The 144,179-nt window shown below is 44.4% G+C and overlaps 2 protein-coding genes across 2 annotated transcripts; one reads left to right on the top strand and one right to left on the bottom strand.

Moving 5' to 3' along the window:
- Positions 1-21,919: 21,919 nt before the first annotated feature.
- Ascl1 (achaete-scute family bHLH transcription factor 1) lies at positions 21,920-23,111 on the bottom strand. Its single transcript, XM_051206207.1, has 2 exons — positions 22,314-23,111; positions 21,920-22,004 (listed from the first exon to the last, which is right to left on the bottom strand). Exon 1 carries the CDS (start codon positions 23,017-23,019, stop codon positions 22,354-22,356), a length of 666 nt encoding a protein of 221 aa, XP_051062164.1. The 5' UTR covers positions 23,020-23,111; the 3' UTR covers positions 21,920-22,004; positions 22,314-22,353.
- Positions 23,112-47,291: 24,180 nt separating this feature from the next.
- On the top strand, positions 47,292-103,057 carry Pah (phenylalanine hydroxylase). Its single transcript, XM_051206220.1, has 13 exons — positions 47,292-47,399; positions 53,027-53,134; positions 60,810-60,993; positions 76,452-76,540; positions 84,833-84,900; positions 88,304-88,500; positions 90,441-90,576; positions 91,534-91,603; positions 95,222-95,278; positions 95,725-95,820; positions 96,314-96,447; positions 97,590-97,705; positions 102,446-103,057. The coding sequence occupies exons 1-13, from the start codon at positions 47,340-47,342 to the stop codon at positions 102,490-102,492; spliced, it is 1,362 nt and encodes a 453-aa protein (XP_051062177.1). The 5' UTR covers positions 47,292-47,339; the 3' UTR covers positions 102,493-103,057.
- The last annotated feature ends 41,122 nt before the right edge of the window (positions 103,058-144,179 follow it).

A 144,179-nucleotide genomic window follows, 5' to 3' on the forward strand; every position in this document is an offset into this window, starting at 1 on the left:
ATATCAATGGTCTCTACTGCCCAATAAAAAGACACAGACTAACTAACAGACTAGTTTGGTAAATGGGATCCATCTTTCTGAGAAGCAAAAAAATACTCCACACTGTGAAGGACAGGCTTCACTTTAAGGTGAAAGAACAGATAAAGGTATTAAAGAAGATGTAAACTCGTTTGTGTTAACAAGCACACACACACACACACACACACACACACACACAGATCAGTTGTCACCTGGGCTGGAAAATAAACTTAGGAAAATGAAATAATTACAAAAGAAATAATTACAAAAGGTGATGTATTCATTATCTTGTTTGTGATAATGGACACAACTGTATATGTATGTATCAAACTTAGTAAATGGTGCATATTAGCATATGCAGTACAGACTATGATAATTATTTTTCAAAATTGTTTCTTACAAGAAGTTAGCAGAAAAACAAAGGAGAAATTGAATTTTTAGTAGCTAATGAACAATTACCAAAGAGACTGGGTCTTCTCCAAAGTCTTGCTGCTGATGTTGGATCCAATATTACAAATCTAGTCTATTTTATCCCACAATGTGATTGCATGACAACTTTAAAGACATAAGTGTTAGCTATTGCAATAATAATTCTGTAAAATGAACCACCCCCAAATTAACATTTGCTTTTGGTCATTTATCTGCAGGCCATCTAGATGTGTAATGATTGACTCTGGGTGTAGTTGGGCTTAGTTCTAAGTATAGATTATGTTCATTTGAACTTCATAGAACTCTTAAGGTTCTGGAATAATCAGAAGGCAGCACATTCTCTTGGCTGTGTTAGAAATTCAAGCAGCAATGTCAAATTGAACAATAAAACTGAATCTTTGTTTGCAGCGTGTCTGAATATGCCACATTGGACAGGATAGAGAGCTTACCCCTACATTGGGAAGGAGAGGAGTATGTGTGGTCCCTGATGCAATGAACTAGAAGAATCCCATGACAATAACAGTAGATGCAGAGAGTGAGGAATGGGGAGGGGGAGGGATGCAGCCAAGAGCTGACCAAATCAAAGGAAGAGAAAATTTCAGGAACGTTAAGATTTAGATAAGATAAAGGAGGACCACTTCTGCTTGGCAGGCTCAGATCAATGAGGTGACAACCATGACAGGTGTTAACAAGCAGGGCCAGCAGCTAGAACATGGAGGCCAATATCCAGGCGTCTATAATTTAGCTTTTAAAAACAGACTTCTATTGATCAATATTTTCTTTAATTTGCTAGCTTCAGGGAAGTTCACAATGGGGCATTTAAATTGTTTCAGTGAGTAATTCTGTCAAAACCTGGTGAGGCTGGAGCTGGAAGTGACTTCATCGCAGGAGCTGAACTTAAGAGGATTTTTGCTTCCAGGGTTCTCAACGTTATCTTCCGCTATGCTTTTTATCTTAAATGTCTCCCAATGGTCCGTTTATTAAAGGTGTGTTCCTCAACCCATGATTCTATTTGGAGGTGGTATAACTGTGGTGTGTAACTGCTGGAAGGAAGCTGGGTCATCAAACGCATCCCCCATTACAGGGTACATTGGAACCCTAGATCTGTCCTGTATCTCTTGTTTTCCAACCCCCACCAAATGAACTGGCCTCCTCTACCCAGTTCACTCGCCATGATCTACTGTGCTGCCATAGTAACCAAGCAACAGAGTTAAGCAACCACCCATCGGAATCTCCAAGTGTGGGCCAAAATGTGCCTCTCCTCTTTTAAAGTTGATTAAACCCACATATGTATCGCAGGAATGGAATGATGACTACCATAACCTTTTCATACATGGCCTTGTTTCCTCTGTTTCTCTACTAAGAGCTTCCGCATCTCTCCAATACACTTCCTTTAGTCTCAAGTTTAAAGAGTTAGCTTTTGTTGCTTGCTGTCATCAAAGGAAACCATGCGGCTTACACTGCCGTTTGGGATAGCTCAGAAAGTTAGGATGTTTTGATCGAGTGACTGGTGAGTCAATAGATGCATTAGTAAACTGTCCCCTACAATGGTCCCTCTGTCATGACTCCCATCATATTGAGAGTTCACTCCCAGCCTGTTTACTTCTCTCCAAGGTCTCTTTGCAGCTTCCAGGTTCTACTTCCTGGTAGCTTCTGCTTCCTGTTTTCCTCAGCCAGACTGGCCTCTCAGTGTCCTTGAAGGGTATTTCCACATTCTTATCCTACCTCACCAAAAGAGGATTATCTGGTCCCTGTGGTAACTTTAGGTCTCAGAACTCCCTTGCTGGCCAGACATCTTGTTGGGTGTTTTGTTTTGACTTTAGAGGCAGAATCTCATTTTATAGATACTGGAACTCTTTCTGATTCATCCTCCCAAGTGCTAGTTTTACAGCTGCATGCCATCATTTCTGTCTGGGAATATCAATAGACTCTGTCCATGTTACTTATACCACAGGTAACTAACTCGCTCTGGCACAGACTGTGGTTTTGGTGGGATGGGGGGACAGCTGTGTTCAAATACAAGCAGTAGAAAATTTTACAATTTCTATTTAATGACTTCCCTCAGAATGAACTGTAGTTGTAGCAAAAACTCTGAGCTCTGCATACATTCTAACCTTTGTCTGTGCAGATAAAAATGAGGTTGGGATATGGAGATGAGAGAGGGGTAGAAGCTGAAGCATAAGCTTTAATAAACAAGGGACTCTTTGAGGTACCAGTAGAGGCAGCCAGGCAAGTGTCTTCTAGGCTTGTTAAAGTGTGTGGGATGCTCTGATAGGCATCTGCCTTGTCCTTGTCCTGAGTTGGTAAAAGCAAATCTAGGAAAACCATCCATCTGATAAGCTGGAACTACCACGGAGAGATGTAGGCTGTAGAGGTCACAGCCTGTGAAAACAAGCATGAGCTAATGAGGGCCTTGTCAGAGACCCTGAATCTCACATAGCCTAAGACAAGCTGGTAGTCTTTTTTTTTAATCCCAGAGAGGATCAGCTGAGACTTCTGTGTCTGGAAAATTTTCAGCTAAAGGAGACTAGGTCTGCTTTGTTGAGCCATGAAGAGGTTAGTAGTCAAGCCAGAGTGATGTTTTATCAGAAGAGGCTGGAGAAATCGCCCGGCTTCAGAGAACACGTGATTCTATTGCATACAAAATAAAGTGTGATTTTAATAATTGGCATTAATTAAAACATTTCTCTTTAAAGATCTAATTGTAGAACTCACTATGGCCAGATACTGAGCCATATAGATATAATTCTATTGAATCTTTGTAAAAATCCTTTGACATGGAGGGTATTAGTAGCTCCTTCTTGCAAATAAAAAAAAAAAAAACATTCAAGCTTTGGAAGCTAATAGAGTCACGCGGAGCTAAGATTCCACCTTAAGCCCGCCTAACTCCATGAAGTGCCCACTGCGTTCTACTTCATTTTTCTAGGTATCCATAAAAACCAAGGAAAGATGCATTTATTAATTACATTTCAAAGAGGAGGGCTGCAACCAAATTAGGGGACTCGTTCTAGGCTGCAGAAAATGGTGTCAAGCAAGGTCATCTGCTGGCAGCAGGGTCTAAGAAGACAAAATGTCCTAAAATCAGTCAGCATTGCGTTCAAATGCTTACTGCTAAATGCATGTCTCAGTAATGTCTCAGGACCTCAGGGTTGTGAAGTGAGATTTTGATGCCTGCATGAAAGGGGGATTTTAAAGATTAAATGAGAACATCCACATACCCCAGTCTTGTGTGTTTTCCTTTTATTGTGGCTTTCCTATATGCATGACCACATTCATCCCCCCCCCCCATTACCTCTCTCCTACTCCTACTGAGTCACAGTTTAGTGCAGTTGGTCAGATCACAGCGCTAAGACAAGAAGACCATCTCCTACCTAGTCAGATGCTCCACACTCTCTAACAGAATCAACTGGTTTCTCCAGACAGGAAGTGAGAATGAATACAGCTCTCACTGTGGTGGATGATAATATTCCAGTGAGGACCCCTCCTACCAACTGTGGACCCAGACAAAGATATGTAAAAGGCTGACACAAGGTCTTGAAGCATAGTGAAAGATGGCTGAGCCATTTAGGGGCTTGTTTTAGTAATATGCACAGAAGTTAACAATGTATATGTTCACCACACTGTGGTGGCTCACGCCTTTAATCCCAGCAATTGAGAGGCAGAGACAGGTGGATCTCTGTAAGTTTGAGATCAGCCTGATCTACAAAGCAAGTTCCAAGACAGCCAAGGCTATACAGAAAAACCTGTCTCAAACAAACAAACAAACAAAAAGTATATGTCCTATAAGCTGACAACTTCACAGATGTATAGCTATTTTCTTGAATAGGTGGCAACAATGTTTCTTGGAGCCACAATTGCTGTCTATAGCAACTAGACACAGCCTTTGAAATTTTCTGTATGTTTTCATTGTTTGATCTGTTTCTATTACTCTAGTACAGTGGTTCTCAGCCTTCCTAATGCCACAACCTTTTAATATATAGTTCTTCATGTTGTGGTGGCCCTACCCATAGGATTATTTTTGATGCTACTTGATAACTCCATAATGTAAATATCTGATAGGCAGGATATCTGATCTGCCACCCCGGTGAAATTGTCCTTCAACACACAAAGTGTCCCCTACCCACAGGTTGAGAACTGCTGCCCAATTACATATATAAGACACATGTTTAACATATTGCTTAGGTTTTTTAAAGACAGATTTAGAACAGCATTTAAATGTAACACCACATACACTTTTTATGTATTCTTTATCTTTTATTCATTTTTACATACCAACCATAGTTCCCCCTCCCTCCCCTCGTTCTGCTCCCCCTCACCTCCCCCCAACACCACGCATACTTTTACCCTTCATACGAACATACATGCATACACACATTAGATCTTTTGAAAGCACAGTTTAGTCTACCTGTATTCTTTAGACTATTTTGACTAGTTCTTTGGTGATTTTGCATCGTGTGTTTTGGTCATATTTGCTCGACTTCTCCTTAGCACGATAATCTGCAGGTCCATCCATTTCCCTGCAAATATGCACACCGTAAATTCTTATTTTTTAGTTGTTTAAGTTTATGTGTAAGTGCTTTCGCGAGTTGCTTTTGGTGGTCCTGATAAATATGCTGAAGATACATTTGAATGAGCACCTGGGGAGGAACTGTTTGTAGCAGCTCATGTTTCCCTGCTCCAGCGCCAGCCTTAGCATCTCCAGAATTGTCTGAGTGTGCCTGTATTCCCCATGCTGTCCTGTTCTCCTTCGCATGGTCACTGCTGTGCAGACCTTGATTATGCCGTCAGTGACATTTACTTAGCTTGACACATATTACTTATCATGAAACGTAAGATTGCTTTCTTTGGTCACAAACAGCTCCTGGCTCTCTTGTGGATCAACTTTGACTGCGTAGAAGAAACACCCCAAAACTTTGAAAGTCCTGGTGCCCCAGACCAAAAAGTCAGAATCTGTAGAAATGGAACCGGGTTTCTATATCTCTGAGATTTTCAGGGCGCCTTCAGCACATTGAACACCAAGCACGTGATAAAGAGTCCACCAGTTAGTTAGCTAAGTAACTGAAAGTCTCAATGCAAAGCACAGGGCAGGACCAAGGGACTCAGACCACCAGAGCCATTGGTATAACCAGAATGCGTCCTTTTCAGACAGATGCTATGGTGACTGTCTTCCTCGGGTGACTGCCAAATCACACTGGCCACTGCATTTCATATTGCAGCCTGCCTCTGAGCCCCTTCCCAAGATATGGCTGCTTCTGCCTAATGGATTCTGTGTTTTCCTTTTACATAGTTAGTGCACCAAGAATCTGCTTTGTGCCTCTAATTTTGTTGATTATCTCATCTCTGGAGAATAGAAACTTGAACATAGGGGGCTTCGTTGGCATCTTCCCTAAGTATTACCAGGGTGCCACACAGGAGGCGGTGCAGGAGAGAGCTGCTAGATTGCTCTCTTTCCAGGGAGAACAGCAGAGTGTAGGGAGGAGGAGAGACCAATTGACAGGCTGAGCTGGCACTAAACCCTCCCCTGGCCACTCTGCACTCGCCCTACAGCATCCCTTTCACTGTCCTAGGCAGGTTTCCTGTCCCAAGTGTCCCCAAACTGTTACTAATAGACAGACTTGAAGCACGGCCTTTGTTTCTGCCGGAGACTTTCAAATACTCAGTTCACTTTTAGAGGACATTATCCACGCTAGACATTGGCAAATCCAGTTTGAGATTTGAAAATAACCACTAAGCGAGCTACAGAATCTGAGCCTACAAACCACATGGAAAGGTTCCATTTTAAATCAGGGTTTCTTCTTTTATTTATTTGTAAATGATTTGGCTTTTTGTTTTGTTTTGTTTTCCCTAATCTGGGTTGAAATAAAGAAGCTGTGGGATTGAGGCTTTCAATTGTGTAAATGAACCCACTGCCCCCAGCACTTTTCAGCAAGATAAGACCCAAATGGCATTTGCAGAGGAGCCTGGCTATCTCTCCAGCAATCCGGCTCCTATGCCGGCCCCTTGGTAACAGCCTGGCAAATCCGCAGAAGGAATGCAACTATACGGTTTGTGTGTGGACTGCGGAGTTAGTATGGCTTCCAAATTGCCTAGCAGGTCATTAATCATAGGCCAAGATAGGCCATCACGGCGGCCTGGAGTGAAAGCACTCTGCATAATGCCAGTGAAATCATGTTTAACATGCAGCTTTTGGCGGCACAGATATGGAGGGGGCCAGGGAAGGAAAAAAATCATTCCCCTTTTAGGAAAGAAAACTTCTACTTATCTTTGATTTGCATTCAGTCCTCCCTCAATAGTCCTTAAGCCTGTTATTTAATTCATTTTGGTGCCAGGGTTCATCACAAAGCGAAAACTCTAAGCGAGACCTATGCAGTCTGTGACCTCCAAACCCCCAGTCTTTTCTTGTCAGTTCTATGCCATTTCTGCAGTTGAACTCCACCAATTTGAAATGCTGACCTCTTCCAAAGACAACCGTATTCTCCTTCAGTGAAAGAAAAGCCCCAGGGCCGACAAACCACTCAAGCGAGAGATGGCAAGAAAAGAGGAAAGTGGTTGACTCGTAAATCAATTTCCACAGCCCACCCAAAACCCACACACACATTGAATTTGTGTAAAATTTTTAAAAATTGCTGAATGGCTTGATGAAGAACAGGCCTCCAAGAACAAATAAAAAAAAGTATATGAATTGGAGTCAGAAAGAACAGAAGTGAGGATTCTGCCCCCAATGAGCTAGGACAGTGTGGAGACCCCTCCGTCTTTACACCTGGGCACGCCGAGATTGCTTGGAAAGTTGAAAATAAAATACAGAACGAAATTCCTTGTCACTGTGAAAGACAGCAAAAGAGAAGGGTTTGCAGGGAACTGGAAAAATAGGACTTGAGTCATTGAGCCTAAGAGCTGAAACTATAAGACTTGAGTGTGATAGGACCTAGGTCATAGGTAAGCCTTGAGCGCACGAGCAAGTTACTTCCCATCAGTGGCCTTAGTCTTGGCTGCTCAAAATATAGGACTTAGCCAGAAATCTGCAGATTTATGTTGCCATTTTTAATACTATCATCACTATTCAATTGTAGAGCTTTTCCGGGGTATTGACAACCATTGATCATAAACACTGTCATTTCATCAAAATCTACATGCATTGAAAATCACCTGTGTTTCTGCACTAGACACTGGGGACATAAAATACAGTCCATTCCCTAATGTCTAACAACTTAGTGTGCAAATAAAATATGAAATATGCCTTTTACAGGAAAAAAAATATCATGGGAATGGCAATGATTCTCTCCCTTAACACACAGTTCCGGATTCCCTAATCTCTCCTTCCTGCATCCCCCTTATTCTCACTACTAGGATGGTCTGCACTGAGAAGACAACTTTGGACTGAAACTGCATTTTGCTGTAGACTATTCTCTCTGTTTCCTAGACCTCCTGACTCGAAAGAGTTAAAAATGAATCGTGCTCTTCTTGTGCTGTGAGTTGAGTTTCCCCATTATGAGGCACACTCTAATGAACTCTTTTATTTCAGCTACTTTCAAGATTCATGAAACATTGTTAGACAATTAATTAATGAGGATTCACAGACTGTTATAGCTGAGTGAGATAAAGCATCGTGGAGTTTCAGGCTCCTTTTTTCTTAAGGGGTATTGTTCTCCAAGCTACAAAATGCTCATTGTAACTCCTGGTGGCCACTATGACAGATCTCTCTCTCTCTCTCTCTCTCTCTCTCTCTCTCTCTCTCTCTCTCTCTCTGTCTCTGTCTCCTCTTTCTCATTCTCTTAGACTACCAAATAAAAGTGGTGATAGAAGGTTGTCTGAATTTGAAACACAGTTCCAAGTTGTTTGGCTTTAACCATTTCTTTCTCCTAGAACAAAAAAGAAGGAAGAACTCTAAAGAAGTTAGGCAATGTCATGAAAGGGAAGCAAATAACAACAAAGCACATGCTTGCATCAGGGGGAACGGGACTAACTTTTTTAAATGGAACCAAGGAAGATTTCCTGGAGGAAATACTGTTTGAGATACCAAATCAGCAAAGAGACTACTTACACGCAAAGATGCAAGAAGGAGAAGGAAAAACAATGTTTGCTGTTTCTGGAGTCAAAAGTCTATCAGAATGGCTGGGGATAATGAAGAGGGCTAATGACAGAAGCTAGTCCATACAAGCACTTCCTGGTCCCTCATTAGGATGAGAATTGAGTTCAGGTGCCATGTTTGTCTAGTTAGCATTACCCCTGACCTTATTTAGCATGGAAAGAGTTCCATAAAGTCATAGACTGGGTAAAGCAGAAACTATCGTGGCCAATGAGACAACGATGAAGTTTCTAAAACAAGAGATATAATGATATACGGTCCCACTCCGATAGCACTCATGTAGTCTGTATGTTATTTTCAAAGCACTCTGGCAGCCACGATGTAGCAGATAGATGGAGAACGACACGGATCAGGACACTAAGTAAGAAGCAGCGGTCCCAGGAGAACAAGAGTGGAAGTAGCAGGGTTCAGAACGTAGGAGCTGAATGTAAATGACCTAAAAATGTCTAGAAACAGAGAAGTAAATTATTTTCAACAATACATTTGTTATGCTTTAAATTATATGCTAATGATACTTCCTTCAAATTCTAGATACCTTCATAGACAAATATCTTTAAATATAAAACCTAATGCCTATAAATCATTAACCTATGTAAGAGGAGAATTTTCAGACCTCACACAAAAACCTTTGGACTAAGTGATGGCTACTGGAAAATGGATGGAGAAAATGGCAAATAACTTGGGTTTCTGGTTGAAAATGTTGTGTGGATGGCAATATACAACCAGATTTGGAAAGCAAATTAAGCATGTTCTTGCAGTAAACATTTGTTTTCAGAGCCAACTGGCTATTAATGAGAGCCGAATTAAGACCTTTAGAAGTCTTAGGAATAAGAAAATAGGAAGACTTGTTAATATTTGTTGCTTTGGTTTTGGCCTGGCCAGCACCTGAATAACCTTCCTTGGGTATTAGCAAAGGTCGGGGTGTCCATTTTCCTTGCCTCCCTTACATCTACACTTTAACCAGCAATGATATCCAACCCTGCGAGGATGTGGGCATGATGGAAATGGGACAAAGAAGCAGGGATGAGGAGAAGCCAGGGTTGTTATGATGGCATGCAGGGCTATGTCAACCATGCAGGTTGTGGATGGTGACACCATTAGCATCCAGTGCCTAGGCCTGGGGATAGTGTTTGTGCAAACCTTGGTGTAACAGAGATCGTAACCTGATATGACTAGTCCGGGCAACAGATGGTTTGGGTTGCCTTGAGCCTCACTTCTAAGGCCCATGCTCCATCCCTGGATTTAGTATGTTCGGTAACTCTGTAAAGTAGCCAAGGCCCCCTTTTTAATTTAAAGACTAGAGTTCCTCTTTCTTGTGACAAATTTTTTTAAAAGTCTGGTTGTCCCTGTTTGTACATCAGTTGTAGTTCAGAAGCAGCTTCACACTTTTTTTTTTTTTTTTTTTTTTTGATGGCTTTGTGAGTGTTTATACCTCCTCTCATCAGGTGAATAAAATGGGGCTATGTGAGGATAAGCAACCTCTTCAGGTCAATACTAGGTTTCTTTTGATAAAAGTAGAAAATGCTATTTTCCAATGCCAAGCAGGCAGAGGTCTTTTTATCACCGTTGTGTTCATTGGTTCATGTGTGAATTAAACAAATCTCCACCCTTCACAGCCAGTGGAGAAAAAGGCTCTGCTAATACTTACCAGCGCCTTGTCATTTTTTCTGGCCTCTTTTATTCCTGTCCAGGTGGCTTTATTTTTCATTTGAAAATGTCATCACCACGTCATTAGCAATGTGCTGTTACCTGACAGTAGGAAAGCTCATCCCCAGGCCATATGGCTGAGTTGAATCTACATGGTCACGGTGTAATCCCGTTGAAATGGCTTCCCTTTGCAATCAAAACCGAATTTCACACTCTAGCAAGATGGGGACAGCTCTTGTCTTCCCAGGAGTAATATAGATCTCCCCAGGCAGCCAAGGCCAATGGAAATGGCTTTCTTCTCCAGGCTAGCAGCATGTGGGGGCCAGGGCTAGGAGGTCAACTTGAATGGGAAGAGGCAGAGCAGGGGGGGAGCAGAACACTAGGGGAATCAGAATCCAAAGCAATTCTCTCCATTCAGTTCCTATGGATGAGCATCAGGGATGGTCGACCCAAGTAACTTGGAGAAATAAATGTATGGAATACATATGTGACCTCTATGGTACAGGTGGCTTTTCTAAGCGACTGAAAGCTGCATTTCTAGAGTTGGTAATTTGGTATATTCTCCCCACACAATGGTTGTATTACATAGCTGCCCCTCCACTGATTTCTATCAAAGCCACCTATTGCTTAAAGGTCTGAGAAATTTTTAACAAAGCTCTCCTCCCATTTATTCTAATCCATCCCATGCCAGCCACCAATGAGAATCACCAATAATAGTGAATATGACCCAAATTCAATGTCTTCAGTGAAGTAAGACAAGCTGAACAAGAAAATGAGGTCACTGTTTTTCTTGTTTATCACATTTGTTGTGGTGGTTTGGTATTTTATTGTTCATTAAAACTTTTGCATCACATTCGGACATTCTTGTAGATGTATACATTGAACATATTTGCTTTTTTAAAAATAAACAAGCACCAATTGGCAATATTGTTTGTTTAAAGTTTAGCAATGTGCAGTGATTTGTATGGAAGTTGATACTCACACTGCTGATGAAACCATAATTGATCCAACCTTTCCGATTTTCTCTGACAATGCAGTTTTCTTCCTATAGATTTGTCCTGAGAACAGAATTGTGTACATGCCAAACTGGTTGTAAAAATTTTCATGTGTTGAACGTAGCAAAAGAGGAAAAGAAAGAGGCCTTTGCAAATTACACAGGGGGCTAACATGTCACCCGCGTTCATCACCATTTAAAGTTACATTATAGAAAACAAAAGGTTCTTAAATACGTGACTGCTAGAGTTGGATTCTCTGTCTTACCTCACCACCTGTGAGGGATGGGGCCGGCTGGCGTGTAATTTCAGTGCTGCATTTTGGTGGCTTATCTGAGAAAGTATTTGTAGATTTAGTAATGAAATCAATGGACAGTAATATGAAAGTTTTTGTCTTATTGTATTTTATTTTTATATTTAAATGGAAGAATGGATGAATGAATAAATGAATCAATGAAAATATAGCCGCTGGGGTAAAAGTTAACAACTGAATTGTAACTTACACTTGTGGAGAGAGGGAAAGGGAAATTCATTGTCTCCAATAGAGTGACACTAGGCATATCGACCACTCCAGGACAGCTCACATTCAGAAGTTGGTAACCTAACATATAATGGTCTCCACAGCTTTTGTTTTGTTGGTGTGTGTGTGTGTGTGAGAGTGTGTGTGCGCGCACGCGCATTTATTTGGTTACAGTGTGGTTGTTTTATTGGAGGTGGGTGTTGATTTCGTTTTCTTGGTTTGGGGCAGTTATATTTTCATATTGGGGTTTATTTATTTGTTTATTGAGAAAGAACTGAAATTGGGTGTATACGGAGGGGAAGCAGATCTGAAAGGATTTCAAGAAGGGGAAGAATGTGATCAACATATTTAAGTTTAAAAATTGTTTTAAATAATCAAAACTTTAGTAATAAAAATTCTTTGGAACTGTACATAATGTCGAGACCATGCAAATAATTATGTGAACCAGTATTTTAAAGTTTCAACTAACTTCATATATTTAGCATTATTTTTTAAAAAATCTGCAAAAATACTGTCTTCTATCTGTGCTTTGAACTTGTCTGATTATTTTTCCTCATAAGCAAGTACCCAGAATTATATCAGAAATAGCAGATTTGTTGTCTTTTTAAGACAATCTCTGATAACAAATGAGCTGCTCACAGGAGTAAATACCTTGCTTAGATGTCACCTAGTAAATGTCCCTAATTTATGTGCCCAGTGAAGCAGGGTGACATTGGGGAGGGTGTAAAGGGCATAAGTCAGGTGCCTTTGGGTTACTTCAGCAGGAGGTGGTTTAGAGAAGAATGATGTTACTACTGATTCCAAGTGATGTATCCTCCAAGGGTGGCATTACTCCAGGTAGTGGAGGTATGAGTATGTTCTGAGGCTGAAGCTGAACCGGCCTTGTTTGGTCTTCCCAGGGCTAAAACATTTGGTCCTTGTGGTTTTTCATGGGTTTTGAATGCAAAGAACTTACTACTAGTTTGCCTGGCCCATGATTGGTATGATTCTTCCAACTCTCCGATATCCACATAAGATGTCCTAGCTCAGATGCTTGTGTGGCAAAGGCCAGAGTCTTGCTCATCAGATCAATCCATATTTCACACATTACTATAATCTCAGGGCATTCAGGCAACACATGAACACACTCTTGTTTCTCTGTACCTCCATCGTTTCAGCCAGTGGTCCATGAGATGATGGCTGTGACTCTGAAGGCAAAGACGCTTGCTTTCCTAGAGAAAGAGGTAAGAGGAAAACACGAGACAACCAAGATGTCTGGAAACCGAAGCACCACACAACAAACAGCATGAGATGGAGAAGCCGGACAACTTTGGCACCATTAAACATATTTGATTAGATGGTAGCTTCTCTTAACCCTGTCTGTCTTTATTGGTGTTTGGAAACTGAAACAGTTAATCAGTAGGTAGAATCAGAAACGGATCCTGATGCCAATGCTGGAGTTAAAGGACCAAATCTAAAAGAATTTACCATGATTCAATGGGATTCATGGTTATCTCCTAAATCTCTGTGTGTGGTTTTCTGACGTTTCCTCCCGATGCCTGTGGAGGACATCCGTAATCGGACTCACTCTAAAATGTGAAGAGGATACCAAAAAGATCCTAAGAGGGGGCGAGAGACGTGCCTGGTTCAAATGGCTAGTGTCCGTTTCCTCCATTTTCTCTTCCTTGAAGTGGCTGACAATGATCCACCTGCCTCGCTATGGAAAAGTAAGCAGCACGCAGCCTCCACTGCTCCTGTAGGAAGTCTCCTCTTGCAGCAGCAGCGGCAGGAACAGCACAGAACCCAGCACCCTGGAACACTCTGTGTAACTTGGTTGTAGTTGTGCGTGTGTTTTTATAGATGTTGCTGCATGCACGCATGGAATGTGTTTTCTTCGTACATAAAAATAAAAGACCGGCTTCCGTCTCATTTTTAACTGACATTTTTTTTTTTTTTGAGCATCTACAATGATTTCATGTGAAGCACTTTCACAGTTTATTTTATTCTGGTTTCACCACAGTCCTAGCAAGTAAGGATTCACCAAGATAACTGATAACCAAACCCCTGGAGCCCTAAGGGGATCTCTTGACTCAGAATCAAGTATCTCCCAGAACAGAACAAAGTTTAAAGAAAATCCCAATGTCTTTCTAAAGAGTCCCTTCCTTCCCCTTCTCCTTTCCTCCCCTCTCCCCTTCCTTTCACAAGCTCATGCCTGGGGCAAACCCTACTCGAAAGGAGATGCTCTTAGTGCATTAGCTTCCGCACTGCCGGGACAAAGCACCGGGTAGAAACAACATGAGAGAAGAGAGGTTTCTCTTGGCTTGCAGTTCCATGGCCCCAGTCAGTCATGGTAGCAGAACTCAACGTGTGTCTGTGGCGGCAGGACAGGAAATACAGCTAGATCAGAAGAATGACCACAACTCTCAAGACCTATCCCTTAAGGATCCCTCCTTCTATCTGCTGGTCCCTCCATGTCCCAAAGGCTTCACAACCCCCCAAACAGCACCATCCACCGGGATACCCAGTATTCAAACACATATCCCCGTGCTGGGGAAATTTACATTCAAACCATAACACCTGCCACTGTACAGAAGATGGCAAAGCACACGCTCATGTGCAGGTAATACCTTTAGGAATACATGTGGGTCTTATTGCTCCCTGCAGATTATGCTGGAAGGTCTGCAGAATTTGGAGATGGGCAGGCCTGCGTTCAGAGTCTGTCTCTGCCACCACCTATAGGTGTGTGGCCCTGGATAAGTCATATTGCCTCACTGACCCACTGTTTTTCACCTATCAGGTGACTATAATAGATGGCACATGCTAGAGAAATATACCATCTTAAAGGACTGCTCTAACCATAAACAAGATGCCTGGAGAATATGGTCATCCACAGACATGGTGGTTCACATATGTAATCCTAGCACTAAGGAGGCAGAAACAGGCAGATCTTTGTGAGTCCAAGAATGGCCTGGTTTACATAAAGAGTTCCAAGACAGCCATAGGCTATATAGAGAGACCCTGTCTAAAGCCCCCCCCCCCAGGGGAGGATAAACAAAACAAAAGAAAAAGAATATAGTCATGATATGCTTATTTTAACCTCTCCCTTATAAAACAAACAAAAAGGTGATACCTTGCAGCTTTGGTGGGCAAGAACTGTATACTTGTAGGGCTACCTGTTGTGACCCCTCCTTGAGCAGAAAGTGGAAGCTGGGGACATCTCCAGGCACCAAAACTCTTAACAGAAACAACACTCCTGCAGACCCCAGCTCCTTTGGCTTGCAAATCCTTGCTCCTTTGGCTGGCGACTTCAAGGGGTGGAGGGCCAATTCGCCATGGCGGTTTGTGTGTGCAGCATGCCTGACAGGCTAGGAGAGGAAGGCGTTAATGTTTTCTGACAGGCGACCCCTAATTGTGGGAGCTTTTCTTCTGGGTTTTTCTGTGAAATTCTGACTTAGGCGAGAAGCGCTCAGCATTGAGCAGGGCTTGCCCTACACTGAGCTGGCGAGCTGGGGGTTGGGGGGTGGCCCAGGGTTATTCATGAAGACTTTTCAGCTGGTTTTGTCTTTTAACTAACCTTTGAGTTTGATCAGAGGGCTGGCAGGCCTCTCTTTCGCCAAAGGCTCTGCTGGCACCTGGACAATGGAGACAGACTGTTTTTCTAGTAAAGAAAGATAGCTGGGGGAGGCCGAGCTGTGTGGACTCTCTGAGGGGAGGGGCACACGCCCTCTTTATTTCCGTCTGAATCTTCTAGATAGTGGAGGCTGTTGACAGAATTTTCAACCCCCCAACACCAAGGCCACCCTTCTGTCTGCTGCCTCTCCATTCTGAACAACTCTATCTCTGCCAGTGCACACAGAGGGCAGATTTTCCTATCGGAGTCTCCAGAGCCAAGCTTTTCTGAGGCGGTCTTCCTCTCTTCCCCTCCACACCCCTCTCTTCCAAGGGGCTTATTGGCTGAAGCAGCTGCAATATAGAAATGTTCGGTTTTGCTGTTGAGATTTTACACCGGAAGTGGTGAATGTGTGTGTGTGAACGGGGAGTGAAGGGAGGAAGAAGGTGGGGTCGATGACAAGGACAGTTCCAGAAAGATGCAGCCCAAGTGCTTTGGTCCTGGGGCTGCAGAGCAGAAGGACCGACCATCCTGTGGGGTCTGGAATCGGGGAGAGACGGTCCCCAAGTGCCCTAGTTTCTCTGGCAGGTGGAGAGCTTTTGTCTTCTGCACCCACATCCGGTGCAGGACAGCCCAGACTCAGGGCCCAACCCTCTACATGGCACTTAACAGAAAGTGACTCACTTAAAGAAGCGTGGGTTGGTGGCTTTTTCCCAGCTCATCCCCAAAATAGCCTTGGTAGCCACTGCATCAAAGGCTGCTTTGTGAGCGGCTGGCCGCCTGCAGAGGGGCGCGCGCTGCCCGAGATTCTGGAGCGTGTCCCACTGGGCTCTGCAACCTCTAGCCCTCATTCTCAGAGCCCTTCTTCATTCCTTCCTCTCCCCCTCCTCTCCCTCTCTCCTGTTTCCCTCTTCCCACTGCCCCCCTCCAATTCCTTTGGTCCGAATTTCACCTCCAACCTATCCCTCCTTTTCACACCTCCCTCTGATTGGGTTCCCAATCTGCCCTCCCGCCACCTGCCCCACTCCGCCTCTCTTGGTCACTCTCTCGGGATCAGGTAGCTCAGCAAGTCCCCAGCGCACGCATCTGACAGCAGACACATGCCTGCAGCCAATCAACTCCCGGATGCGCTGCAGCTTGAATAAATCATTAAGCCCGACACGCGCTCAGGGCTAGCGCTGCACACTGCAACTTGCTTCCTGCCATTAACCTACACACCCTCTTTTGTAACAACCTAATCTTGCATACAAAGGAAGAACGCATATAACTTGGACCCTAGAACCCAGCCATTCTCACACGCAGTGAGGAAAGAACGTCAGTGTCGGGAAACCCACGTACTTTCATCCTTTTGTACTTCTGGGAGAAATCTGTAAACAGACATTTCTCGGCCTAAGAGTAGAGGAGGGAAGGTCGGGGGCCTCAAAGCAGTAAGAACAGGGAAACACGCGGTCACTGGCTTTAGTGAGAGAGAGCAGCATCCTTAGCGTTTTGGTTTATTTTTTATTAAGTTGAATAAGACATGCTTCCTAGAGTAATGACATTGAAGCCCTGGAAATGCTGGGTGGATGTCATCATTGCCCGTCCACTTTTAAGTGAGGATGTGGGTGGCCCCGCCTGCCTCAGACTTTGCTTACCTTACCTGTAAGTAAGGCCATCTCCATACAAGCAAAGTAAGGTAAGGCCATCTCCATACAAGGTTCCAAAAGATGAAGGGGGAATCAGGCGGTTGAAAGACAGCCACTGGCAGCTCTGAGGGCCTTTCATTTGCTATCCATCCCTTTTATTCCACTCCACTCTCATGAAACGTGTAACTAACTTCTTCAAACTTGCGGTTGGTTAAGTCATTGCTGGTCCAAAAGATGGAGTCATTTCCCAGAGATGATGATGAAGGGAGTTTATGTCAACCTTAGAAAGTCTCTTACTTGAGAACCCTGAAAAATCTTTCACAAAGCAATCCATCCATTAGCTCCTGAGGTATGATGGTTAAGAAGCCGTCAGCGGCAGCAGAAGATAGCCCATAAGGGGTCCTTAAAGGAAGGGAGAGTTAATGGTCAGGCAGCAACTGAACTGCAGAGTGTGTTAGCCACAGGGAACTGCTGTCCATCACCTGTGAGTCTGCAAGAGTACTGAGCATCAGCAACAAGTTGGCAAGCCATGGCCTTAGTACAAGGAGCTTGCACCTCCAGAGCAAGTGAATAAGAGAATAGGGTCACCCCAAATTGTCTCCCTTCCTACCTTGTGACCTTCTCTTCTGGCCTCTCCCTGGCCAAACCCAGCAGGAAGGCCAGAGAGAGGCAGAGCTCTGGCAGGGTTCTGTGTCAGCTCGCCCAGACACAGGGGCAGAAAAAGACAGATAAAAAAAAATCTGGGTGTTAAAGAAGGCAGATGGGACACAAAAGTTAGTCACTGTGGACCGCCCAGGTTCTCCTCTCCAAGCCAAGGGAGGTGATAATGAGCAAGGCAGGTGAAGTCCCTGTCCTTATGCACAGAGCTCACTACAGCACACGTGGCAAGTCCCAACAAGCACACCACAAAGCAAAAACACGGAATTTTCTCACACACGCTTAAATCCTAGGGAGAAAAAGAAGGGTCGGCGACTGAAGGTGAGTGACAGGAGGAAAAGTCAGAGGAAGGGCAACCTGGGAAGGCATCTTGTAGGAGTGATGCAAGCCGGGACTTCTAAAGAAAATCGCCTTTGGCCTGCTCTGACTCTTAGAAATCATTCTGTGTGGGATGTTGGTACAAATCCAGCATGGACTGTGACTTAGACACATTGATTAGTTCCCATGATAACTAGCTGGGAAGAACACGCAGGCATATTTACACAGAGCCTGCAATTTCCACCATAATGGCATTTACTAGATCCCTTTAATGTACTTTTTGTGGGTAACAAGGAATCGGGTTGTTCCTTCCTGGTGGGTGTTGGAATGTCCCCATGGAAGAAGGTAGAGTGGAGATACCCCCATCCCCACCCCCATCACCCCGTGTCAGTCCTATTCGCCTTTGAAATTCTAGGAGATATATATATATATGTGTGTGTGTGTGTGTGTGTGTTATATATGTGTGCGTGTGTGTGTGCGCGTGTGTGTGCGCGTGCGTGTGCGTGTGTGTGTGTATATATATATATGTGTGTGTGTGTGTGTGTGTGTGCGTGTGTATATATATATATGTGTGTGTGTGTGTGTGTGCGTGTGTGTGTGTATATATATATGTGTGTGTGTGTGTGTGTGCGTGTGTGTGTATATATATGTGTGTGTGTGTGTGTGTGTGTATATATATATATGTGTGTGTGTGTGTGTGTGTGTGCGCGCGTGTGTGTGTGTATATATATATGTGTGTGTGTGTGTGTGTATATATATATATATGTGTGTGTGTGTATATATATATATATGTGTGTGTGTGTATGTGTGTGCGTGTGTGTGTGTATATATATATGTATATATATATATATATATATATATATATATATATATATAATTGGTCTACCTGGTTAGTTCCCCATGCATAGGGGAACTAACCAGGTAATTGAAAGGCCTAATTTGGGAGATGAGACACGTGGCCCAGTAGCCATCACAGGCTGAGGAGTAGCTATGCAACCAGCTCCCCAATGGCCCTCCCTCCCCCTCTCTCCCTCCTTCCCTCCCTCCCTCTCCTCCCACTAACTCCCTCCCTTCTTCCCTCTCCCCCTCACCCCACTATGCTTCCTAACTTCTCCTCCCCTACTGCAGGCCAGTTTCCAGCTTTAACTAGTGGTCGTGGTCTCCAAGGCTGTTTACGGAATAGGTAAGGTTTCTCAGTCAATAAAACAAACCAAGTCTTCCCCAGAGTGTCCCCCCCCCCAGGCTTAAAACGGGGCAGAGGGTGTGCGATTGCTGGCCACTGGGGTCTACATTTTGTATTTCCCTGACAGCCCTAAGCCCCGCTGCACAGCCAATGGGCAGCGGTGATTTATGAAGCTGACTAATGCTGGCTGAATGCGGCCTGTCAGAGCGCTGTGAATGGCTTCCCTTCGCTGCACAAGCCCTGGCTTTGTGTTGCTAAGCGATTAGAGCAGATGTAATGAGATTTTGCCCATTCCTAGCTTCAGCAAAATTGTGTGTGTGTGTGTGTGTGTGTGTGTGTGTGTGTGTGTTGTGAATTTTTGGAGTTTGCCTTCACATTGTGGCAAACAACTGGCTAACTTTCTTTGCCCAGAGTTTTAACCAAGACTCGATGTTTCTCATTCAGAAGGGGGTAAAAGAACACCTGTCCTTGCAGGCAAAAGAGGGGGAAAAATCCCTTTTGTAGAGGTTGAAACATTATCCTTATGTTATATTCATAGCCATAAAGGACTTGCAACACTTTCTTTGCATACCTTAAGCAGCTAAATCAAATAGGAAGGGAATGGAGAGAGGAGGGGAGTGCCTAACTCCAGTCTTCCAAATAATATACAAAGCCAGTGCCATAGGAGCATTGCTTCCTTGAGTAAGCTCTAAATTGGCCCACTGCTGGCAGAAAGTCCGATTATTTATGGCGATGGGGAATTTACTGATTTTTTCCCCCTTAATTACGCCCATCTCTATGAAAGGGACCGAAGCCTCCATGTGCATTCTATAGAGGGTCATTTAGCAAAATGACATCAGACTCTGTGGCATGCTCCACGCATAGTGGCTTTTAAAAATGGTCATTCTGAGCCGCTAAATGGTATAGATATACCAACACAAACTGGATTTTTAACTCTGGAAGACGTGCCGGCTCCCAGCTCTTTGTTGGGTTTTGTAAGATGCATTTTGCGCCTGGTTTTCCGCTTGGCTGAAGACACGCAAACTGAATCTGCAAGTGATGCAGGCAGCGAGCAAGGAGCCTGCTAGAGGTCGAGTAGGATTCTAAGCACGTCCTTGGTAACTGACAAGAAGCGAGCCAGCCAAAACCCCACCAATTTCTTTTTGAATCTTGGTAATTGGGTACTTTTACACGCTGCTCACGCTATGGGGATAGAGCCACAGGCTTAGATGGGCTGGCTTCTCAAAGCGACCACACATTTGTACTACATTTGCATATTCAAGTCCAATTCCTTCTGCGGGGAATTTTTATCATATGGGTCCTTTACTTCGACTCAGAATGGAAAGTGTGTATATTGGGGGGGCAGATGTATATATTGGGGGGTTATGTGTGTAGACGTGAGAGTGAAGAGTCCATCCCACAGGGTTTGTTTGTGGCGAGGGAGACCCATTCCATGCCCCAGCTTTCAGCACTGTCCTTCCAAGCCTTCCATCTCCCCACAGTGATAGCCTCACGTGGGCTGAGAGAGGGAAGGGAGAGGAAGGGTGGCCCTGCCCAGGTTATTATTTGGTTTTTGTTTTGTTCTAATGCATAATGTGTGGTAGGATGATACAACTAGGAATTGCAGTCTATTTCCCTGCAAGCTGTATACAGGCATGGGGAATAAAACAGAAGGGGACCCCACAGGCAATGCTCACAAAGTTACCACTGGAGAAGGACTGGCTGGACCACTCATCCCCCCTTTTCTGCAACTGAGCACCCTCGGCGCCACCCTCCACCCCCCCCCCTTGCGTATTTCGATAGCTTAGCCAGGAGCATCAGAGCCAAAGAAGACGAAGACTTAGAGGCAGCTGGTCATTTTTTCTCTCTCTCTTTTTTATAAAAAAAGGAAAAAAAGTTTTATTACAAAACTAGTTTGTATAAAACAGGGTTATACATGTTTTTGTGAGTTTGTAATAAAACAGTAAGAAAAAAAAAAAAAGGCAGTGGTAGAAATTTCCAAAAGGCAACCCATGGAAATCAACTGGATGCCACTTTGCGTTTGGACAGTAGCTGCATAAACTTTGTTCCCCGTGAACAGTTTTTAATAGCATCATTAATACATTAACAACGTTTCTATGAAGTAAGACACATTGGTGCTGAAGTCATTCTGGTGGCATTTAGATCTCACCTGTGAGGGGAGTTCTTTACAAAACCACACCGGGGGGGGGGATGGCAATTTTAAGATGGACTACATATCTAAAGTATGCAGAGGTAATCGCATTACATGTTAAAGTATCAAGATATACACATTTTAAACCATTTGTACAAAACTTCTATAAATTTCTCTCTCTCTTTCTTATGTACAAAAATATCTTAATATATCCCCAAACTGGTTAGGATAGATACAAATAGATTTTTTTTCTTATAATAAAAAAATTCACAAAGATTGGAAGCATTCTATGACAAAAACAGAAGCAAAGACTGGGAGAATTAGGATCTGGGGAGGAGGCCACCGGGATAAAGGAAAGGTTGTCCAAGAACTGAGTGTGATATAGCGTAGCTGCTTCACTGCAGATGAAAGCCCACAGCTGGCTGGGATGGGGCTTACTAAGGAAAGACATCAACCTAGGTCCCCAGGGCTAAGACTTGGTTTCCCTAGACGGCTGAGAGGTGAAGGCACAGGCAAGTGCTTTCAACCCTGACTGTTAGTAGTTGGCTGGGAGTTGCTAGAGGGTGCGTGTGACTCTTATTCTAGGAAAAAAATCCGCTGCTTTTACACACCGCCTGTGACCAGTCACTCTTCTCGTGTCTGGGAATGATTGGCGTGCACAGTTACGGTTTGGAGCCCGACCCTGTTTGCAGAGAACATTGCATCGTAGTCATTTGCCCCTGGACGTTGGCCGTCTGGTTTGTTTGTTTTCTTCCTCCCTCTCAATGTCCTTGGCGAGAAACACTAAAGACACAGGATCTGCTGTCGCTCTGTAACAGAAACAAGAGAGGTTAGTATAAATATGGAGGGTAATGGTAGAGGATGTGGAGGCTTGGGTGGAGTCTGTCAGGTAAAGCATCTCTTTGGACAAGTCAGTCCCGGGGCTGAGTACCTAGGGTCTTGGCACCTCACCCTCAGTTCCTTGGAAACTTGGGCAGGCCACTTTCAAACTAACAAATTAGGATTTGAAACAGACAAGCTAACAGCAATAGCAACCCGTCCTCATTCCTGGAGACATCCCCTACCCTCCATGGACCCTCAAAAAGGGGGAAGGGGGCCCAGCCCCAAAGGAAACCTACCTACTTTCAAAGTCCTTTTCCAGTAGGACTGGACAGCTCCTCAGAACCAGTTGGTGAAGTCTAGCAGTTCCTGTTCCTCCGGACTGAGAGGGTCATAGGATCCCTCGTCGGAGGAGTAGGACGAGACCGGAGACCCCGCCATAGAGTTCATGTCGTTGGAGTAGTTGGGGGAGATGGTGGGCGACAGGACGCCCGCCTGGAAGGCGGCGCTCACCGCGTCGTGTTCGTCCAGCAGCTGCTGCAGAGCTCGGATGTACTCGACCGCGGAGCGCAGCGTCTCCACCTTGCTCATCTTCTTGTTGGCCGCGCCGTTGGGGACGTGCTCCCGGAGGGTGGCAAAGCCCAGGTTCACCAACTTGACGCGGTTGCGCTCGCGCTCGTTGCGGCGCGCCACGGCGGCCGGCTGCTGCTGCGGCAGGCTGTAGCCGAAGCCGCTGAAATTGAGCCGGCGTTTGCAGCGCATCAGTTCGGGAGAGGACGAGCGCTGGCGCTTGACCTGCTTGGCCGCTGACTTGTGACCGCCCCCTGAGGGCTGACCGTCGGCCCCTGGGCTCAGCTGCGGCGCCTGCTGCGGCTGCGGCTGCTGCTGCGCGCTCTGCGCCGCCGCCGCCGCCGAAGCGAAGAAGCAGGCGGCGGGAGGCAGGAAAGGCTGCGGGGGCTGCGGCTGCTGGCCCGCTCCGCTCTCCATCTTGCCAGAGCCCTCCATGCCGGGTCAAGGAGTCGCGGGGAAGAGCGAGAGGGGTACGCGGGACTGAGAGGCGCGATCAAAGGGGGCGAAGGGAAGGGGAGAGGAGGCGCGGGCCCGGGGGAAAGTTAAAAGAGAAGGAGCGCGCAGAAGGCCGCTCGGGTCTCCAGCTGCGGCGGAGGAAGGCGCCCGGGCGATCGTCTTCCCTCCGCGCCGCCTCCTCCCTCCCCTCCTCCCGCCGCGGTTGGCTTCGGGAGCCTCGCGTGGCGCTCGCGTGTGCGGCCGCCGCCGGCGCCTTCTCGGTATTGAAAGAAAAGGGGGAAAGGGAAGCCGCGGCGCAAGTCAGTGCTGAGCGCGCTCTGCCGGGCCGCGCCGCGCCGCGCCGCTGGTGCTGTGCTCCCTTGCGCCCGGTCTCCCCGGCTCCAGCCTGGGTTGAGCCTGGTTCTGGGATTATTTGGTTAACCCCCCTTTCTTTCCAATGCCTCTTTCGCCCCCAATTCGCCCTCCCTGATCGGCTCCCAGCCGGTACGCCTTCCACGTTCCCTGGCCAGAAGTGAGAGAGTGCTGGGCGGCTGCGGTGCGGCCGCCTTTTCAATGGGACACCCGGGCCCACGCGCAGCCCTGGCCCCGCCTCGCCCCCCACTCCCCACTGCTGCAGCGGGCGGCTGCAACCCCCACCCCCTCCTCTCCCCCCACCCCCTCAGCTCCCTCCCTCCCCCCCCACCCCCTCCGGTTGCCCGCGCCCGCTCCTTGCAAACTCTCCATTCAGCCGGGTTTGTTGTTGCAGTGCGTGCGCCTGGCGCGTGCCGGACTCCCGGCTGAATAAACAGGCTGCGCGCTCGGGGCGGTGGCGCGGGGCGCCAGGGGGTGGCTCTAGAAATGGGGGCCTTCTTCTTCGTCTTAAAAAGGGCAAATGGCTCCGGGACTTGTGGTACCTAGGTGGGTGAGGGGAAGTGTCTTTGGGGTCTACTGAGAACTTGGGAGAAAAATGGACGAAAGGAATTAGGCTGGGAAAAGTAGCAAAGTTGCAAAGGGACCTCATGGAGGCGGCGGGACTGGGATTCTGTACCCTCCCGCCCCCGTTTTCTCTCCACAGTTATTCTGGGGGATTATTTGATGGTCCTAAAAAATAAAACAGATTTGCAATTAGGTTTAGAAAGATGGAAAGGGAGAGACCACGAGTAAAGTAATGGCCGCTGTATGAGAACTTGAGTTCAAGTCCCCTGAGTTCTCTCACTAGCCTTGGCGCTAGATGAGTTCTACCCTCTCTGAGCTGCCCTGTAAGGTTGCATGGGGGGAGGAGGGGATGACACTGCTTTCCTATCCTGCTTCAAAAAAGGATGTGCCTGCTGGACACAGCTCTACGAGTGTGGAGAGGATAAAGACCTGAACTGGTACTTACCAGTTCTCTAAGAAGCTGAGGCAGGAGAATCATAAGTTGAAGGCTAGTTTGAACTACATAATGAGACACCCCTCAGCTTAAAAAAAAAAACTGTGTGTGTGTGTGTGTGAGAGAGAGAGAGAGAGAGAGAGAGAGAGAGAGAGAGAGGGAAGAGAGAGAGAGAGAGAGTGAAGAGAGAGAGACTCCTGAGCACAAGTGGTCAGTGGTGTAGGGCATGTATTTAGGGAAGTTCTTGGGGTTAGCTCATTCTGGCCCTCTGTAACACCTGCCAATCCTCAGAAGATGCTCTCTGGATTGACTGGCTGGGAAAAAGGAGAGTGGGCATATTCCAAATCCTCTGGAAGATTGGAAAAGGAAGATTTGTGCAGCGCGGAATGGAGGGTGACTGAGTTGAACAAACAGAAAGGCTTCCCTCCCTGTCCTGCCCTGCCACAGACTCCATGGAGGCCTTGGCGCAGCCTTCATCCCGCCCCAGGCGTGTGCCTGGCGGGCCGGTGGCAGGCGACTGGGAGCTGAGCCCGCTGGGGCCGTGTGCTGGCACCGCGAGAGAGGGGGAGGCGCCTGCAGCGGTCGCTCAGCCCCTGGGACAGTGCCTGCCCAGGCGCCCTTCCTGGGCCCTAGGCCTGGCTCTCTCTGCCCGAAGCAAGTCCAGCTTAGCAACGCCAAGCACAGCAGCCAAAGGTCTCTGGTACACTCTGGGCTAGACTCTGGTCAGGTCTACATAGGCAGAAGCAAGCAGACAGCAGCCCTCTGGCGGATTTGTTCAGAAGTCCTCAGGTTTGATCAAGGATCAGAGTACAGTGATTACCGCGAAGAACCGGAGTACTGGCTTCTAGTTATTGTGGTTGCTATTATTTTAATTATGATTAGAGCTGTTTTCCAGTGTCTCACTCTGGGCAATCTTCCTACATTGGCTTTCCCAGGACTAGGATGGTGAGCACAGCTTCTGGCCAGGATAATTGCTTCTAGTTGATTTCTCTTTGTGGAAATGGGTCTTTCTAAAGGATCTATGAGGATGTCCCAGAGAGAAGTCCTAGGTATGAGTGGCTAGAGTAACAGTGGTGCCCCTGTGGAGAAGAGGGGGCTTCCCAGCTGACTCACACACCTTGCCTTGACTTCTCCTTGTAGAAGGACAGGTGTGGGCAGCACGGGCTGTAACCACTCCAACTGACCAATGCTGCAATTGTTCTCACTTGTACATCCGGGTGGCTCTACCATAGTTAACGTATTGCGTTTTGGGAGTCTCAGCTCTCTGGCCACGCCCTTGCCCCCTAACACACAGAGAAGAGACTGGAATGAGACTGGGTTGGTGAGGACCAGAGTTGTGAGAGGGTGTGTATGTCATTTTTCTATTGCAGGTATGGGAGGCCTGGGGAGCTGTATGAAGAAGAGAGGTTTGTCTAAGCTCACAGTTTCAGAGGTTTGAATCTCTGACCAGTTGGCCCCCTGTGTTCTGAACCTGTGTGAAATGACATACCATTGCTGAAATACATAAAATGGCAAAACTACACACATTATGGCCAGGAAAAGGGGGGGGGCCTAGGGACGAGTCCTGCTCACATTTTTGGTCAACTCGACACACTTAGACGTATCTTACTTGATAAAAGGCCTTTGTCCAATTGTCAGTTCACAATCTGTGGGGGATTCTTTTGAGTGATGATTAATGTGGAGGGGGCAGTGCTACCCCTGGGCAGATAGTCCTGGGTTGTGTAAGAAAGAGGCTGAGCAAAACCACCACGAGGAGCAAGCCAGGAAGCAGCCTTCCTTCTTGGCCTCCGATTTGGTCCCTGCCTGGAGTTCCTCCCCGCCTTTCCTTCATGATGAAGTCCAACTGTAAAATGAAATCAATCCTTTCCTTAGGTCATGGTCTTTATCATAGCAGCAACGGGCACTCGGCTAAGGCAGAAATTTGTACTAGCTACAATGCTGTGAGGGACCTGACGGTTTGATATGGGAGGATGTAGGAACTTTGGGCTTCAGAGCCCATCGAGAGTTTAGCACGTAATGGATTGTTGTGGGAGCTTGAGAGATAAGGATGCCAAAAGAGGCACTGATGACGGAGACCTGGCTTGTAAAATTTTACAGGGACGCAAATTAAGAATCCATGACGATTCATGTGCGATTTTAAATTAAGAATCCAAGGCTCTGCTCGGCTGGGGCTGAAATAGCATCTGTGATTAACAAGAGGCCAGAAACACTCAAGAGAGAGAACTTCTGCTTTGCTGGGACAATCAAAGCTGGCCATCGAAAGCAGGAGCTTATAAATCAGCCACAGCGAAGAAGAGACCAGTATCATCAAGGAATAAGCATCTGAGAAGTGTTCCCTTGGGGACAGCACATGGAAACTGTGGACTAGAGGGAGCCAAGGCTGCATATTAATGGTGGCAACTGAAGATGGTGATGTGTAAGAGCCACCAGGTTGTGCTGGCTTTGAACGTATGCAGGAGCCCAGCTGAGTCTCGGCACTGTATGTCAGGGCTGGAGCTCCTGGGTGAAGGTATAGCCTTCCTGACAGTAGAGACTCCAGCCTATTGAACACACCAGAAGTATGAGATTATGGTCAGGGATAGCAGCAGCTGTGGGCTGGATCCACTTGAGCCTATGAAACAGGTCTCCTGATTTGAGTACGGCAGATCCAGAGACATGAGGCTGCTCAGGCTCTTTGAAGGCCAGAAGATCATGAGTGAGGACCAGTTTGGACCCTGACTAAGCTATTTTATACCCCTGAAGTTGCCTTTCTCTGATTTGATAATGATGATGGTGCCCCGAGTCTCCTTTCTTGGAACAAGTATTTAACTTATTTTTTTAAATTTTTATAGGAGCCCACAGTTGAAAGACTTTGAACTTCTAAAGAGATGTTTAGGGAAGAACTTACTGGTTGTTCAGTGACACAGGATAAACCCTGAAAATATACATACAAGTAACACTATACAGGCCCAATGGGTTAGGTTTTAAAATGTACATGTATAGATATATTTGTTTACAATAGCAATTAATGAGAAAAGAGGCCACTAATTTGAATGAAAACAGGAAAGGGTATATGGAAAGGCTTAGGAGGAAGAAAGAGAAGGAAGAAATGTCATTAAGTTATAATCTTAAAAATAAAGAGATGTTAGATTTTGAAAGAAAACTTGGGCTTTTAGAATATTGAAAACTTTAAGACTGGGACTTTTAAAGTCATGCTTTGCTTATATTGTGATCTTAGTGGGAGAGCCTGGGAATGAACAAGAAAGGAAATGCTTTGGTTTAATAAAGGATGAGTCTGTGTGTCCAACTGACAGCAGGCCAATTGGTTTTGTCAACTTGACACAAACTAGACATATCTGGGAAGGGGGACACTCAGCTGAGCAACCTCCTCCATCAGACTGCTTTAGACAGACCTGTAGGGAATTTCCTTGGTTAATTATTGACGTGTGAGGGCCTCGTCCCCTGTGAGTGGTGCCGCCCTGGGCAGGTGGTCCTGGATGCGATAAGGCGACAGACTGGGCAAGCCATCCGAGCAAGCCATTGAGCAGCATCCTCCATGGCCTCTTCTTCAGTCCCTGCCTTGAATTCCTTCCTTGGCTTCCTTCCGTAGACTGTGACTCAGGATATGTAAGCTGCTCTGCCCAAGTTTCCTCCTAAAGTTTCTTTCAGCCATGGTGTTTTATCATAGCAATAGAAGCCTTAACTAATATGGAAAGGGGCTATGATCTTACAATTTCCTTCAGGCCTCCAGGGATCCCAGAAGCTCCCAGGAGGCCCTACCTTTCAAAGGTTCTGCCTCCACCCCACAGCATCACCCCAGAGAGAAACATTTAATTCATGAAGCCTCAGGGAATGTTTAAGATCCACTCTAATGCAGAGCGGGAGACTCAGCTCTTGGCTTTCTGGAGTCCTCACTGAGATAATTGTTCTAACTACTGGAAATTCAACATCGTACCTCCCTGCCTAGCACTTAAGGTTAAATAGTTCCTTTTGTTCTTGATCAGTGATGCTGCCAGTGGCTCATGGTAGGAGTGTACAAACCACATTTTAAAACACTAACCATCTTGAGGACCACTGGCCCACATGCCATATCAACTTTTCTGTGGCTCCCTGCCACCCAGTGGTTTGACTCTGTGCAAGTCCCCAGGGTTTTCCTTGACCAGGTCACTTGAACAAAGCCTCATTTATCTGGACACGAAGGAATAGATACTTCATACAAGGAGAACCGTGTACCTTTATCCCAAATAGGGTTAGAGGCATACCCTTTGCTGTCTATCAGAGCCGCTATGAGAATGGAGTCAGGGGTTGTTGGTCAGTTTGCTTTGTAAAGAGCCCTATGGGTATCTGAAACTGAGCTTTCATTCTTCCAACAGGAAGTGCACAACGAGTGTTCTGTTCTGTGATGGGGGAGGGCAACACATTGGCTCCTATTTGCTATTACCCAGACAGACATTCTGGGTAAAGGAGATGGTTTGCCTCATCTTTACATACAATAAGGGACTTAATTTCTACACTTGGTTTTTCTTATCTCATAACATCCTTGAGCTGGACCCAGACAGACATTCTGGGTAAAGGAGATGGTTTGCCTCATCTTTACATACAATAAGGGACTTAATTTCTACACTTGGTTTTTCTTATCTCATAACATCCTTGAGCTGGACCGTACTACAGATTGGTCCTTGTGTGTATTCAGAGCTGAGGTCCTGTAGGGGAGAATGCTTTAGTAGTGAGCAGTGGTGGGAACCTGCTTCCTAGATGACCTGAGACTGGCACCTTTCGTCTTTTGGAATCTTGGTTTCACTAACAGCTGAAGGCCTGGTAGGTAATACTTTTATTCACACACAGCTCAGCATCCTGTGGCTTCTGTCTGTGGAAATGTCTCATCTCTTTGAAAATTTCCATTTATGCCACATTTTGGGGATGGAGCATTCAATACTAAAGACTAAACTAGGTTTTCTTTCTTTTTTTTATTTTAATTTTGATTTTGTTTTCCAAGGCAAGGTTTCTCTGTGTAGTCCTGGCTGTCCTGGAACTCACTCTGTAGACCAAGCTGGTCTCTAACTCAGAGATCTGCCTGTCTCTGCCTTCCGAGTGCTGGGATTAAAGGTATGGCTGAATTAGGTTTCCCATGGAAAGATTTCTTAGTAAAGTTGTATGTATAGTAAATTTTAAATAAGGGACAAAGTAAAAGATACAGTTGTGTTTTGGACTCTGATTTTAGTGCAATCAGCAATTTGGAGGTGCTGTGAATTCCAGAACTCCAAGTGCAAAAGGAATCAGTTGCAAACCCAATTCCTGCAGCCACGACACAGGGCCTCCTTCCGGGAGGGTAAGGGGCCCTGCTTACATACTAGATACTCTGCTAGGGGAAGACATTATCCCACCCAAGGAAAGTGCAAAGTATGTCCCTAAAGAATCTCTCCTTGTTAGGTACTCCCTTTCCGAGGTAACCTCGGGGAAACTGTTGGGTCTGCCCCAGAGAGGGCCCTCAGAGGGACAGAAGAACGCAAGCCTCGATTCTGTACTTGGTCACAACTGCCCGGCCTGCACCTGCATCAAGGACTCCAGACTTCCAATGATTCTATTCACTTTTTCAATATGTCTTAAAAAGGAAAAAAAGTGGGGAAAAACAAAACAAAACAAGCACAAAGTATACCTTATTGTAGCTTCTGGGTAAGGAGGGGTGGAGGCGGGGAGGCAGTCACCCTCACAGGAGCTTTTGAAGTTCTCCAAATGAGGAGAACTAATGCTAAGGCTTTTTTACTTTTTTCTAAAGCCCCATTTACATTATGATTAAATACCTTCCTTGGATAAGCATAAAGAAAGTCGTTAATCTATATAGCTCTCCAAAGAATCAATACATTCTGAACTTTTGTAGGATTTGTTACACTCTATTTTGTTGTTACAGTAGGCCTGCCCGCTCTGTCTAGGCACAAGCTTCTTCTTCCCTCCCCTGCAGCACCTCCTCCAAGAATGAAAACAAAGCAAAGGTCTTTCACGATAAACAAAACCAGCTGATTCTTCACAGAGCACCCCTGAATAGCTTGAGAAGGGGGGAAAAACTTACAATAAATGGTGCATTTTTTTTTCTCTGCTGGGTATAGTATTCAAGGATCAGGGCAGTATTCAAACAGAGGTCCATTTTTTTGCTCAGCAAGAGAGTTTAGAAAAGAAGCGTGGAGTCCATTCAGAGCTTCCCCGTCCCAATCACAGGGCTCTGTGAAACCTATCCTCCGGGCCTTGTCACAGTGTTTCTGGGGACCAATTAGCGCTTTGTTGCATGGCTTCTTTGCTGAATCGCAGAGCAGCAGGAAAAAGCGCTCTTGAGTCTCCCCTTATTTTGACCATTTCAGTCATTACTCGGTGTAATAATTAATATGACAACTGGACGCTCCAGTTTGTATAGAAACACCTCAGCAACAGGAGCGAGTTTGCAGTGGGTGGTAATGAGCCGCACACTGGCCCCAGAAGCCACACACACAAAAAGGGAATGAATGGCGACAGAGAAAGAGAAGGAATAAAGATAAAATAGTTGGCACAACGCAGAGAGACATAAAACAGCCTGGGATGGAGAGAGGGAGGAGGGACCAGGACAATTAGAAGGGGAGGGGTGAACACCCTACGGAGGTTAACTTATTTTGAAACTGTTTTGTGAATAGAACCACGGACGTGAGTGGCCAGATTTCAGCCCATTGCCCCCACCCCGCCACCGCCCTTTTATGGACCATCTCGGAAGCGAGTGGGGATAGGGGCGGCTGCAATCTTTAGATTGTTCTGGAACTTCTAGAAAGTCCTTCCGATGGCTACCAAGCTCAAATGCCAGCAGCCCCTCACTTGGGGTTCAGCAAAAGCCAGGTTACTTTGGCAGGACCAGAGATACCCTACCATTTGGGGGGTGAATTTTGGGAAAAAGACATCCCAGACTTGCAGACACTGCATCAGCTCTGCGCATTCTACTGCTGCAGGGCCCAGGGGCTAGGAGGGGGCTCTGGGTTGCAGTACAACTATTGCTTCCTAGTCTTGTGTTGTGCGACCCTGGGCTGCAACCCCTATGGGATTGCATACTACATAATTAGAACGTTTAAGTCTGTGGGCCACAGCTCATGCTAATGAGGCAGATAAGAACTCACACTAAGCAACAGTTTGCATATAAGACAAAAACCAAACAAAAACTCCCCAAACCCAAATGCTTCTCTTTCTGCTCCAACTTGCTCCTGTCCCCAGATCTTTTAATTAATTTTGATTTCTTTCACACACCTTTCCTCTCTCAGCCACAAGCTCAATATTCCTTCCACCCAGAGGGACCTCCTTGTGAACACTGCCCCAGACCTCTGAAAGTTCACTACCAGCTGCCCTGTCTGGCCCGTCGTCCAGTGATGATTTTGTATGGTACATATCCTATCTCACATCCTGAGCATAGGACTTGAAAGTCCAGAAAACCCGGAGCTTCTGTATGCCTTGGATGCTATCCAGGTTCAAGGGACCAGGGAAGCTTCCCGGCGGGCTAAGGACTGGGGCACCAGGAGCTCAGGAGTACCCGAACTGCTCCCACAGCCTCCCCGAAGCACGGACAGTTTACCAGGACAGTTTACCGAAGTGTCTGAGGTCAGTCGTGTGTCCCCATTGTGTGGCCACGTGTCCTGTGTCCATCAGCACCGACCAAAGCCCAGACTCAGCCTGACTCCTTGCGGTGCACTCTGGGATATCAATCAGTGGACCGGGGACCCGGATACTGGAGAAAGTTTACTGGTAGCAGGTTTCAGAGGAAGCAGAAGCCAGACCAGTTACTGAGAGAGACATCTTGACTGCCTGGCTCAGCCACTTTCCTTCCATAAGCCCATTTGTAGCACAAACAAGGGACAGCGGGATTTTCAGTCCTTTGTTGGAGAGGGGGCAAGGGTCAGGAGGTAATTTTTAACATGGATATTCCTTGACATGAAATCTGAAACAGCAACAAAGGCAAGACGTAAGGACTTAATATTTATAAAATTCGGACAGGAACACAGAAACCCACAGATGTGTGTTAAATATACCACCCACACTGAAATATGCAGCAAGAGGTGACACACTAGTCCTGTGAAGTGCTAGGAAATGCTGTTTAATTCTAAAAGTGACTAAGGCTGACATGGCCATCGATCCATTAAATAACTGGCACATTTGAGAAAAGGGAGACAAGTCACATTTGCAGCATCCTATGAAGTTGCGGGTGGTCTAGTCGGCAAGGAAGGAAAAAAAATTAAGACACAGTAGGATGGTCCTCTTCCTCTAGAATCTACCCTTTCCACGAAAACCTGAATACCACACTATAGAAATTCCAGGTAAAAACAGTGGGCTGCAAAGGCATCCTCAACTCACCTAGAGCCTCTCTCCTTTGCTTGTCTTTCTTCCATAATGGTGGTAAATGGTGTTATCCTCAGCCTGCATTTTGTGGCAGCAATGCTGATGCTCAAACTATGGTCCCTGCTAGCCAGAAAGCATCTCAGAGACAAATGATTAATGTAGGGACTAAGGTAAACTTTGGGTCTTTGGTGAATCTTGATTAACATGCAATGAGATGAAGTACCACTGTTCCCTACAGCTTTGCTGGAGAAACAGGACTTTCATCTGTGGCTGCAATAGTTTTTCATTTGATATTTGGGGACCAGACTATTATTTCATTGGCTTCCATTGCGGGATATGTGGGTCGCTTGCCACCTGCCGGTTATTTGTCGAACTGCAGCACGAACTGTGGGAAAATCTGCAGTGGGATTCATTCCACACCACTCAGTTCAATTCTATTAATTCTGCTCTAGGAAATGCAGGTGTGTGTGTCCCGTTCACCACGTTAGCCACAGTAGTGATATCTGAGGTGTCCTACGTGTGTGTATGATTGCATGTGTGCGTGCGTGTGTCTGGAAGCCGGAGGATGATAGGTCAGTACTGAACACGTTCCTCCTCAGTCCTGCGTTGCCTTAGTTTTTGGCCCAGTGTCTCTCACTGAACCAGTAGCTCATCCATTTGGCGAGACTCTGGCCGTTGAGTTGAGTTCTAAGGAACAACCTCCCCCCTCCTTCCCTTTCCTTCCCCTCACACGACCATGACTGCCTTTTATTTTGTTTTACTTTTGCTAATCTGAACTCGTCTGGATATTTGAGCTGCAAGAACTTGATAGACTGAGCCATCTTTCCAAACACTTGGGGCACATTTAACATTCGGATTCTGAAGTTTTGTCCTACTTCCGCTCAGACAGGACCGGGGACCTTGTTCTCTCAGCAAGCTATGCTTCCTATGCCAAGGACGGGGACTGCCTCACCTGAGGCATGCCAAGTGGCAAGGCATGAAGGCTGAACCTTTCAGGTACCCTGGGGGTTTTGAGGGAGGGGAAATGTGTAAGTTAATACTAAGATGCTTGTCCTGCTGGGCCCGGAGAGTGGTCAGAAACCTGACTCGGAGGGAAGGCGCGTACAAATGGCCTGCCTGCTGCCAGGGAGTTAGATTTCTTTGCTTCCAGTCCACCGAGCCCTCCATTGGAGGCTACTTATTGGCCTTATGGTGGCATCATCCTCAGGTTCCTCCTTATCCACATTCGCTCTTCAGCCTCAACCTTTTTTCTTTTTCTTCTTCTTCTTCTTTTTTTTTTTTTTTTTTTTTTTTGCATTTGTTCTCTTTGCCACTCTGTCCACTCAGTCTAGAACGCTTGACTGTTTACCCCAGAGATTTGTGATCCCTAACCTTCCCTGGCAACTCCTTTAGTGAAGACTTCATTCATGCTCTTCATTTTGAGCATTCCCCTTTCTCTTGTTATTTATTATTGTTATATATTATTTTTATTATTTAAAATGATTTTAAATATATTCTGATCATATTTCCCCCTCCCCTAAGTCCTTCCAGATCTTCATGCCTCCCACTCAACTTTAAGTTATTTCTCAAAGAAACAGAAAAACAATACAACAGAATCCCCCCAAACAAAGAAAACAAAATAAACTACTCTCAAAGGAAATAAAAACCACCAAACTGTAACCAAATGAAACCAACATATACTGAATCCCTGGAGTCCATTACATGTTGGGTGACTATGCCTGAGAATGGGCCCTGTCCTGGAGTGGCTGATGTACAAAGTGCCACTCTATTGGAGAAAACTGATTCCCCTCCCCCATCAGGTATAACTGACAGCTTAGTTGTTGACTTTACTCTGGTGGCTAAGTTTCATCCATGCATTAAAAAAATACATAAGTAAAATATAACATAAAGCAAGACTATCGCTTCAGAATTGGACAAGACATCCACAGAAGATAAGGAGCCGAAGAGAAGGGAGAACCAGAGGCCCATTTGCTTACTCAGTCAGGAATCTCCTGGAAACACTAAACATATATTATATGTGCAGAGGACCTAATGGGACCCGTGTAGGTTCCATGCTTGCTGCTTTAGCATCTGTAACACCATGAGCCTTGCACTTGCTGATTTAAAGGGCTTGTTCTCCTGGTGTCCTCCATCCCCTCTGTTCCTTATACCCTTTCTGTCTTCTCTTCTACAGGGCTCCCTGAGCTCTGAGGGGAGGGATTTGTAACTAACCAGTAACTGATTTGACTTCAAGGCTCACATTAGCCACAACTGACATTGGTATAGATTGCCCTGGGACTTAGGGGGAAACCAAATATAAAAGGGGGCGCTGGAGAGATGGCTCAGGGGTTAAGAGCTCTGGCTGTCCTTCCAGAGGCCCTGAATTCAATTCCCAGCAACCACGTGGTGGCTTACTACCATCTATAATGAGATCTGGTGCCCTCTTCTGGCCTGCAAGGACACATGCAGGCAGTGCTCTGTATTCATAGTACATGAATCTTAAAACAACAACAAAAAAAAGACAAAAATGTAGCAATAAAATGACTCCTAGTGACATTCTGCTATACTCATAGATCAGTGCCTTGTTCAGCCATCATCAGAGAAGCTTTCCTCCAGCAGTAGACAGGCAGTAGATGGGAATAAACATAGACCAACAGGCAGACACTATACAGAGATTGGGAGACCTTGGAGCACATAGCCCTAAATGGGATGTCTTCATCAAATCTCTCTTTCTCTTAGTCCCATGCTTAAGCCTGCACCATTGATTTAATATCTTCATTAAACTAAAATTATGCTCATAAAACCAACAAATAAGCTTCGTCATCCAAAAAGAAAGCCTACCTGTCCCTTGACTTTATGATCAGATTCACCTCATTTATTTCTCACCCCCGATGATGCTTACCTTTTCCAAAGGTCCTAATTTTGATGGTTAAATTTATATGTCAACGTGACAGGACCAGAGAGCCCAGATGTCCAGCTAAATGTTTTTGGTACTGCGTTTGTAAGGATGCTTTTGGATGACACTAACATTTGAATTATAGATCGAGTATGGCATTACTTTCCCTCTTTTGGGACCTTACCTGAATAGAACAAAAAGGGAGAATTCTGTCTCCACCTGACTGCTTTCTCACTCTCCATCCCTTGCCCCCAGACCTGGGCTTGGACTAGAACATGTTGTGCTACAGGAATCTTTCTGGAATAGCACTCCAACCTCAAGGAAAATAGAAGAGAGAAAACATGTTCGCCAGGATAGCTCCTGAGAGGCCTGGTCCTAGGTCCAGGTTGCATTCTCATTTTATACCCTAAAGCCACAAGGTGGGGTGAACAAGCAAGTGAGCTTTTACAGAAGTGTACACGGAAGTCAGCCCTTTGTTTTTAAAGGCGTATGTTATAGTTGGCAGATGTGTTTGTGGTCAGGTTGCTAAGGGCAACGGCCCACTGTTTCAGCTATTTCTCCAAGTCTTCCAGTTATTCCAGGTAGCAGGTGAAACCATGCTCGGAAATGAGCAGTACAAGCAGTGCTTTAGGGAAATCACCAACTCGGTATCTAATAATTTTGTCTGTTACCCTGCTTCACTCGTTTCCGGGTTTCCAGGCTGTAGGACTTGAGGCCGGGTGATGCTATCCCCAATGTATAATGCCTATCAACTCATTCTGTTCCTCTAAGGTTATGATGATTCTTAATGAGGATAGCTACATAAGGATACACAGCCCCTCATGTCCTCTTGAACTCTCTTCCTTGGGATGCCCTGGTTCTTATCCCCCCAGTCTCAATCAGAGAAAAAATGAAAGAGTGGGCCTATGTTTATTCCTTATTATCAAGAATACTCCTGACAAAGAAATTCTGGCCAAGCATTGAAGAAGAGCAGACAGTGTGGAATAGATTTCTCAGGGCTGTAAAAGCATCAGAGGACTAGCCTGACTGGATGCTTCAGGAGCCCCTTTCACACCGGATGTCCATGAAATGATGCAGTCACATCCACTAAACAGACACGACATGACATGGATCTTTGAACAAAGAGTGTGTGGCCCCTGGGTGTGAGAAATTGTCACTGGTGAGAAGAGATGTTCAGCAGCACATCGTACAGCATCGCTATCATACTAATAACCTCATGACCACACACAGTAACACGCTGTTGAGAAGCGCTAGTGAGTAGTGGGTTTTGTCATATCTTTGATATACTTTATTCAATTGTGAATTTTTGTGATTTATTTTTAAGTTACAATTATACTTAGCATCCAGGTTACTAAATTCTTGAGAAAACCGTTCAGCCTGGATAAGCTTCCCCTACTCTGCCTTTGATTATAGTGTACCAGTTGCATGAACTCACCTCGTCTGTCCGTCTGTCCGTCTAACCTCAGGTCACACCTTTCTCTCCTGCTCCAGGCATAAGTAGCTTAGGTGTACTCCTTGGTATTCCTGAGATGTGCCACATCTAATTCTAATCTTCATATCTACGCAGGCGTTCCTTCTGTTAGAAATCCCCATTTGCTCCCATATCTGTGAATCTGTTATTGTCCCCTAACTCAGTTATCAGCTCAGTTTCTGTGTTCAATGCATCTCTTGATTTCACCAGTCTCCCTCAAAACCTTTTTTTTTTTCAGTTTCATGCTCAGCCTTTAGTCTATCATTTTTTATTTTAAATATTTTTTATTCATTTTGCATACCCGCCACACTCCTTCTGCTCCTCACTTCCCCTTCCACACCCCTATCCACTCCTCAGAAAGTGTAAGGTCTCCCACAGGGAGTCAACAGATGCCGACACATCAAGGCGAGGAAGGACCAAGCTCCTGTTTGCTGCATAAAGGCTGACCAAGGTATCCCTCCATAAGAATGGGCTCCCAAAAGTCAGTTCATGCACTAGGAATAAATACTGGGTCCACTGCCAGGGCCCCCACTAACAGATCAAGCTGCACAACTGTCACCCATATGCAGAGGGCCTAGTTCGGTCACATGCAAGCTCTCCAGCTGTCAGTCCAGAGTCCTAGAGCTCCCAGGAGTCAGGTCAGCTGTCTCTGTGGATTTCCCCATCATAATCTTGACTCTCCGACCCCCCCTCTCCCGCTCATATAATCCCTCCTCCCTCTCTCCAACTGGGCTCTCAGAGCTCAGCTCAGTGCTTGATTGTGGATCTACACATATGCTTCCACCAGTTACTGGATGAAAGTTCTATGACGACAATTACATCTGTGACGACAATTAAGACAACAAAATCTTTTTTTTTTTATGATATCTCTCTTCTTAAAACTTCATTTCTTCTAGATCATACTAAATGCTGGGTTTGCTTTGCTTTTCTTGTTTTCCTTTCTAGTCTTTGTGTTTACTGTTCATGTTCCTACTAGAATGTGAAATCAATGGAAACAGTAACCTTGACAGTCCTGATCAGCACTGTCTAGAACAGGGCCTGGTAAATATGTATCCAACAAATATTTACTGAGTACATGAGCGGACAGATGACCATACCCAGTGATCTCACTCTGATGTAGCCGAGACAGGGTGCTAACACAATGACTCCAGAGGCTGTGCTGCATCCATGCCTATCTTCTTTTCATTTAATATACTTTTAATCAAAGCCATGAGATTTACTAATTGATTTCATTATAAGCCAATGTAATGCCCAAGTTCTGCTAAGAATTCCTGGAATAGCCAGCCCCAAATATTATTCTGATAAAAAGCATGACTTCACGTCTTAATCACATTTAGTATATGGGGGCATTAGTCGATAATGACCTTCAAGTTTCTGGGCTGTCTATGTGGTGAAGAAGATTAAAAAGGAAGATGTGATAGCAATGGAACTCTGTAGAAGGTGACTGCAGGGTGGGAATATCCTAAGATTTGAAGTGTGGCATTGAAGTTATTCTTTAAAGTCTACTGAGGAAAGAGCAATTCTTCTGATGACACTTCCATCTTGCATGTTCTTTTCTTGTATCTCATCTTGTTAGGATTATGTGTAGATGTACAAGAAGCTTCAAAATGATGATTGTTGTTCTTTTGATGCAGCTAATGCCTATGAGACACAAACATGAGACTCAGCGCCCACGTGGAGTTTATTGAGAGAAGGGAGAGAAAGAGGGGGTAGCTGGTGGCCAACCGAAAGCAGGAGAGAGAGAGAGAGAGAGAGAGAGAGAGAGAGAGAGAGAGAGCAAGAGAGAAAGGCACACTTGGTGGGCTTGCTTTAAAAGGGGGGCTTGCGCATGCGTAACTGAGTCCTCTGGCAGCCAGGTAAAGCTTGTGCCGCCAGGTAAGGCTGATGTAGCGATGACATGGCCATGAGCGTCCTGCCCATCGTTGGGGGCGGGGGTCAGCTGGCTGCTAGTTCCTAACATTGATGGGTTTAAATGAAAGAGCAGTTCATTTTTCTTTTCTATAAAATGCCAGCCCAGCACACTCCTAGATGTCAACTACCATGCCCTTTCTCTCTTGACCCCTCTCTTGTTCTCCTGGAGATGGTTGACGTTCTTAAATGTATCCAACATGGTGGATCCTGCTCCAATAGAATTTCTACATTGGAACACTCAAAGAAAAACAAAAAAGGGAGGAGAAGGGTATGCTTCCTGAAAAATCACTTCTTTATAGTTATACAGATTTTCCCCGTGGATTTCTTGGGTCACACATTTGGTTTGTAGCTACGGTTATCTTCAAGGAATTCTGAGAAATGCACCTTTTATCTTACAAAGAAACTATAGCGCAAGCTCCAATGTTCCATTTGTACAGGTGAAGATACAGCCCTACAATCTTGGCAGCTGGCCCTGAAGTTCCTGAGCAGCAGTCTGAAATAAAAATGGGATTGTCCATGCGTTCTTAAAGCGGGCCAGCAGGGAAACAGTAAGCACAAATGGATTAAATTTATTACTGAAAATGTAAGAGATGATATGGCTTTTGTTGGCACTCCTCATTAATTGGAAATGCCTTCAGAAAGGATCTAAGCTTAGAGTGTTCTAAGATGAGGACACTGATAATAGCAAGGAAATGATGGCAACTATGCAATGTTTTTTTCCAAAAACAGACATGATTTTTAACCCTGGATAAAAAGCAAGTATTATCTGGAAAGAAGAGGGGGAAATTAATACCATGGAGTATCTTAAGAGTTGGAGACGCTTTTTATTCTTATTATACTGACCTGGAAAAGCCCTATGACTCAAAGAGAAACAATCATCAGGGTACTTATAAACTACTGCAAATCTGGGAAATATTTAGAGCCCAGATTTTCCTTTTACAAAAGAAAAATTCAGAAGATATTGCAATGTCACACTACTAAGCTCAGGAAATTCCTACTATGTAACACCCCTGTGACCAGGTAGGTCATAGGCCCTAGAGGAGAACCCAATACTATTATTCTGCTAAGTAGATACAGTCTTAAAACAGCAAAGACTTATTGCCCTACCCATAGATCAGATCACTGTTCAATCCAAACCTGAGAAGTGCCTCTTTTCAACAAATGACAACTAACAGAGACCCCCAACTGGACAATGTGCAGAGGATATGAGACCATTGTGCACTTGGCCCTAAATGGGATGTCCATATCAAACCCATTGCTCCAAGACTCGCAGAACTTTATGAAAGGTGGGGTGGAAGGGTTGTAAAATCCAGAGATGCCAGGCCCCATTCTGAAGGTTAGCTAAGCAACACAATACTCGGCTCATGGGGAAAGGAAAAATATCTCAAAGTTTGGTGGGAAGGGGTAGGAGGGTGAAGAGGGTGGCTGTTAGAGGAGTTAGGGATTGTGAATATGTTCAAAATACAATGTTATGCATAGGTTTTTCCCTGCAGGCCAGCTGGTCTGGCCCCACCGCCACGCCAGCCTCAAATAATGCACAGAGATGCTGTATTAGATATAATGCTGTTGGCCAGTTACTAGTTTCTTATCTGCTAGCTCTGCCTTAATTATTAACCCATTTCTATTAATCTAAGTGTTTCCACATGGTCTCATCTTACCAGAGAGAGGGGCCGGCGTTCTATCCTGCAGTCCTTCATCTTGAATCTCCTCCCTAACACTTCCTCCAATCCTCCTTTTGTCCTAGCCCCGTCTATCTTGCTTTCCTATTGGCCAACAGTGCTTTATTCATTAACCAATAAGAGAAACATATTTACAGAACGACATCTCCCATCATTACAGTGTAGGAAATTCTCAAAGAATTGTTCAATATTGTTTAATAAAAGAAAACATCCAATGCCGTGTTGCAATTGTGGAGTTTGTTTTCTGCCTCAGGAGACATTGAAGTGGGTGCTGGTTAGAGATGAAATCTTGGCCTTTGTCCTGCCCTATGATTATTTTACAATCTTTTTATTTTACAATAAACTGAAAATAAATTGTATTTACAGAAGTAAGACTATAGCTCAGTGGTAGCATGTGCAAGAGTCTAAATTTAATCCCTAGCACCAACATATTACATTTAAATATATGAAAGCATTGATATCATATATCATAATTGAACACATAATGCATGAAGAATGATGAGAATTGTCAATTAATATACCTTTAATCAAATTCACCTGACTTACTAATTGATTAGATTGTTAGGCAACTGAATGTCTAAGTTCTAAAAATTCCAATAGTTCTTAATTTCCACTTTTTATCGAGGAAGAATTTAAAAGTTATAAATTTTTATGGATGACTAAAGGGTACACATCCACATATGCAACATTTGTCTTGGTTCATGGCAATAAGTTCACAAAGGCTATTGTTTTGAATGGTTTACATTCATCCTAATGAGATTGAATATGGTAAGCAGGGTGTTTGCTCAGGTGTTTATGCTATGTAATATTCATCTGAGTGTGCAGCACATACGTGTGTCATGTCTGCTGCTTCTGTTTGCATCTAGGCAAGGTTCCTCCCAGAATTCCTTTGGTGTCTTGTCCATAAATCTGGGGGTGAAGCAGGGAAGTAAGCTGCCATTAATTCTGATATTCACCCAAGTGTTGTCGTCTCTGAGGGGAATTGACCTGGTAAAGACTGTGGGCTTTTCCCAAACAATGAGAATGACCTCTTTCCATGAAAAACAAATGACTAAGCAGACCCATGAGATTTACTCAACAGATTCTTGGTCTTTCTTTGAATTGGAACGTTTTGGTATTTATCACTGGTGTTATAGTCTACCTCACATTGTGTTAGAATAGGTTTAGGGAAAAAGACTTGTATTTTGCCAGTAGGCAGTACATTGGTAGAAGCAAATTAGAGATAAAGAGTGAAGCTGAGAGAACCCAAGTACCCGGAATTTAAATAATACACTCTTTCAAGCCCTTAAGTTATTGAGAAGATTATTTTCAAAATCTCAAACTGAACAGTAGAATAACACATGGGTAGCAAATTAAAGGGCCTCACCTACAATAGTACTTATGAATAATTAAAAAAATATGTTTACTAGGAAACACAGATGATTGAAAACAAATTAGTCCTCAACCCAAAAAGCTGGAAAAGATTAACAAAGTCAATCAAGGGGATAGTGAGGACAAGCAGAGGACAGCCAACGAAACAGAGAACAATACAGAGGAGATCAAACAAACAAACAAATAAATCACAGGCCTGGGGAGGTTTGCTGTGCAAGCAGCAGGATCAAAGTCTGATTCTCACAATCTGTACACAAGGGTAGGCACGTGTTTGCAATCCCAATACTGGGGAGTTAGAGGCAGGAGGATCCCTGGGGTTTTCTAGCCAACCAAGCCAGTCTAACCAAAGGGTAAGGATGACGAGAGACCTTTTACCAAAAGACGTGGATGTCACCTGAGAAGGAAGACACACGAGGTCATCCTACACACACACACACACACACACACACACACACACACACACACACAGGCACAAGCACTCCACCCACACAAAACAACAAATAATGAAATACAGAAAAAAAAATGGTGAAAATAACTCTAGACAGATAGGAAAATAATGTTATGAACAGTAATATACATATTTCATGGAACCATTAAGAAACTGCATTCATTCTGGGAGAAATATAAAAAGAGATGAAATAGACTATAGGAATAAGACAATAACAGTAAAATGAAAATGAAATGTAACTGTGAACATCTCTGAACACCATCCCCTCCACCTCTTAATTCAGGTCCCGTATATATAAGAAGGCTGACCAAATTCTCATGAAACAAATAACTGCTATCTCTTTATGATGGTTGCCAAAATTATAAAGACAGAGAAGGCCCTTTAAGGTCCTACATAAAGCTGGTGATAATTGCTACTTCAAAATGAGATGACGTACAAGTTAGGAGATGAAAGTTCTATTTTTCCCATAAATATAGGCAGAAAAATCCTACATGAAACATGACCTATTGGGTCAGGGAGATGCCTCAGTGGGGGAAAGGCTCTTGCCACCAAGCCCGATGGCTTGAGATTGTGAGGTACAGATGGAGTATACCATGTCTGTACCCCACAAAGTGGGATGAGATAATAAACTCTGCAAGTTGTCCACTGGCATCTTCACATGGACACACATGAACACACACATGCATAAATAAATACATGAAGAAATGTAAGAAAATTAAAATATACGGACTAGCTGCATTATAAACCATGAACACCCAGGTAGTGGTGCATGCCTTGAATCCCAGCACTTGGCAGTCAGAGGCAGGTGGATCTCTGTGAGTTCAAGGACAGCCTTGTCTACAGAGTGAGTTCCAGGGCAGTCTCCAAAGCTTCTGAGAAACCCTGTCTCAAAAATAAAATAAACCGTGAACAAAGGCTACCCTAGAAAGAAAGCAACTTAAACCCCCCAAGATATGTGGCTCTAATCCTACATGATATCTTATTAATATTTAGCCACATTAACAAACCAAATGGAATGGATCACATGTGTTTCTTAGTAAATTCTAAAAGTCATTTATCCAATCCAACACTTTATGATGTAAACTAATGAACTTCACTCTGTAGTCAGAAGGATTTTGCAAAGTCAATGGAGGTTATGACATCAGAAACCTGCATCAAACAGCAGCAATGGTGGCAATACACAGAGGATATTTTACACCATAACAAGTCCTCAGTCAGAGAACTAAGTTCGCACCCCAGGGCATGGCTAAATCTTCAGAGCAGAATCTGAACTCTATATAGTACTTCCACATGCCGTAATAAGTCTACAGAGCAACACTACATATCAGGGAAACACACCCTTGCACACACGGGTGCACAGCTAACATCAGGCATAGGAGGTACCCAGGATGTTCTTTTATCTTGATTTCTCAAGATGAAAGAGAATGAGCAAATCAGGTATTTAAAGGAACCTGTAGGTTTTGATTATGTGCCAGGAATTCGTGGATTATGATTAACTCAGTCTTTTGCGCATGAAGCTAAATAGAAAGAAGCCGACAAACCAGCAATGGTTAGGAAATCTTCAACTTTTAAATCAGTGGGGTCAGCTCTAAGATTGCCAAGTACAGAGCCCATCTCTCTGCTTGATGCTCACCCCTGCACACCCATTAAAATGTCCTGGAGGTCCACAGACGATTCACGTGAAAGCATCTAGATCTCCATTCTCTTCTTGATTTTCTTAGCACCTACCACTGCCCTGGGTAGTTACACCACATAGTCCACCCAGTCATCTACAGACTTTACTTCACCAGCAATCTCCCGCAAACATCACGTTTGTTGTTGGTCCATAGATAAAATGCAACTCTGCCCGAGCAAATTTTTTTTGTTTGTTTTTGAAGGCATGTTTGCATGTAGCTCAGGCTAGGCTTGAACTTGCTTCTGCAGCCATGGAAATTGTTGAGTTTCTGATTTTCCTGCTTATACTTTTTCAGTGCTGAGATTGCAGGCATATACCACTACACCCAGTTTTCTGAAGTGCTGGGGTTCAAACCTGGGACTTCCAGCATGCTGGGCAACTATACTAAGTACTGAGTCACATTCTTGCTCACAGAGGCTTTCTCCCTCCTTCCTTCCTTCCTTCTTTCCTTCCTTCCTTCCTTCTTTCCTTCTTTCCTTCCTTCTTTTCTTTCTTTCTGTCAATCTTCCTCCCTCCCTCCCTCCCTTCCTTTCTTTAATTAAGAAATTGCTAGTATTCTTTCCCCTGAGAAAGCAGACATTGAAATATACTGGTTTTTTTTTTCAACCAAGACTTGGGGCAATGTAAAAACTGTGAAATGGATTTCGAACTCTATTTTCAGCTGGTGTGCAGAGAAAAGAGAAGTGTTGTTACCCTTCTCCTAAAAACCATGTGCTTATTTCAAAAGGGGAGAAAGAGTATTTAAGAGCCAAGGTTTTGGGCTTGAATCAAACATTATTTGAATTCCAACTGTGGGTTTAAATTTCCTGGGCTGTCATTGCTTTGCCTATACAGAGGAGAGGCATTGTGTGCCAGATCGATGACAGGAAGAAATGAAGCCTTGCATAGGAAGAGCCTGGCTTGGTGTTTAGCACACAGGTGCACATGCAGATAGGGCTGCTGCAACTGTGGCCTTTATTCGTGGCTGGACTTTCATATTGCAGCGTCTTCTGATGGCATCGCCCCCTGTGGCACACCGGCCATGACAAGGAACAAAGCGGCCTTTCTAAGACAGTCCCGAATGGAGGGACACACCTCATTTCATATCTACAACCTCTGGACAAGTGGTTCTCAACCTTCCTAATGCCGCGACCCTTTAATTCAGTTCCTCATGTTGTGGTGACCCCAGCCATAAAATTATTTTTTTTTGTTGCTACCGCATAACTGTAATTCTGCTATTGTTATCAATCACAATGTAAATATTTTTGGAGATAGAGCTTTGTCGAAGGGGTTGCAACTCACAGATTGAGAACCACTGCTCTAGAGGGATACTGGAATCAGACAGAGAAGGTCAAAGCAAAGACCAGGAACATGCAACTTATTAGAGGGGAGATTAGACAGGGATTGTTCTTAACAATATCCATATTCTTGGACTCCGGGAGGAAGTCTGTTGCACTATGGAAATGCAAAGAATCCTAAGCAGTGACCCTAACCCCTCATTTTAAAGACAAAGAAACCGAGGGAAGCATAGAAGCAGGTGTCTATCCAGTGAGGGATTAATCCACGTGTTCTGAATCGCAAGCTTGAAATGTTTTTTTCCTTTTTGGCAGATACTTGGCTATTAGGTCAAAGAATTGTGGGAGGGGATGGGGAGGACTTCTAGTACCTTCTATTATTGGCCCATTTCCTCACAGCCCATTACCTTTGCCTGGGTAAATATTAAGCAGGTTTTGAGTCCTTGGTGTCCTGATTTCTCACATCTTTCCGAAACTGACCCTCCCGCCTTTTTAGATTTTGCTTTTTCTGCTAGCAATGATTGTCTCACTCCTGTTTCTGTCTCTGGAAAATAGGGTTCTGTCACAACAACTTCATGTCCATTGGAAGACCACCCCCCCAGTACCCACCGGTTCACTCCCAGCTCATCTTTCTATTTCCTTCTTCCCTGAGGCATAGTCCTGCCTGAACTTGGTTATTTTGCCTGACTACTAGAGTGGTAACTGCTGACAGGGAGGTCACTTGTCCCCCCTCTGTAGTTCCAGTGTCTAGGACATCATCGGGAACACAGAACAAATGCTCAGTAGCTGTCTGTTGTCACATTTTTGAGACAGGCCTTTAAACAACTTCTTTCATTTATACGGCATTCGACTATGTGACAAGGTCTAATGCATCCCTTCATCCTTGTTGATGTACTTGAAATGTCTTAGCAAGATGGGCCTTCTGTTGTCTTTGCAGAGTTCCCAGCCATCATGTGCAACCAAAACTGGCTGGATTCCAACCCCAGGGCTCATGCCTTTGCTCGTTAGCAGTGTACTCAGGGCCAGAGCGGTATCTGTTGTAGTTTTCTAAAGAAAAGAAAGCCAAGGAATTTGACTTGTTTGGTGTTAATAAAAGGTGAGTTGAGGGTGAGGAACATTTAAATTAGGATTCTGGCTCTATTTCTGTGCTGCCAGGGGATGGCTGTCCTTAATTATTATCAGCGGGCTGTCCCTGGGTCCCTCTACTGCAGAGAATCTCTACTCCAGGCACCCGATGTTTATTATTAATTATTATTAATTATTATCAGCGGGCTGTCCCTGGGTCCCTCTACTGCAGAGAATCTCTACTCCAGGCACCCGATGTTTATTATTAATTATTATTAATTATTATCAGCGGGCTGTCCCTGGGTCCCTCTACTGCAGAGAATCTCTACTCCAGGCACCTGATGTTTATTATTAATTATTATTAATTATTATCAGCGGGCTGTCCCTGGGTCCCTCTACTGCAGAGAATCTCTACTCCAGGCACCCGATGTTTATTATTAATTATTATTAATTATTATTAATTATTATCAGCGGCTGTCCCTGGGTCCCTCTACTGCAGAGAATCTCTACTCCAGGAACCTGATGTTTTAGCAACGCCACACTTGTCTGAGTTCCAGGATATAGGTGGTCTGGGCTCCCTGCCTTTCACTCCTGTCCAGGGCAGTCTGCCAAATGAGACTTGCCGTGCCTGTCACACCTTCCAGTATGCCTGCCCTTGGGTCAGCCCAGGGCTGCTCTTGCCCACATACTGCTGCGTCAGGGCAACGCCTACCGGAAGAGTGACCTTGCAGACTGCAATAGGAGGCACCCTTTGAAACCTCTCCTCTCTCGTCCTCCCGTGAGTCAGGTTAAAACCATCAGCCTCACATCCCGAGGGCAAACCTTTCAGAGATTGCTGGAGACCTCACTCACTGGAAGCCACCATGTCAGCTGCAATCCTGGAGAACCCAGTGCTGAGCAGAAAACTCTCAGACTTTGGGCAGGTGAGGCTGGTGAACCTCCACAGCAGGGAGAGGCTTGGTTCCCCGGATGGGAAAGCAGTCTGGCAAACACTGATATTGCCTAACACTACTAAGAAATACGAATTTATTTGAAGACAATGAAAATGCCCAGGAAATTGACTGATAGGACTGTCCTTAACAGGTGGAGGGACATCTATCCCTTGAGGAAGCAGAGAGCTTGGGGATCTGACTGCCAAAGGGGCTACCACATCTGTGTGTCTTTAGATAACTCACTGACTTCCTGTGCTATCTATCTGCTTTACCCTCTGAAAGAAAAGGGCTGGTCCTTAGCAATTCTACTGCTTCTCTTTGGTGACAACCATACAATCCTTTCTTCTGGGTATGTGAACATGAATGTAAGAAACTACTCTTCTTTAACTTTCAAGAGATGATGTAGCATGAAGAGAGTTTGGGACTTACTCAGATGAGAAGAGGAAGCAAACAAGGCTAGAGGAAATATGGCAGTCAGCCCTGAGCCTGAGCATGCCTTGGGGTTTATGCTGGAGGTGGAAGGAGTCTGTTCTCTCAGGAATTTTCTGTCCTCTCCTGGGAGCTCTTGCAGAACATGATCTTTATTGGGATTTATGTACTTGCCCAAGATTGGGATCATGGTTTGAGCACTGCGATTCAGACCTCGGGGTAATGTACTCATAGGTAGCTGCTGCATGCAACCCTTGGGAACTGTCCCCAGAAAGCTGTCCAGGACCCTAGGATGACATGGATGTCAAAGTCAGAATAGCTAGATAGACTGAAGAATTCTGTAGCTATCAGCATGCCCTGGACAGGGAGACACTTTGTAATCTCTTCCTCTGACAGAGAGGATGGTTGAGGGGTTCCTAGAGTTAGAGGCTTAGTGTTGGAGAAGATTAATGTGAGGGGTGGGCAGGCTGGACCATAGATTCTGTCTCTACTCTTTTCTAGGTTCCTGTGTTGCTGGTACTCTCTCAGGCATCTGGGGAGCTTGAGCCAGTAATCTGAGGGTTGGGAGCTAGGGGGAGGGCCTTACAGATTTATTTATAAAACACTTAGGCTATTGTAAATCCACAGATTGTCCCCACCAATAAAAAGACACTAGAAGAGGATCCAATATGCCCTGGTACAACCTCAGCATAAGAAGCACATTTTCCTTGGAAAAATAAGACTAAAAATCCCTCAGATTCTAGGCTTAAGAAGCAAATTAAACAATGCCTATGCATAGCTTACCACAGGTTCTAGACCATTTGAAACTGTCAATGTGTATTTGGCCAAAGCTGATTTGTTTATACAAATGATGTGTCTTGAAGAGCAAGAAAGACAGACAACAGGCAGATGCTGTGTCTGGTGTTGTTCAGTCATGGGGAATACTCCACACACAATCAAAACACCAGGGTTGTCATCTTTGGGGACTTAAGCTATGTTGTAAAGTCACTCGCTGGGGTGAGGCAGTTGCTTAGTGTCTATAAAATTGAGATGGGATGCTGGAATAGGTTTGTATTTTCAGTGTCTTCTAGTTCTGTCAGCCTGCAGAAGAAACATATTTATGTGTTCTTAAACTTTTAATTAATTAATTAGCTAATTAATTAATTTGTGTGTGTGAGGAGATGAGGGGTATGCCACAGCATGTGTACAGGTCAGATAACTTGGAGAGGCAGTTCTCTCCTTACCTGGGTGTTGAACTCAAGTTGTCAGGCTTGACAGCAAGCACCTTTATCCACTAAGCTGTCTTTGTCTGCCCTGTTTGCATCTCCTTAAAGCTTCCCACCCAGATGAACAGCACATATTTGATATACTTCTGATAAAAAGGAGACGGCAGGAAGGAGCCACCATTTGTTGAGTCTGCGGGAGAGAGTGGTTAACACTGTCATCACCCAACAGATTAGAAAGCACCTACTGTGTGCCAGTCACAGATTAGGAAGCACCTACCGTGTGCCCGTCACAGTAGTGTTTTTCCTCTGGTAAGACTACTTTAGTTCAGTAGATAAAGGAATTAACACAACGAAAGCATAACATAGTTCCATACAGAGACGAGAGCTCTGAGTAACACTTAAGCAGGGTAGTGTGGTCAGTGAGGAGCTCAGAGCCACCAGTAGGAACAGGGCAGCCAGTGTTCAGGCTAATCTGGTCCCCACAGCTTATCACACTGTTTCTCTGTGGCATTTTCTCCTATGGGAAATGCTCACATATGGAGATATATTACATCCACACTCTGCCACATAGAGACAGAGACGTGGGGCCCAGAACCTTCACATCTTTTCAATAGTTCTTCCGTGTGGATGTGCACAGGGGGATTGTAACCACACATGCAAATGCCCATGTCATCTCTGTAAGCTCCAGGTCAGCAGCATTGGCCTCAGAACATCCTTGACAGGGCATATTGCTTGTAAAGATGAAATTATTTCCAGAGATAACAGACGACATTTGTGTTCACCGCATAGCTAAAAAGAACAGTCTGTGTTTATTGCTGAATGCATTGCTCAGTGATCAAAGCTCCTTATTCTTTGGTTCCTGATTCTTTTCCTTGCACAGTTTCTTCCTTGACAGTTTTGGAGCTACTGTTGCTTGTAAGCTATTCCACACATCTGTTAGAATCAAATAAAGCATAGCTCCTGAGCCACTAAAAATACATGATAAAAGAGATTTGCTCATGGGCCCTGGATTGGCTAGGTGAGCCTGGAACTCAGATCCACCAAGCCCCTCACTGTCTCACAGACTTCTCTGAGCCTCCTGCCATGTAAAGTCCTTCTGCCTTAGAAAGAAGGAGTTATTGTGTCAGTTGAGCCTGTCACTGGGGAGCAGAGTAATAGTGTTGAGATCACCGAATCTGGGTTCAAGCCCAGGCTTTGTTACCTATTAGCTGGATTGCCTAGGACAATCTTTGACCTATCTAACTCTGTGTCTTCATTTTCAAAACAGCAATACCTCCCTCGCAGCCCTTGTGAGGACCAAATGGCCTGTTTCAGAGACCATGCAAAGAGTGGTACCTTCTGACAACATGTATTGAACATAAAAGGACATGGTTTGGTTCCTGTAAATAAGCATGGCCCATTCGGGGGCAGATGGGGTACTGTCACTAATAACAGCAGAGTAGGGCCATGCTATGTCATGAATGTGAATTTGCAGACAGTAGGAAACGTTACCATTTAAGAACAATGGCAGTGTGTATTTATTATTAGTGGCTTTGAAATTGTCTGTGGTTGAAATTCACTAATAATGATTTTGATAATGAACGACGTGGGAAAACCCTGTTAGGACAGCATCATTGTGAGCACTAAGAGGCAGATTCCTGGGACGGTAGGGGCAACGACAGAAAACGACCTGTCTCTTAAGAATCACTTTTGGAGAAGATGGCAAAGGGCTCAGTGGTTGCTGGACACACACAGGAGAGGGGCAGTGAGTGGAGGTGGACACGCAGGTCTCTGTCACGGGTGTCTTCCGCTCTAAGGTGGCATGTGTTGACATTACCAGGGACACCTCACTTTTCTTAGTGATCAAGAGAGAAGTGAACTGGAAACAGAAGCCCTTTGCAGTCTCAAGGGATCCAGGAAGGACTCAGACCCAGTATTCCCTGGGGTTGTGGGCAACAGAAGCCAGGCTCATCTGTGATAGGCTTTGGAGGAGAGAGAGGCAGAACTGAGGCAGGCTGTGGCTCATGGTCACTCTGCATGGTCTAACGGTCCAGTTCACGCACCAGCACCGTTGCTGATTGTGGAATTAGGGGCCAGTTGCTTAGCGCTCTCTCTCTCTCTCTCTCTCTCTCTCTCTCTCTCTCTCTCTCTCTCTGTGTGTGTGTGTGTGTGAGAGAGAGAGAGAGAGAGAGACAGGGAGACAGAGACACACAGAGACAGTGTCCACATGCATTCATTTGCACAAGTGTACGTGAGCCAGAGGATAACTTTGAGTCAAACTTTGAGAGTCATTTCTGTGGCATCTCCTTCCTTATTAACAAATGGGTGTCTCAGTGACCTGGAACTCACATACAGCTAGCTGGGATAGCCAGGGAGCTCCATAGATCCACCTGGCTCCATCTTCATGGCCTTGGGATTAAAATCGCATAACTGAGCTGTCTCCATCCACAGCTCTAGTTACTTAGCTTCTCTGAGCGTGAATCTTGCCATTAATGAAAGGAAGGGCTTGGTGTGCAAACAAACCTGTTTCCTTGATTGTTTTCAAAGTTAAATGAGATTGTCCAAATCAAGTACTGTACATGGAACATTAAAATCTCTTTAAAATAATATGGTTTCTTTGAAAATATTTATTATTTTTTTAATGTATGCATGTGTGTGCCTGGGTATATACATGTGTACTGTATACTTACAGGAGACCATGCAGGTCAAAGGAAGCGTTAGGTCCCCTGGAACTGGAGTTGCAGATAGTGACAAGCCACTATGTAGATGTTAGGAATTGAACTCGTGTCCTTTGTAAGAGCAACCGGTGCTCTTAACCACTGAGCCATCTCTCCAGCCGATAGGTACACATAACAGGTCAATCCTCTTATTTACTTGAAGGCTCCTATAACCCAGCTTGCTGATAAATTGGTATTTTCAGCTTCATGTAAGATTCTGGGAAAAATCTGAACTTTCTGAAGTTATAGATTTTTGTCCCAGAGTCTCCCATACTCTCATCGGAGTCCCTGACAAGGGTCTCCCATCACTACCTCTGTCCCGGAGATTATGGAATAGCCACACCATTAACTTAATTAACTTGCTTACAAGAGAGAAATTGTTCTTTATATTTTTTTCTTTTACATTTTCGAGGCAAGCTGTATATTGGGGAGTGCATACGGAATGTTGTGCAGTGTCTTAAAACTTTAAAAAAGTCTTAGCAAACTCTGAAAGGCTCACACTTATTCCAGTTTCTTTTGTTCCCTCATCGAAGGCACCTACTGTCTGATAACATTTTCATTATTTTACATACAACGTCTATATTCTATTTGAACTTATATTTTCTCTTCTCACCATTCAGATAGTATTTGGCTGGAGTTTATTCTAACTATAGCCGAGGAAATGAAGTAAAGAGATCTGCTCAAAATCATTCTGGTGGTAAATGGACAAGAGAGGATAACACTCAGACCTTTGGATCCACAGCCTACGAATGTCCATTTTTAAGTGTTTTTTTTCACATTATGTTTCCCAGTACTTGTTGTTGTTGTTTGGTTGGGTTTTTTTTTCTTTTGTTTTGTTTTCTGTTTTGCACCATTGGTCTTCTAAGAATCTCCTGGCTTCCTGTATTTGTATCTGCTAGTCAGAATTTTGACATTGAAAGGATGCGTACATTTATCATAATTCAGATTTATATCTCCCAAAGAGGTGAGATAGAATCTGGTACTAGGTGGGTGCTCATCAAAAGATACTGATTTTTTTTTTTTTTTTTTTGCCAGTGACTAATGACATCAATGAGTAATTTGAGCTTATAAAAATTGAAAGCCAACCCAGGAGTGACATTCATTATTTCATTGTCCTCGACTTACTTATTTCGGACCACACTGCCTTCGGTGTAGAATACATGTAGTGAGTGCATCAGGTTCCAAAGCTTAAGGAGAAGAAGTTTTGGCTTGCCACGCCTTCGGAGGTTTCCAGGGAATAATTACTGAACTGTGACAAACCTTCTAACCAGGCGATCTAATTCTGTAGGAAACAAGTTATATCGAAGACAACTCCAACCAAAATGGGGCTGTATCGCTGCTGTTCTCACTCAAAGAGGAAGTTGGTGCCCTAGCCAAGGTGTTGCGTTTGTTTGAGGTAAGTCGCTTCATTCCTGTGCATCTTGGACAACTGAACAGTCATAGCCTTGGCATTTTTTAAGAAAATGTTTTTATTCATTTATTTATTTATTTATTTATTTATTTTATATAACCAAGTCCATTTAAATGAAAACAAACATTTATAGACAATATTTGGGAATTTGGGCGTCGTTCTTTCCAAACTACTTCCTGCTGGTAAGGGGCGCTGTCATGGGGGATTCTAAGAAGATGCAGAAATCCTGGCTGTAGTCTGCAAGGCTGCTTTGTCCAGCTGTTTTGAATGTAGGATCACCTGGAAGAAAATGTTTTTTAATTTGAGAGTTTTGTATAAAATATTTTTATCATATTCACCCTTCTAATTTCTCCAAGATCTATTCCCCCCTTTTTTTTTCTACCCTTGCCACTCAACTTTGTTGACATGCCAGGGCCATACCCCCCTCCCCCCCAAAAACAGTCCTCTCCCTCTTCCACCATCAATCATGTACCAATATGTCCTCAGCTAAAGGTGGGACTTCTTGTCTACCTCCCCTTTCTATGCTGTTATTTCGTGTGGCTTAAGCTTGTGGAGGTCATGTGCCTGCCATCACCATTGTTTTGAGTTCATGTGCATAGCTGCTTTGCTATTTCTGGAGAACACTGTTCTGCTTTAGTCATCCACTTCCTTTGGCTCTTGTAGTCTTCCCAGTCCTCCTGCAATAATCCCAGAGCCTTGAAAGGAGGGGTGTAATACAGGTGCCTCATTTAGAGCCGAGAATTCTAGTCTCTCATTCTCTGCACATTGACCAACTGTGGGTCTCTTCTACTTTCTACCCCAAACAGAAGCTTCTCTGATGAGGGTTGGGAGATGCACTGATTTATGGGTATAATAATGAGAAGTCATTAGGAGTTAGTTTAACATTATGTTAGTTTAGCTGAATAATAGTAGTAGGTTCTCCCTCAGAGTCTATGACTTGCTGACATACCTTCACAAACATCCAGATGTTTGTCTTCTAGGTGATTATAAATCCAATGAAACTGACAATGAAGATTAGCCATCATCATGACCAAATGGCATTAGATACAAATTAACAAAATATCAATAACAATGGTCTGGTACTAAATATGAAATCCAGAATATTGCCCTTGCCAGGATAGGGCTCTAATACTGACAGACGCCGTCAGTCCTATTGATCAATTTTGGACATCTAAAATTACTCTATTATATGAGGTATATTTAAAACTTCAACTCTGATTTTCTTAATTGGTGGTGGTAGTTGGGGATAGATAAATGCCCAAGAGCAAGCAGAGGGAGTAGACAGAAGGAAGTATTTCCTGAAGGACAAACTGCTCCTGAGAAGGATGATTTGGTAGAACATTCCAGTGCACCCACTTAGCCTTTGAATTAGGGAGTCACATGTTCTTAAAAAGTTGCCCCTTGGGACCAAGACAGAGTTAATGGATTAAATAATAATAAATGAAGAGGTTGTTTACACTGTAATAAATAAACCACAAGTAATAAATTAGCAGAACTAGATGGAGAATACTGTGTGTGTGTGTGTGTGTGTGAGTATGAGAACATGTGTATGCACACACACGTGCATGCTTTGATGCATTATCTAAATCTCCATTCCTTGAGGGCCTTATTTTGCCCATACTGCCAAGGAAGATACAGAGCTTAATGTGCTGGTTGGCTGGTGGAAGGTTGTTGTTATTGTGTATTGTTTCCCCCCCCCAAGTACCTTCAAAAGTTACCATAGGAACTCTCCATCCCCGTATTCTTTTTATTTATTTATTTTTTTTTACATTTTATTTTTCTTTTTTTAAATTTATTTTATATAACCAAGTCCATTTAAATGAAAACAAACATTTATAGACAATATTTGGGAATTTTGGCATCGTTCTTTCCAAATTACTTCCTGTTGGTAAGGGGCGCTGTCATGGGGGATTCTAAGAAGATGCAGAAATCCTGGCTGTAGTCTGCAAGGCTGCTTTGTCCAGCTGTTTTGAATGTAGGATCACCTAGTACTCTGTTTCAGGCGGTCTGGCTTGATCAAATCACATTAGTCTGGAAGGAATCCACAGCTTTTCATTTTCTGTGGAAACAAAAATAGAAATCCTTTCCCCCAGTAACTTGTCCTTGAACTTAAATTTTGGAGTCAAAGCATTTTTTAAATTTAATTTATTATTTTACATGTCGATCCCAGTTCCCTCTCCATCCTTCCCTCCCTCCCTCCTCCCCTCCCTCCCTCCCTTTTACCCTCTCTGCCCTCTCACATGCACCCTAACCACCCTCCTCCCATCCCCCCACCCCAATTCCATATGTAGGGGAATGCCATCCAGTTGGGGTCATGTAGATCTGACAGGTCATGTGAAGTAGGGACTAGGGCTTCTCTCCTGTCTCTAGAATAAGGCAGTTATCCCTCCATGGGGGATGTGTTCCCAAAGTCCTTTGGTGCACCAGGGATACATCCTGGCTCCATTGTCTGAGGTCCCCCAGACTGCTCAGTCCTTCTGGCTGAGACCCATATTCAAGGGGGCCTGAGTCAGTCCCATGCTGGCTTCCCAGCTATCAGTCTGGTGGCCGTTAGCTCCTCCTTGTTCAGGTCAGCTGTCTCTATGTGTTTCTGCCGCATGGTCTTGTCCTCCCAGTATCCTTTTTAAAGCCATATTAACACTCTGGTAATGTGCATAGTTAAATAATATAGAAAAGGAGAAAACTAATTCTTGTTCTTATGACACCACACATATGGCCACACACATCATCAGGCTTTCTTCTCAGAGGTGCAAGTCATTCTTTTATTGTGTGGATGAGGGAACCGAGGCTCGAAGGAGCCGAGTAACTCACTCAAGACCTCACAAGGGATGTGCAATGGAAGTGGGTTGGAACCCTGGATCTCAGGCTTCCAAGTCCAGGATCTCTGTGTGACGCCCACACTCTGACTAACAAACTGAGTTTGTCAGATGAAGGGAGATGTTGAGGTGTTGGTTCTGTTGTATGTTTGCATCCTTTACTACACCTTTGTGTTCTGACAAAGTCTCTGGACATAGAGAGTGAAGTCAAAAGAAGTCAATGGCAAAGAAACTAAACTGTACTTTAAGGCAGTACTTTCTTGAAAAAAATATTCTAGCAAATTCTATATTGTTAGAAAAGAAGTCCAACAATTTGTTTTGGGTCTTGATTTTAGACAGCCATAGTGTACAAATACATTAAGTACTGGTAAGCCTGTAGTGGGAAGACCATTGTCACACTTTGTGTTTTAAACACATTTGACCATGGCACCTTCTTTAGGGATGACGTATTGTCTTCTAGGATTTAGAACTTTATTAAACTTACACTGGCTTAGGTTTTCAGCTCTAAACTATCAGCAATAGTATGTGTTGTGTGAAAGACTTCCCCTGGAAAGACAGAACACAACACACCTCTCCTCAGCCCACAACAGGCCAAAGTAATGGCTGCGGCAAAGTCCAAGCTAGTGGACTAGTGGGTTCTTACTGGGGTCACTCTAAGGAGTATTGGTGAAGTGTTACTTACAGGAGAAGGGACGACAAACAAACAAACAAAGAGAGCAGTTGCTTCGCCAGAATCTTCTCCTGCACCCACATGGGCTACATCTCCCGAGAGCTCTCGGTACAACTTGCAGGCGGTTCACAGGTCCAACACTATTTTTGTTGCAGCTCAGCTGGTCAGAGCTCCTCCAGGAGCTGTTGTTGACTGGTGCTGTAGATCCGAGGGGGGCCTTTGAGAATGTTCGGAGTTTTCCCTTAGATATAAAGCTGTTGGCCAGTGTTTCTTATTGGCTAGCTCTGTCTTAAGTATTAACCCAATTCTATTAATCTAAGTGTTTTCATGTGGCCTTATCTTACCAGAGAGAGGGTCTGGACCTCTTCTCTCTCAAATCTCTACATCTTCCCAATCCTCCTGGTCTCCTAGTCCCGCCTATCTTGATTTCCTGTTGGCCAACAGGGCTTTATTCATTAACCAATAAGAGAAACATATTTACAGAATGACATCTCCCATCATCTCCTCTTTTTTGTCTAAATAAAAAGAAGGGTTTTAACCTTAATATAGCAAAATATGTCACACAACAGTTATCAAATAAGAGCTATAGTTAACAATATTTAGTCCATTAACATTTAGCAAGATTTAAAGAAAATATTCCATCATCTATCCTATCTTTGTGAGTCTAAAGTCTTATATGTAACTTATCTTTAATCCTAACTAAGGAAAACTAAAACCATAACTATCTGTCTTCAACTCCATCAAACACTATGAAGGATAATATATGAACTCTAGAAATGACAGAGGCAACTCACCTGGTTGGTCACCCGAAGTTCTTCTGTAATGTTCCATCTTCAGCCTATAGGCCATAGTGTGTCTGGCAGACTCCTCAGCAAAGCAGGAAACTTTAAACTGTCCACCTGTATTGGCAGTTTGTCAGTCATTTTTCTCTGTGTCCTGCAGACTGTCTGGCAGACTCTTCCATGAAGCAATGTCCTGTAGCGCTGTCCATCTTGTATCAGCAGTCACTTTCCTGTGGGTCCTGCATGTCCAGTTTATACAGCGTAAAGTCAAACAGTCCAGACAAGAGCAGTAGCTTGCCCAAATGGCTAGTCTTGCCATATTGGAACTAAACTCCATAACCGAGTTTCTTTGATGTCCATTTTCCTTTCTGACATAGGTGGTGTTGTCAGGAGCAGATGTGACTCACTGTTAAGAAAAATCCCAAATCATTTCAAATGCCATATTCTGTAGGTTTGAAGAATATTTATCCATCTCAAATATATCTCTGTATATCTAGAAAACCTAACTAACTTAACTCTAAGTTTTGACTATCATAGGTAACTATCTATAACCTATGTTAAATTATATATTACATTTCTAAATGAGCTATATAAATGTAATACCTATACAAGAAGAAACATATACATATCACAAAATTGACCTTAAATTGTATCAATAAATGAAAATCTTTTCCAAAACAAAGTATTCATTTCTACATAATAATCCCATGTTGACATTTAAAAAGAGATTGGTTGTGATCATTAACCATTTATAACTAACCCCATTTAAATGAAAACAAATATTTATAGACAATATTTAGAAGTTTGGGCATCATTCTTTCCAAACTGCTTCCTGTTTGTAGGGGGTGCTGTCTTGGGGATCCTAAGAAGATGCAGAAATCCTGGCTGTAGAGGTCTGCAAGGCTGCCTTGTCCCAGCTGTTTTGAATGTTGGATCACCTGGGATACTGCTTTAGGGGGTCTTGCTTGATCAAAGCATGTTAGTCTGGAAGGAATCCATAGCTTTTCATTTTCTGTGGAAACAAGATAAAAATTCTTTTCCCCAGTTACCTGTCCTTTGACTTAAATTTGGAAGTCAAAGCATTTTTAAAACATAAATTGGATTACTCCAGCAGCATTTGTTTTAACAGTTGTTGCCATTTCCTCAGTAGTCAAACAATACAAATACAACACAGTAGCATACAGTATCCAGATTCTCTGTGTATTTTCCATTTTTATGTGGCTTTTTTATTGCTCTATTTTTTATTTTTTATCTTATTTATTGAGACAGGGTTTCTCTGTGTAACTTTCATCTGTCCTGGAATTAACTCTGTATACCAGGTTCGATTTGAAATCACAGAGATCTGTTTGCCTCTGCCTTCCAAGTGCTGGAATTAAAGGCCTAGGCCACCACACTCAGCTACTCTCTTTCTTTCTATTTTTTTAAACCTATTTTTTTGTTTTGTTTTTTGTTTTTAAATCCTGTTTCTTTTTCTCTCCCAAGCCTACACATATTTTAAAACACACTGTAAAACTTTAGAGGTCTTTCTTTAACTGAATCTGTCTTTACTGTAAACCTTTATCTTTTTCTGGCCAGGAGTCTTTTATCTGGTAAACAACAACATTGCTAAAATGAAAGCCATAGCTGTGTTAGCTGTGGTCAAGATGCCTGGGTGTGTTTAGCACCAGCATTAAGAGCTGTGCTCACTGCCTTGGTTTATGCTACCATCCACCAGCATGCTGCCAGCTTGGAGATGTGGTCACTGCCATTGCCAGCTCTCATACACACCATTAAGTTGTTAGCAGGGTTTGCCTATTGCCAAAGTCAGGAAACCTCCCTTAAAGAAGCCACACAAATCTCTGTCTCTAGCAAAACAGAGTTCAACCAAGAAAATTGCTGCTACCAAGAAGCCTTGCTTGTCTCTGTTCTTTTGTTTCTAAAACCCCTTTGTAAGCTTTTGTCAAGTTTTAAGTGAAAGTTCTCCTGCCTCACATTGCAGGCATCATTCTGTTATGAGCAGTTTTCCTGCCAGCCTGGTCCCACAGCCATGTCAGCCCCAAATAACACACAGAGATGCTGTATTAGATATAAAGCTGTTAGCCTGACCTCTGCTCTCTCAAGTCTCCACATCTTGAATCTCCTACCTCTCCCCAATCCTCCTTGTCTCCTAGTCCCACCTATCTTGCTTTCCTATTGGCCAACAGGGCTTTATTCATTAATCAATAAGAGAAACGTATTTACAGAATGACATCCCCCATCATAACTGGTAATTCTGACTTATTAGACTTCCTTTTTATCACTTCTTCTAGGCCAATCCAACCATGACCTATGGGGTCTTCATGTCTATTGACTCCTTTAGGATATATATGGGCTTTGTTTTCTCAATGAGGCCTCATGTGCAGAATCTCTTAAATACTACAGTGTGCTCTAACCTAACCCCAGGGACAGTTCATCCATTTCATCTGCTCTGCCTTTTATTTTTTAAACCCCTGTCATTATAAAACACACACACACACACACACACACACACACACACACACACACACACACACACACACACACACAAATATATATAAGTTAGTTGGCTTTTACAGCTCTTGTCTTTATTCCTTGCTCTGGAATGTAAGCCTTAAAAGGAAGAGCATCTAGATCTGTTTTGTTCATCTAAATAGTGACTGACATCTAGTGAATATTACATATATATTTATACAGGTTATATCTGTATGTGTAATGAAAGTATTACATGTATTTTCATGTATAATATAAATTATATAGATGTATGTATATATATATTATTTACCAAATAAACATTTGGTAACATTGATAGTAGTTCTAAACACTATGCTGTACCTGTCAGAGTCCATGTATGTGTTAGAGCAGGCATCACTAAGACTACCTTGTACAGGATGGTGCGACTGAGGGACACAGAAGTGTGGATGTAAATTGTCTAGTATTTCATAGCTGTTATAATTTAGAGCTTATAAACACAGTGCCTGTGTCCCCAGGGCCATACAAGCAAAACAATGACGTGTCATTATTATCTATTGAGATTCTGTGGAATCTCACTGGCCAAAGGGAGGTTTTCCCATGTAAATATCATTAGCACTACTATGTTAGACATTTGATCTCAACCTAAATCTTATGCAGGCAACTCTAGGCTATTATTAGATTTCAAGACGATTAAGCTTGGAGGCATGCGACTTACCATTTCTACCCCTTGTCAGTTAGTGCTTGCTTTTGCAGAAGGTAAAAAAAAAGCTTCTGGAAATGTAAGAGCTTCCTTACACCTGTGCTTAAAAAACCCTGCGTCTCTTCAACTCCCATTTGCTGTCTTGCGTTATGCTCTGTCTCCATGTCTTCGGCCTGCGGTAGTAACGAAGGCTGGACCCTCACATCTATTTTTTCCTCTGTAGGAGAATGACATCAACCTGACTCACATTGAATCCAGACCTTCTCGAGTAAACAAAGATGAGTATGAGTTTTTCACTCATCTGGACAAACATAGCAAGCCTGCCCTGGGCAGCATCATCAAGAGCTTGCGGCATGACATTGGCGCCACTGTCCATGAGCTTTCTCGAGACAAGGAGAAGGACACAGGTGAGTGTCTGAAGAATCTTGTGACCTAAACAATACAACGCCGTTTTCATAAAGCAATAGCACCGATGGTGAGTCAAAAGTGTGCTTAAGGGAGAGGAAGAAAGCCAAAGACCTAGACCAAATTCTAGCACAACGTCAACACAATTATTAGCTCCTTTGCCCATCCTCAACGTAGCCATTTCTTATTCCCATTGGATATGTTGAAAGACAAGATGCTGTGTAGCTCAGAGTGTTCCAAACTCGCTAAGTAAGTGAGGTTGCTCTTGAACTTCTGGTCCTCCTATTGTATGGCCCACTCTTAAATTTCTGGTTCTTCTGTTTCTACCTGCCAAGTGCTTAGATTACCATGGTTAGCCTAGATGGAGCCAGGGAATAAATCCACTTCATCAAACATGCAATTTCTCGTGTATTTTTTTAAATTCCTGGGTTATGATTCTCTCTGTCCCATCCAATGAGCTTTCCCAAATCCTTACAGCATACCAAATCTGAATCAGGGATCACTTGGTTCTTTGATCCTGATGCTTTTACTGTCTGTTTATCTTTCTCTTTCACTAAATCACAGCAGAGTGGTTTCTGTGCCTTAAAACTCATTTCAGTGTCCACCCCTCCTTCACACCCCCTGTCTTTCATTTACAGTAATAGAGTTTTGCCTTTTCCAGAAGCAACATTTTAGATGAGCTTCATTAACTTTTAGCTTTATGTCATTTCATTTTTATTCTAGAATAATAATATCCCACTGCATTAGTTTAACCCCTGCTTGTCTCCTCACCCACTTTAAGGACATCTCGGTTGACCCCAGTTTGGGATTACTTTGAACAAACACAAACATTCATGTACAGGTTTTTGTGTGGACATGTTTTCAACTCATCTTAGTGGACCCCTAAGAGGATGGTTGATGAAACTTCATTTCAATTGCCTCGTTTTCTGCTGCAGAATTCAGAGTAGCTTTCCCAAACCTTGACTGCTGTAGGGCAAGAACACACTGAACTGGCCCACAGGCATAGGCTCTCAGCACCAGTAAGATAAAAGACACAAACCCTACTGTTCTACTGTACAAAAGGATGACTCTTAGTGACAAAAATGCACTTAAAATAAAATATAAATAGTAAAAGATAGAAGCATTTTTAAACATTTGGCCACAAAAAAGGTGACCAATGCTTGAGGAGGGGAAATAGATTAGTCCAATTTTAACACTGTTTAATTTGAAACAGTGCATGAAAATATCACATTGTACCATCCAAATTCCCCACTCCCTCCTTCCCTTCCTTTATCTCCATCTCTCTGTTCTGGGTATTAAGCTCATCCATATCCATGAGCATTTTTAAGAATTGCTATAATTCTTACATTTCAGTGTAAAGCAATTTAAAGTTTTATTTAAGAGACAGAGATGCCTTAAGTAAGGCAAGGTGCACTCCGTAGAACCGGCAGCAGAAACAGCAGAAATCAGCTCCAAGACTTCCAGGGATGTCTCCTCTCCCCTCTCCTCTCATAGGTATCATTCTGGGCCCATCTCTAGCTTGCCATTCCCACAGTGCTTAGATGGGCTCAGGGCTCAGGTCCCAGGAGGGACCCTGTAATTCCTCCTCATCAGATGTCTTGCCTCCTTCCTTTTGCCTCCCAGACTTATATCTGTCCTTTCCTGCTTTGCAGGCCACCTGCTTCCAACAGGAACTTTAGGCCTCCAGGACAAAGGGCCTGCTGGGTCCTGGGGCAAGCTCTGCCTCTGGGTGGAGCAGGTGGAGGCTGGACCAGCTGGGCTCTGGAGTCAGAAATCAAAGCAATTGACAGGCAGACAGGCAGGCAGGCGCCACTTGGAGAGCTAGAAAGATGTGTTTGGGCCAGCTGGAAGGCTGAAGCCTGAGCCGGAAACTCCAGAAGGAGGTTCTTGGAGCAGATAGAGAGAGGTAGGTAAGAACCTAGCTTCTTGAACCAAGACATGGCACACTTGGTGTGACGTTGAACAAATTACCCATGCTGACAACCTCCAGCTGCATCCAATGGAAGAAACATTATGGGGCTAATGAAATTACATCAGCAGGCATTGGAAACAGAGCAGAGGTTATTTAGGAGCTTCATAAATGCTCTACATTCTTGTATTATTATCATTGTTATGAAAAAAATAACACAACCACAGGAGCTGCAACGTTCATCTTGTACAAATACTTTTCTCCTAGATTCCAAGAGCTGGAAGATGATCTCAGAGGGCACGCAGCCCTCCAGACTCCTAATTTTTGCATTGTGAAAATGGAGGCTGTAACTTGACTTAAGGCAGAGAGTAAATTCTGCATGGTAGCAGGCAAGAGTGTGTTAGGTACCAACTGCTCTGTGACAGACACTGTGCTAGGAGCTGGAGAGAGAGAGTAAGTCAACACAGTCTGGCTGAGGGGACAAGACACTCAGGTAAACATAGAGCAGGGACTGTTGCTGTAAGGAGACAGTTGTTACATCAGGTAACTCCAGTGAGGAAGTAAAAAAGCTAAAGTTCTCCTGCGGAACTATCCGCAACTACTGCCGAGCTTCTGAGACACAAAAAGTAGCAAACTTAACTCCTTAGGAGGCTCCTCACCCCCTGCTCAGGACAATGGGATGCTGGTGTTCAAAGTGTGCGTGGGCGTGCCTGTGTTCAAAGTGTGCGTGGGCGTGCCTGTGTGTGGCAGGGATGAAGGTGACAATCTTATATAGCAAAGAAGAAACAGTGTATTCCAACTATTTGAAACATTGTGAGCCTCACTTCTTGGAATGGCTGGTCACTCCGAATGACTGTTTCCACCCTGACTGTTTCCACCCGGACTGAAATTATCTGCAATTAAACAGCTGCTGGGGATGTGGCAGGTGCTGAGGTGACACCTGCAGGGAGAGACTGGCCACCAGGGCCCGGAAGCTGGGCTTGTGAGAGAAGCCAGCATTGCTGTGCATAGTTACTCTTTGCTATCGGCTTCACCAGGGGAATGATGAGAAGAAGAAAGCCAAGGAGTGGATCGGGACCTTTGATTCTTTCTCCAGACAAAATGCCCTTCTTAATGAGAGGCTCAGATCTCAGGGGCAAGTCTGACAGCAGGTTCAAGTGAGAGCCCCGAACCCCTCAAAGCAGATAAGCTAAAGCACTTTCTGCTCCAGTCTGTAAACCATTCAAACGGCAGTGTGGGTGATAGAAAATGAAAGTTTTCCAGTTTCTTAATTGCTAAAGTTCTCCACCCAAAACAGCTTGAGGGAAGGTTAATTATGGTGACAGGTTAAAGAAACCCCAACCTCCTCAAAAGCCTCCTGGAGAAGCTGATGGGAACTTAATAGGATTTTAATCCAGACAGTCTTTTGAATGCTTAGTCTATTCTCCTGCTGCCCTCTCTCCTGATGACCTCAAATCCGTCTTCAACTCAACATGAAAGAGCATTAATATCGGCCATCGATCCATCTACTAATCCGTTTCCCTTTCCCTTTGAGTGTTCTGCATGGCATTGCATTTAGTGGGGGGTGGAAAATGCCTACATGGAAACAGATTGCAGCCAGGGGAAGCAGACGGGCATGGACACAGGCTCGCAGGTAGTCAGAAGTTAGGCATATTGCCTTTTGAGAGACTTTCCTTTTTGTAGATGTTTCTTACAAAACTTTCTCCAAGTTGGGGTTGTTCAACAGGATATTGTGTTGAAACAGCAAACTCATATTTTCACTACAACAACTTTCTATTATATTCTGTACAAAAAGACTGCCTGATATCTTTATCTATCCATCCATCTATCTATTTTGCATGCATTCACTTGTTTTCCCATGTCTATTATATACACAAGTACATATAAATGCATAATGTCTGTGTCATCTATTTATCTATCTTTCTTCCATTCACTTGTTTTATCATACATCTATGTATATACACAAGTACATATATGAGTATATATGCATGTATCATCTATTTATCTTTCTTCCATCCATTTGTTTTCTCACATATCTATGTATATATACAAGAACAAATGTACATATATGAATGTGTTTCATCTACTATCTATCTATCATCTATCTATCTACCTATCTATCTATCATCTGTGTACTATCTCTTATTTATCCACTTAGCCTAGAGCTAAGATTATTGGTAGAAGACAAAAGAATCATCACACAAGTCCTTCCCTCTCAGCCCAATCCCCTGCAGGTTCCTTTTTTCTTCTTCAATATTATTGCTCTGAAGTGTCATGCTGAGTAAGACAGATGTTTTAGATTCATTTATGTTTTCTGTGGTCAGATAGGGTTCCTTAAAAGGCTCCGACCTTCCCCTCCCAGGACTTGACAAACGTGCACATGTGTGCACGCCTACTTGTTTTTAAGAGGAGTGGAGTGTTCAAAGGAGTCATGGTTCCTAAAGTGATAAGAGCCTTTAGGAGAAAGCTGCTTAGGGCTGAGTGGTCCAGATGGCTGGAGTTTCTCTAGTCTCACCACCTGCACCTCTATTTTTTCTAACTCTATCTATTCTGATCCAGTTCTTGCCCCCTTTCAACTGGACACTTTCTCCCATGTATTTTGCTTTGCCCTGTGTATGGCTTTCACAGCCATCACTGCATATGCTCACGGTTCTATACCTGCAGGGGACCAAATGTCTTTGGACTGGTGGAAACACACAGCTGTATCATTATTTTGTCTTCATTTAAATGCTCACTGGATTTATTGATGCTGCTGTAAGTACAAGAAGCTAGGGAGACAACTCCTATTTCTTCAGACTGCCCCCCCCCTAGAGACAAGCTGGCCCCATCTGGGGGGGGAGGAGAGGGGAGATTCTGGGACTATATGCGGAATCACTTAATGGTGTTGATATCTGCTTGCTTCCCCAATTCTATTAATAATTCATTGGCAAAGGAAAATCTGAGCAAATGACCCAATGAGGCTAAGCTAGTGGGCCATACCACAGAGTTCAAGTTAAGGAAGATCATACAATTCTATATCAGGCCAAAAGAAGAACTCCCCATCTGTATACTAAATCCAGCTCTTAAAATCCTTTCTTATTTTACTTGTCTTATTTAATCTTTGCAATAACTAGAGTGACCAGAGAACGTTATTTGTGTTTTCAGTGTTAGAAGATAGGAGAGAGGTAAAGTTGAGAGGCAGACCTGTTTTGTGTTCTTCATTATTCCTGTTTAATCCCTGGCCGGATTCTGTTTGGCCAACTTGTTTGCTCTGTTTAAAACTCCAGTGTCTCATTTGAAAAGTGAAGCCATTTAGTGCTAACGAGATTGTGTGGATTACATGATATGATTTTGGTAGAGTGCCAACATGCAGGGCCCATGTTGTCAGTGAACTTACCCTTGAATCTTTTTACAGGATACGCAATGATTCTTATGTTTGTTCAAGTCTAGAGTTCCCAAATTCACAATTGTTGAGTATAGGGTACAACTCTACGTTTTTTGGGCTTAGACGAATGACTGTGAAAGTTAGAAAGAACAGACTAAGAACACCTCTCTTCCATGTGACACATCTGGTCCCTAAGTCACAAGAGGAAATAAGAGGATATAAAACGATTGTAATGAAATGCCAACTTGTCATTAGCACTGGGTCAAGGGACCCTCGTAGTGATCCAGAAAGGGCAATAATTTTAAAGTCAAGAGCCAATATTTGGTTCTCTACTTCCTACATGGCCATTTGTCCCTTTCCAGTGGGCAATCACGCCAGCCTCTTCATCTGTGAAATGTAACGAAGACCTGCTCTGCTACTTCCTATGGTTCATGGACAAGATCACATGAGACATCTTGAGGCATATAAAGGTTTGAGTTGAACTTGCCTGAGATGTATAGGATCTTGGTCTCTGAAATGTCTGAGCCTCAATATGGATTACCTCTGTAATTATAACCACAGCCAATATCTGGTCTTTTGTCACACCAGGTTATGGAAGTAGACCCTGACTAGGGTAGAAATGCAGAGGGGCTTGGTGGCATCAGGGTTGACTTTAACCATCAGTCAAGAAAACAACTTCACATGTGGGGCTTTGTAATGGCCCTGAAAATAAGTTCCCATTTCCAAGCCTTCCTGTGCGGGGCAGGGCCACTCAGGTGTGTTTGTTGGGAAGAGTAGGGGGACACGAGAGGCAGGAAGCCAGAGTTCCTCCTTCCCTCTCGTGTTCTCTTTTCCTCCTTCCTCCTAGCTCCGTTCCCTCACCCTTCCCCAGGTTCTCCTCCTTCCTTTCCTGCCAATCTGACAACACTCCCTGCCCTAATGCTGTCTTTTGGGGGAGTGTTTTCATCGTCTGCAACATCTTTCTACCATTTGATAACCTTATCTCTTCTCCCCTAACATTTGTATGTCACGTGACCCCTTCTTTTTTAAAATCCCACCTATTGGGATGGTCTTCCTTTTGCTACTGTCCCTTCTCAAACTTGACTTAACTTTCTCACATTTTTCTTTTTTCATTCATGTTCACCCTCTGACTTTCCTTCACTCATCCTATTCAGGGTCAGCGGTAGGGAGATAAGCAGACATAGTGCCCACCCTGTGTGGAGTTGTTGCTCTACACCGCGATGCATGGCAATGATGGAGAGATTTGGTATTCCTTGGGAGGATCCCTTCGGGTATACTGATCTCATCCGTTGGCTCAGCAGATAAGAAGAGAGGAAGTGGGACCAGGAAGATCTAGGGTTAGATAAGATTTTACCTGTATTGTATTTGTCCTAATACGAGCAGGTTGACAGTAACTCAATTTGTGAGTGACATATAACCCGATCTCATACCTCTATGAGCTCTTAGAAGGCAGAACTGGGTGTTTAGGAGATGTAGTGGGCAATCTGCCACTGTATACCATTAAGACACATGTAGCCCCTTTGGGCCTGGAGAGATGGCTCACAGCTAAAACGCCGGTTGCTCTAATGGAGAATGAGGGTTGGATGCTGAGCACCCAGGTGGGATGGCTCACAACTTCCCGTAACTCCAGCTTTACACTGGGGAGGGTGAGGAGGGTACCCGATAGCTCCAGCACTTTAATGCACATGGCTCCCCCACTTAAAAACAAAATAAATCTCTTGCAAAAAGAGACACATGTTACCTTGGAAAGGTCAGAGGGAGTGTAGCTGCAGTTTGGGGGAATGGCTGGAGTAAAGGACCTCGCAGATTATTTTATTTATTTATAATCTCAATGTTTCATTGACATTTCTATTCTTCCCTCATTTATTTCTCTGAGTCTAAGAAGTTGCTCTTAATTAGTAAACAGAGACCAGATGCTTTGCCCATACCAACATTGCTGATACTGCCCTGCCCTAGATGGGAAGGGGAGATAGCTCGTCTTGTCAGGCAGGCTTTGGCTCCTTCCTTCCTCCCTCCCTTCCTTCTTTCCTTCCTTCCTTCCTTCCTTCCTTCCTTCCTTCCTTCCTTCCTTCCTTTCTTCCTTCCTAACTTCTTTTCCTTCCTTCCCCTCCTCATTGTTTTTTGAGCTAGAATTCCTCTATGTAGCCTCAGCTGTCCTGAAACTCACTCTGTAGACCAGGCTGGCCTTGAACTTACAGAGATCCACCTGCCTCTGCCTCCCAGGTGTGTGCCATCACCATCCAGCTATAGAAATTTCTTAGAAGAATAAGATCCTTCAAGTCTTTACCTACAAGATGGAAGCCATACCATCTCCCTATGCAATGGCTCCTGGGACTCACACAGTAGCTGCCTTCTCTCAAGTCCAGAGGTCATGTCTCAGAGGCGACATGGGGAGCCTGAGTTAGGGCGAAAACACCATCCTGCTCTGGGTCTCTGAACTGGAGGATTTATTGCTCTTCCTGAGACAGGCTGGCCACAATCCTGGGTGCCCTGTTGCCTCAGCCCCGGGGCTAGTGAATGTCTGATGCTGTGTGGGAGATAGATTGTAATCTGTCTGCCTTGAACTACTGTGGATTTAATGGGTTTGCACTGATCCACCAGGCAGGAAGTAGGCTCTTGCCCATGGGGCCTTTGCTTTGGGAGCACGACGGAGCCAGTGGTCCCTTGGCGTCTGGGTAGAATAGTTGACCCTGACTTAATGGGACCACAACGTGGGTGTCCAGCGCCTGCTCTCCAGCAGGCTGCTTCCTTTGGAGCCAAATCAATATTTATTAATGATCTGCACCCCCCTCCGGGATGCCACTGGCTTCACAGAGAGCCTCTGTTGCGCCAGCCGGCTCAGTAATTCATTAACCCCAAGCTCAGAGCCTGTGGAGGGGTTTGCAGAGGCTGACCCACCACTGGGGTATTTGGCAAGGTCATTAATGAGCTAATCTGATTTAACTTTTCAAAATGAAGGCTTGGGTCACTGGGGTCAGTGCCTGTTCCCAGCATTGTGAGTGAGACCCCTGTGTGTGTGTGTGGGGGGGCGTTGCAACCCTACTGAAGAAGAGAAAGCGTGTGGAGGAGGAGGAGGTAGGTGTTATGAATTGTCACTGGCAGCCAGGAAGGCCTGGATGGAAGACAGGAAGGAATTCTTCAAGGCCCCATGGGGTCCTGCTTTAGCTCATCAAAAGAACAAAGATAACTAGAAGTTTTGGACTGAAAATCCGTCAGCTCTATGAGGCTGGGGGTGCAAAAGGGGGCCTGAGCTCTGTCACCAGTAGCCTGGATTACGATATTTACTTAGCCAGACAGGCACCTCCAAGCTTTGTGAAGGGGTTCAAATGGAATGGCCAGTGATACCTGCTACAGGTTAGTTGCTTCCCATACCAAAGAGGTGACGGATGGCAGGATTAGTTGTCTTACAAATTTTACAGATGGATAATTTACGGTTACCCACTCTCAGGGAGAAGGTAACTCACTCAGACTCACATAGTTTGTGCCCAGGGAGATATACTTGAGAGACGTGGCAGCTTCCAGTCCCGGATACTCAACTTTCTGTGCAAGTGACAGAACAGAAGTGTTTGGAGCTGAGTGGGCCAGGCACTTGCTTTGACTTTGGGAGTCCCCAGACTACGTGCCCTTCAGTTCTGAAGAGAAAGACAGCCTCAGGACACTCTTATGCCAGGTCTCTGCTAGGTCTCCTTTCTCAAGACTCAGCCCTTATTCCGCAGTGATTGCCTGTGAACTCTTTAATTGACCTGGGTCCTTCTGTCTCACAGGAAACAGGTTGCAGGCAACCTCCTTAATGCCGATGGAAGGAGGTAGGGGTTTGAGTCAAGGTAGGGCTGGGAAGCTGCCAACAGTGAATCCCAAGCCTGTCACATTTTATCTATTGGCCTTCTAATAGCAGTGAGAAGAATAATACTTCCATAATACTTTAAAATCCTGTGTGTGTGTGTGTGTGTGTGTGTGTGTGTGTGTGTGTGTGTATGTGTGTGTGTGTGCGCGCGCAGGCTCATGCAGTGTGCAAATGGCACAGCATGAGTGAGTGTGGTGGTCAGAGGACAACCTCTGGTATTGGTCCCTCCTACTTTGGGACAGGCTGAATATATATACCAGACTAGCTAGCCCGTGAGCTCATGGTGACTCCCCTGTCTCTGTCTCCCGTTTTGCTGTAGGAGAATTGGGATTTCATGTTCATGCTAGACTGGCTTTTCAAAGGTTCTGGGACTGGAACTCGGGTCCCCTTGTTTGCTGGGAAGGTGCTTTACCCACCGAGCCATCCCTCTGTCTCTAAAATTCATTTGGATCTTCACCAACTCTCTAAGGGAAACATGATTTTTAGGTCATTTTGCAAATGAGAAACTAGGGAACCACAGAGAGATTGAGCCGTTTGCATAAAGTTCAATGGTTGGGAACTAGCAGAGAAATCTTCCAACCCAAACCTGTGTGTGTCTGGAGTTACCAAGCTTCTCCATTGTTCTAGCTCAGCTCTGTGTTTCAGCCATTTCTCTATGATAATGGGCTGGCTCAAAAGTCACCAGAGGCTTTGCAGTCTCTGGACCAGGTCCTGAGCTCAAATGCGTGGACCTCACCAGGCTGTTCTTTTGCTCTTTATATCTTAGGGTCTTTGGAATCCTTTCAAGATCTCTGATTTATTTGTTTATGATTGATTAGTTAATTAGCTAACTTACTTCTTTACTACTAAGAGGTCTTGGCTAAGCCATGCGAACCCAACTAGTTTCTTTGTGCTTTTAGGGAATTCATCAGAGCTGGGACTGGCTGGCTTTGCCGCCCTCTAGTGTTGATTTGGGAGATAGCCAGCATGCACAGTTCTGAGACTGGCATCTTTGTTGGAGGAGAGATGCTATGGCGTCTTGGGGTCTGAGAGTGTAGGGACTACACTGCCAGCAGATAAACACAGCTGCCTTGCTGACTGTAGTGAAGAGCATCTTTTCATGTGTCCTCTGGCCAGCCTTCTACAATATTCCACACATATCAGCACACAAGACTTACTAAGGACGGATACTAAGGAAGGATATTAACACTAGAGGTGGGTAGAGAAGCAGTTCTTTGCTCTAACCTCTGGTTCCCCCCTCCATCTCCCAGATTACTGCCAGAATTGTTAGACTGGTCATCACAGTAAACATGGATTGAGTCCCTCTGTGTGTGTGTGTTGGTCACAGGGCAAAGATGTGTCATATTGGCTGTAGAGTGCAGTCCATCTAACAGCAAAGAAAGATTATTTGAATCTGTGTTCTGGATCCAGAAGACAAAATACAGGCATGTCTATAGTTCTATAACAAAGGAAGTGGCATGCTTACTAGATTTTCCAGAATTTCACTCTGCTCTTTGTGAGATGAGAAAAACAACAGAGTTAATCTCTCTCTTCATCTCTCTCTCTCTCTCTTCATCTCTCTCCTCTCCCTCCCCTCTCCCTCCCCTTTTCCTCTCTCTCACCCACACTTCGTCCCTCCCCGTATGTATGTATGTATACATATGTGAAGACATACACAGTAAAGCCCTATATAAAGATGTTACAGACTACAGCAGAGCCCACACGATGCGTCCCATAAAATGATAGGGCTTAGTAATACTGCAGACATCTGAACTTGCATGAATACTCTCTCTGGATCACACAGGATGAAACTGCATTTCTCAGAATATATTTGGTAAGTGGTATGTGACAACGTGCGTTTGTTTACAATTGAATAGTAATACCATTCATTATGTGCCATAACTTCTCAGGAACACGTCCATGTTGACGCGGTTAAGCGCTCATTGCTCTTATGAAGTGGCACTCTGTGGTGGCTCTCCCATTACCATTTTACGGAAAGGATGTTTAGTTACTGTTCTGGACCCTTAGATGTTAAGGGCAGAGACAGAGTGCACATCCAGACAGTCTGGCCCTGTTGCAGGACTCTCGGCCTCTTCTGGCTCACTGTCCTGAGAAGAGGGAGACGGGACACCAGGGAATCAGGCATAGACTCCGACTGTCCCAGATCCCACTGAGCTCTGGCAGAGTAGGACTGAGACGCTAGGGTCTTCAGGAACGGGAGGAATAGATGTCATTTAAATAGCACCCCATGACTCCCAAAATGGATAAGAGATGACCAGTGTTGGTGAGAGAATCCTTCTGCAGCCTGAATGGACAGTGAATCAGCTCAGCCGTGTGAAACCCGTATGTAGTCGCAGCTCACAGGAACATAGAGCTAGCGTGTGAGCAGCATATACCAGCATATAAATTCAGAGTATGAAATCAGTGTCCTGATAACATACCGGCACTTCCTTGTCCATTGTGGCATGCTCACAGATATGTGTGTGTATCATGCAGCTATGGTAGGTAACCTTTCCATTTCCTGCACTATGAAAGGGTTCTTTCCACTAAGGAGAATAAGCTCACCGAAGTAAAATAGATGTTGCGGCACCTTCCTCATCAGAGAACCAGAAAAATCAAAATCACAGGGTCAGAGAATGGCGTTTGCCAGGTGCTGGGGAGGTAGGGTAGGGTTGGGGCGGAGAAACATTGGCTAAACGGTACAAAGCCTCAGTTGTAATAAATAAGCTCCGGAGATCTAATATGCAACATGTAATAAATAATAATAAAATACGGTGTATACTTGACGTTGATGAGAGACATTTTGTGTCCTCAACACACACATACATACATGTACACACATGTATGCAGTGCTAATTGTGTGAAGCAGATTTACTTGACTGTGGCAACCATTTCACATTGCATATGCATATCAAATCATTAGTATTAATTACAAACATGCACATGTTTTGTTAGCTATCACTCAAGAAAGTTGGAGAACTCTTAAAAGAAATAGTTGAAATAGCATACCCCTGGCTTTCCTCTCTTCCTGATCCACTGGCTCCTGTAGGCATTCCCAGCACTGATGTATGTTTATTATTTTTATTGCTTGTTTGGACTGCGTAAGCCCCCCAGGGTGGCCACATCTCATGCCCAGGACATGGAGAGCAGTGGTGTTCAGTGCGTGCTGGGGTGTGAGGGTCTGAGTGTCCACAGGTTGGAAGGTGGTGTGAAAGAAAGTTTGTCTCGTGTTTCTGCTGACATGGCCCTACCTGACCTGAGGGACGCTCAGGCAAGAGATAAAATAATAAGCGAGGAGTGCTGGTCAGAACCAAGGGGGTGGGACTGTGAATGTGCCCTGTGAGGGGACAGGGACAGATCTCATTGCCCAGACCACGGTCATCCAGGGAGGCCACACCTGAAGAGTCAAGTGAGGTCTCACCAGAGGCATGACCTTTTCTTGGCACTGCCGAAGCTGACTAGGAAACGGTCACCAGTGCCAGGAATGAGCACAGAGATTCATTATGCCAGGGAAACACTGGGGGACAGGGCTGGAAAGGGTGTCCCTGTAAACGCTACAGACAGCAGAGCAATGATCTGATTGAGGCAACCAGGGAATCCGGTTCAACCCGGCTTAGTTAGCTGGTGTCGGTTCTACGCGTCAGTTTATTTTTTTAGGCATTTAAGTCCAGTACAATTCTGGAAAAACACATTCCCTGGTAACAATTATGTCAGTCCCATGAGCACAAAAAAGCTTAATGCATTTAAAGGCCCAGGGGAGGACCAGGTATGGTCTTGGCCACACAGATATCCTAGAGGTCACTAAACTATAAAGTATGTGTGACATTGTCCCTAGGGATGGCGTCTATTGACCGAGAAACAAGGTCTAGGAAGGAAGGGTCTGGGATAAACATGATAGTTGGGAGATGTGGGTGTAGCCTGGCCCTACAGAGAGCAAGGGTGACCAGGCTATGAACAGCACCCACTCCCAGCTTACTGGGTGGAAAACAGATATACACATCCCTTCCTTTGAAGAGAGGAGCCTGCGTGTTTCACATTCCTGCCCTGTAAACGTGGCAGGCAGGAGAATGTGTGGCTGGCACGAGGAGTTATCTTTCTAGACTTTCCTCCCTGATCCTCAGTGCCGCCATCTGTAACACAGAAAAGAAATGTGACGTAGCCCACTATGCCATGGCCAGGACAGGAGGAGGCAGTTTAGGCAAGTGGTGGAAGCTGGTACCTGTCATGCAAGTGGAGAAATTAAAGAGCCAGCCAGGCTCTAGAGCCAGCGCTGTCAATCAGGTGGCCATAACCCTACCCATACATGACAGAGTGGGTGAGGTCAAGGCCCAGGAACCAGCATGGAGGCAGCTGGAAGTGAATTCTGACTCCATCGTTCACTAGTAGTGCACACATGTGAGTATGTGTGCATACACATTGTTTGTGTGCATATATGTGTATGCATGCATGCATACGTCTGTGTGCCTGTGCACGTGTGGATGTATATTGTCTGTGTTAAATCTGAACCCACAGAACTCTACAATCGTGGCGTGTTGCATTATCCCAGACACTAGCCAGGAACAAAGGGATGATTTTGGGATAAGTTCCTCAGCCAGGCCTGGAAACACTTCAAAACTTGTTCATTGCTCTTCAAAACCCAGGGGATTTTCAGTCACATAAACTTTGAGCATCGCAGTGCCTTAGTTATACAAAGAGCTCACCGCACAAAGACTGTTTAGAGCCGCACCTAGCAGGGTGGTCTGCATTGTTGATGTGGAGAATGGAGAGCTCCTGCAGCTCGGATCCACAGAGACCAGGCTTTAACTTCATTTTATGAGCGAAAGTTGGTGTAAGTCCTTGTCTCCAAGTTTCGGGGATCCTTGACAATTTTTGTCTTTAGGCGCTTGTTAAATTCCCAAGAAGGCATTTCCTCAGATTGACCACGAGATGGCAGGAGCGTTCTTTCACCTAGAGCTTCTAGGCAGCAGAACCTTAGATGTAGTACTGGTTGCCTCCTTCATTCCTTGCTCAGGGAAACCTCTGATTAAAGGACACACCCCACTCCAAATGCTAACCCCAGTATCCTGCACGTGGTGAGGAAGGCCTCGGAAAACATTTGCGATCCTCACAGAGAGAGGACTGAGCACAGAGACCCCGATCATCTGAAACCAGGCGGGCTCTGCTTGCCAAGTCAGCACAGGCTCTTCAGGCACAACATCCTTGGCTCACTGCACGGGACCAAACCCTGTCTATCTGCTCCCATCATTCTGGCACTGTCTTAGTCCCAGTGTGATCTTAAACCAATTATTTTCGTTTTTCAGACTTTTAGAAACACTCGGTTTTCATCTGTATAACAGAGGCTGTAATACCTTCGTTATTTGAGGAGGACCTTAAGGAACAGAAACTAGGTCAGAGTAGCAGCTGGGAATAGTGGAAAGCCCTGTGTGTTCCTAACATGTCCTAGTCTTGTTCAGACACTTGGACGGAGTGTGTCTCTGTCTTACGAGCTGCAAGGATTTAGATAGTGTCATTACTCTTCACCCTGGTCCCTCTCTAGGACAGATAACACTGGCACACACAAAACTCAGGCATCTTCTCCCTGAGCTGCAAGCTACCTGCCTGCACTTTCACAGACCTGTAACTGGCGCTGAGATAAAAAGATTTTGTAGGGGTTACCCAAGGCACTCGGGAGGGTCACACGGTGGGAAGCTGGAGTCTAAGGGCTCATCTTTATTTAATTTTTGTCTTATTTATGTTTGGGGCTACACATGGCATTTTGCAGCTACTATAAATGGTGGTTAGGGATGAGTTTGAGACAGTTCAGGAAACCTTCAGGCACAAACTGTGGTGTGGGTTTTGGTCAGAGTTCCAGGGGTCTAGCTTTGCAGAGTGCAGAACTTGACCCTGTCCTATGTTCTGTGGGCAGGGAAAGGACTCTTTAACAGGCTTCAGTAGAGGACCAGGCTAAGACTGTCTCATTTCATATTCTCAGAGACAGAGGGTCCCAAGAAGAAGAGCCTAGGCCAAGGCCTGGTTCTGGTCTCTTGGGGATGTGTTTTAAAATCAGTTTCACAGGAAAATGGAATTTCATATTTTCTAATTTTTACTTTGTTATTGATTTATTTATTTGGGATGGGATCTTTATATGTAGACTTGGCTGTCCTGGAACTTGTTCTGTAAACCAGGCTGGCCTTAAACTCTTAGAGATCTTCTTATTTCTGCTTCCCAAGTGCTAGGATTAGAGGCTTGCTTCAGCACCACCAGGGTTCAGTGTTTAGCTTTAGCAATTTAGGAGTGAATTATTGGGAACCTTGTTTGCTGGACCAGCAACATAGCCACGCATCCCACAACCTATACTCAGGACTCTGCCCTTTCCATGTTTCAGTGCCCTGGTTCCCAAGGACCATTCAAGAGCTGGACAGATTCGCCAATCAGATTCTCAGCTACGGAGCAGAACTGGATGCAGATCACCCGGTGAGTCCGGGGCCCGGGACGAGAGTCTTCCCACCTCCCCTGCATCTCCCCTTCTTTTCCCTTCTTCCCACATCTTCAGCTTGGAGCAATGCGTTTGTATAATTGATCAAGAAAAGTTTACTGAGTTCCTATGTATGCCAGGACTGGGAAAGTGAGGATGAACAAGACCATGAGGTCTCATTGTCATCATTTCGGCGGTCATCACTGTTACCGTGAATGTGAACCAGTGGCCAGGACATGCTGCCCTTACACAATTGTGCACATTTCTATTCCTGCCACTGCATACTTTGTGGACATTTAAATCAAGCAGAGCTAGGGGACAGTGAGGGAGGTAACACTGGCCCTTCAGAGAGCTGAGCAGAGGGCTCCAGTCAGATGGTTGAGAGGATCGCACCTTCTTTGAGGAGTTCCTCCAGGGATGGGGATGGGTGGGTGGTGCCTCAGGTACAGCAGAGAGCGAGTTGAGCAATGGCTTGGGTCAGACTTTCAAAAGGCGTAAATACCAAAGTGGTGGAGTTCACTGTGCCCTCATCTTGTGGGCAGAGGGTGGGTTTTTAACTGGGTTCTCACTAGAGAAATGGGTCAGTGTGTGTGTGTGTGTGTGTGCGCGTGTGTGCGCGCGTGTGTGCATGTGTGTGTGTGCGTGTGCATGTGTGTGTGTGTGTGTGTGTGTGTGTGTGCGTGTGTGTGTTGGGGGCGATCTCCTTCTTCTTCTGCTTCTTCTCTGGGGCCAATGGTCCTTGAGGGTGAACAGACATGGCCTGGCAGCTTCCTTGGCTGGGTGGTGTGTCATTGTGACCTTATGTCCCACTCTCTCTCAGGTAGTGGACTCTGTGGCCTTTTAAACCAGGAAGCAGTCTAATTAACACGGTTTTAATGTGGCTGGTGCTGGCATGTCTGTGTCCCAACCACAGTTTCGTCACAATCTTGTGGGGCCTAACCCCACAAGACCAACAGGAGGCTTGCTCTTCCCAGAGGTGGTTTTTTTTAAGCAGGCCGAGGCTTCCATCTCACAGACAGGCCCAGTGATGACAGACACCTTTTCCAATAACCTTTGTCAATCGAACCTGGGCTCCTTGGACCCTCACCCCAGTGCTCAGGGTAATTGAACATACAGGTTTGGCTGGTGACATGAAACCCAATTTCTTGCACTGTAACCCATGTGGAGCCATAGGCCTGCCTTTGAAAACAGGAGCAGCTGGCTTGCATGCTCCAACCCAAGCAGTAAACCTTGTCAGCAGACCTGAACTGCATGAGGAAGATGATGAAGACTTCAGCAACTTCAGTTGTCCAGTGAGAGAGAGAGAGAGAATTTTATGAATATTAACAAGGTGAATTCATCCTACCCGCTATATTCAAAGCAGAGAAATTACTACTTCCACACATTACTAAAATAATATTGATGCCTGGGGGCGGTCCCTTACACTCACAGTCACACAGGTGTACACATACGTGTGAGCCTGTCACTCATCAGCCATTGCCGAGCACAAGCCTACCTCCATTGTTATCCTCAAGTGAAGAGTTCTGCCTGACGTGTTCAAATGGACTTAGGACGGCTCTCCTGAATCTTAGTTGTGACATTAGAATAAATAACCCTAAGCTGAGAAGTTGTTTTTAAGCATCCGACTTAAGCTTTAAATAATGTGTTTCACAGACCTGGTGGTGAGCACCTGTGAGCCTCGGGCGGGAGGCTTGCGAACTCTTGAGATGGCCAGGGTTATGTGATGAGACCGTGTCTCTGAAATCAAACCAAACTAGACCAGACCCAAACTAGATCAAGCCGAATGAAACCTAACTAAATGGGAAAACAAAGCGAAAATGCCAACTCTGGATGGGCAGATTCTCCGTTGTCTTCCTGTATATGACACAGTCTATTTCTGGTGGCAAAGGCCACGTTGGCAACACTCTGGTGTCCCCTCTAAGGAGCCCCTGCTCTGGGTCCTGCAAGCAAAAACCACCCCTGGAGATGTCTTCCCCCCAGGAAAGCAAGACTGACCTGACTCAACCCCCAGGATACAGTGATTTTCCTCTCTGACCAGCCTCATCATCCTGCCTTCACCCTCTGCCTTCCCCTTGGCCCCAACCCTAAGCATTTGGGTGGGTGGGAGAAGCCTGTCCAGAGACAGAGGGACATGTCCTTCTCGTTAGTGTGTCATGTCCCCTCTGAAGCCAAAGCTGGCCCTAAAACTCTCTGGAATTCATTGCTCTTTGCCAACCCGGGCCACAACTTTGGCTTCCCAGCCTCTGCGTGTCGTGAATTTTATCATAAAAGCACAACTTATCAGGTACACAGGCCCCTGTAGAAGAGGCGCCAGGCTCGCACTGTTCCCTGGGTCTTTCATCAGATGCTGGGGACAGGGGCCAAGCACAGAGCAAAGCCACGGGTGTTTCCCTGAGGCTGCCAGCCCCCACAGGCCTGGCCTCAAGGTGTGACCTGCAAGCAGACACCAGCCTAGCAGCGAAGGGGCTGTTCTTCTTCAAGGACCCTCTGTTCTGCTCCGTCCCTTGCAGTCAGCACGACCCCTTCCTCCCCTGACCCCCTGTCCTTGGCAGGGTGCATTTGTGTTTGACCTAGTACTTCTGAGCCTGAACGAGGGAAAGGAAAGATTGTTCTAGAAATCCAGGGTAAAGGCACACTGCCTTCAGCTTCAACTAAGTGAGAAAATGGGACAGGACAGAAGATTGTCCTTCATTCTGACCCACCTGCCTTGCTCTCTCTCTCTCTCTCTCTCTCTCTCTCTCTCTCTCTCTCTCTCTCTCTCTCTCTCTCTCTCTCTCTCTCTCTCTCTGTCTCTCTCTCTCTCTGCCCCTCTCCCTCCTTCTCCTTTCCACAAGTATTTATAACTTAGCTGGTATTAGTAGCTAACCTTTCAGGATTATGGTCTGTGTACTAGGCACAATGCTAAACGATTGGTATTGGTTAATTTTAGTACCAGTCGACACTCCAGAGGGTTGGGCTTCTCAACGTCAGGTGAGGGCTCTTAGGAAGTTGTGTCTGTGAGCTGTGCTCTATAGATGCAGGTTGGAAAGGGAGCTGAAGTGATACCCAAAATGCCCCTCTAATTGCAGAGAAAAAAAAAGGAAGGGCATCATCTTTTCTATGTCATGCCAGGGGAACCAGGGGAACTATAAGCTTTGTGGGCAGAGCCCCAGGGGATGTGTTCGATTTCCAGTCCCCATGTTGGCCATGCTGTGTTCTTTACCAGAGTGGCTGCTCCCCAGAGCATCATCGCTGCTTAACCTCACTGACAAACCTGGGCTGGTCTTTCAAGGCTCTACTCATACCTCTTGTCCTCTCCTAAAGCCCACTCTCCCATCCCTGCTCCAGGCCAGAGCATTGCATTCTGTTGTCAAAGGAAGAACTGTACCTGTGGATTTATTGAAGAGCGAGGGAACTCTACTTTGCATGTCTCATGGGACCTCATGCCCTTGTCTGTAATGTTTTATGTTCTCGCTAATAGACCTCAAGAGGTCCCCTTTCTTTACAAAACTTTCAACACTTGTTACTTTTTATTTTAAGCATTAATGTACATGGTGGGGGAGGTGCTTAGTGGTACACGCCTTTAATCTCAGCACCAGGGAGGAAAAGGCATGCTGATGGCTGTGAGTTTGAGGCCAGCCTGGTCTACAAAGTGATTTTTTAGACAGCCAGAGCTATGTCGAGAGAGCCTGTCTCAAATAATTTATGATTAGTAGAGAGAAATACAGAATGTGTGCATGTACGATGTATGTGTATGGGCATATGTGTGTACTCCCCTGGAGGCCAGAGAACAGCTTGAGGGCGTCTGTTCTCGCCATCCACCTTCTGGGTCCCAGGTACCAAACTCAGGTCATCAGGTTTGAGAGGCGAGTACCTCATGCTGCTGAGCCCCCTGGCTAGCCCTGTAGATGCCGGTGAAAGGCTGAGGGTACGTGAAGGGACTCGGTGTCCCACTCCACGGTGTACCTTGCTATGAGTCTCCAGCCTTCGTGCCTTTTTGCAGATGTGCCTGTCCTGTGCTCACATTTTCACATGTGGCCTAAGCCTGTCCACGTGACTCCGTGAAGCAGGTGTGATTAGCGACCTCATTTTCCTTACCAGGGAACTAAAGCTTCAGGGGATAAACTGACGACGACATAAGGCCTTGTTCCTAGTGAGTGCAGCATGGCAGGTTAAAAACTGTGGTCTCTTTGCTGTCCTGAAGATGCCATTTGTGAGCTTTAGCCCAGCTGTGGCATGAAGAAACAGTGAGCTAGATATGTCAGTCTAGAAGAATGTTCAGGTGCCATGTCATAAATACCCCTAGGTAATAAAATTTCAGGGGCTGAGAAAAGGGATCTCGTATAGACTCAGGTGGTGACATAACTTCTTGCCTGCCCTCCTTCTGACTCCCTTCCCTCGCCACGTCTTTAGTCTTTACTGACAATGTTTTCCTGTCAAAGCATGCTTGGCTACGCACAGGACAACCTAAACCACTGCTATTGGCCTAAAGTGAGACAGGGTGATCAGTCACCAGCAATTATAGCTTAGTTCAGAATGCACTTCATGCAGATGGATGCAGGGACTGTGCGTGTGGTCACCTGGCAACCCAAAACATGAAAGGTCAGATCCCTGAAAGAACAGGCTTCAAGGTCCAGATCTAACTAGAGAAGTCTATTGAGCCAAAGGGCTTGCGGTCCGCCTGGTGGGAGCTCTTTGCAGGTTCATACTCAATGTTTTAGAGAAGGGACTGGAAACGAAGAGCAGAAATGATGACTCCCTGTAACACGCTACCCATGTCTGTTCATGTATTGGATCTTCTGCCATGACCCTCAAGCGATTTAAAATGGAGTTAGAATATTATCTCACTTCCTTCCAATAACAAAAAATACATACAGCAGAGAACTTAAAAAGTGTACATAGCATCACTGGCTAACCACTGTCCCCTCCAAGGAACATTTGTTCGAGGTAGAGAATTCCTTCCATCATCTCACTTTTATATTTCCCTCAACATGGGGACTGTCTACTAGATATATAGTTTAGCTTGTATATTCACAGATGGATACCCATAAAGCACCCAGACAAGGCACATTAATGTTGGACAATAGTTGAGTGTGGATGAGAACTGGATGTGGGCATTCTTTTCCTTTAGGCAGCATGGAATGGAAATCCTTCCATTGAATGAGTCTTTTCTACTTTTCTACTTCAGGTCCCAAATATCAACTTGCCAGTATGATTAGCCTCGGAAAACCTTAATGAAAATGCTGTGTTGTATTTTTATTTATTTATTTTTTTTGTGCATCAGGATCCTTCAGTGAATGGCCTAAGGGGGCTTCATTTTCTGCCCTTCTGATACTAAAACAGAACTAGATATTCTTCTGACTTCCCATTGGTGTGGAAATTTCTCATTTATATTTTGAAGGGCTAGGGAGGGACACATACTGCCATCTGTTAAGACTGGCTAAGTCAAGATGACAATTGTTAAACTTGAGTTAATATTTTGAGTTCAAGCATGAAGATATGGATAAGTAAATGTTTATTGTTTAGTCTAATAGAGATGGCTCCCCATTGGCAAGCTGGTGATGCTTGGAAATTAAACAATAGGACCCAGTTCTCTCTTAGAATATCCAAGGACACCATCTTTCCTCAGCATAAATGAAGGCTATGTTAATTGCAAGTTCTTAGGTTCCTAAAGCCTGGTGTTGTGGTGTGTACATTTAATCCCAGTACACAAGAGCCTGGGATGATTGTATAAACCAGCCTGAACTACTGAGTAAGACCCTGCCTAAAAAACCGAGGGCAGACAAACAAAAGCTCTCAAGTTCCTATTTGTTTTGTTTCGAGTGATTATTTTATTTTTATTTAGGCACAGGTGTGTGTGTGTGTGTGTGCGTGCGTGCGCGGCACATGTGGGTGAATGCCCTTGGAGCCCAGCAGAGGCTGTGGCATCCCTGGAGTTGGATTCACAGATGGTTGTGGACCACTTTTCTGAACGCTGGAAACCAAAGCTGGGTCCTCTGGAAGAGCTGCAAGAACATGAACCTAACTGAGATGCCAAGCCCTCTCTCCAGTCCCCCAGATGTAACTAATGATGTCAATCCAGCCAGTGTTTCCGGACAAACAGCAGCCTGTGCTTTGTAACATAGAATCTTTACACTGAGTAGTATTTCCTTTAGTTGAGGTGAAATAACAACATGGCCATTTGCTTTACTAGTGTGATGCTTTCAGGGAATTTTATTTCTCAGAATCTATCCTGTAAACAAACTAGAAATCTTCCCATCTCTATCTTTCCTCCAGTTTCCCACCCCCTCCCTCCCTCCCTCCTTCCCTCCCCACCCTGATCCAGGTTCTCAGGTAAAATTACCTTATATAAATTGCCTTACTTAAAAAAACAAAACAAAAAAAAAAAAAACAAAACAAAATAAAACAACCCCCCAAAACCTGCTGGTTGACCCTGATATAAAAACAAACAAAACCCAACAAACCATAGAAAACAGGGCAGCCAGGGGCTATGGACCTTCTTCAAGTGTATCTTTAAACACTGCCTGTGATACAAGCCTGCATTTCCAAGCCATTCAGCCCATGTTTTGGAGACAGATGATTGCAAATTAAAGTGCTTTCTGGAAGAGCTTGCTGGGAAATGTCTGCAGGGAACAAAGGCGAGCTCTATGGCGATGGACCAGTCTCTTGTCTCACCAAATTTCAGAGCACAATGAACTTTTCTGTAAAGTGCCCTTCCCGTCAGCTGGGCCACTTCCAGCTCCTGATGTACCCACTCCACCCTACACTCTCAGAGACACACTTGGCCTCTCCTCATTGGAAATGTGCTGCTGGCACCCCTGGTAAGGCTGCCTGCCGGTCAGCCCCAGAGAAGTCCTCACTCTCCTGTCTGGGTGACTTGCTCCATTAGTGGAGGGCCTGCCAGGTCAGAAAGGTTCACCAGTGCTGAAGTGTAGCAAAAAGAGCAGGGAGCTGGGTGATCCAAAGCCTGGTCCCTCCATTGTGGATCCGCTGCCCCGAGTCTCTCATTGATTCTGGTAAACTATGCATACTGATCTGCCTGACAACCTGTATGCCAAAAGCTGCTCCAGCTGTAGACACCTGTAAAGGAATTTTAAAGAATTGCCAGCAGGGTATGGTGGCACAGGACTGTAATCCTAGAACTTGGGAAGCTGAGGCAGGAGAGTGGAGGCCAATTTGGGCTATCCAGAAATATTTTATCTAAAGAAAATAAAATGCAAAACATTAAAATGCCCTATCAGTAGGTACATTCCCATTTGTAAACCAAGAAATGAGAAGGCTCCGTATTCATTTCCACAGTGACTATTATTTTTTAATGGAAACTGTGGTGATAGCTCAGTTAGAAAAACACAGATGTACAGAAATGGTGACCCAAGTTCAGGTCCCAGTATCCATGGGAAGAGCTAGGCATGGTACACACACCTATCTCCTAAAACAAGGTAGACATTTCCTGAGCATTGATACCCAAGAATTGACCCTTGGGTTCCACATGCTCCCACCTCACAACATGCAAACATTCCAACACATACACACAGTAACAGGTGCACAAAGCCAGGCACACACAAGGAGGCATTACTAAACACACGCTGCTCGCCAGAAATTGAGTGAAGACTTTTTTTGCCTTCAACACAGACATCTAACTTGGCTTGATCCAGTTAGTTTAGAAGCGGGAAACGGTGTGGATGGCGTTTCTTCTTAAGATCAGAGTATATCTGTACATACTGGAATCTCAGAGTGGGGAAGATTTCACTGCACTGAAGGTTTGCCTGAGTGTGTGTCACTCCCAACAATGGAAAAATCCTCGGTGTTTAGCTGGGACTGTGTGTTAGAGCATCATCAAGAAAAACAGACATATGCCATCAGAGCTGAGAAACTTCCACTCAGATTGCTCGTAGAGGTGCCGTGTAGGCAGAGATTTTGTCGGGGCCACCAGCTCCCCAATAAATGACACGGAGGCTGATTAACTATTAGTGCTTGGCTGGTAGCTATGGCTCTTTACTAACTAGCTCTCGCAACTTAAATTAACCCATAACTCTTATCTATGCTCTACTTTGTGATGCTACTCTTTTTCATCATTGCAGGTTCATCTTGCCTTTCTCTAAATCCTGGTGACTCCGCCCTTCATCCCAGCACTCTACCCCTGTCCACAAGTCCTGCCTGACCTCGTCCTGCCTGGCTATTGGCTATTAGCTCTTTATTAAACCAAATGAGAGCAACACATCTTCACGGTGCTCAAAACGACTGTTCCATAACAGTGCCAGGCCTCTCCCTCTGAAGACCTGAGTCATCAAGTGTCTCTCTCTCTCTCCTAGGGATTCAAAGATCCTGTGTACCGGGCAAGACGAAAGCAGTTTGCTGACATTGCCTACAACTACCGCCAGTAAGTTTCCCTGACAAGAGCACACGCCTAACCCTGGATCTAGGCTGTAAAGAATCAGCCCAGGACACTTGACTTTGTGTTTTTGTGTGCCTTTGTATGTTTGTGATTATGCATGCATGCATATGTGTGTGTGTGTGTGTGTGTGTGTGTGTGTGTGTGTAGGTATGTGTGTGTTTGCATGTGTGTGTGTATGTGTGCCTGTGTATATATGTGTGTGTATGTATGTGTGTATGTGTTTAAGCTCTCTCCTAATAACACATTTTTAAAAATAGCCTCTAGATCAAACAGAAATTCCCCCCCTTGCTGTAGCCCAGTTCTCTCCCAAGCTTTGCTAGCCTAGTGTTCATTGTATCTGGAACGATTGAAGAGGCTTCTATCCTGAAAGAAACAGCCTCTGGTCTTTTCCACATTAGACCAGGAAGAAGAAATCTGGCTGCTCCTGAGAAGTAATGAGCCCTGGAGCCTTTGGACCAGCCACACTCATGTGTTCTACTAATCTGGTTGACTCAGTCATGTAGGGCAACTGTGAGATGGATTTTTCCCCTATTCATAATTCTATCATTTTAGCCAAAAGAAAATGGCCATAGCAGATGTGTTGTTTGGGAACACAGTGGCTTTGCTGTTGTGAATCCTCTGGAACTATGTGAATCCTGACTTGGGAAACTGGGTGATTTGAGAACAGCAATTTCTGAATTAAGGGAATAAGAAAAGGCATGCATGAAAAGAAACTCAGTGCCTTCCTGGGGACTGAGTTACTAGGACATCACTGTAACAGCTGTGGTGGGTCATCTGCGCCATAAGGAAATACTGGGGCTCTATGGGGTGAAAACCAATCTGCCTGTGGATGGAAAGGCATCCTGAACATCACCTTCTCTGGTTGACTCCTGGGAGTGAAGGATCCAGAGCTATGTGGCCTTGTTCAGATTAAGCTTCATTTGGACCCTGCCTTCTGTTTAGCAGAAGTAAGGGAACATGACCTTTCTCTGACCTCACTTTTGTCCCACTAAGTCAGTATAGGCAAGAGTTCGTCTTCACAGTTAATTTGATTATCATTTCTTTGCTGAGTATTTGGGGCTTTGCTAATTTTAATGTGCACACACACACACACACACACACACACAGTATTGTAATAAATTCTCACTTTTCAGCTAGGAAGCAGAAGCTGAAAGAAGTTAAATAACTTGTGAAAGTCAAATAGTTAGGAAAGTCAAATAGTCAAGGGTTTAACTTATCTGTCCCCAGAATTAATCTCCCCATTTCCATGGTGCCTAGAAACCCCAGGCCTAAGCAGGCTCAGAATGCAGGGACTCCCTCCGTCTTCCTGATTCACTCTCTTAGCACAGTTCTTGTTTTCAGACTTGGCCTCATCTTCTCAGAGATAGGTTCCGAGTGACATCCTAACTCAGAAGTAAGTTCTCCTTCAAAGTCAGCTGAAGCTCTGTGATTGGGTCTTGTTCATTCTGACTAGATATGGACCCGATTTTCAGCCAATCTCTGTGGTCAGGGTAAAGAGACTGTGATTGGACAACCCTGACCACACCCCACCTGTAAAGGTGGCATTGAGTGTCCTCCTTCTCAAATGCCATAGGCTGAAAGTGCCTCGCTGCATGAGGGGAAGGCACACTGGGTTCCTGGAAGAGAAAGTGTCAACCAGGAGAAGACCTGCGCATTCATAATATCAAAAATGCCACCACTTCTGTAAAGTTTTGCAGAAATGCCAGTTGCCTGTATTGTTTTCATTTTTTAAATATCGTTTATTGTGTGCGTGTGCGTGTCTGCCATGACTCATGTGTAGAAGTCAAGGACAACTTGTGTGAATCAGCTCTCTTTGCCATGTGGGGTCTGGGCTTAGCAGCAGGTGCCCTTACCTACAGAGCCATCCTGCTGGCCCCATCACAACTTTCTTTGAAATGAGAACTAGTAATTTTAATGAGCATTGATTATTCACACACACACACACACACACACACACTCATTTGTGAATAACATTTCATACACTCTTGTCCACATTAGAAATGTGTTAACCACAGGACTAATGCTCATAGCTGTTTAACTGATTGCCTGAGGCCACGCATCCAGCAAATGGCAGGGTCAAGTTTTGATCAGCTTCTATTTCAAAGCTTTTTCCATTTCTTCCATCACCACTGAGTCCTGGGTTATGGTGTAGCCTTGGGCAAAGGCTTACCTGACACTGCTTTTGCAGTTCCTGCTGGTTGACCAGAAGATTCTCCGAGCTCGAGTTCTTTCCCTTTCTCAATCAACAATCCGTCTTTCCTCCCCAATCCCGGCCACCTTTCCATAGAAAATTACAGTCTTTGCTCTAATGTTCTTGGATGAGCTACAATTTTCTAAGTGCAAGAGGAACTTAGTTTGGAATCAGAGCCGCAGTTCCAAGGTAAACAGTCCCACTTTGTCCCAGACTCTATGTCCCTGGTGAGGGGAACAGGGCCGCAGCCAGGGAACTGTCCCTGGTCTGGGAGGTCAAGTTTTGTTTGGTTTTCATTGTTTTTAGGACACTGCTCCACAGCTCCCAAGCTAATGACTCTTAAATTGCAGCTTGCATCAGTCACCTAGGGGGCTTATTAAGATCCACCTGTCCTTGGCTTTCCCTGTCCCAGTGCATCAGGACGGTGGGACAGAGTCTCATGTAAGTGCTTTGACAAACTTGGCACATATATAAGCATATCTTATACCTTATCATGCTTATTTGTTCCTCTATCTCAATGCTAATAAGTTTCTTATGTTTTGTCTAGAACCTTGTTAATTGACAAATCTTTGTACTTATGACATATAGCAACACACACACACAAACACACACACACACACACACACACACACACACACACACACACACACACCCTAGGATATATACCTATAAACACTGTGGAACTTTAGCCTACATTTAAACAGTTCATAACTTCCCAGGAACAGAAGGATCAAACTCAGCAGGTATGAGCTCCCCAGACAAGTTTCAAACACTCACACTAGCTATTAAACCCAGATTAGCCGATTGCTTTAGGTGACAATAATACAAGACATGGAACCTTTGTTTGGAGAGAAGGTGCGTTGTTTAGTTGTCTCGGATCCCATTCTCTGCACATACTATACTGCATTACACACATATGTCACGTGCCTAGCCCCTGAAAAGCCAGTTAGACCGTTAGAGGGACAAAAAGGCCCAATGACTTCCTAGAGTGACAGCAATTCCTCAACCAAGCCATGTTTTCCCACGGGCGCTAACACTATGGTGTCTCCTGTGAGCCTTTTCTCTTTCAAACAATGCTTCCAGTCCATGCTGGTCTGGGATGGCGCCTCAGAAATTGTGGATCCTGACTCGTTCTTCTGACCTTGTGTGTCCTGACCCTTCTCTGTTGGAGACACTTGTTCTTTGCGTGTCTTCTAGCGGGCAGCCCATCCCTCGGGTGGAATACACAGAAGAAGAAAAGAAGACCTGGGGGACAGTGTTCAGGACGCTGAAGGCCCTGTACCAAACACACGCCTGCTATGAGCACAACCACATTTTCCCCCTTCTGGAAAAGTACTGCGGGTTCCGTGAAGACAACATTCCCCAGCTGGAAGATGTTTCTCAGTTTCTGCAGAGTAAGTCCACACCAGGGCCAAAGCCCTGCAGGCGGTGGGGTGGGGGGAGGGGAAGGGGGAGGGGAGGGATTGGGGGAGGGAGTAAACGAAGGCCGTTGTGAGTAGTGGTGACGTAGGACAGGCCGAGTCTCCCGGGAGAATCCAGATGCATTGTCTCCTGCCTTCAGACTCACCTCCATTACTGACCGTCTTCCACCCAAGCAAGCATGTCATGTGTGGATTTTTGCCACATAGCTGCCTCTGAAAGTGTCTTCTCTCATACCCAAAGCCTGAGGTGCCCAGCCAGTGTTTCCCCTGCAGCGCCCACTGGTGGGAAATGGCTGCTCTCTGTGGGCCAGTTCCAAGAGTCCCTCGTCCTGAGTCTACTCATCTGGGATGGATCCTGCCTTTGACCTTTTGTGGTTGTGTAAATCTGCCTTCGTGTTGTCACCTGCCAAATAGACACTGTCACCCTATTGGCATCTATCACAGGGAGATGACGAGAATGGAATGAGATGTTGCATATGAAAGAACTTGGCATAGAGCTGGGTCCACAGTCAGTGTTCAGTGAGTCTGAGGGTTAATGGTGATTTGAGATGCTCAGTCGTACATCATCTGAGTGATGAGCCTCTGTGTAGCCTTCCCAAAGGGAGATTAGTGTTTTCTCCTTCTGACAATAGGGTACTCATTAAGCGTGAACAGTCAACTAGTTCATATCGAAGGCCTATTATGCGCTAGGTAGAATGAGAAGTAGGGAGATGAACCACAGTTGTCTAGAAAGGAGAACTTTTTCTGTGTGTCAGAACCTCAAAGAGGCAGGAAATGGGCCATGAAAGTACATGGCAGGGAGAGAGATTAGTACTGGAACAGGTGAAGTGATAATTTTCAGGGTCTTTCCCACCCCCGGGATAATGCAAGGAGCAAGGGTTTAAGCAGAAAATGACTATCAGCCTGAAAATGTAAAGCGAAGGGAGTGAGAGCCAGTCCTAAAGATGGTCTCTATTTTACTGATGGATGCTGTGGCCACTGGTAAGAATGATGAACGCCACTGCTAGCAGTTGCCAAATTATATAATTGCAGCCAAGAAGCTTTAAAGGCACGTGGTCTGTGGCTTGTGGCCCTGGACTAAAAGCTTTAACGCATGTCTCAACTTCCCCATCTTTAAAGTGGGGATGATGAAATGTCTTCTTCACAGTCATTGCAAGGGATAGCTTGTGCCTGGCATGTGTTAGGTAGTATGTAGTATTAGTTACGGTCCCAGTGTAGAGTAGACTGAGAAACAGATGTAGGAAGCAGAGGATGGCTATCAATTGGTAGCTTTAAAGAAAAGTTATTTAGAGGATGTGGGAAACATCTTCCAGCTCTCTGTGCCCCCTACATCGTAGAGCTAAGAGAAACCCACATGAATTACTTTATGGATGAGAGAGAGGGGAGAGAGAGAGGGGAGAGAGAGAGGGGGGGTAGAGGCTACAAATTTCTCTTCCCCACGTTTGCAGTGAGACAGGACATTTCTCCTCCCAGGACAGGCTGTGTGTGGTGCAGTACACGCAGTTCTACTGTGTGTGGACATGTTTATTGAATTCTATACTCCTGATGCTGATCTTAAATCTCCTCACTACTCCGGAAAGATGAGAAGTAGTGGAAGAGTATCTGACCCCAATAAACAGTGGCAAAAAGAGAAAATTGCTAGAGTTTTGCAATGGACTAGGCTCTGCTAAGTAATTTTTAGCCATTGCTGTTTTGTTGCTCAGTATATACCTCAGTATCCCTCACCTACATTTCCCAGGTGAGAGTATCATCAATGTGAGTTTACTTGACCCAACGCAGCCAAGGTGGCAGACACCAGAAGCCAAGTCTCCTCCGTAGAAAGCCCACATTCTTGGGCATTGGTTCTGTACTGCTTTGTAACCTCTATGGCTCCTCCACAGGCTTTGAGTTTTAGGTTGTCTTCTGCTTTCCAGCTTGTACTGGTTTCCGCCTCCGACCTGTTGCTGGCTTACTGTCCTCTCGAGATTTCTTGGGTGGCCTGGCCTTCCGAGTCTTCCACTGCACACAGTACATCAGGCATGGGTCTAAGCCCATGTACACACCTGAGCCGTGAGTACCATTCTCCAGCTACCCCTGTCAATCACAATGGACACTAGCCCTACCTGCTCTAAGAATGCTGCCTAGGTTCACTGTCGCCTGGTCCACATGATCTGTTGCCTGCTTTCTTTGATCATAGTTCTAAGAGAAACTCACATTCTGGGGATTTTCTCAGTCCAGACAAATGAATTGTAGACACACAGATTTGGACATCCTGTGAACCAAGGACTGGGATCTCTTTGGGAAGCAGGAAAAGAAATTCCATCAAGCCTTAAAGTCAGACCTCCGAAGTTCCAAATAGGACAGGAACAAGAGTAGCTGAGTGATCTCAGCATCTCCTAAATACGCATCTACATGATGCCAGTTCTTTGCGTGGATTATGTATTGGCCAGGAGGGGAGAATGGGTGGCCACTGTGCTTCCTACTTGGACTTCTAGCCATCTCATTAGTCACACAGAAATTGATCCAAAGAGATCAGGGTGATGTCCCAAATTGTTTCCCCTCTTTATGATTGGCTGCCAATTAGAAAGGACTTGTTGCTTTGGACCTGGTAGTGTTTTAGAAAAATGTATTCTTTCTTTTTTGACTGTTGTCCTACTCTGGGCCAAGAAGAAAGCAACGCCTTTATTTTTTAAAAAAAATTCTTATTGGAAAAACTGGGGACATTACCCCTCTCAAGGTAAGTGAGTGACAAGGAGACTTGGGATGAGAGGGATCTGTGACCCGCAAATCACTCAGGTATCTGAGAAGAGACCCGTACAGATGCTGGTCCCTTGTCTCCCAGGACTCCCGGCATCTCTGCATCTCCTTTCTTTCCCTCCCCTTTCTTCATTTTCTTTTATACTTTATTTCAAGGGTTCCTTTGTCTGGCACAGAGCTTATTCTTGAGAGTGAAGTCTCAGGTCTCAATGAGTTATGTCTTCCTCATTGAGTCTAATTGGTTTATGAATGCTGTGCTTTCTGTTTTAGTGACATTTGTCATGAACTGTTGGGGCATGTGCCTTTGTTTTCAGACCGCAGCTTTGCCCAGTTTTCCCAGGTAAGAAGAAAAGATTTTATTATAGGGTTGGGACTGCAATATGCTCTGTAATAGTGGAAAAAGATGTCATTCCATGTTCCTACCAGAGAAGAATAGCGCTGTGAAGGGTGTGTGGTTCTGTGGACCAGGATGAACACTCCTTCTCAGAACTGCAGCCGAGGGGTTGGTGATCGATGATCCTGTGACATGATCAACTGGCTAATCTCAATGATCTTGTCAGGTGTAAACTAAGAATCTTCTCATTGACAAAAGTGTCTCTCATCTCTATGCACACGTCACCTCGGCTGCTTTCAAATTTGCCTACTACTCTCCATCCAGTACTCTTTTATTTATTTATTTATTTATTATAACCAAGTCCATTTAAATGAAAACAAACATTTATAGACAATATTTGGGAATTTGGGCGTCGTTCTTTCCAAACTACTTCCTGCTGGTAAGGGGCGCTGTCATGGGGGATTCTAAGAAGATGCAGAAATCCTGGCTGTAGTCTGCAAGGCTGCTTTGTCCAGCTGTTTTGAATGTAGGATCACCTGGTACTCTGTTTCAGGCGGTCTGGCTTGACCAAACCACATTAGTCTCATCCAGTACTCTTTTGAGAGACTTTGGCACTTTCCATCTTGTCAGACAGTCATCTGTATGTATACTTGAACTAGATAAGTTGATATTTGCCAACAATCCAACATCAATGATCTTATGTATAAGATTGACTAGAGAGAGATGGAAACAAAGAAAGATAAAAGAAAGACAAATGTCTTGTTGCCACATAATTTAAAGCGCTATAAAAGTATTTTAAAGCACAGTTGGGTGGCTGCGATTATGGAAGATCCAGTGATGATTCCGATGTACTTATAGGCCCAACTCAAAGCTTTGAAAAACTGGACAAGCAGTGAAACCATCTGTGCCTTGGTTCCCAAGGACTTGAATCAGTAAAATGGGTCTTACCAGTCTTCTTCCTCATTAGAAAGAGCAATGATCAAAGGATGATACATGAGTGAATGATGTTCTGAGTATGAATTTGGGAGCAATGACATTGTGCTCGAACCTACAAGCATTTCCCATTAGCTGCAGGGAGTGTTTCTACCACAGAACAATGCAGCTGGCACTTGGTATTTGAAACAAATCAAATGAAAAGTTCAACTGACTCCTTCACTACTTAGAAGGCTTAGGCTATCCAAACAAAAACACTTGCTTCTTCCATGTGAGGTTTTGAGAATTATGGAGCCCACAAACTATTGGGCTTTAGAAGTGGGAGTGTCTGTTTGAACTTTAGCCGTGAAAGTGTTATTGCCAATAGTGTAGTTACAGCTGCCAAGATGGTGTTGATTACTCAAGGCAGTTTTAAAACAGGGACTTGTTACTATGGCAGGAGAATTAGAAACTTCCTCCTTGGAGAATAGGAACCTTGAATTCTTGACACCAGAGATAGTCTGTTTAGCTGCAGAGCAGGTGGTAGTCTTCCTTAAGTCATTTTCATTTTGGGTAACCCTGAAGAGGACTGGACAATTAACGTCAGCAACATAGTAAGATCATCTGCTTAACACTCTCATCTTTGACATGGATAGCCCCAAGGCAAAGAGTTGTTCTCTGAGAACATTTTGTTTGGACTTAAAATCAGAAGTTTCTTATCACTGTAGAGCAATTTGGGGGTTGTGATGGGGTGCAGAGGGATATTGGGGGCTCCTGTGTTAGCTAAACTCTTGGCTTACAAACAATGACTATAAGATATTGGCTGTTATGGCACACACCTGCCATTTCAGCCCTTGGGAGATGAAAGAAGGAAGATCAGGAATTGGAGATTATCTTTGCCTATACTGTCAGTTTGAAACTATCATGGGATACATGGAACCCTAATCTTTAAAAATTGATGTCAAGAGAAATGACCAGATATCTGACCTCAGTTTATCAATGGATTCTGTTAAACTCAGGATTGGCATATCTAGAAATAGAGTAGAGATGGGAGAGGAATAAGTTAGTAGAGCAGGCTAGGAGTTATCTGGACTTGGATTACTTTAAGTCAGACAGTACTTTTCATAGGGACAATGGAGATCAGACTCGACGTGGGGCCCAGAGGGGTCTATGGTGTTACAGAGCATGTAGTATCTTGTCTCAAGATAGACAAAATTCTTAGTCCTCCTCCCTGTCTGCACCCATCTCCTTCCCATTTGCACCTTTGGTGAGCTTACTCAATCTTGTGGCTATGAATACTATTTCTAATGTAATATTGAACATTCGTGTTCTTGGCTTAGACTTCAGTGCTAAATTTAGTCTTACATATAAACCATCAACTCAACGTCTCCACTTCACCTGATGTTAATTAGACATCGCTATATTCCCTTCCAAAGCGGAATTTTGAGTCTTCTTCACAGCTTCTCCATCCATAGGTTTCCTTGTATGGGTCCATAACAACTCCATTCTTTGACTTGATCAAGCCAAACACACATGTGGGGGTTAATATAATATCAGCCACTCTCGTTCCTTGTTTTCTGAAGCTTCCTCATTGGCATGCTGTCCTGACCCTCGACCCCTACCAGTCTATTCTCACAAAGTATCTAGAGTAAGTCTTTGCTGACATATATTAGATCATATCCACCCAGAATAATTTATATACATGCATAAAATTACCAAAGAAGAAAAACAATAACGTTCTACGGGCCCTTGTCCCTCCCTCTCTGCTCCTGGAAGCAGCCCACATTTCCCTTGCTTAGATAGTGTTCCTACTAGTTGTATACTTGCTGTTTGCCCTGCAGCATCCAACTTGTCATCAGAAGAACCGATAACATCCAAGCCTTTCCCCAAGTACTACCTTCTTGATGATGCTTTTCTGGACCCAAATTAATAAAGCAGCCTTCCCAGGGTTCTATGATGGGCCCATTCCTCTTTGTCTCTTCCTCCTTGTGTTCCATTTCCCCTAAGATCTTGCTAAATTTTTCCGTATCTATGCTCATATTAACAGTTGTGTGTTTTTATTGTAAATGACAAGATCAAGTGTATTTGCCAATTTTGTTTGTACATTTCCTGGCATGTAGGAAGCATTTAATGCACATGTTTGGAATGGACGAATGCATGTTCAGAAAGACACACACAGGAATAAAGAGGGTGCTATTAAAGAATTCAAGAGACCACCAGAGGAATTTTTCAGCTGAAGCTGTACTTAGTGAGCCATGGCAGTTCAGACTTCCCAGCTATGAGTGTGTCTGGAATGATGCAATCACTTCTTTCCAGTCTTTCTGTGGTATTTTCAAGTATCTGATTAAGATCCATTGCATATTCCAGAAATATCCCTGTCACTCTGTGTGGGTGTGTGTGGTCACTGGGCTGTTGTCAACAGATGATTTTTAGATGTGTGTGAGCATGTGCAGGCTAACTTGTTGTTCCTTTTGTAAAGTGAACACGAGGGGACCAAGTACTGGTGATACATTCCTCTGCTCCCGAAGTCTGTGCTTCCGTGCTATGTGGCCTGGCCAGGGTAGACGTTGATGAATATGCAGGGTCAATCTGGGCCCTTCAGACAGTGTTTAGTCATGAATTACCTGCCCATTACTGGGTGCCATGTTGGCACTGAGGGTAAAGTCTTCACAAGGGTTGTGCCAGTGACTCTGTTTCCCCTCCCCCACACAGGAAATTGGGCTTGCTTCTCTGGGTGCACCTGATGAATACATAGAGAAACTGGCCACAGTAAGTCTTTCTTGCCCATGGGAGGATTATGGGAATGCTAAGGGCTGTGTCCTTCAGGTCTTTAAAGATTTCTTCTCTCCCTGTCAGCTAGGGCATTTGAAATAATGATAAAGAGAAGTTAAGATACATCCGCATGAATGAAATGTCACATTTTGATTTTTCTTTAAATGGCTGAAGTTTTAGGTGAGCTTGCATATGGACATTTCCACATACTTGTTAATAAGATCTCCTCAGAAACAACAACCCACTGTAATAATAGCCCTGGAAATCCTTTGGCCAAAAGTATGCCAGGAATTGGCTGGATTTATAGCTCTGTGATGGTAGGCCACACTGATTCAGAGAACATATCTGTGCAGACTTCAACCTACCAGATATGTGCTAGTGCTTTGGGTACCTGCTCCCTTATTCATCCCTGATAAGTGTCTTTTGCTTGCTTTCTGTTCCAGATCTACTGGTTTACTGTGGAGTTTGGGCTTTGCAAGGAAGGAGATTCCATCAAGGCATATGGCGCTGGGCTCCTGTCATCCTTTGGTGAATTACAGGTATGAGTTTAGCAGAAACCAAGCCTGGGCACTTAGAAGCAGGGATGAGGAAGATCATTCCCATCCTTGGGGCTTTGCTGATAGCTATAATTAGAGGTGCACTTCCCCAGGCAATTGGTACCTTAGCAGCTATGATTTGACTACATTGTGTTGTGAGAGATAGAAATTCAAGTACAAGTCTACAGGACTCTGTGAAATAGAGGCCTCTTGAACCCAAGCTGATCTAGACATACAACTTTGTAAGTATGAAAACATATGCCAAGACATATGGTCAGCTCTCCAATGCCTATTGAACTCATTATTGGAAAGTATTTGAAATGAATTGTTCCCTTCTAGTTAACTGTAGATTTTAGGTGAGCTATAGGGAGTTGAATCTAGTACAAACTGAATATACCAAATTTGCACTGGGCTAAGGAAACGGTGGTATGAGAGATGCTTCGCAGATGCAGGAGAGAACAGAGGCCCCGACTCAACTGAAAACTTTTCTCTGCAGTACTGTTTGTCAGACAAGCCGAAACTCCTGCCCCTAGACCTAGAGAAGACAGCCTCGCAGGAGTACAGTGTCACAGAGTTCCAGCCCCTGTACTATGTGGCAGAGAGTTTCAATGACGCCAAGGAGAAAGTGAGGTGAGATTCCAGAAAGAAGGCCCAATACTGAGCTACATCCAGTGAGGTGGGCGTATCTTCTCCTGTAAGAAGACAGGGGAAGAGACACAGAGTCGTTGAAGTCAGACGTGTATCACATTAGACATGGCACCAGCTGGCTCACAAGCTCCTTTCAGGGAGGGAAGATGGGGAGGCAGACTTGATGACGTCACAGGTAGAGTGACAGCACTGTGAGCTGGGGACTGCTAGAAGCCTTGTCTTACAAAAGCATAGGGGATGTAAAGAACAGAGGAGAGCTGTTGCCCTATGATCACAAGGGCTGTAACTGGCAAGAAAGGAACCCAGACAGCTTGACTTGGGGACTGAGGATGCTGCTCTTGCCAAAACCTGGGGGTGACTTGCTACCTGTCCCCATAACTGTCATTTTCAATACAGTAGCTTTTACTTTCATCATAGGCTAATCTAGAAACAATATCTAACTCATATCTGGAGTGTCTTGTTAATTAAATTGATTGATGTTGCTCATGTAGTCCCTCCTGGGAGATTTGCTTAGGAAAGGCAAGAAAGCATCCATATCAGAATCAGGCTGCCCGGGTTCCTTCACAGCATTGCAACGGACATTAGTGGTCCATGTACTCACTTTCCAAAGGCTCAGCGTCCTCATTTGTAAAATAGGGGTAACTACAGTACTTAATTCTTAGGAATTTAGTAAAGGGTTACCTAGTGATATTTCTAAGGGGATTAGATCAGTTAGAATTTACTGTGGTCCTAGGTTCACATCAGACACCTGATCCATGTCACTACAATGTTTCAGTCAATTGCCCAGAGCTGTGTTTCTTTTAATCAATTCTGTGGTTAAGCTTCATTAACTCATTTGATACATGTGTCTCGTGCTTACACACGCGCGTACACACGTGCGTGCACGCGCGCGCGCACGCGCACACACACACACACACGCACACACACACACACACACACACACACACACACACACACACACTTTCCCAGCTGACCTTGTTCAATTGTATTTCACACCTCAGCCCCAGCTACTGAGCCATTTTCTAGGAAGTTTCAGGGATCACAGCAAATGCCACTCAGAACCCCTTCAGCACAACCTCTTTCTAAATGATGCCCTTCACTTAGGCCCCTGGTGTTCATTTCAGGGCCTTTGCTGCCACGATCCCCCGGCCCTTCTCAGTTCGCTATGACCCCTACACTCAAAGAGTTGAGGTCCTGGACAACACACAGCAGTTGAAGATTTTGGCTGACTCCATCAACAGTAAGTAGCTCACAGCTGATAGAACTCTTTCCCAGGACAGAGGCCTTTCCTACAGGGACAAAAAGAAACATCTCCACATACACCATAGGCTTGCTGGAGGAAAAGAACTATGCAAATTGCCTTACCTAACTCCTTTCCTTTGACCTTCTGGCATCCAATCCATGTCCCACCCCTACAACCCTTTCCACCCCCAGCCCCTTGCTCTCAGGTTCTCCCTCACCATTTGCCTTCCTGCCCCCGTTTCTTCTAGATGCCAGTTGATGTCACCCAGCCTGGCATCTCATGCTGAGAACTAAGTTCTGTCTGCTTTATTTGCCTCCCATAACCCAACTCATCTACTGCTGCTGGCTTCTGCTCTTCCTTGATGGGGGATATCACAACAGTTACTGAAGAAACACCGCTGATTACCCTGTTCACAGCTGATTCTCTGTAGCTGATGATATTACCCTCTGGTACCATGGATCAGCTTCTGGTCCCTGTGCCCTCTCCTGGCTTTTGCCCATGACATCTTTTCTGCTTAAAATACTCTTATTCCATGGCTATGTGACATGTTCAAAGCCAGTTTATCTATAATGTCTTGCATAGACATCTCCTCGTGTAGGATGACTTCCTTGCATGCTCTTCCTGTGGCTTTATGTTCTAGCAGATCTCCCTCTCAGAGGATTACACCATTTTAGGATTGTTTACTTTCTGTGTCCCCATTTAGACCTCATCAGAGCTAAATATCAGGCTCTCTGTTAAGCCCCTAGAACCTAATCTTATTCATGAGGATATATTAGAGATTTTGAATGAATGAGTGAAGAATGATTGCAAGAAATCACCAAAAGTTGCTTTCTACAATTAAATTGTGTTTCTATAAGAGCAGAAAAAGCTTTATATACACTATTGAAACACTGCAATTCATAATATATAATGGCCTCACGTGTAAACCCAGTTGTTTCAGACAGGGTTTATGGGTACTGTGTGGTATGATGGATGGCACAGTATAAAAATGTGCATCGTGAGTGTCCAGGACCCAAACTGCAGTCAAGTGGTACCACATGACACAGGCACCTAATTTTCAATAAGTTTTTCATTTCCCTTATCATTATTGGAGGCAGGTGGACATGATGCTAGAGAAGTACCTGAGAGTTCTGTATCCAGCTCCACAGACAGCAGGAAGAGAGAATGTTAGGAGTAAGGTTTTTCCTGCCGGCCTGGACCCACCACAGCACCAGCCCCAATTAACACACAGAGACTCTGTGTTTGATATTATGCTGTTGGCCACTTACTTTTTTCTTATCATCTAGCTCTGTCTTAATTATTAACCCATTTCTCTTAATCTAAGTACTTCCATGAGGTCTCATTACCGGAGAGAGGGGGCTGGCAATTCTGCTCTCTCCAGTCTCTCCATGCTGACTCCTCCCTATTACTTCCTCTTTCCTCCTTTCTCCTAGTCCCGCCTATCTTCCTTTCCTATTGGCCAACAGGGCTTTATTCATTAACCAATAAGAGAAACACATTTACAGGATGACATCTCCCATCATCTCCTCTTTTCTGTCTAAAATAAAAAGAAGGGTTTTAACCTTAGCATAGCAAAATATATCACACAACAGTTATCGAATAAAATCACAGTTAGCAATATTTAGTTCATTAACATTTAGCAAGATTTAAAGAAAATATTTGATCATCTAGCTTTGTGAGTCTAAAGTCTTATATGTAACTTATCTTTAATCCTAACTAAGAAAAACTATAACCATAACTATCTGTCTTCAACTCCCTCAAAGGCCACAGAAGGATAATATATAAACTCTAGAAATGACAGAGACAACTCACTGCCTGGTCAGTCACCTGAAGTTCTTCTGTAATGTTACATCTTCAGCCTATAGGCCATAGTGTGTCTGGCAGACTCTTCAGCAAAGCAGGAAACTTTAAACTGTCTGCCTGTGTTGGCAGTTTGTCAGTCACTTTTCTCTGTGTCCTGCAGAACTTCTGGCAGACTCTTCCATGAAGCAGGAACCCTGTAGCAATGTCCATCTTGTATCAGCAGTCACTTTTCTGTGGGTCCTGCATGTCCAGTTTATACAGCATATAAAGTCAAACAGTCTAGACAAGAGCAGTATCTTGTCCAAATGGCTAGTCTTGCCATTTTGGAAGCAAACTCCATAACATTTTTTTTTTTATGTCCATCTTCCTTTCTGACGCAGGTGGTGTTGCCAGGATCATTTATGTGTCACTGTCAAGAAAAACCCTAAATAATTTTAAGTGCCATATTCTGTAGGTCTTTGAAAGGTTTGAAGAATGCCTATTTATCTCAAATACATGTCTATATATCTTGAAATCTTAACTAATTTAACTATAAGATCTGACTATCATAGGTACTGTCTATAATCTGTATTGAGTTATACATTACATTTCTACACAATACCTAAACAAGAGGAGAAATATACATACCACAAAATTGACCTTAAATTGTATCAATAAATGAAAATCCATTCCAAAACAAAGTATTCATATCTATACCATAATCCCCTTTTTACCTTTAAAAAGAGAGTGTTTGTGGTCATTAAGCATTTATAACCAACCCCATTTAATTGAAAAAAAAACATTTATAAACAATATTTGGGAATTTGGGCGTTGTTCTTTCCAAACTGCTTCCTGCTGGTAGGGGTCACTATCATGGGGGATCCTAAGAAGATGCAGAAATCCTGACTGTAGTCTGCAAGGCTGCCTTGTTCAAGCTGTTTTTAATGTTGGATCCCCAGGAACTCTGTTTCAGGGGCCTGGCTTGATCAAACCATGTTAGTCTGGAAGGAATCCACAGCTTTTCATTTTCTGTGGAAATAAAAATAGAAATCCTTTTCCCCAGTAACTTGTCCTTAGACTTAAATTTTAAAGTCAAAGAATTTTTAAAATATATAAATTGGATTGATCCAGCAGCATTTGTTTTAACAGTTGTTTTATTTCCTCAGCAGTCAAACAATACAAAGACAATATAATACCGTACAGTATCCAGATTCTCTCCATCTTTATGTGGGTTTTTTATTACTCTGTTTCTTTTACTTTTATTTTTTCATTTTTTGAGACAGGGTTTCTCTGTGTAACTTTTATCTGTCCTGGAATTCACTCTGAATACCAGGTTTACTTTGCAATCACAGAGATCTGCTTGCCTCTGTCTCCCAAGTGCTGGAATTAAAGGCATGTGCCACCACACCCAGTTAGTCTCTGTCTTTTTAAAACCATTTTATTCATTTTCTCTTCCAAGCCTACATATATTTTAGAATACACTGTAAACCGTTAGAGATTTTCTTAATGTGAATCTGTCTTTACTGTAAATCTTTATCTTTTTCTGGCCTTGAGTCTTTATCTGGTAAACAACAACACTGCTAAAATGAAAGCCACAGCTGTTTCAGCCATGATCTATCCAAGATGGCGTCGGGTACTTTTACCGCCAGCACTGAGAGCCATGCTCACTGCCTTGGTCTACGAGGCTTGGAGATGTGGTCACTGCCATTGCCAGCTCCCATACACACCAATAAATTGTTAGCAGTGTTTCTTAAAAGTCATGTGCTTTTTTGCCGCTTATGCTGAGTTAGGAAACCTCCCTTAAAGGAGGTTGAGTCCAACCAAGAAAAATGCTGCTACCAAGAAGCTTTGCTTTTGTATGTTTTTTGGTTTCTAAAACCCTTTTTAAAGTTTCTGTTAAGCTTTAAATGGAAGTTCTTATTAGCCACCTTGTGGCGCCATATGTTATGAGTGGTTTTTCCTGTAGCTGGTCTGGACCCTCTACTGCGCCAGCCCCCAATTAACACACAGAGACTCTATATTTGATATAACACTGTTGGTCAGTTACTTGTTTCTTATTGGCTAGCTCTGTCTTAAGTATTAACCCATTTCTATTAATCTAAGTATTTCCCCGTGGTCTCATCTTACTGGAGAGTGGGGCCGGCCTCTGCTCTCTCCAGTCTCTGCATGCTGACCCCTCCCTACTACTTCCTCTCTCCTCCTTGTCTTCTAGTTCCTCCTATCTTGCTTTCCTATTGGCCAACAGTGCTTTACTCATCAAAAAATAAGAGAAACATATTTACAGAATGACATCTCCCATCAAGAGAATGAGCCAATGGGTCTGGCTTGGGCTTCTGAAACCTCAAAGCCCACACTCAAATAGAGCACACAGATGGAGGCATCTTCTTGGAAAACCTGTTGCTTAGAAAACCCCTTTTAACTCCAGGAAACAACTTGTGAAAGGGGAAATGAAGATGGAGGTTTCTGTCCTGCCTGGTCCCACAGCTGCTTTGCCCCAAATAAACACACAGACGCTATATTACTTATAAAACTATTGGCCAAAGCTAGGGCTTCTCATGGGCTAGCTCTGTCTTAATTATTAACCCATTTCTATTAACCTATGTATTGACATGAGACTTTGGCTTACCCGTAATCTGGCATGGTACTCGTTGGGCAGAATGGCATGACTCTCTCTGTCCTCTGCTCAGAATTCTCCTGGTCTGGTAGCACCTCCTATACTTTCTGCCTGGCCAATCAACCAATAAGAGAAACTTATATAGAGAAGGATATTCCTCATCAGGGAAGTAAATTACAATGATAACCTTAGCACCCATTGCACATGCCGGACCTGGGCTTGTGTTGGCTCTGTAGATAAGCTGTGAGTGCTCTGAAGTTTGGGGTGATGCATCCCCATAACCCTATTGGGCTTTGCATTTATTAATGAGTTTCTCACTTTTGTGCTATTCTTATTTGTAGGTGAGTTTGGAATCCTTTGCAGTGCCCTGCAGAAAATAAAGTCGTGAGCAGAACATGTTGTCACGGGTAGAACTTGAGAGGTCAACCAAAAATCTGTCGATAGAAATATAGTAACTGCTTCCTTTCATCTGAAGACATAAACTTTAATTTGATATGTCAGGTTTTATTACTTGTGCTAACACAGAACACAGTGGGGCATCACAAAATAAATCAAAATTCTCTTAAATCAAAGTATATTAAACCCTCTCTGGGTAGCTCTTTCAGAGTCATCTTTGACTTAGGCATGTCATACCTTCAATTTGGTTTAAAATGTAATTTCTTACCTCTCATCAATATTCATCAAATTTGTGACCCTTATCATTCAGGATTCATTTATTTGTTTTTACAACTCAGGTAATTCCTAAAGGAATATATTATATTCTAAGTGTGAAACATAACACTGTCCTCATGAATGAATTATTCAGTGCAGTACAGATCTCAGTCTATGAAACTTAGTGTGTACGTTCGTTCACTATGGCTCTGAAAACTGCTTCATTATCCTGCCTCTGTAAATCTCCTCTGATTTGAGACTCTATCAAGATAGCTACAAGCAATAAAGCTTTAGTTCATTGCGTAAAACATTCTGTGTGCTTTATTTCTCCATAGTATTCTGTATAATATAGTCTTACCCACCCGATCCCAATTCCATGTCATTTTTCAAGTATGTTTCAGAAATATTTTTGAAGACATGTGTGATCCAGCAGATACTACCCAAAGACAGGATATATTAATTAAATGCTATATACATTTTAAAATAGTAAATCCACTAGAAAAGTGAAGATTTCATTTAAACTCAAGAAAAATATCAATGTCACAATATCTTAAAGTTTCAAATGCTTCTTTGAATGAAATATATCTCTGACTGCTTTAGAGATCTATGAGCCAGAAACATCTTGTGATACAAATTAAGGACCTGGGGGCCCAGCCCACTGCCTGGATCATTATGACAATTGAAGTCAGTTGTGGGGAGTCAACAGACTTTGGTATTTGTTGGTTATAAACTTTACATGAATGCATGTTTATATGAGATGCAGTGGAGGATGTCTTTAAAGATGTGATCTAAACATCTTATATGGTGTACAATTGACTTTTAAAGCAGTTAAGTCTTAAGGGACTCACATGGTGCTTCTTCAACTGTACTTCTCAGACCAGTTGTAGCATCAACAATAAACCTGCAGCACATTCTTATCAATTACCATTTAGAATCACATGGCAAGATCCTCAGGAGCACCCCAGGTTATTCTTTCATTTACATTTATTTTTTTTATTTGTGGTCTGTGTGCATGTGTCATGTATGCATGTGTGTGTGTTTATATGTGTAATATATGCATGTACAGATGCGTGTGCCTGTGGTTGCACATCTGAAGGTCAGATATCAATGTTGTGTATCTCCCTCTAATATTCTCCACCTTGTTTTTTGAGGCAGGGTTTCTTATTAAACCTTGAGCCCATTGATTGTTTACAATGGCTAGCCAAGGAGCCTATGGTCCTCTGGTTTGCGATCTTTCATGCAGAGATTATAAATGGGTGCAGTTGCATGTGACTGTTTGCTTCAGTAGTGGAGATCAGAACCAAGGTCCTCATGCTTACAATGCAAGAACTTTACCCATCGAGCTATAATGGAAGAAGATACACATGCAAATGGAGAGATATCATATGTCCATGGATTAGAAGAACTAATGTTATTTTTAAAAGTCTATTTATGGTGTCCTGCCCCCACTCAGGGAAGAGGTGTGTGGTCTCAGGCCCAACTACCACTTGCCCTCTTTGGGATCTCCTGGCCTGGTCCACTCACAACTGGCAAAACAGAGTCTGCTGACATAGCTTTGCTAGACCTGCCCATGCTTAGAGGAGAGGCAGGTCGATTTGTTCCAGGCAGATCAAGCCATCCAGAGTCTGCTGACGTCTGACATCACAGTGCTAGCCCCAATTCAACCTACCGGGAGAAGGAGTCTCTCAGACCCACCTGCACCCATCATGAGAAACATCAGAGTATTGGACCTGTGTGTGCTCACCGGAAGAGAACATTACACCTATACCCACCAGGAGAGGAAGAGACCCCACCTTCACCCACTGGAAGAAGAGATGGGTAGACAGTATAAGAACACATTCAACAATAGAAGAACCAATATGATGCCACCAGCAATAACTGAACATCCCAATACAGATGAAGCAGAAGAAAATGACTCTAAAAACAACTTCATGATGATAGAGACCATAAAAGAGGGAATGAGGAAAATCATTTAAAGAAATGGGAGAAAAGACAAACCCAAAAATTGCAAGCAAGAAACAATTCAAGCAGTGCAAGATTTGAAAGCTGAAATAGAGACAAAAAGAAAAAGGAGAAGAAGGAGAAGGAGAAGAAGACGAAGAAATAAAAAAGAGAGAAAGGAACAGAAAAGAAAAAGAAAAAAGAAAACCACAGTCTTAGGGTTGGAGGCACAGAGGGTCTTAAGCCCCCTGGCCCCTCCAAAACCAGGAATCCCTGGGACTCGTTGTGGGCCCCAAAAAATCGGGTGCCCCAGATCCCTGGGATGTCTCCTAGGGTGGCCTGGGAGAAGCCCTAGCTGGTCAGCTCCTTCTCAAGCCGCCTACAGACACGACTAGCCGATTACCGATCGCTGCTCAACAAGCAACAAGTAAGACCTATGAACGAGATGACAAAGAACAGAAATTAAGCACTGGCCAGTTTACCTCCTGGTGGGTGTCAGTCTCCAGGGGAAGGGTCTCCAATCTCGGTGGAACTCAATGAAAGACCCCAAGAATTCGGAGCGTGTCAGGGGAAGGCCCTTGCCCCAAGAGATGAGACCAGACCACTGGATGCAAGTGCAAGAGGCTGTTTAATGTTTACACACAGGTACCTGTGGACGCTTCATTCTTTCGGGAGACTGAGAGAGCTTGCAGTTTATATGCAGTTTATATAGGGTTGGTGTGGCAAGAAGCAGGCTTACAGAAGCAGAAGCATGGTTACAGGGATTTCATTGTTTCATCTAAATGTAACGATTGTAGTTAACCAAGGACAGTTGGTTATTCGGGTTGGGCACAAAGAATACAAAGAATTCAGTTATGACTATCTCAGCATCCCGGATACCGTCCTCCTGACCTTGCTTTGGTCCAAGCTGCAGACCACAGATATCTGATTGGCGTTGGATGAGAGCAGCACCTGGTTCCTTCCTGTATTTTTCCCATAACTCGACCTTGGCAAATTGGCAAGAGCAGCTCAAACGGGCAATATGCATAGTGGGGCTCTTTCACTAGTTCCTTACAGGCTTTCATCCAGGCCTCCAATCCCTTGTGCTTATAGGGGGTAATGGCTACCTTACACTCCTTCATACATTGTTCAAAAACAAGCTGTTTTATCAAGGGCATAGCAGCATCAGGGTCTCTGAATACCCTTCCTGTGGCCTCCACCATTCTAGCCACAAAGTCGGAAAAAGATTCCATGAGGCCTTGAATAATTTTGGTGAGTTTACCACTCACTTCCCCTTTATTGGGCAATGACTTCCAGGCTCCTATTGAAATATATTTATCTGCTCAAAAACCTGTAATGGATATCCCGTCTGCTGATGAACAAATCAGCCTTGTTCTAGGAGCATATCCACATCCCAGGCTGCGTTTCCTGCTGCTCAATTAGCGGCAGCCTGGTCATTAGCAAATTCTATTAAAAAGGCCTTCCAATCCAAGTATTGCCCAGGGGTTAGACAAGCTCACACTAGATTCATCCAATCACTTGGAGTCATACAGTGGCGAGTAAGGGATTCAACTTGCGCCACTGTAAAAGCGGCATTTACCCCATAGGTGCGGACAGATTCTGCAAGTGCTTTAATTGTTTTAAAATCAAGATATTCATGATAGTGCTGCCCTGCATTATTCTGAAAGACGGGATAACAAAATTCATGTTTAACCTCCTTCCAGACCTCTGGGCAGAAAGACTGCCCTCCAGGATCATCTAACAAAGAAGTTACATTGTATGGAGGAGGCTGCAGTCCCAGAGCGGTAGGCTCCACCTTGCAGGACTCAGACGGTAGGCTCCACTTTGCAGGACTCAGATGGTAGGCTCCACTTTGCAGGACTCAGACGGTAGGCTCCACCTTGCACCCAGAGCGCTTCCACAAAGATGACTTCTCCATTTTCTTTACCAACATTTCTAGTTCCTCCTCTGATTCTGAGCTACTTTCCTCTAGACTTTGCCCGGAGCTTTCCTTTTCTGACTTCATGGAGCGCTCTTCTTTCAACTGTTCTAACACTTCCTGCCCCTTTTCGACAGCCCTGCAGCACCTCTGATCCTCTAAGCTGCTGTGAACAAGCCTCCACAAAGGTATTGTCCCTGGTCTCAACGTTCCCTGTTCCCAGGCAAAGTCTAGGTCTTTCCCAAGCCTGTCCCAGCAACTGATGGTTAAATGACCAGAAACAATGTACTAGGGAGCGACCGTCTCAACCTCCCGGAGGACTCTCTCTAGAGTGCTCTTCTTTAACTTCAGCCCCTTGGATTGTAACAGCTCTTGAAGAGCAGGGAAAACTGGCTGCGATGTTGTGTTTCCCATACTTTCACTTTAGGTTACTTCTGCTTTGTCCGACACCTGGAACTTTATTGCTCCTCACCGGAGACCTTATTGCCTCTTTACCGGGGTCCTTAACTTGGTCTCACCTTACCTGGGACTTACCAGTCCACTGCCCTGATTGCAGGAAGTTCTGAGCCGCTCACCCACTGGCAGAGGATCCCTGTAAGGGCCACCACTCATTCGCACTTGTCTCGGCCAGCGAGGAAACACGACCATGACTCTTCTTCAAGCAGTTTATTCAGGAACCTTGTACATCAGCTTCTGCTCCTCCCAGCCCCAGCAAGCCCTAAAATATGCACTCACTGCCCAATCAGTTCATGCCACCTGGCAATCCCGGATAGGCCACACAAGGAGGAAGCACACTAGATCCATCAAGCACTTCCAAATAAGGCTTGTTTACAGCTAAGCTCGGACTACCTGGCATCCAGCCAGGCTCTACCTTGGGGCTGTGGCTTCCCACACTACTGGTATTATGTTCAGGAAGAGGTCTCCTGTACCAATTTGTTCTTCTGTACCACTCATTCCCTCTCAGGCACCTGCCAAATCTCAATTATATCCTGTCCTCAAGAAAAAGAAAACCCTCACTCCAAACCTATTCTTCCTGCCGATGAGTCTGTTCTTATAGATTTGCTTTCAGAACACAGAGACCCACCCCACCATATCAGCCCCCTACCCAGGGCACTGTAGGTGGCTGTGATGCCCAGCAAAGTGGTCCAGACAAGCCAGACAGTACCAGTACCACTCCTGCCCTGGACAACGGACAAGAAGAGACTACTGCAGACTCCCCGATAGCTGGCAAAATCCATGGTCGAAGGGAGACAGCCACAGAAGGCACCTCCTGAGCCTTTCCCTTGCACCAGACTGCTGGACAAGGAGGCCAATTTCAATACAGGCCTTTCTCGGCGTCCGACCTCTATAATTGGAAATCTAACAACCCCTCCTTCTCCAAAGACCCTGTAGCTCTCTCTAACCTAATTTAATCCATCCTAATAACCCATCAACCCACTTGGGATGACTGCCAATAGCTTTTAAAGGTCCTTCTAACCTCCAAAGAAAAACAACATATCTTCCTGGAAGCCCGGAAGAACTTCTTAGGAGATGATTGGAGGCCCACTCAGTTGCCTAATGAAATTGAGGAAGCTTTTCCCCTAAATTGTCCCAATTGGGACTTCAACACTGCTGCAGGTAGGGGGCACCTGTGTCTTTATCGCCAGTTACTCAAAGCAGGCCACCTCTGCACATGGGACACAGCTCCACGAATTAGGCTCAGGTAAGACAGATAACCCAGGGACCGGAGGAAACTCTGACTGCATTTTTGGAGAGGCTAAAGGAAACCTACCTTATGTATACACCCTTTGATCCTGATAGTAACGAGCAAAGGGGCAATGTTTCTCTGGCTTTCATTTGGCAGTCAGCTCCAGATATTAGGACTAAGTTGTAGAGACTAGATGATTTATAAGATTATAGCCTGCAGGATCTCGTAAGGGAAGCAGAAAAGATCTTTAATAAGAGAGAAACACCTGAGGAGAAAGAAGAAAGACTTAGAAAGTTGCAAGAGGAAAAAGAGGGCAAGTTAAAAAGGAGCTAGAGGAGAGAGAGAGTGATCATAGTCACTGGAGAGAATTAAGACAAATCCTGGCCACTGTAGCTCAGAATAATCATAATGCAGGAAGTCAGGAAAGGAAGGGAGAAGGAAGGAGCCCAGGGTAGATCGAGACCAGTGTGCCTACTGCAAAGAAAAAGGCCATTGGGTCAAAGATTGCCCTAAGAGACCTAAAAATCAGAGGCGTGGGGGCGGACCCCAAAGACCAACTCAGCTGCTAGCCCTAGATGAAGACTAGGGCAGTCAGAGCCAGGAGCCCATCCCCCCTGAGCCCAGGCTAACCTTAAGAGTCAAGGGGCAGCCAGTCACCTTCCTGGTGGACACTGGAGCCCAACATTCAGTTCTTAACGAAACAAACAGCCACTGAGTACCAAAACAGCTTGGGTACAAGGAGCCACCAGAGGGAAACAATATCGATGGACCACGGAGAGAAAAGTTCATCTCACATCAGGTGAAGTCTCACATTCCTTTTAGCATGTATCGGACTGTCCATATCCATTACTGGGTCGAGATCTACTGACTAAATTAAAAGCCCAGATCCATTTTGAAGGATCAGGAGGTAAAGTCTCTGGCCCACAAGGGGCTCCACTTCAAATATTGACCTTACAATTGGAAAATGAATATAGACTTTTAAAAAGCGTCCTGAACAGCAGCAAGGAATGGACTTGTGGTTAAAACAATACCCCCTGGCCTGGGCAGAAACAGGAGGCATAGGCCTGGCCATACAACAGCCACCCCTAATAATTCTCCTGAAGGCAACAGCCACCCCTGTCTCAATTAAACAGTATCCCATGTCAAATGAGGCATATCAAGGAATCAAGCCCCACATTCGAGATTTTTAGACCAAGGGATCTTGATCCCCTGCAGATCCCCATGGAATACTCCACTTCTGCCTGTAAAGAAGCCAGGAACCAGGGATAACATGCCAGTCCAAGATCTTAGGGAAGTCAATAAGCGAGTGGAGGACATTCACCCCACGGTGCCAAATCCCTATAACCTACTAAGCACCCTGCCTCCTACTCATCCCTGGTACACTGTTCTGGACTGCAAGGATGCTTTCTTCTGCCTGAGGCTGAGCCCTCAGAGTCAGTTTTATTTGCTTTTGAATGGAAGGATCCAGAACTGGGCATTTCAGGGCAAATCACCTGGACACACCTACCCCAGGGGTTCAAGAATAGGCCCACTCTCTTTGACGAGGCCCTTCACCAAGACCTGGCAGTTTTCCGGATCAGGCATCCATCTCTGATCCTGCTGCAATACGTGGATGACCTCCTCCTTGCAGCCACCACTGAACAGGACTGCACAACAGGTACTGGGGTCCTATTACGAGCACTGGGGAACCTGGGATATCGAGCCTCTGCAAAAAGGCTCAAATATGTAGACAGGAAGTCACCTATTTGGGATACAAGCTAATGGATGGGGAAAGATGGTTGACACCTGCCCGCCAAGAAACCATATCTTGCATACCCATCTCCAAAATCCAACCTCAACTTAGGAAAATTTTGGGGACTGCAGGCTTCTGTAGACTCTCGATTCCGGGGTTGGCAGAAATAGCGGCCCCCCTTTTACTCACTAAACAAGCAAGACACACCTTGAGAATGGACTGAGGAACAACAGCAGGCTTTTGATGCTATCAAGCGGGCCCTGCTGTCCTCACCAGCCCTGGGCTTGCCAGATGTCACCAAGCCTTTTGAACTCTTTGTTGATGAAAAACAGGGCTATGCAAAAGGAGTCTTAACCCAAAAGTTAGGACCCTGGAGACAGCCCATTGCCTACTTGTCCAGGAAATTAGACCCAGTTGCATCAGGATGGCCTCCATGTCTCCGGATGGTGGCAGCGATTGCAGTCCTAATCAAGGACGCCACCAAATTGACTCTGGGACAGCCAATGATCATACTGGCACCATATGCAGTTGAGTCCCTCATCCATCAGCCACCAGATAGATGGCTATCTAATGCCCATCTAACTCACTATCAATCCCTGCTCCTGGATGTAGACAGGGTTCAGTTTGGGCTAATAGTAACCCTGAACCCAGCCACCTTGTTACCGCTGCCAGAGGAACCAGCATCCCATGACTGTCAGCAGATCCTTGCAGAGATGCATGAAATGCGGCCTGATCTGACCCATCAACCCTTGAAAGATGCAGACTACACCTGGTTCACGGGCAGCACCAGCTACATTGATAAATGGTGACAGACGGGCAGGGGCTACAGTGAGGAATGCCTCAGAGGTCATATGGGCCACTGCACTCCCCGGAGACACTGCTGCTTAGCGAGCCGAACTCATTGCTCTGACTTAGGCTCTCCAGGTGGCAGCAGGTAAGAAGCTTAATGTGTACACTGATAGCCGGTATGCCTTTGCCACTGCCCATGTCCATGGAGAAATTTATCGGAGAAGGGGCCTTTTAACATCAGAAGGCAAAGAAATTAAAAATAAAAATGAAATCTTGGCATTATTAAAGGCCCCGTTCCTTCCTAAAAAATTGAGCATAATGCATTGCCCTGGACATCAAATGGGGGAAAGCCTGGAGGAAAAAGGAAATCGCCTGGCTGATGAAACAGCCAAATAAGCAGCCTTAGGCCCCCAACTATTGACTATAAGCATATTGACTGAAAAGGAGACAGCTAAGACTCCAGATTGGGACTATGATGAAACAGATTTGGACATTGTTCAGAAACTAGGTGCAGATTATGACCCCAATCGGCAGTGTTGGGTCTACCAAGGAAAGACTAGGCTGCCTATAAAAATGGCAAAAATATTCATAGATCACCTCCATAAACTGACTCATCTGAGTGCCAAAAAGATGAAAAGTTTGCTAGATAGGCAAGAATTTGGAACTTAGCTTCTCAATCGGAATTTATTACTGGAACAAGTAACTGCCAACTGTCTGGCCTGTGCCCAGATCAAACAAGGAAAAACCAAACTGGATCCTGGGACCCGGCTTCATGGCCATAGGCCTGGTGTCCATTGGGAAATAGACTTTACTTAAGTCAAACCTGGAATGTACGGTTACAAATATTTACTGGTTTTTATAGACACCTTTTCAGGATGGGTGGAAGCGTTTCCTACCAAACATGAGACTGCAAAAATGGTCACCAAGACACTCTTGGAAGAAATCTTTCCCAGATATGGGATGCCACAGGTAATAGGATCAGACAATGGGCCTGCCTTAGTCTCCCGGGTAAGTCAGCTGGTGGCCAGGTTGCTGGGGATAAATTGGAAATTACATTGTGCTTACAGACCCCAGAGTTCAGGACAGGTAGAAAGAATGAATAGAAGCATTAAGGAGACTTTATCCAAATTAACGCTTGAAACTGGCTCTAAGGACTGGGTACAACTCCTACCTCTGGCCCTCTATCGGGCCAGAACCACTCCAGGCCCTCATGACCTAACTCCCTTTGAAATCCTATATGACAGTCCACCACCAGCTGTATCATTCTTTGATGCTGACATTTCTGATTTTGCAAACACCCCCTCCATGCAGGCGAATCTACGAGCCTTACAGATAGTCCAAGAAGAGGTCTGGAAACCTCTGGCGGCCGCATCCCGGGAGGAACAAAGAACCCCTTGTCAGCCCCACTCTTTCCAGATTGGCGATTCCGTCTGGATTTGGAGACATCAGACTAAGAACTTAGAGCCACGCTGGAAGGGCCCCTACACTGTGCTCCTGACAACTCCCACCGCCCTGAAGGTAGACGGGATTGCTGCCTGGATCCACGCATCCCACGTGAAGGCCACACAAGCAGAACATCGGACCCAGGACCAGGCCCCATGGGAACCAACATGAGAAGTTCAATGCTCTCAAAACTCCTTAAAGATAAGACTTTTACGTTCCCAAAATTAGCAAGCATGCTTTTCTACATAGGTTTGAATGCTTCTGAAGTGGGATCTCCCCATGGGCCCATCCCAGCTCTTGACCTGGCAAGGGATTTCCCAAACAGGTGAGGTCATCTGGTCAACCTCTGGCCTTAATCTACCTGGCACCTGGTGGCCTAGTCTCACCCCTGATTTTTGCCAACTAGCTGCTGGACTGGACACTTGGGACATCCCCACTTATGGTGCAGACTCCCTTGAAAAGGACATGCCTAGAGCAGAAGACGGATGGTTACGTTGCAGCAACCCCAAGACCCCATGTTTTCTAGCCCAATCAGACTTCTATGTCTGTCCTCAGCTGAGTCAATCCAGGGGGTCGGGATGTGGGGGGCATCAGGAATACTTTTGCAAAAATTGGGGATGTGAGACCACCGGGAGTGCCTATTGGAAGCCCAGCTCGTCCTGGGATCTAATAACAGTGCGCCGAAATTACACTCACCCCCCCTCCTTGGACAGGGGAAGCTGCCACCCTCCCATCAATGGGGGAGGGGGGCTTGGGTCTGTGAGTCAGTCCGTTGTCTCCCTTTGAGAATTTACTTCACCATCCATGGGAAAAAGGACTATGTGGATTGGATACAGGGCAAGACTTGGGGGCTAAGATGGTATCTGCCAGGCCTGGACAAAGGAGTTGTCTTTAAAATTCGCTTGGAAATTAGAGATCCTGCCCCACAAGCCATAGGGCCAAACTCTGTGCTTACAGACCAAAAACTTCCCTCCAGGCCACAGCCAACTCCCTCTAACAACACCCACTTATTCCCAATCCCACGTACCAGGATTAGACTATTAAGATTAATTAAAGGGGCTTACACGGCCCTCAATGCTAGGCACCCTGACCAGGCCAAAGACTGTTGGCTCTGTCTCCTTCCGAGCCCCCCCCCATTATGAAGGTATAGCTATTATTGAAAACTTTTTAAACCATACCAGGCCCCCTCAGCAATGCTTAGACTCACCAGGTCTTAGTTTGACTCTCCCTGAAGTCACAAGGCAGGGGCTCTGCCTAGGCACCATACCCAAGACCCACCAGAAGCTATGTAATCAGACACTGCCAGTTACCCCTGGCAATTATTTTCTTTCAGCTCCCAATGGAACCTACTGCGCATGTAGCACTGGACTGACTCCTTGCATTTCAGCACAAATCCTGAATAAGGCTTCTGATTATTGTGTTCTGGTCGAATTATACCCTCGTATGATCTATCATACTTCTGAAACTGGTTCTGGAGAACTACCTCAGATAAGGAGACTAGGGAGTCTTTAAGATCTCTAATGGATCTTTCTAATGCCTTTAGGTCTGCAGTCATAGCAGCATGAAGAGATTCACATTGGCTGACTCGACTCAAGGCTGCTGCTCTGTGCCTATTCCTGCTGTTATTCTAGCCCCTAGAAGAAGGGCCAGGGTTATACTGACAGGCTCTCTCCTGTACCTATGTTTGTTTTCAAGGAATTCATAAACAGTTTCAGAAGTATGATAGTGCTACATGCGCAGTAGGTTCCATTGGGAGCTGAAAGAAAATAATTGCCAGGGGTAACTGGCAGTGTCTGATTACATAGCTTCAGATGGGTCTTGGGTATGGTGCCTAGGCAGAGCCCCTGCCTTGTGACTTCAGGGAGAGTCAAACTAAGACCTGGTGAGTCTAAGCATTGCTGAGGGGGCCTGGTATGGTTTAAAAAGTTTTCAATAATAGCTATACCTTCATAATGGGGGGGGGCTCGGAAGGAGACAGAGCCAACAGTCTTTGGCCTGGTCAGGGTGCCTAGCATTGAGGGCCGTGTAAGCCCCTTTAATTAATCTTAATAGTCTAATCCCGGTACCTGGGATTGGGAATAAGTGGGTGTTGTTAGAGGGAGTTGGCTGTGGCCTGGAGGGAAGTTTTTGGTCTGTAAGCACAGAGTTTGGCCCTATGGCTTGTGGGGCAGGATCTCCCCAAGCGAATTTTAAAGACAACTCCTTTGTCCAGGCCTGGCAGATACCATCTTAGCCCCCAAGTCTTGCCCTGTATCCAATCCACATAGTCCTTTTTCCCATGGATGGTGAAGTAAATTCTCAAAGGGAGACAACGGACTGACTCACAGACCCAAGCCCCCCTCCCCCATTGATGGGAGGGTGGCAGCTTTCCCTGCCCAAGGAGGGGGGGGGCGAGTGTAATTTCGGCGCACTGTTATTAGATCCCAGGACGAGCTGGGCTTCCAATAGGCACTCCCGGTGGTCTCACATCCCCAATTTTTGCAAAAGTATTCCTGATGTCCCCCACATCCCGACCCCCTGGATTGACTCAGCTGAGGACAGACATAGAAGTCTGATTGGGCTAGAAAACATGGGGTCTTGGGGTTGCTGCAACGTAACCATCCGTCTTCTGCTCTAGGCATGTCCTTTTCAAGGGAGTCTGCACCATAAGTGGGGATGTCCCAAGTGTCCAGTCCAGCAGCTAGTTGGCAAAAATCAGGGGTGAGACTAGGCCACCAGGTGCCAGGTAGATTAAGGCCAGAGGTTGACCAGACGACCTCACCTGTTTGGGAAATCCCTTGCCAGGTCAAGAGCTGGGATGGGCCCATGGGGAGATCCCGCTTCAGAAGCATTCAAACCTATGTAGAAAAGCATGCTTGCTAATTTTGGGAACGTAAAAGTCTTATCTTTAAGGGGTTTTGAGAGCGTTGAACTTCCCATGTTGGTTCCCATGGGGCCTGGTCCTGGGTCCGATGTTCTGGTTGTGTGGCCTTCACGTGGGATGCGTGGATCCAGGCAGCAATCCCGTCTACCTTCAGGGCAGTGGGAGAGTTGTTAGGAGCACAGTGTAGGGGCCCTTCCAGCGGGGCTCTAAGATCTTAGTCTGATGTCTCCGAACCCAGACGGAATCGCCAATCTGGAAAGAGTGGGGCTGACAAGGGGTTCTTTGTTCCTCCCGGGATGCGGCCGCCAGAGGTTTCCAGACCTCATCTTGGACTATCTGTAAGGCTCGTAGATTCGCCTGCATGGAGGGGGTGTTTGCAAAATCAGAAATGTCAGCATCAAAGAATGATACAGCTGGCGGTGGACTGTCATATAGGATTTCAAAGGGAGTTAGGTCATGAGGGCCTGGAGTGCTTCTGGCCCGATAGAGGGCCAGAGGTAGGAGTTGTACCCAGTCCTTAGAGCCAGTTTCAAGCGTTAATTTGGATAAAGTCTCCTTAATGCTTCTATTCATTCTTTCTACCTGTCCTGAACAATGGGGTCTGTAAGCACAATGTAATTTCCAATTTATCCCCAGCAACCTGGCCACCAGCTGACTTACCCGGGAGACTAAGGCAGGCCCATTGTCTGATCCTATTACCTGTGGCATCCCATATCTGGGAAAGATTTCTTCCAAGAGTGTCTTGGTGACCATTTTTGCAGTCTCATGTTTGGTAGGAAACGCTTCCACCCATCCTGAAAAGGTGTCTATAAAAACCAGTAAATATTTATAACCATACATTCCAGGTTTGACTTAAGTAAAGTCTATTTCCCAATGGACACCAGGCCTATGGCCATGAAGCCGGGTCCCAGGATCCAGTTTGGTTTTTCCTTGTTTGATCTGGGCACAGGCCAGACAGTTGGCAGTTACTTGTTCCAGTAATAAATTCCGATTGAGAAGCTAAGTTCCAAATTCTTGCCTATCTAGCAAACTTTTCATCTTTTTGGCACTCAGATGAGTCAGTTTATGGAGGTGATCTATGAATATTTTTGCCATTTTTATAGGCAGCCTAGTCTTTCCTTGGTAGACCCAACACTGCCGATTGGGGTCATAATCTGCTCCTAGTTTCTGAACAATGTCCAAATCTGTTTCATCATAGTCCCAATCTGGAGTCTTAGCTGTCTCCTTTTCAGTCAATATGCTTATAGTCAATAGTTGGGGGCCTAAGGCTGCTTATTTGGCTGTTTCATCAGCCAGGCGATTTCCTTTTTCCTCCAGGCTTTCCCCCATTTGATGTCCAGGACAATGCATTATGCTCAATTTCTTGGGAAGGAACAGGGCCTTTAATAATGCCAAGATTTCATTTTTATTTTTAATTTCTTTGCCTTCTGATGTTAAAAGGCCCCTTCTCCGATAAATTTCTCCATGGACATGGGCAGTGGCAAAGGCATACCGGCTATCAGTGTACACATTAAGCTTCTTACCTGCTGCCATCTGGAGAGCCTGAGTCAGAGCAATGAGTTCAGCTCGCTGAGCAGAGGTGTCTCCAGGGAGTGCAGTGGCCCATATGACCTCTGAGGCATTCCTCACTGCAGCCCCTGCCTGTCTGTCACCATTTAGCAAGTAGCTGGTGCTGCCCGTGAACAGGTGTAGTCTGCATCTTTCAAGGGTTGATGGGTCATATCAGGCCACATTTCATGCATCTCTGCAAGGATCTGCTGACAGTCATGGGATGCTGGTTCCTCTGGCAGCGGTAACAAGGTGGCTGGGTTCAGGGTTTCTATTAGCCCAAACTGAACCCTGTCTACATCCAGGAGCAGGGATTGATAGTGAGTTAGATGGGCATTAGATAGCCATCTATCTGGTGGCTGATGGATGAGGGACTCAACTGCATATGGTGCTAGTATGATCATTGGCTGTCCCAGAGTCAATTTGGTGGCGTCCTTGATTAGGACTGCAATCGCTGCCACCATCCGGAGACATGGAGGCCATCCTGATGCAACTGGGTCTAATTTCCTGGACAAGTAGGCAATGGGCTGTCTCCAGGGTCCTAACTTTTGGGTTAAGACTCCTTTTGCATAGCCCTGTTTTTCATCAACAAAGAGTTCAAAAGGCTTGGTGACATCTGGCAAGCCCAGGGCTGGTGAGGACAACAGGGCCCGCTTGATAGCATCAAAAGCCTGCTGTTGTTCCTCAGTCCATTCTAAAGGTGTGTCTTGCTTGTTTAGCGAGTAAAAGGGGGGCCGCTATTTCTGCCAACCCCGGAATCGAGAGTCTACAGAAGCCTGCAGTCCCAAAATTTCCCTAAGTTGAGGTTGGATTTTGGAGATGGGTATGCAAGATATGGTTTCTTGGCGAGCAGGTGTCAACCATCTTTCCCCATCCATTAGCTTGTATCCCAAATAGGTGACTTCCTGTCTACATATTTGAGCCTTTTTGGCAGAGGCTCTATACCCTAGGTTCCCCAGTGTTTGTAATAGGACCCCAGTACCTGTTGTGCAGTCCTGTTGAGTGGTGGCTGCAAGGGGAAGGTCATCCACGTATTGCAGCAGGATCAGAGATGGATGCCTGATCCGGAAAACTGCCATGTCTTGGTGAAGGGCCTCGTCAAAGAGAGTGGGCCTATTCTTGAACCCCTGGGGTAGGTGTGTCCAGGTCAATTGCCCTGAAATACCCAGTTCTGGATCCTTCCATTCAAAAGCAAATAAAACTGACTCTGAGGGCTCAGCCTCAGGCAGAAGAAAGCATCCTTGCAGTCCAGAACAGTGTACCAGGTATTTGTAGGAGGCAGGGTGCTTAGTAGGTTATAGGGATTTGGCACCATGGGGTGAATGTCCTCCACTCGCTTATTGACTTCCCTAAGATCTTGGACTGGCCTGTAATCCCTGGTTGCTGGCTTCTTTACAGGCAGAAGTGGAGTATTCCATGGGGATCTGCAGGGGATCAAGATCCCTTGGTCTAAAAATCTCGAATGTGGGGCTTGATTCCTTGATATGCCTCATTTGACATGGGATACTGTTTAATTGAGACAGGGGTGACTGTTGCCTTCAGGAGAATTATTAGGGGTAGCTGTTGTATGGCCAGTCCCATGCCTCCTGTTTCTGCCCAGGCCAGGGGGTATTGTTTTAACCACAAGTCCTTTCCTTCCTGCTGTTCAGGACGCTTTTTAAAAGTCTATATTCATTTTCCAATTGTAAGGTCAATATTTGAAGTGGAGCCCCTTGTGGGCCAGAGACTTTACCTCCTGATCCTTCAAAATGGATCTGGGCTTTTAATTTAGTCAGTAGACCTCGACCCAGTAATGGATATGGATAGTGGGGTACATGCAAAAAGGAATGTGAGATTTCACCTGATGCGAGATGAACTTTTCTCTCCGTGGTCCATCGATATTGTTTCCCTCTGGTGGCTCCTTGTACCCAAGCTGTTTTGGTACTCAGTGGCCGTTTGTTTCGTTAAAAACTGAATGTTGGGCTCCAGTGTCCACCAGGAAGATAACTGGCTGCCTCTGGACTCTTAAGGTTAGCCTGGGCTCAGGGGGTGGGGGTAGGCTCCTGGCTCTGACTGCCCTAGTCTTCATCTAAGGCTAGCAGCTGAGTTGGTCTTTGTGGTCTGTCCCCACGCCTCTGATTTTTAGGGTCTCTTAGGGCAATCTTTGACCCAATGGCCTTTTCTTTGCAGTAGGCACACTGGTCTCGATCTACCCTGGGCTCCTTCCTTCTCCCTTCCTTTCCTGACTTCCTGCATTATGATTATTCTGAGCTACAGTGGCCAGGACTTTGCTTAATTCTTTCTGGTTCTTACCATCTCTCTCTCTCTCTCTCTCTCTCCTTCTCTCTCTTTCTTTCTCTCTCTATTTCTCTCTGTGTGTCCTCTAGCTCCTTTTTTTAACTTGCCCTCTTTTTCCTCCTGCAACTTTCTAAGTCTTTCTTCTTTCTCCTCAGGTGTTTCTCTCTTATTAAAGATATTTTCTGCTTCCTTTACGAGATCCTGCAGGCTATAATCTTATAAATCATCTAGTCTCTACAACTTAGTCCTAATATCTGGAGCTGACTGTCAAATGAAAGCCAGAGAAACATTGCCCCTTTGCTCGTTACTATCAGGATCAAAGGGTGTATACATATGGTAGGCTTCCTTTAGCCTCTCCAAAAATGCAGTCAGAGTTTCCTCCGGTCCCTGGGTTATCTGTCTTACCTGAGCCAAATTCGTGGAGCTGCGTCCCATGTGTAGAGGAGGCCAGCTATGAGTAGCTGGCGATAAAGGCGCATGTGCCCCCTACCTGCAGCAGTGTTGAAGTCCCAATGGGGATGATTTAGGAGAAAAGCTTCCTCAATTTCATTAGGCAACTGAGTGTGCCTCCAGTTATCTCCTAAGATGTTCTTCCAGGCTTCCAAGAAGATATGTTGTTTTTCTCCCTATGTTAGAAGGACCTGTAGAAGCTGTTGCCAGTCATCCCAAGTGGGTTGATGGGTTATTAGAATGGATTCAATTAGATTAGAGAGAGCTAAAGTGTCTTTGGAGAAGGAGGGGTTGTTAGCGTTCCAATTATAGAGGTCAGATGCTGAGAAAGGCCAGTATTGGCCTTTTCTCCTCATCCGGCAGTCTGGCGCAAGGGAAAGGCTCGGGTGGTTCCTTCCATGGCTGTCTCCCTTCGACCATGGATTCTGCCAGCTATCGGGGGAGTCTGCAGTAGTCTCTTCTTGTCCGTTGTCCAGGGCAGGAGTGGTACTGGTACTGTCTGGCTTGTCTGGACCCCTTTGCTGGGCATCACAGCCACCTACAGTGCCCTGGGTAGGGGGCTGATATGGTGGGGGGGTCTCTGTGTTCTGAAAGCAAATCTATAAGAACAGACTCATCGGCAGGAAGTATAGGTTTGGAGTGAGGGTTTTCTCTTTCTTGAGGACAGGATATAATTGAGATTTGGCAGGTGCCTGAGAGGGAATGAGTGGTACAGAAGAAGGCCAAGAGGGAGCAGTGTGAAAGTGGGGCCGCTCAGTCTTGGGGAGAGATTGAGAAGGGTGTTTGGGGGGTGACAAAGGGAGCCACCCAAGAGGGTGGGTCAGAGGCCAGATTTTCCCAGGTGACAATATAGGCCACCTGGTCAGGACGTCCGTGGGTCCTGGCTTCAAAGACTCATTCCTTCACCTGCAAGATAATACCAAGGTTGAAAGTCCCATCTCGGGGCCATCTGATGTTGAATGTCGGCCACTGGGAGGCACACCGGTTTTGCCATCTCTTTTTCTTTTCGTCCATTGACTGGTTGTGCGCTCGGCTCCGGACTTCATTCCAGTGATCTAGGGTCAGACTCAAAGGGGTAGTTACAGATTGTCCCATGTCTTTTTCAAAATAAAGAAGCAAGTAGATAGACAAGACAGACAGAAGACAGAAGACACAGTCAGCCAGTACCAAGATGCGCAGAGTGACTTCGGTGTAAAACTGAAACCAGATACTGAGTTGGAGGCACAGAGGGTCTTAAGCCCCTTGGCCCCTCCAAAACCACGAATCCCTGGGACTCGTTGTGGGACTTGTAAACTTAGCTACCCCAGATCCCTGGGAAGTCTCCCAGGGTGGCAGGTAGAAGTTTGAGCCCCTTCAGCTCCTTCTCTAGCCGCCTACAGACTCGACTAGCCGATTACCGATTGCTGTGCAACAAGCAACAAGTAAAAGATGTATGAACGAGATGACGAGACGACATAAAACAGAAATTAAGCGCTGGCCAACTTACCTCCTGGTGGGTGTCAGTGTCAGTCTCCAGGGGGAAGGGTCTCCAATCTCGGTGGGACCTCCAATGAAAGACCCCAGCAGACCCCAAGAGTTTGGAGCCTGTCGGGGGGGAAGGCCCTTGCCCCCAAGAGACGAGACCAGACCACTGGATGCAAGTGCAAGAGGTTATTTAATGTTTACACACAGATACCTGTGGATGCTTCAGTCTTTCGGGAGACTGAGAGAGCTTGAGTGGTTAAAGCATATGCAGTTGATAAAGGGTTGGTGTGCAAGAAGCAGGCTTATAGAAGCAGAAGCATGGTTACAGGGACTTCATTGTTTCATCTAAATGTAGAGATTGTAGTTAACCAAGGACAGTTGGTTATTCTGGTTGGGCACTAAGAATACAAAGAATTCAGTTATGACTATCTCAGCATCCTGGATACCGTCCTCCTGACCTTGCTTTGGTCCAAGCTGCAGACCACAGATATCTGGTTGGTGTTGGATGAGAGCAGCACCTGGTTCCCTCCTGTACTTTTCTCATAACTTGACCTTGGCAAATTAGCAAGAGCAGCTCAAACAGGCAATAAGCATAGTGGGGGTCTTTCATTGCACCTTATGCAAACCCGGAAAGGGAGTAAAGGAGCTTGCTTCCACTGTGGAAAGATGGGGTACCTTAAAAGGCAATGCCCTGAAAATGGAAGGCAGGGCTACTCAGGAACTGGGAACCGCCGGAGACAGCCTGGCCTCTGTCCTAAGTGTAGAAAGGGGAACCATTGGGCTAATGAATGCAGGTCTGTGAAAGATATCAATGACCAGCTTCTAGCACAAGGATATGGAGGAGCTCATCCAAAAAACGGGCAGAAGTGCCCCTGATCTCAGGGCCCGCAAATATATGGGGCCATGGATAATCCCCAGGAGGAAGGATGGCCAACCCTGCGGCCTCCCGGACAACATGGAGAGCCACTCCAGGTTCGGCAGGATTGGACCTCTACTCCACCACCAGACATGTACTAACTCCACAAATGGGGACCCAAGTGATAGAAACTGATTTCAAAGGGCCCCTTGATCCAGGTACGGTTGGCCTGTTGATTGGGAGATCATCATCTGCACTAAAGGGACTTATAATACATCCTGGCATTATAAACCCAGATTACACAGGGGTTGTTAAAATCATGGTATCCTCCCCTCATGGAATTACATCCATTTCACCAGGAGATAGGATTGCACAACTTGTCATTTTGCTTAGTTTCCATGAGAAGTTTCCAGTAAAGAAAGCTGCCAGTAAAGAAAGAGGTGAAAGGGGGTTTGGATCTTCTGGCTTAGATATAGCTTATGTGGCCTTGGATTTGGAGCAACGTCCTTTACTAGAGCTAGTAGTAGAAGGGAAAAGGATAGTGGGCCTCTTAGACACTGGGGCTAGAAAGCATCATTGCTAGAAAGGATTGGCCTCCTGCTTGGCCTGTTCAAGAATCCTCTCAGACTTTACAGGGCTTGGGGTATGCTAAAGCTCCCAGTGTAAGTGCCTGGGAGCTGGCTTGGAAAGATACTGAAGGCCACTCTGGAAGCATACAACCTTAGGTCTTAGAATTACCAGTCACTCTTTGGGGCCAAGACCTGTTGAAGGAGATGGGATATAGGCTTACCAATGAAGGCAAATATTCCCCTGTGGCACAAGGTATGATGCAGGCCATGGGTCACCATCCCTCTTATGGGCTAGGAAGGTTTTTGCAAGGCCACAGATCCCCAATTCAGGCCAAGCCTGGTTCCCCTAGACAGGGCTTGTGGTTTTTCTTAGGGGCTGTTGAGGACATTATTCCCATTACCTGGAATACAGAGGAGCCAGTCTGGGTACCTCAATGGCCTCTCTCCTTTGAAAAGTTTGCTGCAGCTAAATCTTTAATTCAAGAACAATTAAAATTAGGACATATTCAGCCTTCTGTTTCACCCATTTTGTGATAAAGAAAAAGTCGGGGAAATTGAGGTTGTTGCATGATTTAAGAGCCATAAACAAACAAATGCAAATTATGGGGCCTGTGCAGCAAGGCTTACCCTCGCTCTCAGCTTTACCCAAGGGTTGGTCCCTTATAACGGTGGACATTAAGGATTGTTGATTTTCCATCCCATTGTGTGCTAAAGATAATGTTAGATTTGCTTTTACCTTGCCTTCTGTTAACCATGAAGAACCTGATCTGTGCTATGAATGGGTAGTGCTGCCCCAGGGCATGGCTAATAGCCCCACTATATGGCAGCTTTTTGTGAGTTATGCCATTGTTCCAATTAGAGAAAGATATCCTGAGGTACGATGTGTTCACTATATGGATGACATTTTAATGGCCATATACTACACAAGGTATATGAAGAGTTGGTAAAGATTCTAGAGAACAAAGGGCTATATAGCTCCAGAAAAGGTACAACAGAGCAATATTATTGATTACATGGGAGCCAAGATATGTAAGAACCACATAGTGCTTCAGAAAATTACTTTAAGATTAGATATTTTGCAAACCTTAAACGATTTTCAAAATTGTTAGGAGATATAAATTGGATTTGGCCATTTTTGAAACTTTCCAATCAAGAATTGAGACCTTTATATGATAGATTAATTGGCAACCCTGATTTAAATTCTCCTCAGGTATTAACTGATGAGGCCCGAGTGGCACTGCAAAAGGTGAAACAAAGGCTGAGCATGGCGTCTTTAATGCAATGCATTCCCGATCAACCCATTTGGCTTTGTATCCTGGCAACTGTGTGTCAACCCACAGGAGTAATGTGGCAGGGGGCGCCGTTACAGTGGAGCCATCCCAAAAGCTCAGTGACTAAGTCTGTAGAGCATTATCCGACCAACGTTGCTAGTCTAGCTCTGATGGGGATCCAGCAATGTTTACAATTTTTTGGATGTCAGCCTGAAATGCTTATTACCCCATATTCTGCTGCCCAAATAAAAGTTTTAATTGCCTCATTAGATGAATGGGCTATTTTAAAATGTAGTTTTGTTGGAGATATAGATAACCACTATCCCAAGCATCCCATTTTGAGCTTTTTTTAAGAAACATCCTGTTATTTTCCCAAAAGTTACCCGTAAAGTACCCATTGAGGGTGCAGTAACCATTTTTATGGATGGTTCTAAGACTGGGTGTGGTGCGTAGGTAATTGGAGAAGCTGCCCCAATTATTTGTCAATTTATGCCAGGCTCGCCTCAAATAGTGGAGTTTCAAATAGTGTTAGAGGTTTTTAGGAAAGTTTCTGAAGCCTTCAGTTTAATTTCTGATTCCAATTATGTTGTTAATTTGGTTAAAGATTTTGAGGTAGCTGGAAAAATAAAAACTAACAGCCCTGTTCAGCCATATATAAACCAGCTACAAGAGATCATTTGGAAATGTTTGCAACCCTTTTATATCCAACACATTAGAGCGAGCACTGGATTGCCTGGACCAATTAGTGAGAAAAATGAATTAGTGGGCAAGTGTACCCGGATGCATTTTATATTTGCCTCTCTCCCAATTGATAGAGCTCAGCAATTACATTCTCAATTTCATGTTAATTCGAAGACCTTGCAACATCGCTTTGGGATGTCCCACGCAGCCGCTCTCGATATAGTTAAAACTTGTAAAAATTGTGTAGTGTATTTACATCCGCTTACTTGGGGGGTTAATCCCAAAGGATTGGCCCCTCTTAGAATATGGCAGATGGACGTTACTCATATTGCTGAATTTGGCACATTAAGGTATGTGCATGTCTCTGTGGATACATGCTGAGGAGTTATACATGCTACTCCTTTAAATGGAGAAAAGGCAAAAAATGTAATTACCCACTGCTTAGAAGCTTGGGCTGTGTGTGGTATGCCGCAGCAATTAAAGACTGATAATGGACCAGTGTATACTGCTGCATCTTTCTCTGCATTTTGCAAGCAAATGCAGATAGATTTGAGACATGGTCTTCCCTACAACCCACAAGGTCAAGGCATTGTTGAACAAGCTCACCAAACTTTGAAGGAATGCTTAATAAAACAAGGCTGCACCCCCAAAGAGAGAATATCTCTAACTCTACTGACTCTTAATAGTTTCAATTGGATGTGGATGGGCGCTCAGCTGCTAATCGCAATCACAGTGTCCTCCCATTGATAAGGGATTTGTAAAATGGAAAGATGTCATTTCTGGACTATGGAAGGGTCCTGATCCTGTGTTATCACGGGCGAGAGGGTCTGTTTGTGTTTACCCACAGGATCAGTCAGAACCTTTGTGGATTCCTGAAAGACTGACCAGGAGAGTTCCTGCCTCTGAAGATGGTGAGGTCCACAAGCAGATTGATGCACCTGATGCTGACGATCATGATGATGGTCCTGGTCAACGAGATGGAAGCAGATCCACGATGGAGGATCCTGTCGGTGTTTCCTAAACCCATGCCAATTAGGCATTCTGCCCAAGTTTTCCCCAGATTTTTTAGTAGCAATTTAAGTTTAAATTTACCTTTTTGCCTTTAGATAAGGATATTAGTCCTGTAGAGGGAAATGTTAGTTTTGTCCTGGGAGAGGTGCTTATCCTAATCAATCTCATTGCTTTATGGTGTATCTGCAGGATGAGGATTACACAGTGGAGAAGTAATGCCATGATTGCACAAGCCTTCGCAGCCATGGAGGCAGTGAATCACCTCAGGCTTGGTTAACTATGCTTAAAGCTAAGCAGTCATCACGCTCAGGATGCAAGACGTAGTACTGCACTTGAGGCCAACTATTAGCAGCTTCATGGAGGGCAAGTCTGATTGCATACGGGTTGGTATCGTAATCCCATCTCTCTGAAAAGATACCGGACGAGTGTGGCACCAGCTTGGATGATAACTGGGCGCGGGGCCACTACAATGTCCCTTGTTCATCAGAGATCAGACCCTTGCCTGTTGCGTTTTAAACAAAAAAAGGGGGAACTGTGGGAAGCCACATCCCCAAGGTGGAGCCTGGCTGGATGCCAGGTAGTCCGAGCTTAGCTGTAAAAAAGCCTTATTTGGAAGTGCTTGATGGATCTGGTGCATTTCCTCCTTGTGTGGCCTATCCGGGATCGACAGGTGGCATGAGCTGATTGGGCAGTGAGCACATATTTAAGGGCTTGCTGGGGCTGGGAGGCTGAAGCTGATGTACAAGGTTCCTGAATAAACTGCTTGAAGAAGAGTCATGGTCGTGTTTCCTCGCTGGCCGAGGTAGACGTGACACAGTAGGACAGACACTGTTATCAACAATTAATAAATGGGACCTCTTGAAATTGAAAAGCTTCTGTAAGGCAAAGAACACAGTCAACAAGACAACATGGCAGCCTATGAAAAGGGAGAAAATCTTCACCAACCCTACATCTGACAGAGGGCTGATATCCAAAATATACAAAGAACTCAAGAAGCTAGTCACCAAAACACCAAAAAATCCTATTAAAAATGGGGTATAGAACTAAATACAGAATTCTCAATAGAGGAATCTTAAATGGCTGAAGGACACTTAAGAAAGTACTTAGCCATCAGAGAAATGCAAATCAGAACAACTCTGAGATACCATCTTACTCCTATTGATTTGACTAAAATGAAAAATACCAAAGACAGTTTATGCTGGAGATGATGTGGAGAAAGGGGCACACTCCTCCTCTGCTAGTGAGAGTGCAAACTCACACAGCCACTTTGAAACTCAGTGTGGCGGTTCCTGAGGAAAATGGGAAACATTCTACCACAAGATCCAGCAATTCCACTCCTATGCATATACCCAAAAGATGCACATTCATGCATCAAGGAAATCTGTTCAACTATGTTCATAGCAGCATTATTTGTAATAGCCAGAACATGGAAGCAACCTAGATGCCCCTCAACTAAAGAATGGATAAAGAAAATGTGGGAATACTACCACATTTATAGTCAGCAGATTTTTTGAGAAATGTGCCTCAGATATTTCATGGGAGAAAGACAAACTTTTGAAAATAGTATTGGGGGAAGCTAAATATACATATATAAAAGGATATACAGTTGGAATCTTACCTCATATCATTTATGAAAAGCAATTCAAAATGCATTAAGAATTTAAATGTAACAAGATAATAGAGTGGAAGTGCAACCTGTGGAATAAAACGAAATATATATATATATATATATATATATATATATATATATATATATATTCTAGTCAAAAATACATAAAGAGCACAACAAAAAGGCAAGAAAAAAATCTGATTACAAAATATGCAAAGGAGTGAGTACTGCAGCTCCAGACTCCATCCAGCGATTGCAGAAGGTGGGACTGACCAGGGCCTTAAATACCCAAGGGACAATGTTGGCCAGGACCATGGATAGCTTCCAATAACGGGTCCTTGTAGTGTCTCCAGTTCTAAGCTCTAGAGTAAGCACTGTGCTGACGGTTGTCTTTTGCTAGTTACCAAACTTCCTATCCATCCATGGATGTTTTCTGAGTTACAGGAGTCCAGCTTTGAGCCAGAAGGCCCACAGTATTCCAAAGCCAAAGAGCTCAAAAAGGAATTCCCCATGAAGAACACTGTTTGCAGCTGTCTGGATTTCAGCTTCTGTACCCTCATCTGACAAGTGACAATCTACTGGGGCATCCAACAGAGAAAGCAGCTAGAGGACGAGAGATATCACAGCCCAATTCATTGCTTTTTCTTTAGTGGGTGATGGGGGGGGGTGAGATGACTTGTTGAAAAGAGGCAAGCCTGCTTCCCTTTCCTTTGTTCATTTTCCAAGATAGGAAAAGATGGTAGAGAGATATATTGAATTCCTCCACACAATAGAGATATAGGAACAGAGATGGATAGATGATGATGATGATAGATAGATAGATAGATGATAGACATACATACATACATACAGGCAATTTTATATGTTTGTGTCTATGTGGTCATGTGATTACATATATGTGTGCTCAAGTGGAAGCAAGAGGTCAAGGTTGAATATTTTCTTCAATTGCTCTCTACTTCATTTTCTGAGATAGAGTCTCTCACTGAACCTGGGGCTCACTGATTGAACCATCTTGCTTTTCCTCACCCACATGTTTGTGGAAGAGGGCCAGTCTATTTGATAGTTCTCTTCTCAATATCCATATTTCAGCAGCCACTGGAAGGTCTTCACAATCTTCTACTCCCATTCTTTTCTTTTAAATTTAATATTCTTACTTATTCTTTGAAAATGTCAAGTATTTGTACAATGAATTTTGATCATGATCACTACTTTCCCTCAACTCTGTCTAGTGCTCTCAACCCTGTCAGCTTCCTAACTCATGCCCTCTTTTTTATTGTTGCTAAAAAAATACCCTGAGTCTACTTAGCACTGCCCATAGGTGCTTGGGTATGGACCATGGACAACCTACCAGCAGCCACATATCCAAAGAGTTACTATCCCTCTCTCAGCGGCCACTAACTATCAATACCTCATCCACTAAAGGTGATGCTTCAAGGGCTCTGTGTCCATCTATGCTGGAATTTCTATTATTTCTATTGGCTTGATCTTGTTTGTGTCTTGTGCAGTAGTCATAGCTGCTGTGAGTCGATATATACAGCTTTCAGGCTGTTCAGAAGTCAGCACAGCTCTCCTCCTATCCTATTTAGTTTTAATTGACAACTTGACACAGTCTAGCATCACGTAGGAAGAGGGAGCCTCAAATGAAGTACTGGCTTCATGAGATTGGCCTGTGAACATGCCTGTGCAACATTTTCTTGATTGCTAATTGATGGAGGAGAGCCCAGCCCTAAGCAAATTAACCTGGGTTGTATGAGAAAGCTAGCCAAGCAAACTACAGAGTAGCCTTACTTTATTGGTTCTGCTTTGAGTTCCTGACTAAGTTCCTACACTGGCTACTCTCAATGAGTGATTGCCTAGAAGTGTAAGCTGGAATAAACTCTGTCCTCCACACGTTGCTTTGCATCAGAATGCTTAATCATAGAAACAGAAGGAAAGTAGACCAGTGCCCCATTCTCTGGCCCTTACATTCTTTCCTTACCCTCTTCTGCTTTATTTCTTCAGATAGGGAGAGTTTGATCTAGACCACAGCTAGCACTCACATTTACTTATACTGATCACTTTGACTGGTTATGAGTCGCTGCATCAAGCCCCTACCCACTAAAAAGGAAGCCACATCAGTATCTTGAAACAAGCCAAGAGTCAATCAGTCTACACAATGGGATATTGTAGATACAAATTCCAACTGAGGAAGTTTAGTACATTTTGTAAAATGGAGGCTCATTTTCAGTTTTAAAATAGCAACAGCTGGTAGGTATAGCTCATAGGGGAAATACAGCCCGGCACTGGGAATGTCAACAGTGGTCACTGCTACTGGGAACCAAGCTGGAAACTACTTTCTTTCTTTGCCTTATACTATCCTTTGTCACTCTCAAAATTCATGTTGAAATTAATTCCAGTTATGAGATATTAAGAGGTGAGAACAGATAGTACTAGAAGAGTTGATTAGGACTTTTGGATCAATCATTTGTGTGATTAATGTGTTAAATGAGTTTCTTGACAGAGATCTTGCTATAATAACCAGTTTGGCTGGTTCCCTTAGGTGTTCTGCTATTACCATATGATATGTGTTTGCCCAAATAATCTCAGCTTCCCCCTCTCTCTCTCTCTCTCTCTCTCTCTCTCTCTCTCTCTCACTCACTCCTTTCCATCCTCCCTCCCTCCCCCTCTCTCTGTGTTGATGTTCATGTGTATTTGTGTATTTTAACCCAAGTTTCAGTGATTGTGGTAGCAAGCAACAAGAGGATGAACAGAGGACATTGTTTTAAAGGGAAAAAGTGATGCAATTGAAGTTAATCTGAGTTTTATTTTGGATGCTGATTTTCTTTTACTCATTCCAGTAGTTTATATATGACAAATACTATTGAAATAAAAAAGACAAATTATTGTGAAGATGTTATTCACTGATATAGTACTCTCTTTTAACCACTCCAAGAAGTTCAGAACTGCAACCAAAAACAAGGTTAATTTGACCTGAGGGAAATTTATATGAAGCAAGACATTCCTAAGTCCAGTGTTTTAAAACAAGGGCCCAGATATGTGCTTAAAGAAAATGGTGTGGCATTGTGCTTCAGACTTCATAAAGCAAAACAGGTAGAGGTGATGCCCTGTCAGTCATCCTGGATTGACAATTAAAGGCAATTTTCAGCAGTGCAGAGTGCTGCCATCTACTCAAAATTGTATTTCAGACTGCTTACTGGAGACACAGCAGAACATAATAACTCAGCAAGGCAGTCACAGAAGCTGAACTCTGATTTTCTCAGCTACTGAGTGTTAATGTGCACTTTCCCACCAGCCTGGTCCCACAGCCACGTCAGTCCCAAAATAACACACAGAGACTCTATTAGGTTGAAAGCTGTTGCCTGTTACTAGTGTTTCTAATTGGCTAGCTCTGTCTTAAATATTCACCCATTTCTATCTATCTGTTTCCACATGGTCTTCTCTTACCAGAGTGAGGGTCCGTCTGGACCTTCTCTCTCATGTCTTATATCTTGACTCCTCTCTACTACATCTCCCAGAATCCTCCTTGTCTCCTAGTCCCACCTATCTTGCCTTCCTATTTGCCAACAGTGCTTTATTTATTAACCAGTAAGAGAAACATATTTACAGAATGACATCTCCCATCATCTCCTCTTTTCTGTCTAAAATAAAAAGAAGGGTTTTAACTTTAACATAGTAAAATATATAACAAAACAGTTATCAAATAAGAACTGCAGTTAACAATATTTAGTCCATTAACATTATCAGGAATTAAAGAAAATATTCTGTCATCTATCCTGTCTGCAAGTCTAAAGTCTTCTATGTAATTTATCTTTAATTCTAACTAAGGAAAACTATAACTATCTGTCTTCAACTCCATCAAACTCCACAGAAAGTAAGTATATAAACTCTAGAATTGACAGAGACAACTCACTTCCTGGTTGGTCACCCGAAGTTCTTCTGTAATCTTCCATCTTCAGCCTGTAGGCCATAGTGCATCTGGCAGACTCCTCAGCAAATATGAAACTTTAAACTGTCCAACTGTATTGGCAGTTTGTCTGTCACTTCTGTTTGTGTCCTGCAGACTGTCTGGCAGACTGTTCCATTAAGCAGGAACTCTGTAGCACTGTTCATCTTGTTTTAGAAGTCACTATTCTGTCAACAGTCCAGACAAGAGCAGTTTCTCACCCAAATGGCTAGTCTTGCCATATTGGGAGTAACTCCATAATAAGTTTCTTCGATGTCCATCTTCCTTAGTGATGCAGGTGTTGTTGCCAGGAGCAGTTATGTCTTGCTATCAAGAAAAACCCTAAACTATTTTAAATGCCATATTCTGTAGGTCTCTAAAAGGTTTGAAGAATGCCTATCCATTTAAAATATATCTCTATATATCTATAAAAACCTAACAAACTTAACTGTAAGTTTTGACTATTATAGTAACTATTTATAATTTGTACTTAATTATACAGTACATTTTTAAATGAGTTATATAAACACAATACTTAAATAAGAGGAGAAATATACATATCACAAAATTGACTTTAAATTTGTATCAATAAATGAAAATTCATTCCAAAACAAAGTATTCATTTCTGTACCATAATCCCCTTTTTACCTTTAAAAGAGATTGGCTGTGATCATTAAACATTTATAATCAACCCAATTTAAATGAAAACAAACATTTATAGGCAATATTTGGGAATTTTGGAGTTGTTCTTTTCAGACTGCTTCTTAGGATACCTGTGGTATCCTAAGAAGACACAGAAATCCTGGCTGTAGTCTTCAAGGCTGCCTTGTCCCAGCTGTTTTGAATGTTGGATCACCTGGGACACTGTTTCAAGGGGTCTTGCTTGATCAAACCATGTTTGTCTGGAAGGAATCCACTGCTTTTCATTTTCTGTGGAAACGAAAATAGAAAAATTTTCCCCCAGTAACCCGTCGTTAGACTTAAATTTTAAAGTCAAAGAATTTTAAAAATATATAAATTGGATTCATCCAGTAGCATTTCTTTTAGCAATTGTTGCTATTTCTATAGTAGCCAAACAATTCAAAGACAACACAAAGGCATACAGTATCCAGATTCTATGTGTATTTTCCATCTTTACATGGCTTTTTTATTTCTCGATTTATTTTACTTTTATTTTTTTCCTCTTTTGAGACAGGGTTTCTTTGTGTAACTTTGGCTGTCCTTGAACTCCTTGTACACTGGGCTGGCCATGAAATCACAGAGATCTGCTTGCCCCTACCTCCCAGGTGCTGGGATTAAAGGAGTGTGCCACCACACCCAGCTACTCTCTTCCTTCCTTCCTTCCTTCCTTCCTTCCTTCCTTCCTTCCTTTCTTCCTTCCTTCCTCTTTCCTTCCTTACTCCCTTCCTTCCCTCATTTCTTCCTTTCTTTTTAAACCACTTTAGTCTATTTCTTTTTCTCTCTCAAACCTATGTAATATTTTAAAACACACTGTAAACCTTTAGAGGTTTTCTTTATCTTAATCTGTCTTTACTGTAAATCTTTATCTTTTTGTTGTCATGAGTCTTTTATCTGCTAAATGACAACATTGCTAAAATTAAATCCAGCTGATACAGCTGTTTGTATACATCATTCAATTGTTAGCAGGGCCTCTTAAAAGTGCCCTGCGGGTTTTTTGTTTGTTTTGCTTATGCTGAGTCAGGAAATCTCCCTTAAAGGAGGCTCAAATGTCTCTGCTTGTCTCTAACAAAACAGAGCCCGCCAGAGCCCGCTGCTATCAAGAAGCCTTGCTTGTCTATTTTCTTTTGTTTTTAAACTACATTTTAAGCTTTTATTAAGTTTTAAGTGAAAGTTCTTAGTGCCCATGTTGTATGCACCGTTTTGTTACAAGCAGTTTCCTGCCAGCCTGGTCCCAGAGCCTATTCAGCTCCAAATAACACACAGAGATAGTATATTAATTACAAAACTGTTGGCTGGTTACTAGTGTTTCTTATTGGCTAGCCCTTTCATGATAGAAATTAACCCATTTCTATCAATCTAAGTGTTTCCACATGGTCTTATCTTACCATTGAGCCAAAAAGAGAGAGATGGTCCATCTTTCCTCTCATGCCCTACATCTTGACTCCTCTCTACTATATCTCCCAGAATCCTCCTTGTCTCCTAGTCTCACCTATCTTGCCTTCCTATTTGCCAACAGTGCTTTATTAACCAATAAGAGAAACATATTTATAGAACTATAGCTCCCATCAACTGAGTATATGGCCTCAATAGGTATATATATGTTTTTTAATTTCCTGGAGTTTAACGTTTTCACCAGTAAAGAGAATAAAATATAACCACCTGCATCAATGTGATAAGGTGAGTGAGTACATCCATATAGAGTTTAGGAGAATGCTAATTGTTATCAGTTGTTATCACAACTCCTGCCTAGGAAAATTCAAATTAAGTGGCAAAGGAAGCTGTGCGAATCAACCTGTATGTTTTCGTGTGTGTGTGTGTGTGTGTGTGTGTGTGTGTGTGTTTTGAAAAAAAATTAGTCAGTGTTGATATGAGAGCTGGAGCTGGAGGAGCAGGCATAGATTAAGAAGCTAGGCATGGTGGCTCAGACCCACAATTGCAGGACTTGGGAGGTTGAGGCATGAGGAATAATCATTACCTTGAGGCCAGCTGAAGGTAGATGTAATAACATTAAATTTTTGAGTCAGTCTCACTGGTTCAATGCCTAGCTCAACCAGGCACTGTGCTTTTTTTTCTCTCTCTCTGCCCTCCTCTCAACTATAAAATGACTCCAAGAATGGTCGCTGTGTTACATGGAACGGCGCTTAAGTTCTTTGCATCCAGGAAACTACTACACCTTGTTCTATGAAAACAAATGGATTCTGACACTGTCAGAGACAAGTCTACTTCTTCCTCCATGTCAGAGGTCTACCTCCTAAAGGCTTTTCTTTACAAAGTTTACTTGCGTTATGAGGAAACTTATTTCCCCTTACGGTGAACCAGAAGTGCATGAAAATAAACAAATCCCCAATGTTCCTCTACCAATGACTGGGAAGAGCTGACAGACATGTTTCCTCACTGGCTCCCGTTTCACTCCTGAGAATGACCTCAGTTGCACAGTATTGTAGCTGTATAATCATTCTTCATTTAATAATTGTCAGTCTTGCCCAGGGCCTCTTTCCCTCTTTCCTCTCTTCAGTAGTAATCAAGAAACTATTTTCAGTACAACCCTTTCCTTCACACTAAGACAGAGGTGATGATGACACAATGGCCACAACGATGACAATGATAACGGCAGCCATCGTGATGATGTCATATATTGCACATACAAGTTCCAGAATGGTTTCAAGACTTATGCCCGTAAACTCTTACTTGAGGAATGCTTAATTCTCATGTTTACTTTTTCTTTTTCCATTTAGATATATTCACATCTCTTATATATAGTTCCATGTTTTCCAAGGAAAAGACAAGACTACAATGACTGTTGGTTGACCAAGTACAAAATCAATATGGGCCATCATCACTCTGTAGGCACCCTTCTTGGCCATCACTCCATCCCATAGCTTATCATTTATCCTCTCCAACAGTCCAACAGAGCAACTGCTCATCTGTACCCAAATCAAATGCTACCACGGTCCACAGTCATGTAGGATTTTGACAGGCAGACCCTTATTTTCCTAAGAGTATATGGCATATGAACATGGGTTCAGGCCAGTACATGTGATACACTATAACCCCAAATGCACAGACAGTTGCAAACTGAGCTCCCCTGTTCATTTGTACCCCTGGAAAAAAATCATTTCACATAGTAGCCTGGGTGGTCTGGAGAAAGCCTGTGTACACACACACACACACACACACACACACACAAGTCTAACTCCAGGAAGAGAACCCCAGTAAATCAATGATAACTATGAGTTTTTATTGGGGTCACTAACAGGAGTTTAGGTGAGGGCTTATTTATGGGAGCAGAGATGACTCAGAACAGCAGTTGTATCAAAGCCCACACCAACATGCCTGACAACTCATGATACCTACAGCCCTGGAACTGTGTACAACTTATCAGCAGCTGGACCTGTCTGTGAAAGCTCTTTGTAGCTCAGCTGGTCAGATTCCCCCACCCCATCATGGCAGCCGCTTACTGGTACTTTAAACCCGAAGAGAGGGTCTATGAAAACCTTTTGAGTTTCCACTTTCTGAGACAGATGACATTTGTCTCATGGGCTAGAGTGTGCCTTTGCTGTCCCAGTGCCCCCAGGATAATTATAGTGCCTGGGGAGAGACTTCTTTGTAGTGATGAATAAAACCAACATTTATAGGGGGAAGCACTTCAGAGCCACTGCCCAGCACTGTTATTAGTGAATCCTACTTTAGTGAGACTGCCATCATTAATCTGATGACTGAGATAACCAGACCAAATGAGACCATGCATAGAAACTTCTTTAAAGGACAGCGATTGCTCTATGAACCACAGAGATACTACTACAACTATAGAAGATCTTGTTCCCTTGGGAGTCAACTGCAAAACACTCATGCACACAGACAAATAAAGATAAAGCAGGAAAGGGGTAAACCCATAAGGGAATGCCTTACTTCTATAACGGTAAGCCCATAGCCCTGACAGGCATGACCTAGTGTTAGTACTCTAAGCTCTACCTTGTCAGTGTGTTCCTTTGTGCTAACAGCATCTCTGCTTACAGGGTAGTGATGGCCAAGCACCTTCCTTGTCTTTCCAACCAACTGACCGACAGCAATCAGGTGCTCACATCCTCATCAAACTATTTCTTAAGGTGTCTTACCAATGGTGTCTGAACTAATAACTGGTAACTGGTACTGGGACGAGGTAGGACCAGTCACCATCCATCCCCTGAAACTGAGAAGCGAGTCATACAACATCTTAATTAGATTCTCAGCAGGAAGCGGATGATATGCTAAAGAATAGCAAAATCAGGAGAATTTAATAAAATGACTGTGAATAGTAGAAAAAGATCAAGGAAGTCGCCAAGAGGTGGTGCAGAACCGGGGGCCACCAACAGCCCGCAGCTGGTGCTTCCCTAAGCTAGAAGAGTGGGAAGCTGAGACTAGGACATAAGTCCTAGGATTTGGCTACAGAGCATTGCTGTTGAGCACCTTTGACCATTTATAGGGGAGTCTGTGGGCCTGAAACCACTAGTCAAGGAGAAAGTCAGCAGAGGGACTCACTCTGACAGCCAGTGCAATGGAACCATTAATACCATTAATACATTAAACTATCCACAGAACAGGTGCCAGACATGGGTGGGGGTAGAGAAGGATAAAAGTGCATTTGGAGGAGTATAAAGGGACATTAGTACAAATGGGAGCTGAGCAGGTATGGGGTGAAGAGGAGGAAGAGGATACCTACATAAAATCATGTAAAATCATGACTTGATAGACACAAGGGGGAGGCTCTGGATGGCCAGTAAGATTCACTATGAGTACAATTACTCAAAGTAAAGATATTTTGTTTCCTTTCCAAATATAAATTATCTGAAACTGCAGACATCTTTAATTTGTAAGGACAAATCCTCTTGGGAACAACACAAGAAGATAACAAATGGCTGAGCCATCACCACTTGATAAGGGGATTCAGGGAAAGGCGGGTGTCCTGACCTTTCAGGGAAAACTGAAGAAATCTACTCCCAGGAGGGTTTGCAGAGGGAAGTGGTTGTTCCCTCGATAAGGCAAGGGGGGCAAGTTTAATGAGACCCAAGCCAGTTACATGGTGTAATTTTACTGACTGGTATTGGCTGCCTTGCAATGTTTCAAGACGATTTTTTTTCCAATACATAATTAGCAGGGGGAAAAGATATTTGGATGTTGCCGTTTTCCAAAGGACACTTGACTAAGGGCAGAAGTAGAGAAAAATATCCTCCTTGAGAAGTCTCATGTTTCTATGCAAAGTGGTGTCTCAACTCAGAATTTACACAATGTGTTATTGCCGAGCCTTTGAGGATCATCTAATTAGTTGTGAGCCAAATGCCAAGATAAACAAACCCAGTCCTTAAAAGATTCCAAGAAGCCATGTGACTAAGAGGCACCTTCAGGGGCAAGGAGAGGCCACACCACTGCTTCTCGATTGGCTGCACTTTAGAGCTGCATGGTAGATTGAAAACTCCATGCCAAGACTCCACCCAGAGCAATTAATCCAGAATTTCTTTCAGTGACGTCCAGATACGGGTATTTTTGTTTGTTTGAAAGCAGCTATAGCCGTATGCTGTCAGGGTGGAACCCCTTTGTGTATAAGACATCCATCCCTGCATCCCTAACTCATGCAACATGCTTGAAGCCATCCAGTCAGTTGCTTTGCTGATTAATCAGTCCCATCCTAAAGCCATCCTGGCCCACAGAGCCTGTGGCTCTTTTTTCCAGTGTCTTTTCCCCCATGATTTTAGGTAATACTGCAGAGGTGTTAAGTATGGGGGCTCTGAGATCATGCTGTGTCAGATGAATATCTGGGCCTACTTGTGGATGTGTGGCTTCAGGCAAGTCATTCAGTCCCAAGGTCTACTTTCATCATGTGGAGCCTGGAGACAATGGTAGGAGCTGTCATCATCTAGATTGTTTTGAGCACTAGGCTAGAAAATGTTCATGAAGGTCTCAGTGCAGTGCCCATCGTAAAGTGGCCCCTCACTGTCATCAAGTGTCCAGGATGAAGTCAAGTCAAAGCCCCCAGCTGGCTTGGGAATTCTCGATAGAGCAGTGGGCAGAGGATGATGCTGGGGTAGCTGGATCATTGGTCCCTTCTCACAGAAGTATCTATAGATATGAGGTGCTGGAAATAAACATATTGGGAGTGGGGTGGGTGGTGGAGAGAGGGAGTTAGGAGAAAAAAGAGGGGAGAAGAGGGGAGAGGAGAACATGAGGGAACAGGAAGATTGAATTGGGGTGTGTGGGGGAGACAGGAGAGCAAGAAAAGAGATATCATAACAGAGGGAGCCATTATAGGTTTGAAGAGAAATCTGGCACTAGGGAAATATCCCGAGACCTACAAGGATGACCCCAACTAACATTCTAAGCAAAAAATGGAGAGGCTACCTTAAATGCCCTTCCCCTATAATGACGTTAATGACTGCCTTATATGCCATCCTAGAACCTTCATCCAGTAGCTGATGGAAACAGAAGCAGACACACACTGGCTAAACACTGAGCTGAACTCCTGGAATCCAATTGCAGAGAGGAGGACAGATGAGCAAAGGGGTTAAGACCAGGCTGGAGAAACCCACAGAAACAGCTGACCTGAACAAGGAGGGAGCTCACATGGACCCCAGACTGATAGCTGAGAAACAAGTATAGGATTGATCCAGACCTCCTGAATGTGGGTGTTAGTTAGGAGGCCTGGGCAGTCTGAGGGACCTCTGACAGTGGAACCAGGATGTATCCCTGGTGCACAAAAAGACTTTGGGAGCACATAGGCCCTTAGCCTAGGCCCCTAAACCAAATGACTTGACAGATTTCGATAATCCCTCCTGGAAGGCCTCACCCTCCCTGGGGAGTGGATTGGGGATGGGATGGATGGTTGGTCGGGGGACATGGGGAGCATGGGATGGAGGAGAACTGGGATTGATATTTAAAATAAGAAAATAAAATAAGAAGGAAGAAAGAAAAATACTGTGTGAAAATCCCTACAAATGAAAAAGTATTTAATTGATCACATTCACACATTGTATATGTGCATGAGTTATCTATTTGCAGAGATAAAATGATGAAATACGTTGCCGAGTTCTATTGAGAGGTTTTTTTCATATATATATATATATATATATATATATATATATATATATATATATCATGCCAGTGGTGCCAATCTTTATACTCACTTTATACTAAGCCCTGGCTATTTCCCTATTAACGTGGCTAACCTTTCAACTGGGGAAACCCATAGAGGTCAGGAATGTAGCCAACAGATTCTAGGAAATGCACCTTTGGTTCCCAATCCCTGTTTTCTCTGGGGTTAGCTATGCGTAAGCAGACGAGCTCACACTTAGCAGTCAAGCTGAGGAGAAGGATGTGGAGAACAAGAGGGAGGGAAGGATACTGCGAGGCGACTCTGGGTCTCTAAGCAAGCGAAGTGCTTTGTCTCAGAAGACCTTCCTCTCTGAGACGGCTTTGTGGGAGCCATGGCTGCAGCTGCTCTTTATCATGTTTCCAATGAAAAACCTCGATCATAGCGCTGTGCAGTTTTGATAAGGTTGGCTGTTTCTCTTAGGCGAATTTGCTAGCTGGCTGTTCAGCGCCTTGGTATCTGTGTGGGTTTGTCCAGGGTTGAACTTATGTCGCTGACCCCTCCCAAAGGAAAGGGTCACAGTCAGAGTACCTGCAGGGGTCTCATGCGGTCCAGAGCAGTTCCTTGAACTTCCCACACTTTTTTGTCAAGAAAGCACTAGCCAGCCATTTATTCTCAAATACTTATTGATCACCTGCCAATATATACCCTTATCTACTCATGCATAGGGGTTTCTATGCAGCCATGAAGCATTGTGTTTTTATGGGGCAGATTTAGAGCCTTAGCTCTAGCTGAACTCTCTGCCTCCACTGTCCACTGTTATACCCTGATGTTTTATTAAAGGCTGTCTTGCAAGTTCTTTAGAAGCATAGTATAACTACAAACATCAACCATTGTTAGTTTTACTCTCTCACTACACCTGTTAGCATGGCTCTGTTTTATGTCCGGCAGGGGGCAGCATACCCTTACATAGAAAAGGACCTGGAAGGAACCAAAACACTTGCCTTTTGATCTCCTGGCTTTCAAACACAATCTGCTTCCCCAAATTACTGACCTCCTAGTAATCTGAAGAATTATACATGAAAAAGACCATCGAGAAGTCAGGTGAGGTTGGAAGCTGTGGGTTAAGCAGGTGAAGCAGGACTTCTCAGAAGAGTTAATACACTTTCACGGTACAAACGGAAGACGAATTTAAATGCTTTCACTGTGAAGATGGAATTATTTGAGGAGACATTTCAACCTGATTTGAACATTACACGGTGAATACAGGCACGTGAACGCCACATGGCGTTCCATCAGTGTGTGCAACTTTGATGTTTTATGAGCCATTTGTAAGATAAATTTGATAATGGAAAATCCCCCAGCACAGCGTGTTCCATTGTGTGAAGCGCTTTACCTGTATTGACCTAGCACATCTCCATGGAAACACCCTAGGGAGTCACTTGTATTATGCCATGTTCTACAGAAAGAGGAAACAGAGGTACAGGGAGCTTAGAAGCGATGCCTTAGTTTCAAATTGAGGCCTTTTAGTTACAGCACCTGTGTGTTTAACCGTCACACCATAACCACACAATTAAGAGGGGGGGAAGTAAGAGGGGAGAGAGAGAGGGGCTGCAAATGGAAGGGGGAAACGCGTGATCCTTTTCTGTTTAGAACTGAGATTTCAAAGTTTTTTATGCAGGCAATTTTAAAATTTGCTTGCTTCTGTTTCAAAAATACTGCTGAATAAATTCGAGAGGTACAACTCCATACAGATCACGTTTTTCTTATTCTGCCTAATAACTGCATGTAAGCAGCAAATGCTTGTCAGTCTATATGAAGTAGAAGAGTGTCAACAGAGAAACAAGCTCTGTGAAGATATGGCACAGATAACCCAGGGAATTAATAGGTGCAGAATTAAGCTACACTGGTACCTAAGTGCCTAGTGCCTGTGTAAGCGCAACTAAATCAGAAAGGCTCCATTTACAAACACTTTGTGTTTTATCTTATTTCCTACTTTCTAAATATGCTTCCATATCAAAAGTATATTATATAATCCCATAGTATTTTTACCGTGAAATACTTATTCACTGACTCATTTACTCATATAGAACTTGTTTTAATGTTTTTAAATCATTATAGATGTATTCTTCATACATTTTTTTGTTGATAATCTACCACAAAAGCATCAGAAACTCATTGTTTGTAAAACAATCCCTTTGGTATCATTAAATGGGTGAGAAATTAAATCCTCTTTGCAACAAAACTTTCTCCTATCACACTGGATCATCTTCTTAAAAAATTTATCTGTTTATTCATTTGTATTCGTGCATGAGCCACACACACACGGCCCTGCACTTCCGCATCAGTCCCAGTGAATAATTTAGGGGATTTGATTCTTCTAAGGTCCATTATGTGGGTCCAGGGGATGAAATTTAGGTCTTTCAGGTTTAGTGGCAGGGACAATAACTTACTGGAGCCATCTTTGCGGGTTCATGAATGGACACTCTTAATTTTTCAAATAGAAGTTAAAATTTGTATAGATTCATCAGCCAAATGGATATGTTGAACTATGGTTTTTGTAAGCAATGGAGTTTCTGTTTATAAAGCAATAATAATAGTGGAAGCAGGCATCCAGATATTTTTTCATGCTTATCTAATGGCTAACAATCCCAGAGACAGGGTAACGTAAAACCACGATGAAGTAGATTATGCAATAACCCTGGAGGCCAAGCCACTTATATTTTTATTAAGATCAACCCTAGGCTAGTTTCAGTTGTTTTCCTAGCATGCTGTCATGATCAATAAAAAAGAGAGAAATTTTATTTGCTATCAAAATTAGAGACACAGAATGCAAAGGCTGTTTTATATCCTACAGAAATGTTTGGTGACCTGGGAAGAAACATATCTTGACTCCAAAGCATAAAAAGAGAAAAAAAAATACCCTATTATACCTTAACATGCCTGTTAATACTTAACTACAGGCCTATAAAACAGCACATCAAATAATTGCCTGCAATGGGACCAGTCTGTGGTTAAGTTACATCTAATTTGAAATGGGTAAGGTGGCTGAACTTAACGCTGATCAGCATAGAGGTTGATGGACTTACTGAACAATAAGTGCCGGGTGTCACCCACAAAATGACAGCACCACATCTTTCTGAAAGGCATGTTGAATCATTGAGTTGCCACTTAAACACTGAACAATGTGTTCATTGTCTAGAGCAAAAAGTCACATGCAAGAAAGTCAAGTCATTGTAAGAGTTCCCACAGCTACCCGGAATCTCATCCCTGATGATAACTGTCATCTCTTGGATCCTGCCCGAGACTTTGTACCCAATGTGTGGGAAGGCATTGAGCCATCTGAACTGACTCATCACGATGGTAGTTAGAAGTGCAGACTCATGGTCCATACCACGGCCGCACTCAGGGAATCTGTATTCGGCCCTAATACAAGATTTTGTCTATTTGCTTTTACTTGTTTGCAGTGTCTTAGCTATTTTCCTATTCTTCTCTAGTCCACTCTCAGCTAGCCACTTGTCTCTCTCTAGTCGTAGCCTGGTGAATTGGATCAAGTGAACCTCTTGGTTCACTGTGGATATGATCAAACCAACAATTGCTTCTTTTTCAAAGCAATAGTCCTCAAATGGAGAAACGACATGCAGGAGATTCATTGATGAACAGTTCAACAGGCTCGCACATCCCAGAACTGTCTTGGGAGAAGAGCCTGAGGCCTCTTGCTGGTGGATGGCAGGGAGACAACTTAGAAGGTGGAAAGAGTCTAAGGTTAGGGATGGAAAAGCTTGCTGCTTGGTGACAGCTCAGGATAACTGGCTGTGCTGTCTCGAGCTCCCAGGTCTCTCTGATTCTTTGATCTCTCTCTCTCTCTCTCTCTCTCTCTCTCTCTCTCTCTCTCTCTCTCTCTGACTGCAATTTTCAGAACTATGTACATATGGACTTAAAAACATCCTAGATAGTGTCAATGCCCAGGAACTCTTCTGGATGCTGGGGAATCCACAGTGAGCAAGTTAGACTTACTCCTTGACTGACATGAGTTTATAGTCCACAGCTAAGAACAGGGTTAATCTCAGCTATTTGAGCCACAGAATGTATGACACTGGACAAGCTTCTGGCTTCCCATTTATTTGGCTTTAGGTGCCTACTTTAACATAGTCTGGAAGTCAACAACCTTGAAAAGTCTATGAATTACCCCACCATCTATGTTTGTTATTTCATGACACAGTGCCTCTGTCTACCTATCAGCCCACTTTTTACTTACTTTGGTTCTGGGTCATGCCAGATCAATGGAAAGATTTTCTTTCCCACATGACCACACCCAAGGACCCCTGGGGCCAATGACATCAATCCCTTGCAAATTTGCTTTCCAAAGTTCATTTTCATATGATCTGGCTACATGAGGTGGTCACACGGATGCGTTGGCTCCAGCAAACCCCAGGAGTCTTGCAGCCCACTGCGGCCCCCTCCAGAAGGGCCAGCAGAGGGGTGGTAGTAGGATCCTTCCCACTTGGAGAGATGCACTTCAATCCCATAAAAAAGAAGCACAACTCATCCCAGAGTAAAAGAGTCATTTCTAAAGTAGGGTTATATCTTGTGATGAAGAGGTGGAGGAAAGAGACAAGAAATTGGCCCAGGAAGTAGGAGGCCTGGTAGGAAGGGGACCCCTCAGCAGAGATAACTGTGAATATCAGGAGAAAGTATACTTTCTTCCCATCACAAGTTTAACCAAGTCTGTCAAATTCACTGTGGCATTTTTTTTCTAAACATTTAGACTGAATTTGATTTTCTCAATTATGAAATTAATTCAGAAAGCATACTTGGGGGTTATGCACATCAATTTATTGAATACATATTTGTTCTCTAAAATAGTGTTTGGCATCACTATGGACCTTTACGGGTATAATGCTGAACGCCAGTCTTTGGAGATGGAGAAATGGCTCAGCATTGATGAGCACTTATTGAATTTCCAGAGGACCTAGGTTTGGATCCCAGCACCCACATAGTGGGTCATAACCCGGATGTGACTCTCGTTCCAGCAAATCTGATGTCCTCTCCCTGTCTCCCCAGGCTCCTGATGCGTGTGACACACGAGCTAGGCAGGCACAGGCACACACATATAAAAAAACATCTTTAACAACAAAAACACAGAAAAATGTTTTTCTCCCTAGTAAACAATGCTAGTTAGGGGAAGATGGGATGCAAAACCTCAACCAGGATTAAACAAACAAAAAGACAGGTATGACACAATGTCAGGCCAGGAAGGGTAGAGGGAAACAAAACAGGGGGTGCTCTTCATAACAGGCGATCCGGGACCACTGAGTGACTAGGGGTGATATTGGAATAGAAGGTCACATGAAAGGGAGGGGAATGATCTAAGGCAGAGATTGACAAAAGAACATTCCACGTAAAGGGGAACAGCCAAACCAAGTGTCCCCAAAGCTGGCTGTCATGTGGCCCCCACACACATTATGACTGTTTGTAGAATCGTGGCTACAGGTGTTTTACTGACTTCAGACAAGTTGGGGCCCAGGGAGGTTTAGGTGCGTGGGTCCAGTGGGCCACCCAGCAAGCAGAGGCAGAGCCTGGACGGTGAGCTCTTGCTCATGAATTTTATCTCCATGTCATACTGTTCCA

This window comes from Phodopus roborovskii, unplaced genomic scaffold (genome assembly GCF_943737965.1).
Source record: "Phodopus roborovskii unplaced genomic scaffold, PHOROB, whole genome shotgun sequence".
Classification (NCBI taxonomy): Eukaryota; Metazoa; Chordata; class Mammalia; order Rodentia; family Cricetidae; genus Phodopus; species Phodopus roborovskii.

What these genes read in the sequence shown, in the direction of transcription:
- Ascl1 (XM_051206207.1), bottom strand. Translation starts at nt 23,019, where the DNA reads ATGGAGGGCTCTGGCAAGATGGAGAGCGGAGCGGGCCAGCAGCCGCAG.
- Pah (XM_051206220.1), top strand. Translation starts at nt 47,340, where the DNA reads ATGTCAGCTGCAATCCTGGAGAACCCAGTGCTGAGCAGAAAACTCTCA. An exon ending in AGGTGTTGCGTTTGTTTGAG is followed by an intron (nt 53,135 to 60,809) that starts GTAAGTCGCTTC and finishes TTTCCTCTGTAG; the next exon opens with GAGAATGACATCAACCTGAC. An exon ending in GCTTTGCCCAGTTTTCCCAG is followed by an intron (nt 91,604 to 95,221) that starts GTAAGAAGAAAA and finishes TCCCCCACACAG; the next exon opens with GAAATTGGGCTTGCTTCTCT.